At 41.7% G+C, this 144,179-nt stretch overlaps 2 protein-coding genes across 3 annotated transcripts in view; one reads left to right on the top strand and one right to left on the bottom strand.

Moving 5' to 3' along the window:
- Positions 1 to 380, bottom strand: part of PCF11 (PCF11 cleavage and polyadenylation factor subunit) — a 23,605-nt gene extending 23,225 nt beyond the window's left edge. The window contains exon 1 of the mRNA XM_063431294.1: positions 1 to 380. This exon is cut by the window's left edge and continues 19 nt beyond it. Coding sequence (XP_063287364.1) covers positions 1 to 149 — 149 coding nt within the window. The 5' untranslated portion in view covers positions 150 to 380.
- Positions 381 to 45,608: 45,228 nt separating this feature from the next.
- RAB30 (RAB30, member RAS oncogene family) lies at positions 45,609 to 131,090 on the top strand. 2 transcript variants are annotated; one of them, XM_063431263.1, is made up of 5 exons: positions 45,609 to 45,788; positions 113,846 to 113,946; positions 124,542 to 124,625; positions 128,083 to 128,266; positions 130,208 to 131,090. In XM_063431263.1, exons 2-5 carry the CDS (start codon positions 113,860 to 113,862, stop codon positions 130,456 to 130,458), a joined length of 606 nt encoding a protein of 201 aa, XP_063287333.1. In that variant the 5' UTR covers positions 45,609 to 45,788; positions 113,846 to 113,859; the 3' UTR covers positions 130,459 to 131,090. The 2 variants fall into 2 exon arrangements, with proteins under 2 accessions (XP_063287333.1, XP_063287342.1); XM_063431272.1 differs by lacking the exon at positions 45,609 to 45,788 and having other exon boundaries at positions 113,730 to 113,946.
- Positions 131,091 to 144,179: the final 13,089 nt, after the last annotated feature.

Raw genomic sequence — 144,179 nt, 5'->3', positions numbered from 1 at the left:
ATAACAGTGACGATGTCCTTGGCGAACTGCACGTTCTCCTCGGCCAGGATGGTCAGCATGTTAATGTGGGGTTTGCTGTTGAAGGTCAGGTCTTCCAGCGACGACTGGTAATCCCGACACGCGTCTTCTCTGGCCTCCGCCTCCGACATCTTGGAGCTGGCCGGGCGGGGGGACACCGAGAGAGCTCTACCCGGCTCGGTCACACTCTCTGAGAGGGGGAGCTCGGGGTCTACACGGGCATGGCGGGAGGGCGAGCGAGTGAGTGGATACACGGGCCTGGACGGGCAGAGCGCGGGCCCAGCTCACTCCGCTCACTTCGCTGCTCTCGGACAAAATGGCGGCGGCTGGCCTGGCTCTCCGAACCCCGTACAACGGTGAGGGAACGTCTCGCGACGGCTCCTCGCGATCCGATTGGCTGGCGGAGTGGGGGGGTGGTAAAGAGGGCGGGAAAAAGTGGGAGTTGAGCAATCCTTTAGGCAGGTACGTGTGCACGCAGGCCACGCCCGCCGATGGCGTACGTTGAAGCGCGCGCCGATTGGTTGCCATGCCTGTGTGCTGGAGACGGGCTGTGTGTGTGTGTGTGAGCAGCCAATCAGATGTGGAGATTTACACTTAAAGGGCCAGGCCGCCTGCTATTGGCTGTGCTTAGATTATGATGACCTCATGTATTGTTATTAAAGGAGACACATTGGGACATAGTCACTAAACAGAGAGATTTACACTAATTCATCAAAGCCAACTATTTATTACATATTATAGGTTTACACTGGGTATAAAAATAACAGGGGTTTACTTATGTATATATATCTATCATATCTATTATATATCTCTATTTATAAATATTATTATATAGCCTTTTATATATTATATATCGCTACATTATATACAGTATATACAGTATATATACATTATATATCTATATTTATAAATATTATATATCTCTACTTATATATTTTATATATCTCTCTTATATACACTGCTCAAAAAATAAAGGGAACACAAAAATAGCACATCCTAGATCTGAATGAATTAAATATTAAATTAAATATTCTTCTGAAATACTTTGTTCTTTACATAGTTGAATGTGCTGACAACAAAATCACACAAAAATTAAAAAATGGAAATCAAATTTTTCAACCCATGGAGGTCTGGATTTGGAGTCACACTCAAAATTAAAGTGGAAAAACACACTACAGGCTGATCCAACTTTGATGTAATGTCCTTAAAAAAAGTCAAAATGAGGCTCAGTAGTGTGTGTGGCCTCCACGTGCCTGTATGACCTCCCTACAATGCCTGTGCATGCTCCTGATGAGGTGGTGGATGGTCTCCTGAGGGATCTCTTCCCAGACCTGGACTAAAGCATCTGCCAACTCTTGGACAGTCTGTGGTGCAACGTGACGTTGGTGGATGGAGCAAGACATGATGTCCCAGATGTGCTCAATTGAATTCAGGACTGGGGAACGGGCGGGCCAGTCCATAGCAGCAATGCCTTCGTCTTGCAGGAACTGGTGAGACACTCCAGCCACATGAGGTCTAGCATTGTCTTGCATTAGGAGGAACCCAGGGCCAACTGCACCAGCATATGGTCTCACAAGGGGTCTGAGGATCTCATCTCGGTACCAAATGGCAGTCAGACTACCTCTGGCGAGCACATGGAGGGCTGTGCGGACCCCCAAAGAAATGCCACCCCACACCATTACTGACCCACTGCCAAACCGGTCATGCTGGAGGATGTTGCAGGCAGCAGAACGTTCTCCACGGCGTCTCCAGACTCTGTCACGTCTGTCACATGTGCTCAGTGTGAACCTGCTTTCATCTGTGAAGAGCACAGGGCGCCAGTGGTGAGTTTGCCAATCTTGGTGTTCTCTGGCAAATGCCAAGCTTCCTGCACGGTGTTGGGCTGTAAGCACAACCCCCACCTGTGGACGTCGGGCCCTCATACCACCCTCATGGAGTCTGTTTCTGACCGTTTGAGCAGACACATGCACATTTGTGGCCTGCTTCAGGTCATTTTGCAGGGCTCTGGCAGTGCTCCTCCTGTTCCTCCTTGCACAAAGGCGGAGGTAGCGGTCCTGCTGCTGGGTTGTTGCCCTCCTACGGCCTCCTCCACGTCTCCAGATATACTATACTGGCCTGTCTCCTGGTAGCGCCTCCATGCTCTGGACACTACGCTGACAGACATAGCAAACCTTCTTGCCACAGCTCGCATTGATGTGCCATCCTGGATGAGCTGCACTACCTGAGCCACTTGTGTGGGTTGTAGACTCTGTCTCATGCTACCACTAGAGTGAAAGCACCGCCAGCATTCAAAAGTGACCAAAACATCAGCCAGGAAGCATAGGAACTGAGAAGTGGTCTGTGGTCACCACCTGCAGAAACACTCCTGTATTGGGGGTGTCTTGCTAATTGCCTATAATTTCCACCTTTTGTCTATCCCATTTGCAGCATATGGAATTGATTGTCATTCAGTGTTGCTTCCTAAGTGGACAGTTTGATTTCACAGAAGTATGATTGACTTGGAGTTACATTGTGTTGTTTAAGTGTTCCCTTTATTTTTTTGAGCAGTGTATATATATATATATATTATATATCTCTCTTATAAATATTATATATCTCTATTTATAAATATTATATATCTCTACTTATATATATATATATATTATATTTCTGAATGGGGAGCTACTGATTAGCTTGGAGCGTCAGCCAATCAGCTGCATCCCTGCGAGGCTTCCATTTTGACAATTTTCAGAAAGTGGATGTTTGTAGGGATTGAGCGCAACGGCACTGGCCATAAGTGAGCACAAACGACCTCTGCACCATGACAATTTCATTTTATAAAGTTGCTATGGTGCCTGGATGGTCCTTTTAATGTTTGTGTTAATTATTATAACCCATCCTATTTTTATAGCTGTGGGTAATTGCTCATATATAATACAAAATGAATTACAGAAACCAACAAAAATAAATACACAATCCTGTGCATTGTCGAATAGTGTCTTTTTATATCTTCCATAAAAAAACATTCCAGTGCACCTTCCGAGAATGAGCCCTGGTTGTGTTCCTGCACGTTATTTCAGATTTATTTCAATTCAGAAACTAAAATCATTTAATAAAGCAGGAGGCCTTAATCATCATATTTCCTTCCACATAAATTTCCATCAGAAATGATCAGCTACCTGTGATATGCTCATAGGTTTGTGCAGGGTGTGTGCCAAGTGTGCTGAAGGTTTCCTTGTTTTTAGGGCCTTATCTGTTCCTTGGAACAATTTCAAAGAGTTTATTGTATGTTATAAAAATTGTATACACCTGTTTTTTTCCACGTAAAAAACAATTAGCATATACGGTAATATGTCTCATTTAATTAATTTAGCAAAGTTTACATAGTTTTAGAATGTAAGTTTAATAGATATGTATGTAGAGTTGCATTTTAGATACATTGTATTTTAAATGTTCTTCATGATTTTGTATTCAACCCTGATGATTCCTGCTGTGTACTCCAATTCATATGATTATCTGTTAATTTGCATGATTTTATGGTCTTAACTTTACAAAGACACAGGTAAGTGTATCTGTAATGGAATATTCGATGACACTCCCTGAGTTTTACCTAAAATTATAATATGGACATTCCCTACTATTTCAAGACTCTAGGGTGTCTTTTTAAAAATCAAAGAAAAACAAGTTACCTGAGCTCTCTCCTTAATCCCTATGTATATTTAGACAAATGGAGTTCATTTAGTTACTCCAATGGCCATTGGAGGGAATGCCCGCCTGCCAACGTCAAGGCAGACCCCCCCCTCCCCTCCAAGCGGGTCCTAACACTGACCCTTCAGCTTGCTTCCTTGAGCTTCTGGCAAAGATATCTCAAATGAGACTGAGAGGGGTATTTTTTTTATATATATACACCCCTATTTATTTTGGAATAGGCCCACTTAAAAAATATATATATTTGTAACTTTTTTTTTTACACACTAATCTTAGGTTTGCCACCTGACTGGTATTTTAAGGAACAGCCAGTATTTGAGGCTGCCTGGCCGTGACGGTATTACAGCAATAGCGGCAATACAAATAGTTTTCTCAGTATAAACGGAGATTACTCTGCAATACCAGCACCGGCCAGTGGGGGTCACTGTGTATGGAGAGAGGCAGGAATAGGAAGGTACAGCATCTCCCTGCCTCTCTCTACTCACTGATCCGCTGGGGTAGCAGCTACACAGCACAGATAGTCCAGATAGCAACTCCCATCCAGCAGAGAGAGACTACAGGTCCAGTATGTGAAGGATGGGGGGGAAAGGCAGCCGGGAGACATGGGGACACTGAGACACTAGGGGACACATGGGGACACTGAGACACTAGGGGACACTGGGAGACTTGGGGACAGTGGGAAACATGGGGACACTGAGATACTAGGGGACACTGTGAGACATGGGGACGCTGAGACACATGGGGATGCTGTGAGACATAGGGAGACACTTTGGGACATGGAGACACTAGGGACACAGTGTCTCGATGTCTCCCAGTGTCCCCATGTCTCCCAGCCAGTGTCCCTAGTGTCTCAGTGTCCCCATGTCTCCCAGTGTCTGTGTCCTCATGTCTATGTGTCCCTACTGTTCCCATGTCTCCCAGTGTCCCCAAATGTCTCAGTGTCCTCATGTCTCCCAGTGTTCCCATGTCTTTGTCCATAAGTGGCCCCATGTCTCCCAGTGTCCCCAAGTGTCTGTGTCCCCATGCCTCCCAGCCAGTGTCCATAGTGTCTGTGTCCCCATGTCTCCCAGTGTTCCCCAGTCTCCCAGTGTCTGTGTTCCATTGTCTCTCAGTGTCCCTAGTGTCTTAGTTTCCCCAAATGTCTGTGTCCCCATGCCTCCCAGTGTCTGTGTCCCCATGACTCTGTGTCCCTAGTGTCTGTGACACCATTTCTCCCAGTGTCCCCAAATGTCTCAGTTTCCCCATGTCTCCCAGTGTCTCCATGTCTCCCAGTGTCCCCATGTCTGTATTCACAAGTGCCCCCATGTCTCCCAGTGTCTCAGGGCCCCCATGTCTCCCAGTGTCCCCAAGTGTCTCAGTGTCCCCATGTCTCACTGTGTCCCCATGTCTCTGAGTGTCCCCTAGTATCCTAGTGACACTGGACACACTGAGAAATGGGGACACAGACACTGGTAGACTAGGAGACTGGGCGACATGGGGACACTGACACTGATACATAGAGACACTGATGCCAGGCTGGCCTTCCAATTCTTTGGGCAGACATGCCCCCTTATGGGCATGTTCGCCCCTTTTGGCAGTTCTGGTCACGTGATTCGCATCAGTGGCCCACCCTTTTACCCCGCCCATTGACTTTCTGCTTCACTGGATACTGCTGTTAGGGGGTATAGATTTACTTAAAAGATGAAAGCATACATTAAATAAAGAGATTAGCATAGCGTATGTGTTTTCTTATAGCTGCATCCTTTGAGTTTCCCTCCAACACCAACTCCATCAGATACATGACGCTTGAGAGGTATGACTCTTTTAGTGTTTCTGGTCGGTAAGATTCTGTAAATAGGCTCCATCATAATTGTCAGCACCAGGCCCACTGGGCTCTTAATCTGGCCCTGGCTGTAATTGCAGTTTGGACATCTCCCACTTTGTTAGGATACGTGGACTTGTTTTTTAAATGTTCTAATTCTTCTAATTCTTTGAAATTGTAAAATTGGACATTTATCAATGAGCAAGTTGCCCCAAAATTTGGCCATCCTGAAGTATATTTTGAGGTTTCAATTCACATGCATTTTCACAACACTTTGCGTAAATTCTCTAGGGCTGCGCCGTTCCTATGGAACTCCCTTCCCTGTTCCGTTAGACTCTTACCCAGTCTCTGTTCTTTCAAAAGATTATTAAAACTCACTTCTTTAGGAAAGCATATCAATTAAATTATTAATATTGTTCCCTCCCCGCACTTTGGTTACCCACCCTGCTTTCTTTCCTTCAACTGTGTCATCCAAAACGACCAGCCCATTACTGTAAACTATTCTAGTAACCTACTTTTCCGTACATGAAATTCACCCTTCCCTTACGTCTTGTGCCACTTTAACCCACCCTCTGTTACTGTGCGTCCAACTTGTCTTGTTGCAAATACTTGTCTATTAGTCATGCGCAGCAACAGTTACATGCACATCCAAGCTTCCCCATAGGAAAACATGCTATTCAATGCTTTCCTATGATTCAATGCTGCCCTTTACTCGCTTAGTGCCATGGAAGTTCCTTTTGTGGCTGTCATGAAGATTGCCACGGGAGGTGTATTTAACCCTGCAATATAAACATTGCCGTTTGTAAAAACCTCCAATGTTCTACATTGCATCGTTGAAAGGACAGGACAGGACTACTGCACCCAGTCCAAGTCATTAAGATGATATGACCTGGGTGACTTTAGTGTCCCTTTAATGTGATCAGGGATCTGTCCAGCCATGCTGTAGTGATGCAGGATAGTAATAATGTTTTCAGGAATCCTTAGAACTCCCAATCAAACAAAGAGTACTCTCACACAATGTGCAGCTTTATAAAAAATAAACAATGGAGGTACCTCTCACCATGTGTGCAATATGGGCAATGTAATGGACTTGTCTAGATATCATTTATCTATAGGAAAAACATTACCATAGAGATTTCTCTCATGTCCTTGGAAGCACATACAGTTCATTGGTACACATATTTATTTATAAAATATTTTACCAGGATGGATACGTTGAGATTTCTCTCGTTTTCAAGTATGTCCTGGGTCCTCAAAACATTGCATTGTTAAAATAGGATACAATATTACAAAAAAATACAATATACATAAAAAAAATACACATATATATATATATATACACACATACACACATATACAAATTTAACACATAACAGGTAATTAATATATTCAACCATGGCAGGTATACAAAACAATTATAAATACATTGTTACACACATAATAGACTATATTTGCAATACAATTATCATTACATCTTTGCACATACAATAAACATATACAATTATAAATACATTATTAGATATACAATACACAAATACTATGACAAATGCTCCTTACCGAGCATTGGAACCGAATACTAGCTCCCTGGCGGCCATTCGCATGAAGAAACCCACAAATTGTCCTCAGCGGTACTTAGCCACAATTGTTATGGAACTAAATTCAGCATGAGGACTTTGTGGGTTTCCAGTCACCTCAGCGGGACTTAACCGCTAATGTTATGGAACCGTTTTCTGCATGAAGTGACCGTGCGGCTTCCTGACAACTTGGTCCGGAATTTTGAACCACTTTGAAAACCACCAGGAGAGCGCTTTTTGGAGGGAAGGTGCCTGAGACTAAGGGTAACAAATGCTACAAAAGAGCAAGGTGTAGCACCCCGTATTGCAGCCACAGGAGCTCCTGAAAGTTGACCTGCAAAAGCACCAAACGCCCTGGAACTGTTTTCGGCAGAGGACCATGCGTGTGGCCGGTCAGAACTTTAACACAGTGGCATTTCCCCTACACTACATGGATCTGAGCGCTATTTGGAGAACGTGGGTGCTCAGATCAGGGCTATCTAACAATATAATATTTGTGGGGTTTTCTCTATGTCTTATATGCGTTTTTATGTATTTTTAATATGTTATGTTTTTATAACCTTTAATAGTGAACTTAAAATTAATGGGGTTGGAATAAAAAATGACACTGATATAAATTTGTTGCCCTGGCTATCTTTACATCCATTTACTTATTTTCAGTTTTGAGAGCATTCTTGATTTCAATTTATACCTCTTGGTGATAATTATACCTACAAGGGGTTAATCTGTTTGATGTCAAATCCTACCTAGTTACATCACTCGTTAGCCTTACTATGATAGGTTGATGACTTCTGACGTTTTTCAATTTCCACCAATGAATACTCATCACCTACCTTTAAATATCGGTTCAGTTCCCGCACATCAGCTCCCCTCTGATGAGCTGCGGGCGAAAAGCGCGCGTCAGGGACTTCCCGGCGATCCTCAGTCACAGAAATTTGTTGGTGTTCAGATCAATTTTCACTATATCTTATGCTATACTGTGTATCTCGAGCTGACTTTCAGCTTCCACCTGGGAGGGCGATGACCAACGGCTCAGTCCCTATTGCTGTGAACTAGCCGTATCACTTTACCACTATTTAGCTACCCTGCCGGTTTTCTGTATACCGACCCTCCGTGTGTAGCAGTCAGTCTTTTATTTATTTATTTTTTGGGGCTCATTATTGACCGTGATTGAACCCATGTACCCACATATAAGGCTTTATTGGTACTGTATAAGGCTTTTTATTGTGTATTGTGTACTATGTTAGCCTGTAAGTAACATTGTTAATTGGATGTATCGCTGCCTCTATCCAGGAGGTCTCAGCCGACACCATTACCCATGTATCTATATTTAAGGCTTTACTGTGTACTATACTAGCCTGTATGTTAAATTGACAATTGCGTGTATTGCTGCCTCTATCCAGGAGGCTCCCGCATACACCAACACATATGTTCTTTCTCGCTTGAATAGCGTAATGTGCAAAATTATTATTTTTTGCACAGAATTTCTGTATTGAGGACACTGAAAACTTTTGAACAGGTCCTCTCTATTCATCCTATCAGGGAAGCTTTCTATTCTTTGACGTTTAAGTGTTCCACAGTTACTGGCTTTACCTTTAAACGTCGGAATACTTTATAGACACTAGATGGGAGGCTCATTAACCTGTACATACCAATGACTTTCTACCTTCCACAGATACATGCTTCCTACAAAATTTATATCAGTGTCATTTTTTATACCAACTTTTTGTGGCTTTCTCCACATTAATTTTAAGTTCACTATTAAAGGTTATGTATTAACTATTTAGGGCACTCACTTCTTCTTTCCAATTTTCACTACCTTGGTAGTTCCCCTAGGGTTAACCCCTTTGTTTTGAGTGCTTTCTCCAGGCTTCCAGCTTTCTATTTTTTTGTTCGCTGTTATGTTTTTATGCACAGTTATGTTGACTAAGAAATCCATGGGCGTGTTGTGGGAGTGTTATGGGCATGTTTGACTATATCTCTGATGTACATTAAAGCAGGCCATCTGGCCAGAATAAATTATTCCTGTTCTACCCTTCATCAAGTCTAGGCTGATGTTTGGGTAGCTCAGAGCTTTGGGTTTGGGAGAACTACAGCGGATATACTCAGTCGGAGTATAGGGGATCCGTTACATATACAATAGAATTCTATGTTCACAATAAGCACAGTTAGTTGTTGTTTAACAGAAATTCGCAAAGATGCCCAAAGGGCTTTTTTGGAATTGACTGTTTTGTATATTTTTGCCTGTTGTCTTCCAGAAAAGCGACATAATATTTTTTTAAAGGAGCACTCCGAATTCTTTTAACCTTACAGTATTTATTTTCTTTTTGTCTTTTTAAATTTCTCATCTGGATGCTCCTGACATTACTACATGTTAAGTGATCTCTACAGGACAGCAGTGGTTAATGTGGCTGAAGATGCTGGACCAGGAGGAGGATGGCAGCTTTGAGTTTGTGTGCTGCTTGTACTCATGTGTTGATCCCATAGGCGTTTGTGATGTGAGATCATGTGCCTTCGCAAAGCAGTTGTACCTAGGTGGGTGTTGGACTTCCCACGACTCAGTTTCTTTTGGCACAGGTTGCAAATGGCATCTCTGTTGTGAGAGGCAGACACACAAAAAAAATGCCACACTGCTGAGCTCTGCAATGACGGCATTCTGGTGGTGGCAACAGCATGCGTTAATTGTTGTGCTGTCTGGCTGACCCCGGGTGCCGATGCATGCTGTCTGACTGTGCCACTAGCTCCTTGCGATGACCTCCCCCTGCTTCCAACTCGTCTCCTCCTCCTCCTCTCTGTCTCCCCATCTGAACTTTCCCCCTTGTAGCGGAGGGGCAGGGGTTACTCCAATGGCTCTCCGCTGGGAACAAAGATTCAGCTAACAAAATCACAGGAACACAGCATAATCCACCTCCCCAAGGACTAGACGACACATAGTCTGGGAGTCAACTGTCAGCTTTATTCACACATTTGCTTTTATGCATTTCTCCCATGCAAGGGAGGTAACTTACAGTATCCAATCATATCGTGTTCACCTCCTCTCCCTCTCCTCCCCTTAGATTAACAGTTAAACCTATTAGTGGGGACAAAGTTTTCCCCACTTTCTGGATGTCCCCCAAATACAGGGGGTACGGGGACAAATAAGGGGTCCCCTGGTAGGTCTGATCTGGGTGAGCAGCATACTCAAAATTCACCCAGATCGGACCAGGGGTTCGGGAGTTACAGCCAGTTAAAGTTTTGACCGACCGCAAGGATTTGGTAGCCGAAAACAGCTCCATGAATTCTGGCCCTGCGGTCAGTCTATTTCAATGAATCAAAAGTACCGAACAGCTTAGCCATCCGGCTCTAATTCTGCGTTCGGATGAATCCCCTAGTCTGGGGGATTCATCCTACCAATCTGCGGGCCGGTCGGCAGTTTGAATCGAACATTTCCGCTGTTCTGGAGGTCTGAGCGGTGTCTGGGTAGTCGAGCGTCCGATTTTGGTTCCAGATGCTCGACGACCAAACACCGCTGTTCGTGAGTTAAGATGGCCGCCGCCACGTGTTTGTTATACGAACGGCGGCCACACACGAACCCAATTACCAGGGTTTGCAACATTGTTGCCTTCCACTAATGGGAGGCACACGACCATAGCAGGGTGGTCTCTCATTCGGTACTTCAATCGGTTCCCGAACCGGCTAAGAGTTCTGGTTCGGGAACCAATTACATTATTACATACAATTCAAATACAGGCAATAATCAAGGTAAAAGTCTCTTGTGGCTGCTTCTGCCACACCCCTGTTCTTGTTCTCTTCTAGCGGGCACCCACATGACATCCACAGACGCATCGTCATCATCAACCGCTTCACTTATATCTGACAACTCAGCAAAGGAAGCAGCAGTGGGTACAACATCATCATCATCACACCGTATGTGTGTAATGCTGCCTGACTGAGACATATCCCTGTTATCTACATCCTCTGGCAATAATGGTTGCGCATCACTCATTTCTTCCAACTGATGTGTAAATAACTCCTCTGACATACCAAGTGAAGTGGCTGTGGTGTTAGTGTTGGTGGTGGCGGCAGGCGGGCGAGTGGTAACTTGAGAGGTGCCCGAAGCTAAGCTGGAGGAGGATGGTGCGTCGAGGTTCCGAGCGGAAGCTGTAGAAGATTGGGTGTCCTGTGTTAGCCAGTTAACTATGTCCTCAGAACTTTTCAAGTTCAGGGTACGTGGCCTCTGAACACTGGGCATTATTCTAGGGCCAAAGGGAATCACAGCACCACGACCACGACGGTCCCTGCGGGGTGGCCTGCCTCTGCCTGTCATTTTTTTTTCGATTAGTGGTACTATGCGTGCAAGCTACTGTGATAACAGATATGAGTGGCACTGGTGTGACACTGTGCCCTGGCAGGCCCTGAAACGCACACTCGTGAAGGAAACTGACTGCTATTATATTACAGTCCAAAAAGTTTAGTTTTTTTTAAATGCAAGCTATTGGGACACCAGATATGAGTGAGTGGTGGCACTGGGCAGGCCCTGAAACGCACACTAGTGAAGGAAACTGACTGCTATTATATTACAGTCAAAAAAGTTTAGTTTTTTTTAAATGCAAGCTATTGGGACACCAGATATGAGTGGTGGCACTGGGCAAGTGGGCACAGTATACGCTGTGAGCCTGACACACACGCTGGCAGACAACTAACTGCTATTCAATCTATTACAGTCCAAATTTTTTTTTTTTTTTAAATGTTCACTACTGTTACACCAGATATGAGTTGCACTGGTGTGACACTGTGCCCTGGCAGGCCCTGAAACGCACACTCGTGAAGGAAACTGACTGCTATTATATTACAGTCCAAAAAGTTTTTTTTTGTTAAATGCAAGCTATTGTGACACCAGTGAGTGAGTGGTGGCACTGGGCAAGTGGGCACAGTATACGCTGTGAGCCTGACACACACGCTGGCAGACAACTAGTTGCTATTCAATCTATTACAGTCAAAATTGTATTTTTTTAAAAAAAATGTACACTACTATTACACCAGATATGAGTTGCACTGGTGTGACACTGTGCCCTGGCAGGCCCTGAAACGCACACTCGTGAAGGAAACTGACTGCTATTATATTACAGTCCAAAAAGTTTTGTTGTTTTTAAATGCAAGCTATTGTGACACCAGATATGAGTGAGTGGTAGCACTGGGCAGGCCCTGAAATGCACACTAGTGAAGGAAACTGACTGCTATTATATTACAGTCAAAAGAGTTTAGTTTTTTTAAATGCAAGCTATTGGGACACCAGATATGAGTGGTGGCACTGGGCAAGTGGGCACAGTATATGCTGTGAGCCTGACACACACGCTGGCAGACAACTAACTGCTATTCAATCTATTACAGTCAAAATTGTATTTTTTTTTTTTAAATGTACGCTACTGTTACACCAGATATGAGTTGCACTGGTGTGACACTGTGCCCTGGCAGGCCCTGAAACGCACACTCGTGAAGGAAACTGACTGCTATTATATTACAGTCCAAAAAGTTTTGTTGTTTTTAAATGCAAGCTATTGTGACACCAGATATGAGTGAGTGGTAGCACTGGGCAGGCCCTGAAATGCACACTAGTGAAGGAAACTGACTGCTATTATATTACAGTCAAAAGAGTTTAGTTTTTTTAAATGCAAGCTATTGGGACACCAGATATGAGTGGTGGCACTGGGAAAGTGGGCACAGTATATGCTGTGAGCCTGACACACACGCTGGCAGACAACTAACTGCTATTCAATCTATTACAGTCAAAATTGTATTTTTTTTTTTTAAATGTACGCTACTGTTACACCAGATATGAGTTGCACTGGTGTGACACTGTGCCCTGGCAGGCCCTGAAACGCACACTCGTGAAGGAAACTGACTGCTATTATATTACAGTCCAAAAAGTTTTGTTGTTTTTAAATGCAAGCTATTGTGACACCAGATATGAGTGAGTGGTAGCACTGGGCAGGCCCTGAAATGCACACTAGTGAAGGAAACTGACTGCTATTATATTACAGTCAAAAGAGTTTAGTTTTTTTAAATGCAAGCTATTGGGACACCAGATATGAGTGGTGGCACTGGGCAAGTGGGCACAGTATATGCTGTGAGCCTGACACACACGCTGGCAGACAACTAACTGCTATTCAATCTATTACAGTCAAAATTGTATTTTTTTTTTTAAATGTACGCTACTGTTACACCAGATATGAGTTGCACTGGTGTGACACTGTGCCCTGGCAGGCCCTGAAATGCACACTCATGAAGGAAACTGACTGCTATTATATTACAGTCCAAAAAGTTGTTTTTTTTAAATGCAAGCTATTGGGACACCAGTGAGTGAGTGGTGGCACTGGGCAAGTGGGCACAGTATACGCTGTGAGCCTGACACACACGCTGGCAGACAACTAACTGCTATTCAATATATTACAGTCAAAATTGTATTTTTTTTTAAAAAAAATTTACACTACTGTTACACCAGATATGAGTTGCACTGGTGTGACACTGTGCCCTGGCAGGCCCTGAAACGCACACTCGTGAAGGAAACTGACTGCTATTATATTACAGTCCAAAAAGTATTTTTTTTGTTAAATGCAAGATATTGTGACACCAGATATGAGTGGTGGCACTGGGCGAGTGGGCACAGTATATGCTGTGAGCTTGACACACACGCTGGCAGACAACTAACTGCTATTCAATCTATTACAGTCCAAATTGTATTTTTTTTAAAAAAATGTACACTACTGTTACACCAGATATGAGTTGCACTGGTGTGACACTGTGCCCTGGCAGGCCCTGAAACGCACACTCGTGAAGGAAACTGACTGCTATTATATTACAGTCCAAAAGGTTTTTTTTTTTTTTAAATGCAAGCTATTGTGACACCAGATATGAGTGGTGGCACTGGGCGAGTGGGCAAAGTATACGCTGTGAGCTTGACACACACGTTGGCAGACAACTAACTACTATTCAATCTATTACAGTCAAATTTTTTTTTTAAATGTACACTACTGTTACACCAGATATGAGTTGCACTGGTGTGACACTGTGCCCTGGCAGGCCCTGAAACGCACACTCGTGAAGGAAACTGACTGCTATTATATTACAGTCCAAAAAGTTTTTTTATGTTAAATGCAAGCTATTGTGACACCAGTGAGTGAGTGGTGGCACTGGGCAGGCCCTGAAACGCACACTAGTGAAGGAAACTGACTGCTATTATATTACAGTCATGACAGCCATCATGGCAGGACGTGCTCTATGAGAGATCCAGCAAAAAAGGGCAGAATCTTGGCAATCCCGGCTACAATAACGATGCCAGCACCACAAGGGATCCAAAAACGGGTCCAGAACCTTACCGGGAACAGAATGACACCCGACTTGCACCGCTTCACACTGCAAGCACAAGCCCCGACCATGCGGCCTAAACTGGAGCGGAGCCCGAGGACTGGGGGAGGCGGCCGATCCCCTGGCTTAGGACCTGCTCCCAAACGCAGCCAGACGACTGCCCTGCTGCCCCCCCTCTGGACCGGCGGGGGTTATCCCGGTCCTCGCAGGGGACGATTACCCCCCCCTCACAGCACCAAAAAGCGACGACACATGAGGCTACCCAGGAATACAAAGGTCCAGTCAAGATGGCGGCCAAAGCACGAGCGGCGCCACAGCGCTCCCTCACTAAGCCACCGGAAAGCATCTGGATATTCCTTGAACGGATCAGCAACCACCTCTGGAGCGAACTCCATATCAGAGGCCGGCACCTCCACGCAGCTATAGGTGCATTGGCGGTATGGATACGACCAGCAACCCGACGCCAACTAGGCAGTTACTTAAACCCAGCCATTGGAGCGGTCTCAGATCAGCAAAAGAATCGGGGACCGAAGCGGCGAGTGCGGACGACATCCCACCCCGAAACCAGCAGACGGTCCTACGACCACCAGACCGGCACAAGCGAACCCGCCCGACACACTCCCCACTCAGAGGTAACTGACCCTTCCGACCACCACAGCGCAACCTGGCATATGCAGACCCGCATGGCAGATCGGGGATCGGCACAGCCTCACACCACCAAATCTGTTCGGCTCCAATGCCCCCCGCGACACCCCATCGAGACCGTTTGGCCACAGCATAATGCCGAGCGGTTTCTTACTGCCGGGCGACGGGCCTCAAGGACTGGCGTAGGCTGAGGGCCTAAGGCGGACTAGCTACATGTGTCCCATACCTACCTGTCATTTCGCAGGGATAGTTGTTGCTCCTACCTACAAGGTGGCCAGGTGCACCACTGGACTGCCGAGGACTCAGTTTCCTTTTCTTTTTGTTTTTGTTTTGCAACCTGCATCACTCATTGAGGTGCTCCCCACCCGACGACTTAAACACCAACTTTACTTACCTCAGCGAAGAGAAGCAGGTACCAGCGGACTGTAAACTTCCTCATGTAGTATTTTCCCCTAGATAGCTTAAACAACCTGCATCTTGAGTTATTAAGGCCAAACTTGGCAATGTAGTCAATAAGCCTAGCATATCTTTTTTCTTTTTTTTTTTTTATGATAATGCACAGTCGAATACTAATCCTGTAATAGACTGTTTAACATTTCAGTAGGCTTGCATACAGTCTCCTCACTCTTTTCTGAATCTCTACCCAGAAAGAAGTATCATCTTATATAAGCAAGTCTAGAGTAGACTGTTTCACCTGTCCAATATTGTGTAAAAGCCTGTAATTTTATAACCTTACGATTAACCATTCAGACTGTTTAACCCTTAATGAGCACCCGTCTGGTCTTAGCCTGTTAGAATGAAACCTAATGGACAAAGCAGATTATCAATTATCAAGTTTTTTGTTTTTTTTTAAATGCAAGCTATTGTGACACCAGTGAGTGAGTGGTGGCACTGGGCAAGTGGGCACAGTATATGCTGTGAGCCTGACACACAGGCTGGCAGGCAGGCAACTGCAATTACATTACACAGAAAAAAAAAGCAGACTGATGTTCTAGCCCTAAAAAGGTCTTTTTGGGGTGCTGTCCTTACAGCAGAGATCAGATGAGTCCTTCAGGACTGTAATGGACACTGAATACACTAGCCTAGCTATCAATTTCCCTATCAAATCAGCAGCAGCTACACTGTAAAATGGATGCTGTCCAGAAGGTGGGAGGGTCTGGGAGGGAGGGTCTGCTGCTGATTGGCTGGAATGTGTCTGCTGACTGTGAGGTACAGGCAGGGTCAAAGTTTACTCAATGATGACGAATAGGGGGCGGACCGAACAGCGCATGTGTTCGCCATCCATGGCGAAAGCGAACAAGCGATGTTTGCCAGGAACTATTCGCCAGCGAACAGTTCGGGACATCACTATTGGGCAATCCCACCATATATGGAGCACATCTCTTATGGCATGGTGGCATCTCCACCAGATGTCTGGAAGGCTTGGAGGTGGGCATTCAAAGCATGCATTGTATAGTAACATCTTTGGGAGTCTCATGGGAATTTAGGGACAAGAATCAGGGCCGGATTAACATAGGGGCCATTGGAGCTGAAGCTCCAAGCCCATGCCCATGGAATAGACGCATTGAGTTAAAAAACATATATATATTAGAAAGGTACATTTCTCAGTATGTACCACTGGGTAATAAATATAAAAGAAACAAATTGAAAACAATGTGGCTTAGCGGGAAAGGGAATCTAGAAATTACAAATAAGAAAAGGGCATTGAAAGCCTTTAAATCTGACAAATCAGAGACATTGTGTAAAAGTTATAAGGAAGCCAATAATGCAAAAGTGATTAGATTAGCTAAACATCAAAATGAAAAAACGATAGCCAAAGAGAGCTAAACCAATCCCAAAATAATGAAATGAGTTTACCATTGCTGATCGTTATGGTACATTCCATAAACAAACACAGAGATTATCCCATAAAGCATGCAAGCTGTGTATTACACCTACATATACATTTACACAACTTGCACGCCTTATTGGATAACGTAATGGGCTTTTATGTATAAAACTGCTTACATCATCACTTCTGCTTATATCATCACTTCTGCCCCCACTTGGGAATTGTTATAGACAACAAACTATGCAACAATGTGCAATGTCAATCAGAAGTGGCTAAGGCCAGTAAGGATTTGTCATGCATGAAAAAGGGCATTCATTCTTGGGATGAGAATATAATTTTGCCTCTTTATAAATCACTGGTAAGACCACATATTGAATATGCTGTACACATTTGGGCACCTGTTCTAAAGAAGGATATTATGGCATTAGAAAAAGTGCAGAGGCGGGCTACAAAATTAATAAAAGGAATGGAACATATCAGCTATGAAGAAAGGTTAACAAATGTAAACCTCTTTAGTTTACAAAAACGTCGCCTGAGAGGGGATATGGTAACATTATACAAATATATCCAGGGCCAATACAAACCATTGTGTGGAAATCTATTCACAAATCGGACTTTACATAGGACACAAGGTCATGCGTTTAGACTTCAAGAAAGAAGATTTTGTCTAAGGCAAAGAAAAGTTTTTTACCGTAAGAACAATTTTTTGCTAGTTTTTTTGCTAGTTTGTTGCAAAATTGGAAGTGCTTCAAACTGGTTTTTTTTTTGCCTTCTTTTGGATCAACAGCAAAAAATAAATATGAGGAAGGCTAAACTTAATGGACACGTGGCTCATTTCAGCCTATGTAACTATATATATTACTCTTTACATGCTCTTGCTTTCTGTAGAGGGAATTAAGTGTTGGAATGCAGGAGGGATGTAGGGTAATAAAACACTTACTTTCTCTACTTTTGCTACATCACTCCTTCCCTCTCTTCGGCCAGTGCAGCCGAAGTCAAAGCTTAGCTGATTTATAGAATTTTCCCAGCTCAGCTATTTTGACTTTACATTTGAAATTCACATAGAATTCTCAGTTTAGAAAACAAATCTGACAGCGTTTCTCATATGGTATCTGCTAGCCTAGCTGCAAACGATGACTTTTTCTGAGTGCTTTGGATAAAGGCTGGAACTGGTCTGTAGGCTTTGTGTAAATAATGAAATGAGTTTACCATTGCTGATCGTTATGGTACATTCCATAAACAAACAGAGATTATCCCATAAAGCATGCAAGCTGTGTATTACACCTACATATACATTTACACAACTTGCACGCCTTATTGGATAACGTAATGGGCTTTTATGTATAAAACTGCTTAAATCATCACTTCTGCCCCATATTTTGTTAATTCAAGTGGAAGCAAGCTGCGATGCATTGTGTTATGCAGCTGGCAGGCTTTTTTTCAATTTTATATTGAGTTCATTGAGTAGACCGTCAATATACTAAATGTCCACTAGGAGGCACACTAAGTTCATGGCACTCATAGTGGCTTGTTAGTTAGTCTCAACAACAAAAAAAAAAACAAAAAAATTGAAAAACCTACACTTTTTCCTTGCTACAATATTGGAGTCCCTCAGCTGTCTTGATATATTTGTATATTTAATCAGCATTTGTTAATAGTATTTTCAGAGGCTTTGCATTGCGACAGCATGCCGAATGATCAGTAAAACAGAATGCATTCGCTGTTTAATATTCGTCTGTGAAAAGCTGCCACCCCAGGCTTATAAAACCTTCAATGAGAAGAATTCCCCATTTGCTTATCTTGGCATTTCTCGCAGAGCATTAATAAATGATTATGCTGCTTTAATAACAAGTATATATCCCTCCAGAAAAACAGCAATTCAGAATGAAAGATGCGTTTAGATTAGTATTAAGAGAAATTACAGCTTTTAAATGTTAACATTACAAATGATATTGCTCAAGAAGATAAATTAGTCTACATCCTTTGATATTATATGTTATAGAATTGCTTTATCAGGTCACATTTTTTTCACAGCTCACATGTGCAACTAGTTGGTTTAAACAAGTTTGTGTGTGAGGGGTACAGTGTGTGTGTGTGAAGGGTACTGTGTGTGTGTGTGTGTGTGTGAAGGGTACAGTGTGTGTGTGTGTGTGAGGGGTACAGTGTGTGTGTGAGGGGTACAGTCTGTGAAGGGTGCAGTGTGTGTGTAAGGGGTACAGTGTGTGTGTGGTTGGCAGTGTTTGGATGTGGAAGTTATTGTGTGTGTGGGTGGGGGGGGGGAAGAATACAAAAAATTATATATGTGTTTGTTTTTTTAATTAAAATAAATAATCTTTAGATCCCCTCCCTTCTTACCATTGCCTGGGAGGGCGGATCTTTCTCAAGCCCCGGTGGTCCGGTGGAGAATCCCTGGTGGTCCTAGTGGTGAGAGTGAACTCTAGCCTGCAGCTTCTGGGCTAGAGTACACTCCCGCGAGTCTGGAGTGTTGCCTGGAGGAGCTGCAGGCTGAGCTCCCGGGTCCTCTCACCCTCCCCTGCCGGCTCCAGCAATGTGCCTGCGAACCGGTGAGGGAGATCTCTAACCTCCCCTCCGGTCCGTGAAGGCACATAGCAGGGCCGGCGCTTGGATAGCAGGGGAGAACATCGGCACTCGGGTAGCAATTGCCCCGTTGGTCCAGCGCTGCCATGGTTAAAAAAGGTAATTTACTTACTTTCCATGCCAGTCTCCTCCTTGAAGCTCCGCCTCTTTGGCTGAACTCAAAGTTAATGATCTCAGCCAATCTAATGCTTTCCCAAAAGAAAGCATTGGGATGCTTGTGTGTGGCGGAACCAACCTCGCCACTGGCCACTGGAAGAGCCTGGTCGCCTGCCTCCTGCCACTGGACTATGGCCCCATGTTTAACACTGTTCTTTTTCCCTGCAGAAAGGCTGGTTCGTGCCATCTCGGGGACACACTGAGCTGCGTAGCACTGTATCGCCTGGTATGCGTCGTCGAGCGCCAGTTCTGCATATACTAGAATCTTGAGTCTAGTCACCCACGCTTCTTCGGTCTGTTTTCTCAGGAGGGGCATCCACTCTGCCATTCAAGCCAGGATTCGCTGCCTTCTGCTGCGGCGCCGATCCCCTCGCCAATACTGTACTATCTCTAGGGCTTCATCCCACAGCCCGGCTCTAGCAATATCTCTGTACCTCAACATGTCCTCCTCTGATACTGCTCCCGACCCCAGGTATACGTAACAGTACAGTCTATCTTGAAACTTCTCCTCCATTTTCCGAGTTCCTTCGTAGATAGGGGTGCTGTACGGATACTAGCGTTACACTCAATTTGTAAATCCAGGGACTGGTGTTACCTTGTATCTGTCCTTCTGGGCCGTGGCAATGATCCCACTGCTTGCCACCAATTGTAACGGACCGTTTTGCACACAAGAGGTTAAAAACCATTTGGGCGATATTCCCCTTTTCAGATGCACAGACAGCTACTGCAATCACCAATCTCCCAAACTGCAAACACATGAATTCACCAATCTCCCGAACTGCAAACACGTGATTTCACCAATCTCCCGAACTGGAACCAGGGGAATGCTCCAAACTCCCAAACAGGAGACACACGAATGCTGTAAACAGTCGAACAGGAAAAAACATACAACAGTTTACACTCCTGGCAGTCACTGTAACAGCATACAATCCAATTCCTCCCAAGAACGAGACAACACTTCGTTTGAGGGTCAAGCAGAACTGATTTACTGGGGCTACCTGCCCGGCTTTTATGCAGGTCTCCCACCTGGTGGACACTCCCCTAGGGGACCAGATGGAAGACTGGGAAACATATTGGGCATTGACCAATCACAAGCTTACAAACCCACAATGCATCACAATCCCTCCTCTCTGTCCTGGAGATAATCGTGAAGTAATCCAATTATCTCCAAGGACAGAGGCAAAACTCCATTAGCCACATGGCAGACAAAGGACAATAAAAGACATAAAAATACATACTGTTACATTTATCACATAGAACATACACATTCTACCTATCCCCAGATAGCTTGGATCTGAGCGCCCATTACTACCGGATGGCGCTCAGATCCCATACATACAGTTCATCGCCATGGAGCCAAAGTCTTTCATACAGTCTTTCAGTATACGGCTAGGCTCCATGGCATAGCTATCTGGTGTAGCATGGTTTAAACAGTAAAGTACCGAATGGACCATTGTTCGGATAATTGACTGCAGGTAGGAGAAGGGAGGTCAGCGGCTCAGTGGTTTAACAGTCCGCAGAAAGGCACGAACCAGCCTTTCTGCAGGAAAAAAAAACCAGACCGAAGAAGCGTGGGTGACTAGACTCAAGATTCTAGTATATGCAGAACTGGCGCTCGACGACGCATACCAGGCGATACAGTGCTACGCAGCTCAGTGTGTCCCCGAGATGGCACGAACCAGCCTTTCTGCAGGGAAAAAGAACAGTGTTAAACATGGGACCATAGTCCAGTGGCAGGAGGCGGGCGAGAAGGCTCCTCCAGTGGCCAGTGTCGAGGTTGGTTCCGCCACAATTACCTCTTTTCGCTTGCTACTGTATTTCTCTAGTATGTTTGTTTTTATCTCAGATCATCAATTGCCAACTAAACAGAGAATGAATTTGCAACCAATCTGCCTTTAGTAAGATTTTTTTTTAACCCAAATTAGCAATTTAACCTGTCACTGTGCAAACTGCTGCACGCCCACTGCAGTTGGAACGTTAGTGAACACACATTTTTGTCTTCAAAACTGGTCGGGGTGATTTTAGCAACTACCAATTGAGAACACACAAGAACAAGTTGCTCAAAATTAATAATTGTTAATAATATTATATTCCAAACTTTTCATGTTGGTGACACACTTGTGGTGACATGGTGGTGGTCGAGTCCATCTTCTGTTTCTTGAACCTGTCACTTCAGTTGCACACGCAAATCATCAGTTTCATCCCGATTCCGCATGCGCTGATCCCTCGATCATCTCTCTAACACTCTGGACCCTATTCACAATACAGTAATATAACATACCCAGGCCACGTTGGCTCTTCTCAACTTATTTACTGTTGCTGGCTGCCTGCTGGAGCTTGTTGGCAGGCAGACTGGCTACTGCTGGCAGCTGTGGCTGGCAGACTGGTGTGGCTTGCTGGCTTGCAGGTCTCTTTCTTCCCCCAGCCCCTTTGTGCTTCTGTTTCTCCCCCAAACCCTTTGTTTCTCTTTTTTCCCTTCTCATCTGCATGCAACCCCAGTGTGTCTCTTTGTACCCCCTCAGCCCCTCTGTGTGTCTTTGTGCCCCCTCAGCCCGTCTGTGTGTCTCTTTGTGCCCCTCAGCCCCTCTGTGTGTCTCTTTGTGTCCCCTCAGCACCTGTTACGTCTGTCACGTATTTGACAGGAGGAGTCCAGGAGGCAGGAATCAGCCAAGGCGAAGTACCAAAGGGAAAATGAAATTCGTAGTCGAGGGAAACCAGGGTTTAGTTCAGGCGGCACTGGTTTAGAAGCGATAAAACAGGTAGAGGGTCAGGGTCCTAGTATTGCTAGTATATACAGTTGAAAATTAATGCATTTTTAAAGGTGTGCTGAGTCTAATTTTTGTTATCACTCTATTTAGGAAAAAGCCAGCCCCTCTGCTGCTGCTCGGATAATGCAGAAGTCCTTGTTTGGCAATGATAGGCTGTGAGCAGCAGTGCTGCCCTGGGCTGAAGTCCCTTCTGGGGTGCAGAAATTCCTTGGGTCTGGTTTTGGCACCAAAACTTACAATCACATTGATTTTGACAGTGACACTTTAATAGAGTTTTAATGCACTAGGTGCGGGTTTAATACTGTAAATCTGAGGTTAATGCAGCATTTACAGCATTAACACAGCATTTAAGATTTAACATTGTACTCAGGGTATGGCACAGGATAGTGTTTTGAGGGGGTGTATGTAAGGCTGAAGCCCTGGTCTCTTTTACAACCCAACAATGACCTAGAATAAGAGCAGTGGAAATGGCATTAAAAATCCCAAGGTGGCACATCCATGGAATTCAATGTTAATTTCTCAAATTTATATTTCTAGGAACACTGACTCCCTGGCTCTTGTGACTGTAAAAGCCCAAAAGGACTCGTCCGTGTTTTATTCCATTTATCAAATATAACTCTCTGCATCTCCAGTAATTCTGCAAACTCCTGTACCATTCATAAAGTTCTACCACATAAATTATTAAACTAATAATTACAAATGTCTTATACATCTTCCTGTTACCGGGTCACTGCTCTTCTATCCTATGACCACCTACTGTCTCTCACCCAATTACCCTCTCTGGAGACTCTGCAGAGTCTCTCACCTGTATTCCTTTCACTTGTCCAATATAGTGCTTCACAGAAAGCTTTAGAAATTCAAAATAATAGTGAAAGAGGGCATCAAAATAAGCTATTTGAGTGGTAAATCCTGTCCCATTCTAATACAGTTCCCATACTGGCTGGATGTAAATGAAATAACTGTATCTGCAGTAGAACCTTGGACAGATCTCTTGCCACTTGTATGTCCCCTGAAACTATACTTCCCTCTCCTACTGACTCACAAGCGTTAAAGGGTCACCCTAAACACCATGAACTTTGTAGAATTGTAAAGAGCCTGCTCTCAGCACTAACCAAGGTTTAGAACTTCTTATAAATCACTGCAGCTCTAATCCTGTCCCTCAAAACTGTCTGTAAGTTGCAGGTATACTAGTCAAGAGGTATACTATGAACCTGGCACGTCTAGACACTGGGGAAGCTACAGCCGTCTATAAGTGTCAATCCCTCGAGCCATCACCAATGACGGCTGCAGGAAATTGGCTTTATCTTGCAGGATCCTTCATAGATCTCTATGCTGTGCTCTCACGCATGCACAAGAGTTCAGCAGTGACATTGACTCCTGGCACTGAGAAGACGGCGGCATCCACGATGGACAGGTTCAGGTAAGTAGATCTCACCTTTGCCTGCCTCCCCGACCACCGGACACCCAGAGTCGATGTCACCATCTGAGGTCTTTGCAAAGTCCCAAGATGGTGACAGTGTTGCTTTAAGTCCTAAAAATTACACTAAAGATTAACTCCCTACACTAACTTTATGCTGAACCATTAACTCATATACTACCTCAAAACACATATGCAAACCCAAACCTAAAAATATAATGCAATATAAACATACATTTTTGCAATACACGTATTAGAGGAAAGTAATGCAATTTCAAGGTTACATAATTGTCCAGGTTGAAAAAAGACTGAGGTCCATCAAGTTTATGTCTGAAGCCCATTCTTTTATGCTGTTAATTCAAAGCCGATCCCCTTCCCCCCCTTTCCCAATTGATACCATTTTCAATTAAGCCACAAACAGGGGAAACAGATTCTTCTTGACTCCATACTGGCAATCCGAGTTCTCCTTGGATCAACATTCCGTTTACATACATATTCATTATATCCTTTAATATTCTGTTTATGCAAAAAACGCATTCAAGACTTTTTTAAAATGTATCTATAGAATCTAATAACGCAAACGTTTTGGGTAGAGAATTCCACATCTTTGGTGTCCTTACTGTAAAGAACCCTTTCCTCTGCCTTTCTTCCAGTCTCAATAGGAAGGTGACCTCTTGTCTGTTGTATATTCCTGCTAATGAACAGGTTAGCACATAAAAGTTTGTACTGACCCTTTATATATTTCTATAGCTTTATCATATCCCCTCTGAGGTCCCTTGTTTCTAAAGAAAACAAATCTAGTTTTTCTAATCTATAACTAATGTTTTTAATCACCCTTAACTAGTTTTGTAGCTTGTCTCTTTCTTTAAAACTGGTGCCCACAATTGCACCTTATATTGAAGGTGGGGGTCTTACCATTGATTTGTAAAGAGGCAAAATTATATTTGAATCACGTGAATCAAAACCCCTTTTTATACTCAAATGCACCCAACTAGCTTTTGCAACAGCAGACTGACATTGCATATTATTGCCTAGCTTGTGATCTACTGTATAATTGCTCCAAATTCTTCCTAATGGAAGTATTATCATGTTCAGACTGTATTTTCTAACCTAGTTTTGTAGAAAATGACTTTCTACACCCACTTAAGATCACTTTAGTTTACCTATCATACATACCCTTATATGCATACCCTTTCCCCTCCCTAGACGACACATAGTTCTGGGAGTACAACTGATTTTAATGAGCCAAACTTGGCCTTTCATGCACAGACCCCAGCAGGAGGTCTACATTGTAACACAAGCCCATCCCAGGAATCTCTGGGCCTGGGAGATAATTGCGTTTAAGACCGGTAAGTTAATTATCTCCCAGGAACAGAGAGGCAAACACAAAAACATAAAAATACCCCAAACATCATAAAAATATACAATAACCCCACAAATAATACATATCCAAAAAGCCCTGATCTGAGCGCCCAAGTTCTCCAAATAGCTCTCAGATCCATGCAGTACAGGGGAAACGCCACCATGTTCAAGTTCTGACCGGCCGCACATGTGGTCCTATTCTGAAAATAGTTCCAGGGCGTTTGGTGCTTTTGCAGATTAACTTTCAGGAGCACCTGCGGCCGCAATACAGGGTGCTCCATCTGGATCTTAGGTAGCATTTGTTCCCTTTAGTCTCAAGCACCTTCCCTCTAAAAAGTGCTCTCCTGGTGGATTTCAAAGTGGTTCAAAACTGCGAACCAAGTTTTCCGTGAACCGCACGGTTACCTTATGCTGAAAACAGTTCTATAACATTTGCTGCTAAGTCCCGCTGACGTGACCGTGAGTCCACAAAATCCTCAAGCTAAAATTAGTTCCATATCGGTCGCGGCTAGGTACCGCTGAGCCCTATACGTGTTCATGCGAACAGCTGCCAGAGAGCTAGCATTCGGTTCCATTCACATGAAGGGAAGGTGCTGAACCAGGGGCATTCATGGAAAGCTACTAATGGTGGCTGGGCGGGGTTATTCCCAAACGGTGTCCCAGATCTGGATCAAATGTGGTTGGTTTCCACACTCCTCCAGGTGTTAAACGTACGTGGGATCGAGCGTTTGTCACAATCTTCATGTTCCCATAATACACAAAGTTCATTGTTAAGGATCCTCTATATATGTCCACTTTGGCATGGATGCCTGATAAAATGTTTAAAAGAAAAAAGCTAAAAATCTTGAAATACTTGGTTATTCCAATTTTACAAAAAGTATACACAAGATAATTTGATTTTGTGAGCAACTAAAATGTGTAATAGAACAGTTAATAAAAACTGTCTAATGCACTGTCTTATTTCCAAAAATAATTTTGGATCTGATGGCCCTTTTGCACTTAGAAACACAATATACATTTTTGAAGTTTTTGATGTTGAAATAGAGATGCATGCATTCTTTGTAAAACATAACCTGTAACTGCAAAAAGAAAGGACGATCATAGGCATTTAAAGATATTCCCAAAGCATAAATTAATATATATTGAGATATTTTTCTATAACTGCCCTAGGTGTTTAAAAATATATTATAGACAAAACGATATATATTTAAAATGTTTACTCTTTTTTTCTATATGCTCTTTAAAGTAAATGCTAAATTATGTATACATATGTGATACCAAATAACCCTATCTGTTACACAGTAACATATGCAGAAGATTCTAGCTGAACACACACACATAGCAAAACTGTCAGAATGACCTTGATGCTTTGATACTCTACAAAAAAAAATGTCTTTAGGGAGCTAAAATATATTCCTCAATAATCCCATAGGAAAGTATTTATTTATTCTAAGACAAGGATTATTTACATAATTATGTAAACTGTCCAGGAGGAAATTAATTTAATTCCCAGTGTACGTGGATGTTAATAAAAATATTTCAAACATTGACGTAAAAAGGAATGTTATTTCGGTAAATGGCGGGTTTCTTCAAAGCTGTAAAGAAGAGGGCATTGTTTGCGAGGTAAAAACGCGGCATAGCATGTAATTAGAAAATTCACAGTGGCGTTTGGCTCAAGGACAGGATTACATTTATATAGTATATGAACAGGGAAGGCTTCATACTGTATCATGTGAAACAGAAAAGCATACATTCATTATAAGTATACAAAGTCATCTGTTTAAAAAAGTAGATGGAATGGAGCAGAGAGATCATATGGCTTAGAGTTAAATGGACTTTGTATAGTGTAGTTATATGCGTCACATAATGTAGGAACTTTAGCTTAGAATAAAAAAAGGTTTTTAATACACATATCCATCTCTCTGAGTTACTTATATATATTATAAGATTGGCACAATTATTTAGAAACCTTCCTGTAGCGGAGAGGTAGTATAGTCCACAGTATCTCCGCTATGTAACAGGAACAGCATAAAATAATCCAGGCAAATAAATACAGCATACAATAATCCCAGTAGCGTTGTAAGAATCCTTCCTTCCCAAGAACTAGAAAACACATAGGCTGGGAGTCAACTGAGCTTTTAATCACAGGTCACAGTATTTATGGGATTCCCCATGCAAGGGGTTTCCCTACTGACATTACAGGGGTTGTACAGTAGGGGACTACATGGGGAACTTAACAACCTGGACATTTCTCCCATCATGCACTGCTGTACGAGAGGGATACTCCCACTAGAATATACAGTTAAGTGGATTATCCCTCCGTGCAGCAGAACCAATATTTTACATGAAAATGCATAACTTTAACATTATTCCCTTTATTTAAACAAGTGGACGTTCGGTAGATAGCTGGGGTCTGAGCGCACATTTCGTGAAAGTACCGCTCAGATCCCAGTACAACTAACCAAACGCCGCACAAAATACATATTATTTCCAAGTTATATTCAAAGTACAGATTGACCGTATGGGAACAAACTACCGAAGGACCGGGGCTCCCGAATGGCTTGGAAGTCCAGCGGTATTCGTGCCGTCGAGTAGCCGATTTTAGTTCCAGGCGCTTGACGACCAAATATCGCTGGGCTAACAAAGGATCCAAGATGGCCGACCGCCGCGTGGTCGGTAGCAGAACGGCGGCCACCCTGAATCTCTCTAATTACCGATGGCAACAATGTTTCAATATTTAATGGGAGCCACACGACCTCCTGTGTGTGGTCTCCCATTCGGTAGTTTGTTTGTTTCACGAACAGTGATGAAATTCACTGTTCGTGAAACTACTGTATGAATGCTGGTGGCTTTCATGCCGCCAGCATACAAATGCTTTTGTTCGCATGAAATACATATACAGGAATACACTTGGTTCTAACAACCTTAAAGCTACAGAAACACATTTAAGCAAATGCAGTCTTAAGTGGCTAGTTTTGCCACACTTCCACACAACAATTAAATGGAAATATGAAAGTGTGTATATTCAGGGACTCTGTATTTACACAGTTATTAATTAAACGTTTTTGAAACTTTGCAAATTAAAGGGAAAATTAAGCCAGTGGCGGAGCCAAAAAAGAGGGCCCTGGTGCAAGATTTTTTTTTTACTCTTCCTATAGAACACTGGTGAGGTGACGAAAACGTAAATCCTCGCCAGCTGTGCCAGCTGCAAATCTACCATTTCTTCGTCATGCATGGTTGTGTTTGTGATGAATGTCTGTGTATTTGCATGTTGGTGTGTTTTTGTAGGGGTATGTGTGTGTTAATGGCCATTTCTGAGAAGTGTTGGCTTTTTAATGCAAGGGTGTTTTTGGTGTACTGTTGGTTTTTGAATGCAAAGGTGTATTTGTGTACACAGATGTGTTGGAATGCAGGGGTGTATATGTGTCCAGTGTTCATTTTTGAATATTGGCAGGTATTCACGTATACACGTACACTTACACAGGCATGACATTTCACAGATACATGTCACACAGATTTAACTACACATATATACAAATACACTGACACACACAGATATACACAGAAAAACATGCGTATACATCAGAGGTGTGGCTAGAAACGACGGGGCCTCGGTGCAAACAATGCCGTTGTACCCCCCCATACGTCTCACTTCCTCCCTCACCCACCAGCCCCTCCATATGTCACACTTAAGCCCCTCAATGTGTCTCGTTCATTCAAACACAAACTGACATACATGCAGATACACACCATTTAACACATACAGATACATACACCAACACACATACACACACGCAAATGCAGACACACAAACTAACACACAGATACACAGACACATATATACACACAGAGATGCATGCAGATACACAGACACACATAATTACACACTTTGAGATACACAGAATAACACTCCTATAAATACAAACACTGAATACAGATACACAGACACTCACTGACACACATGCGGATACACAGACACACACATACAGATACACAAACACTTAAGGACAAACATTCAAATACACAGAATGACATTCATACAGATACAAACAGTGACACACATACAGATACACATGGCACACACTGACATACATATACACATGCAGACAACAGATACACATACATACATACAGACACACATACATACAGAGACACAAACACATACAGAGACACACACACACACACAGAGACACACACACACACACATACATAGAGAGACACACACATATACACACATACAGAGACACACACACACATACATACAGAGACACACACATACATTAAGACACACACAAAATGGTTTAGTCACCCTCCTGTTTCCTACCTTTTAGGTGCAGGAGGGTGACTTGACCTGGGGTCCAGTGGCTCAGGCTGATGGGAGTCCTCCTCTTCCTCCTGCGCGGCGTTCTGTGTAAGCTGGGTGCGACGTCCCAGATGTGACGGGCCCAGTCGCAGCTGCGACCCCTGCGACTGCAGTAGTTCCGCCACTGATACACATACAGATGCATACATATACACATAGATACCAACACACACACTTACGTACATACACAAATAAGACACAACAGACATATTTTAACTACTCTCCTTCTTCCTTAATATAGATTTCCCTGGGGGATAATTGGTGCTGCAAAGAGATTGCTGTAGCACTTGGAGCTAGCTGGGGTTGATGGGAGTTGGCTAGAGCTGGCTCGTCTCTCTTCCTCCTCTCTCCTACAATGAACAAGGTGCCATGGTCTGTACTTCAATCTGTTTCTAGCCTCAAAGAACTGGTTTGTTGCAGTAAACAACATATAGGAGCCTGTGCGACTCTCTGTGTTCGGGGAGAAAGTAGAGTGTGATCACTTCTTCAACCCAGCACAGCATGGCCATGCAGGGGAAAAGCCTGTTGCACTGATACAATGCCATGGCATCTGACCAAATATTATCCGCCCACAGACATCAGTAACAATTACACGCAGAACACTCACACTGACATTTAATATTTGGGGAGGAGTCTTGCAATTGTTCTCCTATAATCCCAATCCAATTTAACTGCACCAAATGTATCAGTTTTACAGAGCTTTAAATTTTTTTATATCATACTTACCATTCTCTTGGTCAAAAAAAATTGCATTTGGTCAGTAAACAAAACCCCTTCTGATAGCATTGTGAAAGCATGTTTATTATATTGTATATGTTCGGGAAGGGAAAAAGGATAAATATAAATATACATCTATAGATTCGTCATTCTCGGGTCTTCTTACCCCAGTTCTGGGATCTTTTTTATTTTTTTTATTTTTTTTAAATGCATTTTTTTTTTTTACATTTTTGAAATTTCATCTACAACTTCTAGTAATGTAATATCCCATTTTTTCCCCCATGAAATTGGCGCACAATCTAGTTCATCTGTAAGAAATTAAGTCAATGTAAAACAAAACCAATGCGGCTTTAACGTTAAAAGAATGCTTTGGTGCAGTTAAAACACTTTGCTGTGAGTTTCATTGCTAACCTTTAAAGGGACACTTCAATTGACTACTCCCTTTCTTAATGGATCTACAGAGGTTATATGTAAACATCGCATAAAGATTTTCTAAATTTATTGTTTTTTAATTGCCATTTTCCACCCCAAACTACACTTCTGCTGCTAGTCCAGAAAATGTGCAGGACAAAAGCAGTAATGCTAGAATTCTCTGATCTTTTCTGCTTACATGTAATAAAAATAAAGCTGCTTGATTCAAAATAGAGAATCCAATTACCTCCCAGGACAGAGGCAAGACTCCATTAACCATACGGTTACAAAAAGACATAAAATTACACAATGTTACAATTACTACATAAAACATATACATGCAACATATCCCCAGATAGCTTAGATCTGAGTGCACATTATTACCGAATGGCGCTCAGATCACATACATACAGTTCAATCGCCATGGAGCCAAAGTCTTTTCCATAGTCTTTCGTTACACGGATAGGCTCCATGGCATAGCTATCTGTGGTAGCAATACTCACATACTGAAAGTCCTGAACGCCCCGGCAGAAATACACAAATAAACCTTTCTGCAGGAGAAAATACAGCTATCATCACAGGGGCCATAGTCGGAAGGCAGGAGGCTTTGCAGTAGTTGCAGTGAGAATATCCAGGCTGTGTTCTCTATGATACAGTATTGCAGTCAGTATATCCAGGCTGTGTTCTCTATGATACAGTATTGCAGTCAGTATATCCAGGCTGTGTTCTCTATGATACAGTATTGCAGTCAGTATATTCAGGCTATGTTCTATATAATACAGTCCTGGTATTGCAGTCAGTATATCCAAGCTATGTTCTCTATGATACCGTCCTGGTATTGCAGTCAGTATATTCAGGCTATGTTCTATATAATACAGTCCTGGTATTGCAGTCAGTATATCCAAGCTATGTTCTCTATGATACCGTCCTGGTATTGCAGTCAGTATATTCAGGCTGTGTTCTCTATGATACAGTATTGCAGTCAGTATATCCAGGCTGTGTTCTCTACAGGGCCGGCGCGTCCATAAGGCGGCACAGGCGGCCGCCTTAGGGCGCACCGGCTCTGGGGGCGCAAAATTCCAGTGACCGGCAGGAGGGAAGTGCTCCCTCCTGCCTGGTCACCTCCTGGATCCCCGGAGCTGCTGGGAGGCGTGCGGCTGAAGATGATTAGGAGGCAGCGAGGGAGCTCTCTGATCTCTCTGACCGGCTCCCTCGCGTGCCTTTTGCTGATGCCGCGGGAGCCGGAATATGACGTCATATTCCGGCTCCCGCGGCATCAGAAAACAGCCTGCGAGGGAGCCGGTCAGAGAGATCAGAGAGCTCCCTCGCCGCCTCCTAATCAACTTCAGCCGCCTCCCAGCAGCCTCACTGGACCACCAGGTAGGTAGGGTGGGTGGGAAATGTAAATGTAATTTATTTAATTACTTTATTAATTACTGTGTGTGTGCATGTGAGTGTGAGTGTCTGTCAGTGTGTGTGTAAGTGTGTCTATGAGTTTGTGTGTGAGTGTGTATGTCAGTGTGTGTGTGTGTGTCTGTCAGTATGTGTGTCTGTCAGTGTGTGTGTAAGTGTGTCTATGAGTTTGTGTGTGAGTGAGTGTGTCTGTCGGTGTGTGTGAGTATGTCAGTGTGTGTGCGCACATGTGAGCATGTGTGTCTGTCAGTGTGTGTGTGTTCGAGTATGTGTCTGTGAGTTTGTGTGTGTGTGTGAGTATGTATTTTTCTGTATGCCTGTCTGTATGTATGTATGTATCTGTATGACGGTATGCCTCTGTATGTATGTATGTGTCCGTATGCCTGTATGTCTTGTACGTATGTTTCTGTATGTCTCTGTATGCATGTATGTAACTGGATGTATGTTTGTCTCTGAATGTCTGTATATATGTCTCTGTATGCATGTATGTAACTGTATGCCTTTATGTCTCTGTATGTACGTATGTGTGTGTCTGTGTGTCTCTGTATGCCTGTATGTCTTTGTATGCATGTTTCTGTATGTATGTATGTGTCTGTATGATGGTATGCCTCTGTATGTATGTATGTATGTGTCTGTATGACGGTATGCCTCTGTATGTATGTATGTGTCTGTATGCCTGTCTATATGAATGTGTCTGTATGACGTTATGTCTGTATGCATGCATGTATCTGTATGTGTATATGTCTTTGTATGCCTGTATGTATGTATGTATGTGTCTGCATGCCTGTATGTCTCTGTATGTATGTTTCTTTATGTCTGTATGTATGTGCCTGAATGTCTTTGTATGTATGTTTCTGTATGCCTGTCTGTATGTATGTGTCTGTATGACGGTATGCCTCTGTATGCATGTATGTCTTTATATGCCTGCATGTCTCTGTATGTCTCTGACTGTATGAGCCTGTATGTCTCTGTATGATTATTGCTGTCTTTGTATGACAGTGTACCTGTATGACTATGACTTTGTGTGACTGAAAAATGATGCCTGTGTGCCTGTGGCTTGGGAGGAAAGACACACAGGTGAAGATGCATTTTTTTTTTTAAATGAGGGTTGGGGGCGCCAAAATGCATCTTCGCCTGTGTAACTAAAAATCCTAGCACCGGCCCTGGTTCTCTATGATACAGTCCTGGTATTACAGTCAGTATATTCAGGCTATGTTCTATATAATACAGTCCTGGTATTGCAGTCATTATATCCAGGCTATGTTCTCTATGATACAGTCCTGGTATTGCAGTCAGTATATCCAGGCTATGTTCTCTATGATACAGTCCTGGTATTGCAGTCAGTATATTCAGGCTGTGTTCTCTATGATACAGTATTGCAGTCAGGGCCAGATTAAGAGCCCAGTGGGCCTGGTGCTGACAATTATGATGGGGCCTTATTATAGAATCTTATTGACCAAAAACACTAAAACAGTCCAACCTCTCAAGCGTCATGAATCCGATGGAGTTGGTGTTGGAGGGAAACTCAAAGGATGCAGCTATAAGAAAACACATACTCTATGCTAATCACTCTCTAATGTATGCTTTCATCTTTCAAGTAAATCCATACTCCCTTACAGCAGTGTCCAGTGAAGCAGGAAGTCAATGGGCAGGGTTAAAGGGTGGGCCACTGACGCAAATCACGTGATCAGATCTGCCAAAAAGGGCGAACATGCCCAAAAAGGGTGCATGTCTGTCTCAAGAATTGGAAGGCCAGTCTGGCATCAGTGTCCCTATATATCACAGTGCCAGTGTCCCCATGTCGCCCAGTCCCATAGTCTCCCAGTGTCTGTGTCCCCATTTCTCCCAGTGTCCCTATGTCTTAGTGTGTCCCGTGTCACTAGGATACTAGGGGACACTGAGAGACATGGGGACACAGTGAGACATGGCGACACTGAGAGACCCGGGGACACTGAGATACATAGGGGCACTGAGACACATGGGGGCACTTGTGGATAAAGACATGGAGACACTGGAAGACATGGGGACACTGAGACATTGGGGGACACTGGGAGACATGTGGACACAGATATTTGGTGAAACTAAGACACTAGGGACACTGAGAGACATGGAAACACAGACACTGGGAGACTAGGGGACACTGGGAGACATGTGGACACAGACACTAGGGACACTGGCTGGGAGGCATGGGGACACAGACACTTGGGGACACTGGGAGACATGGGAGCACTTGTGGACATAGACATGGGGATCCTGAGACATTTGGGGACACTGGGAGACATGGGGACACAGACACTGGGAGACATGGGGACACAGACACTGGGAGACATGGGGACACTGAGACACTAGTGACACTGTCTGAGAGACATAGGGACACTAGGAGACATTGGGACACTAAGACACTGGCTGGGAGACATGTGGACACTGTGAGACATGGGGATACAGACATTTGGGGACACTCTGAGACATGGGTACATCGGGACACAGACACTGGGAGCCATGGGGACACTGAGACACTAGGGACACTGGCTGGGAGACATCGGGACACTGTGTCCCTAGTGTCTCCATGTCCCAATGTGTCTCCCTATGTCTTACAGCATCCCCATGTGTCTCAGCGTCCCCATGTCTCACAGTGTCCCCTAGTGTCTCATTGTTCCCATGTTTCCCAGTGTCCCCAAGTCTCCCAGTGTCTCCTAGTGTTTCAGTGTCCCCTAGTGTCTCAGTGTCCCCATATCTCCCTGCTGCCTTTCCCCTCATCATTCACATACCTGAGCTGTAGTCTGTCTCTGCAGGCTGGGATCTGCTGTCTGGACTCTCTGTGCTGTGTAGCTGCTCCCAAGCGGATCAGTGAGTAGAGAGAGGCAGGTAGATGCAGTGACTTCCTATCCCTGCCTCTCTCCATACACAGTGACCCCTACTGGCTGGTGCTGGAAGTGCAGAGTATTCTCCGTTTATACTGAGAAAAATATTTGCATTTGTATTGCTGGTATTACTGCAATACCGTCACGGGCAGGAAGCCTCAAATACTGATTGTGCCTTAACCCCTTAAGGACACATGACATGTGTGACATGTCATGATTCCATTTTATTCCAGAAGTTTGGTCCTTAAGGGGTTAAAATACCAGTCAGGTGGCAGACCTAAGAGTAGTGTGTAAAAAAAAATAAAAAATTATAAACAAATTAAAAAGAAAATAATAAATGTTCTATATGATACCGTCCTGGTATTGCAGTAAGTATATCCAGGCTATGTTCTTTATGATACAGTCCTGGTATTGCAGTCAGTATATTCAGGCTATGTTCTATATGATACAGTCCTGGTATTGCAGTCAGTATATCCGGGGTATGTCCTATATGATACAGTCCTGGTATTGCAGTCAGTATATTCAGGCTATGTTCTATATGATACAGCCCTGGTATTGCAGTCAGTATATCCAGGTGGACACTCCCCTAGGAGACCTGATGGAACAATGGGACACATATTGGATATTAGCCAATCACAGACAATACAAACAAAACACTCCCACAGCGACATCACAATCCCTCCTCTCTATCTTGGAGATAATTGGGAAGTAATCAAATTATCTCCCAGGACAGAGGCAAGACTCCATTAACCACATGGTTACAAAAAGACATAAAATTACACAATGTTACAATTACTACATAAAACATATACATGCAACATATCCCCAGATAGCTTAGATCTAAGCGCACATTATTATCGAATGGCACTCAGATCACATACATACAGTTCAATCGCCATGTAGCCAAAGTCTTTCACATAGTCTTTTGTTACACGGATAGGCTCCATGGCATAGCTATCTGGGGTAGCAATACTCACGTACTCAAAGTCCTGAACTGTCATGGAGTAACACTTCCAGGTTTGGCACTCAGCTGTGAGGAGCTGGACCCCGCCCCCCTCTGACACAGCTCTGACAGTATTTAGGGAGACTGGGCCAGAGGGAGGGTGCTTGGTGATTGATTGTTTGAGCTAACGTGTGAGCTGCCTCTGTGGGCTCCACAGGCTCAGCTACTGGGAACTACTTCCACCAGACTTACCTCTCCACAAGCTCAGACAAGCCCTTCCAGCCTTTGAGCAAATGCAAGGATTGCTGCATGCCATAAAGGATTACTGGAGAACGGATACTTTGCTACTTTACAAGTGGACCATATGTCTGGACTATTGGAGGACTATCCATATTAACCTTAAGTATATCTTTCAGCTATTTGTCTGCAATATCATTTATTAATGAACTAATGCTTGCTTACTCAAATCTACATTGCTACAAGTTACTAATCTCATGAAGGACAACTCCCATCATGCTTATTCGTTATGAACAGTTTCTTGCTTTGCAATTACATTCAGTGCTTCAAGTTACTAATCTCATGAAGGACAACTCCCATCATGCTTATTCACTATGAACTGTTCTTGCTTTGCAAATATCCTTAGCTACATGATTATTGTTCCTATTGAAGATTATTCTCATGAACTAATGTTACTTAATGCATCTCTGAAGAAATACTAAATACTGAACTTTGTGTTGTTGAATACTTGCACTTCTTCTTATTGGATTATTGCCTAAATGCAATTCATTTAAGTTTAACACTTATTAAAACTTCGGTTGAATCAAGTTACCAGTGATTCTCTCTTTTCTTAAAGCTACAGTATTGATACTTAAGGATTCTCCATTTTTTCACTATTGTAATTAGGGAGTTTAGAAGCTGCAGTTGAGTTCCAACCCAAATCACCCCTGTGGCAAACCTAGCCACTTCTGGACTATACTATAGAAAGGTTGTCCGTAGGCTGTATGGGTTACTGTGTATATTGTGCTGTGTGTATATTGTATTATGGTAGTTCGCATGCTGGCAGCCGTAAGCTACCAGCATGCAAACACTTCGTTTGACGAACCACGGCTATCCGGGCTGTTCGTCAAATGAATACGGGCTCCCCAGGTAGACCACACACTTAGAGTTGTGTGGCGCTCGTTAGCCGATTGCAACAATGTTGCAATCGGTAATTAAAGGCTCTCCTAGGTAGCCGTCGTTCGACTTCCGACCATGCGGCGGTCGGCCATCTTGGATCCTTTGTCTCGGCAGCGGTGTTCGGGCGTCGATTCCCTGGAACTAAAAACGGCTACTCGATGATATGAACACCGCTGGACTTCCAGAGCGTTCGGGAGTTCCGCTCTTCGCACATTATGTTCCCCATCGGTGTTCGGTAGTTTCAAACCGAACTCGATGGTTAAAGGTATTTTGTGCGGCGTTCGGTTAGTTTAGCTGGGATCTGAGCGGTATGGCTCAAATGGTTAGCGCCTTGAGATCCTGAGGCGCTAACCATTTGAGCCAAGTGTATTATTGGCTCTATGTTTGTGAGTTACCCATTTATTATTCATTTCAATTTATTTCTGTAATAATCATCTGCACTTAGATTTGCTTGTTTGTTATTTACAGATCATTGTAATTTTACCTTGTCCACCCATATCATATCACTGTTTATTAAGGTAAACCTTAAGCTCCACTTATTTCTGTTTTACTTGCAGGATTGGGATATTGCCTTACTTTTCAGCGCTGACTGTGGATTTACCTGTTATACCAGCGGAGATCGTGGATTTCAATATTGCACGCCCCTACAATTGGTGGCAAGCGACGGGATCCAACCTTACAGCCGAAAAGCGCAATTCGTGCAATTAAAACTGCCGAATAAGAAGAGGAAATGGCAAGCAGAATACAGCGAAAGAACTGACTACCGAAGTGAATGGAGACAGATTATTCTAAGCTGAAGAGGCAAACGTGAAAAGAACTGCTGGAAGCCAGGGGTAAGATAGCCAGCAGCAAACCCAAGGCTACACTAATTGCCGAGCTGATGGAGGGAGACCGAGCACGCAGCGCTACACCCCCAGCAGTTATGGAAGAAACGCTTTACCAAAGGGAAATGAGGACCAGGCTAGAATTCTTGTCTCAGCCTGTATCAGAGGCCATGATGAACCTGGTGATGGCGAATGTGCAGGAATACGTAATGGCACACAGCCCACAGCACACATTGTCTCGAGCAGAGTCCGCAACCGGGTCCCTCTACAACCAGGTAAAACCCAAAATTCCTTATCAGGCCTTCAAAGCATTTTGCAAGTAAAAGGATTAGATTGATGGGTACTTGCAGGACTTTGAGAGACTGTGATTTGCATGAGTTAGAGCGGGCAGTATGGGTGCCACTGCTGGCAGGCGAGCTAGCAGGTCGGGCAGCCGAAGCATACCGCGACTATGAGAAGGTGAAGGACTATGAGAAGGTGAAGCGAGCAATATTAGAGAGGTATGCCATTACTCCAGAGGCATACCGGCGCAAGTTCAGAAACCTGCGCAAACCAGAAAGGGATTCGCACGCTGAATGGGCTCACAAGCTAGACCAGGCCTCCCAAGGGTGGATACAGGCCAGCCAAGCCACCACCATGGAAGAGTTGCGTCAGCTGATGTTGTTGGAGCAATTTTTTAATGGATTATCCCCAGAGACATAAGAATGGGTGCGGGACAGGAAACCCCTCACCCTAACTGAAGCAGCTAGATTGGCCGACCAACACTTTGATGCACGGAGACACCATGGACCTATAGCCAAAAGTTACCCCCGACCCAAAGGACTACCTAGCGCTATACCGCCTCCCCGTTTCGTCCTTCCCAAGGGAATTTGCCTCCACCTTCCAGGTATAACAGGCGGGCCAACATCCAATGCCACTCCTACAAACAATGGGGGCATATGGCCCGGGAATGTACCCAAAACCGTGGCAAGCCCACCTGGAATCAAGGGCGCCCAAACCCAGTACCCAGGGCTGCTGCCAATCATTATCAACGGGAACCGACCACGCAGGAGTTGTGGAGTGTTCATGCAGAGGAACCCCTGGGCATATTACATGAAGTAATGTCAGTCCGAGCCACAGATAACCGGCAGCATCACCGACAGCTGGTAACCCTAGAGGGGAAAGAGGTCCAGGGACTGCGGGATTCGAGAGCTACCTTAACCCTGATAGCACCCCATTTGGTCTCCGAGGTGGCACACACTGGCGGATCTGTGGCAGTCCGAGTCGCAGGGAGGGCAGTATACCGACTACCCACTGCTAAAGTACATTTGAACCGGGAGAGGGGACAGTCGAAGTGGGACTGATGCAAAATTTACCGGCAGATGTTGTGCTGGGGAATGATTTGGGCCAGATGACCTCTGCTTTTGTCCCACAGGCTCCCTACCAAGAAGCCCACCCAGTAACCACACGGCAACGGGCTCACACCACGGCTCCACTAACACACTCTGAGGCTCAGGTAAGAGACCAAGACCCCCACCCGACACGTATGTCCTGGGATACCCCGACTAAGTTTGAGGCCGAGGTAAAATCAGATCCCACACTACAGGTATACAGGGACCAGGTACACACTGACCAGGCAGGGTTAGAGGGGGAGCGATACACGTGGGAGAAAGGGCTACTATACCGCATTGCTGAACGGGAAGTAGGAGGGTCGGTCACAGTAACGACCAAACGGTTAGTGGTACCCCAGAAGTACAGGCAGGAATTACTTTGGATTGCACATGACATTCCCCTGTCTGGACATCTAGGGATGACCCGTACTCGATATAGGTTTACCCATGCTTTCTTCTGGCCAGGGATCTCTAAGGACGTGAGACAGTACTGCACTTCCTGTGACATCTGCCAGGGGGTAGGCAAACGGGGTGACCGCCATAAAGCCAAACTATGCCCCCTTCCCATCATCGAAGAACCCTTTAGTCGGGTGGCCGTAGATATAGTGGGACCCTTACCAAAACCCAGTCCCTCTGGGGAAAAAGTACATTATAACTGTAGTAGACTATGCCACCCGGTACCCCGAGGCTATAGCCCTCACCAATATTCATGCTGAAACAGTGGCAGAGGCCCTAATGAAAGTATTCTCCAGGGTAGGGTTTCCCCAAGAGATCATATCGGACAGGGGCACCCAGTTTACCGCTGAGGTCACCCAACAATTATGGAAGATATGTGGCATTAAGCCGATAGTAAATTCAGCGTACCACCCCCAGTCCAATGGCCTATGCGAAAGATTTAATGGTACGCTGAAACAGATGCTCCGCACATTTGGAGAGGCTCATAGAGACTGGGAAAGGTTTTTACCCCATCTACTGTTTGCTTACCGAGAAGTACCCCAAGAGTCCACCGGGTTTTCCCCATTTGAATTGCTGTTTGGAAGGAGGGTACGGGGCCCACTAGACTTAATCCGGGAGCACTGGGAGGGAGAGAGTAGTCCAGATGGGACCCCTATTGTATCCTACGTACTGGAGTTTAGGGACCGACTGGAGGCACTAACCCAGGCCGTACGCACCAATCTCCAGGCGGCCCAACAACGCCAGCGCCGTTGGTACAACAGGGGGGCCAGAGACCGCAGCTTTCAAGTAGGGCAAAAGGTTTTGATTTTGAAACCAGTTCGCACAGACAAGCTGCAGGCCATCTGGCAGGGCCCATACCAGGTGGTGGAACAGAGGTGTGACACCACCTATGTGATTGGCCCCTGCTCAGGGGTAGGGAAAAGACGCATGCTCCACGTGAACATGCTCAAGCCCTACCATGAGAGGATAGAGGACGTGGCGGCGATATGCGCCTCTGAGGATCAGGAGAATCTGCCCCTACCTGACCTCCTAGAACCGGAGGAACAGACAGAGCCCTCCAAGGGGGTTCAACTGGGGGAGCGGCTAAGCCCTCAAGAGCGTGCCCAGGTACAAGCGCTGATTGTAGCTAAAGGGGCTACCTTCTCCAATTTACCTGGGTACACTCCGCTGGCCACCCACCGAGTTGAAACCCAGGGACAGCTACCTATGCGGCAGGCTCCATATCGTGTCCCCGAATCAGTCAGGGCACATATGAAGACTGAGCTAGACGAAATGTTGCAGCTAGGGGTTATCGAGCCTTCCGATAGCCCCTGGGCATCGCCGGTAGTGCTGGTACCTAAGAAGGACGGCACGACGCGTTTCTGCGTCGACTACCGGAGGCTAAATGACAAAACAGTGTCTGATGCCTACCCGATGCCCCAGATAGACGAGCTGCTAGATAAGATGGCCCGGGGCCAGTATCTCATAGATGCCATACCATAGATTTGTGTAAGGGATACTGGCAAATCCCACTAGCTGATGATGACATCCCCAAGTCGGCCTTTGTCACCCCGTTTGGCCTGTACCAATTTCGGGTCATGCCATTCGGGATGAAAAACGCTCCGGCAACCTTTCAGCGGATGGTGGATCGGCTACTGGACGGTTTCCAAGGTTATGCATGTGCGTACTTAGACAACATTGCCATATTTAGCCAGACCTGGGAGGAACACCTACAACATATAGGGGCCATCCTAGATCATATTGGAGAGGCAAGGCTAACCCTGAAACCCAGCAAGTGTCATATCGGGATGGCAGAGGTGCAGTACCTGGGCCACCGGGTGGGGTGTGGGCAGCAGAAACCTGAGCCAGCTAAAATTGAAGCCGTAGCCAAGTGGCCCACCCCCAGGACCAAAACCCAAGTGTTGGCATTCCTAGGTACCGCAGGGTACTATAGAAAATTCGTGCCCAATTACAGTGCCCTGGCCAAACCCCTGACTGACTTGACCTGCAAGAACCTTCCTCGACCGGTTGTCTGTGTTTCGTCCGGTTATTGGGAGGATTGGGATATTGCCTTACTTTTCAGCGCTGACTGTGGATTTACCTGTTATACCAGCGGAGATCGTGGATTTCAATATTGCACTCCGCTACAACCCCTAGTAGCGTAACACGAACGCCCCGGCAGAAATACACAAACCTTTCTGCAGGGTAAAATACAGCTATCAGCACAGGGGCCATAGTCGGAAGGCAGGAGGCTAGCCAGTAGTTGCAGTGAGTATATCCAGGCTGTGTTCTCTATGATACAGTATTGCAGTCAGTATATCCAGGCTATGTTCTCTATGATACAGTATTGCAGTCAGTATATCCAGGCTATGTTCTCTATGATACAGTATTGCAGTCAGAATACCCAGGCTGTGTTCTATATGATACAGTATTGCAGTCAGAATACCCAGGCTGTGTTCTATATGATTGTCATGGAGTAACACTTCAGGGTTCGGCACTCAGCGGTGAGGAGTCGGACCCCGCCTCCCTCTGACACAGCTCTGACGGTATTTAGGGAGACTGGGCCAGAGAGAGGGTGCTTGGTGATTGATTGTGTGAGCTGCCTCCGCGAGACCGCGGGCTCCACAGGCTCAGTTACTGGGAGCTACTTCCACCAGACTTACCTCTCCACAAGCTCAGACAAGCCCTTCCAGCCTTTGAGCAAATGCAAGGATTGCTGCATGCCATAAAGGATTACTGGAGAATGGATACTTTGCTACTTTACAAGTGGACCATATCTCTGAACTATTGGAGGACTATCCATATTAACCTTAAGTATATCTTTCAGCTATTTGTCTTCAATATCATTTATTAATGAACTAATGCTTGCTTACTCAAATCTACATTGCTTCAAGTTACTAATCTCATGAAGGACAACTCCCATCATGCTTCTTCACTATGGACTGTTTCTTGCTTTGCAATTACATTCAGTGCTTCAAGTTACTAATCTCATGAAGGACAACTCACATCATGCTGATTCACTATGAACTGTTCTTGCTTTGCAAATATCCTTAGCTACATGATTATTGTTCCTATTGAAGATTATTCTCATGAACTAATGTTACTTAATGCATCTCTGAAGAAATACTAAATACTGAACTTTGTGTTGTTGAATACTTGCACTTCTTCTTATTGGATTATTGCCTAAATGCAATTCATTTAAGTTTAACACTTATTAAAACTTCGGTTGAATCAAGTTACCAGTGATTCTCTCTTTTCTTAAAGCTACAGTATTGATACTTAAGGATTCTCCATTTCTTCACTATTGTAATTAGGGAGTTTACAAGCTGCAGTTGAGTTCCAACCCAAATCACCCCTAGTAGCGTAACAATGATACAGTGTTGCAGTCAGTATATTCAGGTTGTGCTCTATATGATACAGTATTGCAGTCAGTATATTCAGGCTGTGCTCTATATGATACAGTATTGCAGTCAGTATATTCAGGCTGTGCTCTATATGATACAATATTATATTCAGGCTGTGCTCTATATGATACAGTATTGCAGTCAGTATATTCAGGCTGTGCTCTATATGATACAGTATTGCAGTCAGTATATTCAGGCTGTGCTCTATATGATACAGTATTGCAGTCAGTATATTCAGGCTGTGCTCTATATGATACAGTGTTGCAGTCAGTATATCCAGGCTGTGTTCTCTATGATACAGTCTTGGTATTGCAGTCAGTATATCCAGGCTATGTTCTCTATAATACAGTCCTGATATTGCAGTCAGTATATCCAGCCTGTGTTCTATATGATACAGTATTGCAGTCAGTATATCCAGGCTGTGCTCTATATGATACAGTATTGCAGTCAGTATATCCAGGCTGTGCTCTATATGATACAATATTGCAGTCAGTATATTCAGGCTGTGCTCTATATGATACAATATTGCAGTCAGTATATTCAGGCTGTGCTCTATATGATACAGTATTGCAGTCAGTATATTCAGGCTGTGCTCTATATGATACAATATTATATTCAGGCTGTGCTCTATATGATACAGTATTGCAGTCAGTATATTCAGGCTGTGCTCTATATGATACAGTATTGCAGTCAGTATATTCAGGCTGTGCTCTATATGATACAGTATTGCAGTCAGTATATTCAGGCTGTGCTCTATATGATACAGTATTGCAGTCAGTATATTCAGGCTGTGCTCTATATGATACAGTATTGCAGTCAGTATATTCAGGCTGTGCTCTATATGATACAGTATTGCAGTCAGTATATTCAGGCTGTGCTCTATATGATACAGTATTGCAGTCAGTATATTCAGGCTGTGCTCTATATGATACAGTATTGCAGTCAGTATATTCAGGCTGTGCTCTATATGATACAGTGTTGCAGTCAGTATATCCAGGCTGTGCTCTATATGATACAGTATTGCAGTCAGTATATTCAGGCTGTGCTCTATATGATACAGTATTGCAGTCAGTATATTCAGGCTGTGGTCTATATGATACAGTATTGCAGTCAGTATATTCAGGCTGTGCTCTATATGATATAATATTGCAGTCAGTATATCCAGGCTGTGCTCTATATGATACAATATTGCAGTCAGTATATTCAGGCTGTGCTCTATATGATACAATATTGCAGTCAGTATATTCAGGCTGTGCTCTATATGATACAGTATTGCAGTCAGTATATTCAGGCTGTGCTCTATATGATACAATATTATATTCAGGCTGTGCTCTATATGATACAGTATTGCAGTCAGTATATTCAGGCTGTGCTCTATATGATACAGTATTGCAGTCAGTATATTCAGGCTGTGCTCTATATGATACAGTATTGCAGTCAGTATATTCAGGCTGTGCTCTATATGATACAATATTATATTCAGGCTGTGCTCTATATGATACAGTATTGCAGTCAGTATATTCAGGCTGTGCTCTATATGATACAGTATTGCAGTCAGTATATTCAGGTTGTGCTCTATATGATACAGTATTGCAGTCAGTATATTCAGGCTGTGCTCTATATGATACAGTATTGCAGTCAGTATATTCAGGCTGTGCTCTATATGATACAGTATTGCAGTCAGTATATTCAGGCTGTGCTCTATATGATACAGTATTGCAGTCAGTATATCCAGGTTGTGCTCTATATGATACAGTATTGCAATCAGTATATTCAGGCTGTGCTCTACATGATACAGTATTGCAGTCAGTATATTCAGGCTGTGCTCTATATGATACAGTATTGCAGTCAGTATATTCAGGCTGTGCTCTATATGATACAGTATTGCAATCAGTATATTCAGGCTGTGCTCTATATGATACAGTATTGCAGTCAGTATATTCAGGCTGTGCTCTATATGATACAATATTATATTCAGGCTGTGCTCTATATGATACAGTATTGCAGTCAGTATATTCAGGCTGTGCTCTATATGATACAGTGTTGCAGTCAGTATATTCAGGCTGTGCTCTATATGATACAGTATTGCAGTCAGTATATTCAGGCTGTGCTCTATATGATACAGTATTGCAGTCAGTATATTCAGGCTGTGTTCTATATGATACAGTGTTGCAGTCAGTATATCCAGGCTGTGTTCTATGTGATATAATCCTGGTATATTTAGGATAATGCTTCCCCTGGATTTTTCCTATGTGCTCTGTTCCCTCCCAGTATAAACACTATTCCTCCTCCTGTCAGCATGCCTAATGCAGCCTCCGCTATTTAGCTATTTGGCTGTTCCCCGCTCCCCTCTGGGAGTTGTAGTTAAGCCTTGCCTGCCAGCACTCAGGAGAGGAGGAGATTTCCATGGCTTGGGACTACCTCTCCCAGAATGCCTTGCGCCAGGCTTCTCCCCCTCTATAGCACGTCTATTGGCCTGTTATCCTGAGGAATGATGTCATTGTAAGAAAGCAGGGAACTCTCATTGCATGCATTGTGCTATGTGCAGGGACCACTGCTGGGGGGCTGCCTTCCAACCCACACCAAGGACCCCCTGCCCCCCTCCAATGCCCTGCTGGCATCCCTGAACAACACCCATTCCTTTGTATGTTGGGATACATCCCACCCAAGGTGAGTGACAGATTGTCTGCATGCATGATGCCAACTCCAATGGCAAATCTGGGCTTTTCTTCTCTGTTCTGAAATGATCTAAATGTCACAGCAGGGGCAAGCCAAGCTTTAAACCCCCAGCAGCTGGAAGACTACAACTCCCATCATGTGCTGCCAACCTCAAGGCTTGCAAAGCTTCTTGGGAGTTGCAGTCCTGCAAAAAGCTGGAGTCCTACCCTATGTGTTGTGTGTTGCATTGAGATACCTGGCTGTCGTTATACAAATACTGACACAATGTATCTTTATGTCTTTATTCTGCATTTTTAGGGTGTGTAGTGTTTTTTTTTTTTCTTTCTTTTATTATTTCGTTTTTGCTTCTTCATCTCTCCCTCTCTGTCTGCCTTTGGCTGAAGAATGCATTTTGTGAGCAGAATGAAACTGGAGTTGACTGCAGAATTCACTCCAGGCATCTGGAATAGTGGAGAAACCCAACATCTGGATGTCTTTAGGCTCCAGCTATAGAGCCAGACAAACTCTAGGATAGAGCCCACACCCCCAGCTCATAGGGAGCAATCACCTTGCTCAGCATAATGGGAGTGCACAGCAGTTTAATTTTCAACCCCTTTGATTTTTTTTATTTTTTTTTTTAGAATATTGACCCCAGATGAAATCCACTGAAAGGATTTACTGTGTGCCAAAACAATATTGTTTTTCAAAAAATAAATTTTTCCAGATCAGATCAGTTATATTTATGATCACGCCTTGGATCCAAATATGGATTTAACTCCTTTGTAATTGATTTTTAATAACAGTGAAATGTATATTCCCTAGTGTACCTTACCCTGCCTTTAACCCCTTAAGGACCAAACTTCTGGAATTAAAGGGAATCATGACATGTCACACATGTCATGTGTCCTTAAGGGGTTAAAGCAATATGATGTTGGGTTTGAAAGAAATCTCATCAGGATCAGCAGGGAATTTGACCCTGATAACTGATGTTTTTGTACAAATACAAATTGCCTTGTTATCATGTTGTATACCATTGGAGATGTTGTAAAATATGTATTTGCTAATATATCTATATGTTAATGTGTTGTTGTTTTTTTAAAAGGGCCTGCGTGGCTGGATGCCACTGAGTTTCCAGCGTATTTAATGTAAAGTTGGGTCTTAGATTGTTTTGTTTTGATGCTGATGTGTGGGCTGTGCGTACCACAATGGGAGTGAGTCATGAAGCACTTGGCATATTCACGCATAATATGTGTATACTTGTGTATAATATATACAATGTTCTCAGTCTGAATGTTCTATGATATGAGATGCTGGGGTGTATTCAAATGCTGGCCCCCCGACTACTAGCAAATTTAATCTCTCAGAATCGGTACCTGGTTTTCGGATATTAGATCTAAGCTTTAAACGTTGGGTTAGATCCCTAAAACACACGGGTTATTTACTAAATTGAGAATTCAAAGTTCATTTCAAATTCAAGGCCAGAGTAGCCAAACTGAAAGCATAGCTGAGTGAATTCTTCCAGATCGTCTAGTTACACGTTAAGTTTGAATTTTACTTTGAACTCACTTTGATTTGTCACTGTAGTGAATAAGCCGGGTAGGTAGAGAAAGTATCTGCATTTCAAATGGGCACAAAATAGAGTCATGTGTCTTTAGGGCATATACCCCTTCACCTCATTGTGGTAAGAACTCTGCAACGGAATTCCAGGAATCTTGATAAATCAAAAATCTGGTGACAAAATAACACCGATAGGAGTTATTCACTAAAATGGAAAATGGAGTGAATAGTCACTTTTTGCCCCAATTTTTTCGACTAGAAGCATTCTTCAATTTAGCTTTTTTCCAGCTTGTCTGTTTTGACTTTAAAGGGAAACTATAGTGCCAGGAAAACTCCTCTTTCAAGTCCACCTTAATAACCCCCATCTGTCACCTGGGTACCTGGCTCTGCTCCCCCCCATGCTGCTCCCCCGCCGATGTCAGCCAGCAGGGGAGACGTAATGTGCACGCACAGCAATGGCCGCGCTCGCATTAGTATTTTCCCCATAGGAAAGCATTATTCAGAGCTTTCATATGGGGATTCCAGTGGCGCTGGAAGTCAAGCGTCGTTTAGACGACCAGAAGTCGCATATCCACCCAGAAGTCCCACTAGTGGCTGTCTGTAAGGCAGCCACTAGAGGAGGAGTTAACCCTAGGAGGCAATTACATGCTCAGGGTTAAGGTTGATGGGAGTCCAATGAGCTGAAGTGGTCTGGGTGCCTACTGTGTCCCTTTAAATATTGCAATTCCCAGGCCAGTCTGCCTTATAAATAGCCTAAAGAGTTTAGGCAGTCAGACACTTGTCAGTTTGCCATTTTGGATACATTGCGATGGGTATATTTGAATAAGTCCCCAAAGTGATAATCTCACTGATATCACCTACCAGGTCGACTTGTTTAGGAAATAAAACCCCTATTCAGAGCTGTCTGATGTTTGTTGAGTTGATGGACCAAACATTGTCATTTGGGAGCCAAGCCTTTTTTTCTGTGGAAGAAGAGAGGTGAATACATTTCAATATAAAATATAAAAAAAACTGCTAGATTCCATCGTTAATGTTTTTAAGAGTCACATCCCTGTGTTTCCAGGTATTTGCAAGGCCCTGCAACCTGGGTGAGTATGAAGCTGTGATTGGGAAGAAATGATGATTTGTACATTTTAGTCTGTAATTAGAGATCTCATGTGATGCTAAAAATTGTTGTGTTCTTCGAGTCAGTATTTGTTTTAATCGATATGTATCAGCATACGCTTTGCAGGTCCCTTATTGTGTGGTCATAGCTCACTGTTTAGTGAATATATCCTCTAATATATCCTAGAATTTCACACCTGCCAAAAGAAATTGAACTAATATTATTATTTTATTATTTATATAGCGCCATCAAATTCCGTAGCGCTGCACAATGGGGTAAACCATAAATTATGGTAAATTGACAAGCAAATGGCAGATTTAGGCAATAAAATTGACAAGCTGGAAAAGTTGCCGATTTGGAGAATTGTTCCATTTTGGCTATTATATCCTAAAATGAGCAATTCTCAACTATTTCTGGTTAAATGACCAAAACCCCCGCACAACATGTTGAATACAATGGACGCACATACCGTTCATTTACATTGATACTTTCTACAGGCTTTTATGACACATATGTTTGTTTCCATAGTAGACTGTTAATCGCTGACATGTTAATAGCACGCTTTTCTATTTTTTATTAAAAAAATATTTTTTATTTGCACAGTTTTTTTATAGAGACTCTTATTTGCACAGTTTTTATAGAGACTCTCTACATGTTGCTTTGGATTTAGATTGAATCCTAATATATTAGGTTTTCGTTATAAATAGTATTTTAACGGGTCATTTATTAAAAATATTGACTGCAATTTTACTGGTGCGGTGGGATAGTCTGGGATAAACTTGCCTATTCATTTACATGGCTTTAGTGCAATTTCTCAAACGGCTCACATAATCTGCAACCAATTAACCCCCGTGTGGGTAGAAGTCTTTTGTAGGATAATCTTAGAATGTTTGGACATATGGCAGTGGCTGGGGGATGGATTTAAAACTGCTCATGGCCCCTCTGTTATGGTGTAAAATTTCATTTCACCTAGAAAGCAACCTTGCTATATCTAAATACACTGCCTGGGTGGCTACAGTGTGAATTATCAGGACTCTAACATAAATTATAGGTTTTAGGCTCCAATAGCCAAACTTGAAAAATTCTCCACGCTACCAATGTTCTCGGTTCAACTAGTTTGGTCTAATATTCTAAATTCATGTTGAATTAACTTAGAATTATTGACAATAGAGATTAATAGATTTGTTCAGAAAAAAACATTCAGCTGCGTTGAGCGAATCAAATGCCTTGTAATCATTGGATGAACGAATCAACTCATTCAGCAAATCCAGAATGAATCGCTTTGTTCATCCAATAAGAGGCATTTTGATTTGCTGAAAGGGATTTGCGCAATAGTCCAGCGAATAACCCCCTTGTCATTTAGTAAAACATTTTTTTACTAGTTTTTTTTAGCAGCGGTTTACTTTTTTGTGAATAGTTTACCTAATTAATTTATATAGCCAAAACAAGTGATTTATATTTAAATCTCTTTCTTTTTTAAAAAAAAAAATCTACTCAGAAGTCTTATATAGTTTTTCTGAAAATAACAGAAAGGCGGCACGCTAAAAGACCTTGCTCATAAATGACATTGTTAAATTGATTATAGCAATTCATCAGAGCGACTAAATAGCCTATTGATCAGGGAAGAGTCACATCATATGCAGTGCTGTTTAAACTTGCTTTTTGCATTGAAAACACAGTGTCATTTTTCTTTGCTCCTTGCGTGTGTGGAGAGTATATATTTCTTGCTAAGACATGTACAGTGTAGGTTTTGCTTTAGGGCCGCATTCTAATGTCCAGTAGCAATATATACAAAAACTATACATTCTATGCATGGAATGTAGCTATTATAAATACATGCGAGAACCTCCCAATCTTTCATAGTTGCTATCCACTTATTCTAGTTATCTCATTTTCATTGAACAAGCTAAAATGGTGTGTAGCTTCCCTAAAGGGACACTATAGTTAACATAACCACTGCAGCTTAATGTAGTGGTTCAGGTGTCTATAGCATGTCCCTGCAGTCTTAGCACTGTAGCACTCGCTTTTCATTGCTGCTTAGTAACACCTCTAGTGACAGTCACTAGAGGTGCTTCCTAGTCCAGTGCTGCACAGTGTGCAGCACTTATATTAAGCCTCTTCTCGCTCTGCATGGAGGCACTGAACGTTCCCCATAGAGATGTATTGATTCAGTGCTTTCTATGAGTTGATGCCGATTGGCACAATAGACTGTAAGCTTGTTTGAGCAGGGTCCTCAGGACCTCAGCTACCTATTGTTCCTGTGTCACTGTGTAATTGTCTCATTTATTGTAAATTCCTTCCCCCCCTTTTCATAATATTGTAAAGCGCTGCGGAATTAGTTGGTGCTATATAAATACCAATAATAATAATAATGCTTTCCTATGGGAAAAAATTGAATTGAGATCATCAAGATCACATGTCCATGGCATATTGAAGGCAGATTCCAACTAATTCTAATTTCTCTTTAAACCTCAGAACCCTAATCATGTTCCCCACGTGTTCTAGTTAGAGTAATCAAGTCTATTCTGGTCCCCCCACCCCAACATATAAATAAAACAAAAATGTATCTACGCACATGCGCCAAGCCAAATTCTGCTCTCAGCCCAATCCTCCTCTGCTGACATCAACTCCTCCACACTGGAGGGGGGTATGTAGGGGGCGGACAGGCTGAGGAGAGGACATGGTCAGAATGGATTGGTGGTCCGTATTGCCATTGAACACCTGTATCCAGCAACATGAGTAGTGTGCAGCGCAAATACGTGATACCACAAATGAAATGTAATACATGCACTGTGGAGGTGTATATACACAATAGAAAAAACACACAAATATACCCCAAATATATAAACAGGATCAGATGGTAACCAGGAATCAAATGCTGGAAGGTTCAATAAAGTAACCAATTTCTGAAAGTCTGTTTTCAGGTAATGGTGTTTATGGAAGATAATCCAAAGGGTATTCCTCTGTACGAAGCTTGTTCCTCGGAGTAAATGATGCAGAACAGGCACACCAATTAAAAAGCAAGTATTCACATTTATTTATAAAAAAATATTAAAATCTTACATAAAGGTTGTAGTGATGCCGTTCATAGGTAGATACCATAAGCACAACGCGTTTCGACGAACACACTCGTCTTCCTCAGGTGCATATTGGACCTGTATCCAGCGTCCAATATGCACCGAACTAACTTTAGCCAGCCTGAAACTTTTGTACCCAGCTGGCTAATGAGGCTGCCAGAGGCGTAGTTACACATCTAGCAGCAAAGGGGTTAAACTCTGTAGTTGCAGCTGGAATGGTCATGGTGCTTAGAGTAATCCTTAAAACACCCTTTAAGCTATTCTAACCCTTATTACCCCTAATGCTAAAATACCCCCAAGCCTAACCAAAACTCAATAATGATAGATCATTTTTTTTGAGTAGCAATATTAGGCATTAGTCTGGTGAATCTTGTCATTCACTTTTTTAAAGTACTTGTGTCTTGTTACCGGTACGGCTGTTTAATAAGGTGGTGTATTTTGGTTTTTTAACATGTAATGCGAAACGAGATCCAGCAAACATAGAGAGTAGGTGTATAAAAGATAATTGTGAAGAAAAATTAAATCAATCACTTTACAGAGCACTTTCTAAGACCGAATAATTGACAATGTAATTAGACATGATTAAACTCGTTTTCTCTTTTTTCTTGTGTGTGAGAAATTTTCAACTGTGTCCAATATTTTTTTATAGTAATAGAGATTTTCGGGCCTGGTGTGGGAATGAGCATATACAGGCATTACCCGTTTAACACTGTGTTATTGCTGGCAATGCTAAAACCTGTCTTTTATCTGCTAAATTGCATTGAGACAGAGGAGGAGGTCACCTTGTTGTTTGCTATTGTTAAATGACCTTAGCCTGCTGACTAATCTCGGAAAATATAGGATAATTGCGAGGTTTTCTTTAGGTTGTTATGGTATGAGAGATACAACAATATTTTGTGTATATATCCATCATGGCATTGTATCTCGAGAATGGTTTTAATACACTCCTTCTCTTCAAAAAGAGAGTCTTCATTAACCACATTTACAGACATTTGGGCTATTAATCCTACCAGTTTTTTTAAATATTATATTTACTTATCCCCTATATTTAACAAATATGTTTTTCTGAGGTCTGAAAAATACAATTAACTATAGAAATCCACACTGGTGTACTTCCAGCTAAGCTGTAACTGGGAGCCGCCATTTTGGCTCCCTGTGAATCGTGGGTTATAAATGTTGCTCTTTTCTGGAATTGAACATTATCAGTGGAAGAGTTTAAACAGAAACAATGTTTCCGTTTTCCTCTTCTTGTGACTTACCTGCCCTGGCTGTGCCAGGACTGAACTGGATTGTCTTTTGCTAAATCTTTTAACCTGCATTTTATTTAAAAAACAGAGCAATACGGAAATAGAGGTTAACAAAAGTCACGGGTTATTTTCAGTACTTTGTTCAATAGTTTAATTTTCATGGAAGTGACCATTTTCCTTTAATATGTCGTTGTACAGGAGGCTTCCATTCAGCTTTGTAAGTTGTTTATTTCTTTAATAGGTTCGCCTTTTTGCATATTAGCACGCAGGGAACTTCCTTTCCTTTGCGCAAATAGTTTTTACTCTTGACACATTTGGTCTCCAGTTGTGTATTAAATAACCCCTCACACATGATTTTTTGGCAAGTCGGGACAGACATTTGCTCTGCAGGTATCAAAATATCAGCCAGTGTTTGGCAGTTATGTTCATGTGGGTTTGGTGCCAGAATGATCTTTTTAGGAGCCGAACTGTATTTTGAGAGACATACAAGAGGCAGGTCAATCGAATTCCAAGTAAAACATTCTCAAAGGAATAAATGTCCACTCTTCTGGCTTGGCTCAGATACTGCAAGTCTGAAAGCTCATTGCATAAACTTCAAGTCATATATCTCTTCTATGGGTGGGGGAGCACATCATTCTGTTCATTACCCGTCTATCTTCTGTTCAACTTGACCACTTGAAATTATTACTAAGTTATTTCCACTTTTGGCAAAGGAAAAAGGTAGGTAGGCGTATGTCCTAACCTAATCTACTACACTGCTTTTAAGTATAGAGTTACTCCAATTCCCGAAGTACTCTGACCCCATTGTCCGATAATGAAGTAAACTTTTTTACAATGGTTTTCCCTCCTACTTGGCTCTCACTGTCATTTTGGTCTCCTCTCCTATTGACGGAATCTGGCTTCTGCAGTAGTCGAAGGTCGATCCCGCAGGCCCTTCATAGGCTGAGAGTATCAGCTGACCGCCCTCAGCCAGTGAATGCAATTCTGTGCATAGTAGGAATATGCAAAGAATTGACCTTCGCCAGCCCAGAACTCTGATTCCAGACTGGCCAATGGTGTCCAATGATGCTCTCTGAGTTGGACTGACATATCTGGCTGCAGACAGGTTAAACTCTGTATATACACAGTTTCATTGCAAAAATCTGCACATATAGACTCCAGGCACCATAACCACTTCAAATCTCTAAAGTGGTCATTTGTTTGGAGTAACCCTTTAACCCCTTAAGGACACATGACATGTGTGACATGTCATGATTCCCTTTTATTCCAGAAGCTTGGTCCTTAAGGGGTTAAAGGTTTATTAAACGTTCGTAAGATCTTCTAGAAAAATGGTGAACAATTTTAATGTTTTAAAAATGCGGGATATATTACATCTACACAGTTTGGTTCAATCAAATATACATATTAAATACTTAATATATATAGTTCTAATTCAGTACATATTTCTAGGATCGGTTAGGGCTTTTTGTATAATGGTGCGTGTAAATGATTCAGTGATTGGTTTGTTAATTCAGGCTTTTTTTTTTTAAATTAATGCTCATGATCAAATTGGTCATTGGTTGGTATCAATTCCAGATTTTTTGTCCTGTAACACTGCGATCTGAAAAAGTGTTTCCTAGAACCATTTATGGTTATAGTTAAAAATTCCTATTAATTATAAGACCAGACAATTCTTCATTATTTTTCAAAATTACTGATTCTATTTCCACTTTTTTCAATTTAAACATATAGGTGCACATGGGTGTTCTGGTGTGCGCATGAGTCAAGTACAGGCATTGGAACACAAGAGCACTGGGTCTAATGTAGGTGAGGTATTGACAGGCTTAAAGGACCACTATAGGCACCCCGACCACTTCAGCTCAATGAAGTGGTCTGGGTGCCAGGTCCCTCTAGTTTTAACCCTGCAGCTGAAAACATAGCAGTTTCAGAGAAACTGCTATGTTTCACTGAGGGTTAATCCAGCCTCTAGTGGTTGTCTCACTGACCGCCACTAGAGGCCGCTTCCACGATTCTCACTGTGAAAATGACAGTGAGAAGACACTGACATCTATAGGAAAGCATTGAGTAATGCTTTCCTATGGGTGGTTTGAAATGTGTGCGCGGCATTCGGCGCTGATGTCGGCAGGAGGAGGGGCCCAGCAGGAGGGGGCCATGAGGGTGCGGGGGACCTAAGAACTACATAAGTGCCAGGAAAATGAGTTTGCTTTCCTGGCACTATAGTGGTCCTTTAACTGTGGGTTGAGATGGAGTCTTAGCAGCCTAAAATTTAATATGCACCTATTGCTGGCATCAAAGCAAGTGCTAAGATGGCTTTTTTAGGATTCATCTCAACAGCTGAAGTAACTGGAATTTCTCCAGAACTACTTTCAAAACTATAGATAAAAATAAATTATACGTAGTGTTCCTACTGATACATCTGCTGTTCTAATGTAACAAAACAAAGCAGAAACAAAGTTTCACCTATATTTAGTTTTAATGAGAAATATGACTCTATCTAAATATGAATATATCTACATAAGAATCTACACCTACTTTCATATTATAGATACAGAATAACTGAGCTCTCTTTTAGCATGTTTCTATGCGCTCTCTTTTCCTCATTGGCATCTATAAGCAGTCTCGTATAGATTTATACTACTAGAGGAAGGGATCTCATGGGCACCTGCATTTTATTAAAGCAATTAATTTGGGCACCAGGATATGGATACACTTTGTGTGGTATGGTAACACTGCACATATCTCTCCACCAGCGACTCGAAGTAACGTATCAATAATTCTAAACAGGGATTCTTTGTTTCTTTTTTGTTTTATTTTGTTCTGTTAGTTTGACGGTTAAGCCCCGAACAGTACTAGTGCTGTCCTTCTGGCAATAGGCCTTTTCTTCGTTTCTTTAGATTGCCATTTTAATGTGCCTAGCTTCTCGGCACAGGAAAAACAAATACAATCACCAAGTAATTATACATATTTTAATCCATGTAGCTGCTCTTGAAGGTACGTGTTATGTTTATACCTCCCTGAAGCAGACTTGTCACCTTATGGGTTTTTTTTTTGGGGGGGGGTCCCTTTAAGAGGATATCGGTACAATATATTTTCCCTTTATGTAGAATATAATGACTGGTTTATGAGTAATTTTCATATTACCTGTGAGTGACGTGAGAATAGACATGAAACAGAAGTACATGTTCTGACAAGAAATGCGGATTTCGTTAGGAGATCCGCATCTCACTTTCCAAATATCAGTTTACACATATATCAAGACATTTCACAGTTCTTTTTTTAATAAGTAATGGCTTCTTAATATATCCCTTGCAGCATTGTTGGTATTGCAATACATTATAAGTCATTCAGAATTCCTATGCAGTATTGTGCTAAACATGGCAAATTATCTCTTTGTTGGCAAAACAAATTTAAAGAAACTTACTGCTGCCCCACCTCTTTACTTTTGAGCTCACCCCAGCAGATAACTTAAAGGGTCACACTAAACACCAGCACCACATCAGCTTGCAGGTTAAAATGCGAGGAAAATTACCTTGTAGCTCCACCCCAATCCCCTGTCGATCATCCAGTTGGGACCAGTGTTTGACCAGCGTGCTAATGCAGTTTGCATAGCACATTCTACTTGTAGGCGCTATTATGCTAGAAGCGGGCATGCAAGTAATGGCTACTTGGACTTCATTGTGTGTGTGTGCGCAACTGTCCATACACATCTCATCAACTCTGCATCCCAGTCGTTGCTTCTCTATGAAATATATAGAATAAGGAACAGTGCACACACAAAACAAAAATTTTACATTTTGCAAGGCTTCTTAAAGTCACCTATCTCAGAAAACAAATATGGCACGCCATATTGTGCTAAGCCCACCACTACATCAGAGTACCCCAATATTGGCGGATCCTACACTAATTTTAACATAGGAGACAAAAAACTACATAAATGGTGACATAAAAGTACATTAAATTCGTCCATTTTCCATGCATTGTTAGTGTATATCACTAAAAATGTGAGCAAAACTATTTAAGATATAAAGTGCCATAAATAATTAAAGTGACAGTGCTTTGAATAATATATTAACAATGCATTGTGATAAATCTTCTCTTTTTTAAAAATAAAATATTGTTAGTGTTATTGCTATCCAAAACCTTCTCAAATTTATATTTTCCTGGGATCAACTCCAACAGTGGGCTTAACACCCTGAGCGGGTTGGGGCCCTAAATACCAATAGGGGGGGGGACCTATTGTCCTCCCCCGGCCCCCACCCCTGAGCGGTGGGTGGTGGCCCTAAAATGAACAATAAGGGGGGGACCTACTGTCCCCCCTCGGCCCCCACCCCTGAGCGGTGGATGGGGGCCCTAAAATGAACAATAAGGGGGGGACCTACTGTCCCCCCCCCGGCCACCACCCCTGAGCGGTGGGTGAGGGCCCTAAAATGAACAATAATGGGGGGACCTACAGCTGAGATTAGGAGCACTCCCTTTAAGAAAGTGCTTCTTATCTCAGCTCGTTACCTATATAAAAAACACCTGGGAGACAGAAATCTTGCTGATTGATAGGGGATCAAATACTTATTTTACTCATTAACATGCAAATCAAGTTTTAACTTTTTTGACATGTGTTTTTCTGGATTATTTTTTTGTTTTTATGTCTCTCACTGTTAAAATACACCTACCATTAAAATTATAGACTGATCATTTCTTTGTCAGTGGGCAAACGTTCAAAATAAGCAGAGGATTAAATACTTTTTCCCCTCACTGTAGCTAAATAAATGTCAAACCATTCCTGAAAGATTCAACATTAAACCAGAAAATGGTCCTACAACAGCTAGTGGATCTGTCTTTGCCCTCTCCTGTCCTATACCGTGGATCTGTATTATAATGTGGCCTGCGCACCACAATCTCTGTCTGTAGGTTTTCATATTCTTCTTGCTAGTGTACTCTGCAGCAGGGTGAGAGGATCAAGTACAAAGTTTAGACAGCCGTAACGCTCTGAAAGACAAACACAGAACACAGGAATAACATTGTGCATTGCACTCCTCGGGGTAATACTTGTAACAAAGCTTTGACACTTTTTTGTTCTCTGCTGAGATGCAATTTGGTGTATGCCCTTCAGGCAGCGGGTTCAGAATGGCATATAAATACAAGCATTGTGTATGAGATGCCTTTTCCTGTCTCTGCTGATAAACAGAGCGCTGTGTTAGGTTTCCTGCATTGTTTAATTCCTGCTTGTGATTTTTTGTTGGTTTCCTTCCTATTTGTGCAAGGTGGAAGTCAGAGACCTCGTCTACCATATTCCTGTCCCATCCAACATCCTCTAGATTCTCTCTAACTTAGTGGTAATATTTACTAAGACACCTTCCAGGTGCAAGGATTTCACCAAAAAGGATTGGAATGTTGTCACTAAATTAGAAATCGTGAGAATTAAAGCGGAACATCTATGGAACTGAAAGTTACTTGTTCTCTCATTCCAGAAAATGTATTTGAAGCATTAACTGGGGTAAGTAGTATAGTGAAGGTAAGAAAAGAATGCACTTACCTCCACACCACTTTAATGTTCAGAGCGATATCACCTCCTAATGATGCCTCGGGTTCACCAGTGCATGCTCTATATTAAATAAAATAGAATGAGATTTTGTGGAATGCATTAACATAGCAACACTATAAGGTTAAATGAAGCAGGAAATTTAATATTGGTTATATCATTTATGGTTCGATTGTAGATCCAGAGCTTTAATAAAGGCTATTTCAATCTTTATCACTCTGTGGAATATTAATGCAGTGTTAACCGTGAAAAGGTATGACCCATTGAAACTTCCTTTGCTGTTTGAAAGGGGAAATAGAGTTGATATTTTCAGCACATTTGCAGACATTAAATAATTGGGATAGGTTCCTTCTGCAAAGTAAATGAATATAAAACATGTATACATGATTTAGAAAGTGAAGGGGTTATTGTATTCCAAATGTAACTGGAAAACCAGTTACCCAGTAAATCTGTTTTGGTCTGTGAACTCACATCAGTTGCTTTATAAATAAATGGTATACATTTTTTATCAGAACGCAGTGTAAAACAAAATATATTTTTGTCACATACAAAAGCTGAGTTCTTTCAGGTGCACCCATGTGATTTTTGACAGTAGCTTTTATAAATACATTGAGGGGATGAAAGGAAGTTCTACATTAAGTGCTTTATTTTGAAGTGTTGATCAATACGGTTCTCGTGTACTGTAAGAAAAAATGTAGAATTATAGTTTTGACACGTTGACAAGTTAAAGCATGACATTGTAAGTGCAGGCATACTTTCAAACATTCAGTAGCAAATCTTCAGTAATGTCTACTACAGTCGAACGGTTTGTACTCGTTTTTTAAAAAGGAATACCAAAGATCTATCCTAATTTTGCAAAAGCAAAACAAAACATATACTTATAATATTGATATTTTTTTAAAAGCTGCACAAAAAGACTTCAAATGACAAATAAAAATGGTGAAAAAGAGATTCAGTCACATAAAAATAAATGCATAATGCTTAATACACTGCGTGCAGAATTATTAGGCAAATTAGTATTTTGACCACATCATCCTCTTTATGCATGTTGTCTTACTCCAAGCTGTATAGGCTCCAAAGCCTACTACCAATTAAGCATATTAGGTGATGTGCATCTCTGTAATGAGAATGGGGTGTGGTCTAATGACATCAACACCCTATATCAGGTGTGCATAATTATTAGGCAACCTCCTTTCCTTTGGCAAAATGGGTCAAAAGAAGGACTTGACAGGCTCAGAAAAGTTAAAAATAGTGAGATATCTTGCAGAGGGATGCAGCACTCTTAAAATTGCAAAGCTTCTGAAGCGTGATCATCGAACAATCAAGCGTTTCATTCAAAATAGTCAACAGGGTCGCAAGAAGCGTGTGGAGAAACCAAGGCGCAAAATAACTGCCCATGAACTGAGAAAAGTCAAGCGTGCAGCTGCCAAGATGCCACTTGCCACCAGTTTGGCCATATTTCAGAGCTGCAACATCACTGGAGTGCCCGAAAGCACAAGGTGTGCAATACTCAGAGACATGGCCAAGGTAAGAAAGGCTGAAAGACGACCACCACTGAACAAGACACACAAGCTGAAACGTCAAGACTGGGCCAAGAAATATCTCAAGACTGATTTTTCTAAGGTTTTATGGACTGATGAAATGAGAGTGAGTCTTGATGGGCCAGATGGATGGATTGGTAAAGGGCAGAGAGCTCAAGTCCGACTCAGGCGCCAGCAAGGTGGAGGTGGAGTACTGGTTTGGGCTGGTATCATCAAAGATGAGCTTGTGGGGCCTTTTCGGGTTGAGGATGGAGTCAAGCTCAACTCCCAGTTTCTGGAAGACACCTTCTTCAAGCAGTGGTACAGGAAGAAGTCTGCATCCTTCAAGAAAAACATGATTTTCATGCAGGACAATGCTCCATCACACGCGTCCAAGTACTCCACAGCGTGGCTGGCAAGAAAGGGTATAAAAGAAGAAAATCTAATGACATGGCCTCCTTGTTCACCTGATCTGAACCCCATTGAGAACCTGTGGTCCATCATCAAATGTGAGATTTACAAGGAGGGAAAACAGTACACCTCTCTGAACAGTGTCTGGGAGGCTGTGGTTGCTGCTGCACGCAATGTTGATGGTGAACAGATCAAAACACTGACAGAATCCATGGATGGCAGGCTTTTGAGTGTCCTTGCAAAGAAAGGTGGCTATATTGGTCACTGATTTGTTTTTGTTATGTTTTTGAATGTCAGAAATGTATATTTGTGAATGTTGAGATGTTATATTGGTTTCACTGGTAAAAATAAATAATTGAAATGGGTATATATTTGTTTTTTGTTAAGTTGCCTAATAATTATGCACAGTAATAGTCACCTGCACACACAGATATCCCCCTAAAATAGCTAAAACTAAAAACAAACTGAAAACTACTTCCAAAAATATTCAGCTTTGATATTAATGAGTTTTTTGGGTTCATTGAGAACATGGTTGTTGTTCAATAATAAAATTAATCCTCAAAAATACAACTTGCCTAATAATTCTGCACTCCCTGTATACTTCGATCAACATGTGCTGATATACTAGATTTTAACCTTAATTTATACAAGCATGAAGTAAAAACGTATATTTGCGTCTTGCATTGTGCAAGAATTTGTAATGCGAATTAGCACAACATGATACATGTAACATGGCCTGTTTGTGAGTAATGGAGTGGGCTGTCTCGGTGTAACAGAAGTAGACTATCTCCAAGTGATAAGAATTCATTGCTTATGATACATGTGTATCTTCATTCGCCATTGTAGTGAAGGAACATAGATTTTTATTCCATATTAAGATGTCATTATGTGTACATTGTCTGAACTTTACACTGCCTTGTGTGTGTGTGTGTCTATATCTATCTTTGGTATATGAATATATCATTTATCATTTGTGTCAGTTGTTAACTCATTTTTGAACAACTTTGTTCTTGGGAAATTCTGTTTTCAGAAGTTACATTATTCATCTTGCCAACAAATTCATGAATTTAAACACTGTAGCCTACCAGGAGTCTGCTTGCAGCATCCCACTTTAAAGGATTACTCCAAGTACCATGACCACTTCAGTGATTTGGAGTTTGTATGTGTTTCACTTTATTTCTCATATTAAATTTGTATATTGTGGTGATACATATCCTGTTAAATAAATGTGCTTCTTTCTGTATTGTCTAGTTCAGTGTTGCTGTTTTTGGCAGTACAGACTCAACCAGTACTGATATGCCTAAATTAATTTGTATGTCCGTGCTGTGCCCTAATGATTTTCAAAATGCTTGTCCTGACCGTGAGATCATAGCCAGAGAGGCAGTTTTTAAATCCTGCTTAATATCTGAAAACAGGTCAAGACAACAACTTGAGAAACTGTACTGAACTTCTATCGTTTTTTGGGGGGAATTTCTGATCACATAACCAGATAACCTGAGACCGCAGTATGTATAGCTATTTGCTATTTTATCGTTATTGCTCACAAGAAAAATGAGCAGTTCTTGCTGGTGAGAATAAACCCATAATTCTGCAGCAGATATGTATTTTAAAGATGTAAACTTACCTTAAGACTGCTTGGATGATGATTCTTCCAGGTGTAGATTGTATGGAGTGCCAAACATTGCAGTTATGTTGCCCTCGAATGATCATCAGCTGCAGACTTAAAGTCAAGTAAGATTTTACTATATTTAGGGAGGTAAGAGGGTGCCGAGGGGGCTAGATGGTGGTTTTAACACAATAGGGTCAGGAATACATGTATGTGTTCATGACCCTATAGTGTTCCTTTATGGCAAAGTGGTCTAGGTGCCTATAGTGTTCCTTTAACAACTAGATCGGTTTGAGAAGAGAGTTTCTGATCAATATTGCAAAATTAAATAATAAGCTCAGAAGGCTCATGCTCCCATTCCGATCTTCTCATGATGCTACCACATACCTTGAACCGTGCAGGAACCTGTAAGGCTTAATATACAATTCCTTGTTTGCTAAAACACCAGTAATCCCCCCCCTTAAAATAGCCATTTAAAGACCTTTTATAATAATATTTCAATACTGTATATTACAAAGTTGCCATTTGACCTTCTACACAGATTTTATATTTTTTTCCTGTATTTTTTATAACCCTCGCTAATATTTGTGCAACAGTTGCATAAGTAAGAGAAATAAAATCTGTAATTTTATTACACTGAAATAAAGCATACAACGAAATTGTTGCTTTGTGATCATTTTATTTCATGTTTCGAAAAAAGCTTCATGCATTCTTTTTTAAAGAACTCTGTAGTTAAGGAGTTACATTTATTTTTCTCCTTTTTTGATACTGAAGAGAGTCGTATGAGGACAAGCTGAATAGAAAAGGGAGTCTAGTACATGAAATAAAATGATTTAACATAAAATCCACTGACTCAGTACAAATAGCTCATTTGTAAAAAAAAAAATTTTAATTACGTAAATTGCTGAAGTTGCATCCGATAATTTGTTTTCTTTATCATTTCATCTCTATCATAAATTATCTAGCTGTTACATTTGTAGTTTTGCATGTACTGTATAACTAGATTCAGAGGGTTATTCTCTAAGCCAGCTACACTTTCAGTATGACTACTCTTTCCTTAAAATATATAACTTTAGTCACTTACTTTATTCCAGCGCTGATATCCCTCGGCGCTGGGTCGACGATCCACCTCCTTCAACGTCATCGCACTGCGAGTGAATTAGGCATTCCCCATAGAAAAGCTTTGCTTTAATGCCTTCCTATGGAGATTTTACTGACGCCGGATGTCCTCATGCAGAGCGTGAGGACGTCTAGCGGTCATTTAGGTTACCAAAAGTCGGTTAGCCAATAGGAAGTGATCATTCCTGGGGCAGTGCTGCACAATATGCACGCTCTGCATGGAGACACTGAACTTTCCTCACAGAGATGCATTGATTATCAGAAGTGATGATCTCAGCCAATCCAATGCTTTCCCATAGGAAAGCATTGGATTGGCTGAGATTGTCAATTCTGATGATCTGAGCCAAGGAGGTGGGGTGGGAGTCGGAACCAAACGCTGTCCTGGCCAATCAGCCTCTCCTCATAGAGATGCATTGAATCACAGCATTTTTATGAGGAAAGTTTAATGTGGCTTGCTAGTTTCTTTCAGCAATGCAGATGAAGTGTTAAAAAATAAAGCCTTCAGTTACACAAATGACCAAATGGGAAAAATTAAAATTAATAAGGGAAAGCTGTGTTCTTGCAACAAAAAAAAGGTTGTGTTTTTTTTATAATTATTCTAATGAATAGAAACTAATGCAGTATTTTAGCTATTTATTTTTTTATTTTTTATAAATACTGTGTTTCACCTTGTTTAAAGGGCATGCAGTGAAATTATCCCTGGCCGTACACTAGTAAGTGCAATTATGTCCTTGAAATTAAAGATATTTACCTCTAAATTGATATTTCTACGGCATCTCTGACCTTATTTAAGTTTGTTTGTCATGGTGCTGTACTAGCACTGTGATATTACAAGGCAGGTACATTCAGTTTATTTTAGTAATATGGGGAGAGGGGGGGGATTTTAAATTAGAAAATAACATTGAAAAAAGATCTGTGTTGGATGATTTAGTGAATCAATCGCCTTCTGTTAGCGTCGGAGAGGGATTTGTTTCCTAGCTATACCAAGGAAATTTTAAGAGCGCATAAACCATTCTACAAAGGGCAGTTTTAGAAATACTGCTATCGGGAGTTGGAGGGCACAGGTGCGGCTGACGATGCGCAGTGCCTGTGACGCAGTTAATGTCACTGGAGTAATGTCTGACACAAAGGAGGCGTGTTTTCCCAGAGCAGATAATCTCCAAGATGACAGGTCGACAGGCATGTTAGCCAATAGGGTTTGCCTATATTCGGATCCGTGCTAAAGGGCTTGTGGATAGGTTTAAATGCCCCATATTGTACTTGCGTTGCTGTTTGCCCAAATCTTGTAAGGTTTGTATGCAATGTGACACTTTAGAAAATAATATAAATTGACACAAATGACAACAGGCCAAATTAACTCCAGTTAATTAAAAATTAATTAAAAACTAAAGAAAACTTTTGGAATTCATCATTTCCAGCAGACATAGCGAGTGTGGGTATAGGAGAAATAGCGAGTGTGGGTATAGAGGATGTAGCGAGGGTGGGTATAAAGGATATAGTGAGGGTGTTTATAGGAGACATAGTGAGTGTGGGTATAGAGTATATAGCGAGGGTGGGTATAGGAGACATAGGGAGTGTGGGTATAGAGGATGTAGCGAGGGTTGGTATAGGAGACATAGCGAGTGTGGGTATAGAGGATGTAGCGAAGGTGGGTATAGGAGACATAGTGAGTGTGGGTATAGAGGATGTAGCGAAGGTGGGTATAGGAGACATAGGGAGTGTGGGTATAGAGGATGTAGCGAGGGTGGGTATAGGAGACATAGGGAGTGTGGGTATAGAGGATGTAGCGAGGGTGGGTATAGGAGACATAGGGAGTGTGGGTATAGAGGATGTAGCGAGGGTGGGTATAGGAGACATAGCGAGGGTGGGTATAGGAGACATAGCGAGTGTGGGTATAGAGGATGTAGCGAAGGTGGGTATAGGAGACATAGTGAGTGTGGGTATAGAGGATGTAGCGAAGGTGGGTATAGGAGACATAGCGACTGTGGGTATAGAGGATGTAGTGAGGGTGGGTATAGGAGACATAGGGAGTGTGGATATTGAGGATGTAGTGAGGGTGGTTATAGAGGATGTAGCGAGGGTGGGTATAGAGGATGTAGCGAGGGTGGGTATAGAGGATGTAGCGAGGGTGGGTATAGGAGACATAGCGAGTGTGGATATAGAGGATGTAGCGAGGGTGGTTATAGAGGATGTAGCGAAGGTGGGTATAGGAGACATAGCGAGTGTGGGTATAGAGGATGTAGCGAAGGTGGGTATAGAGGATGTAGCGAAGGTGGGTATAGGAGACATAGCGAGTGTGGGTATAGAGGATGTAGCGAGTGTGGGTATAGAGGATGTAGCGAAGGTGGGTATAGAGGATGTAGTGAGGGTGGGTATAGGAGACATAGGGAGTGTGGATATTGAGGATGTAGTGAGGGTGGGTATAGAGGATGTAGCGAGGGTGGGTATAGGAGACATAGCGAGTGTGGGTATAGGAGAAATAGCGAGGGTGGGTATAGAGGATGTAGCGAGGGTGGGTATAGGAGACATAGCGAGTGTGGGTATAGGAGAAATAGCGAGGGTGGGTATAGAGGATGTAGCGAGGGTGGGTATAGGAGACATAGTGAGTGTGGGTATAGAGGATGCACCGAGGGTGGGTATAGGAGACATAGTGAGTGTGGGTATAGAGGATGCACCGAGGGTGGGTATAGGAGACATAGTGAGTGTGGGTAAAGAGCAGGCTTTCCCAAACTCCGGCCCTCCAGATGTTGCTGAACTACAACTCCCATGATTTTATAAATGAAATAGATAGACTGAGAATCATGGGAGATGTAGTTCAGCAATATCTGAGGGAAGCCTGGTATAGAGGATGTAGCGAGGGTGGTTATAGGAGACATAGCGAGTGTGGGTATAGAGGATGTAGCGAGGGTGGTTATAGGAGACATAGCGAGTGTGGGTATAGAGGATGTAGCGAGGGTGGGTATAGGAGACATAGCGAGTGTGGGTATAGAGGATGTAGCGAGGGTGGTTATAGGAGACATAGCGAGTGTGGGTATTGGATATTTTTCGAGTGTAGGTACAGGAGGTGTCGCATGTGTTTAGGAAATGTAGTGTGTGTGTGCATTTAGTGAATCCAATATATGTAGGGGATGTAGTGTGTGTGGTTACAGTCTCTGTAGTGTGTGTGTGTGTGTGTGGAGATAATTGTGGTTGGATAGGGGCTGTTTTGTATGGAAGCAATTCCATATGGTTTTAATTATTTCCAGGCTTTTTGCTTTTTTTTAGTTTATATCCCCCTCTCTGCTCCTCACCTTCCGCCAGGGAGGGACGCATGTTAAACATTGGTAGTCTGGTAGTGATGGACTCAGGCTTGTTCCTTCACCAAGTACAGACTAAGTATACTATTCTCACAAGTCCCAGCATTGTGTAGCATTGGGGCATTGCCATGGTAACCTGCGGCAGCACTGCGATTGGCAGGGGTGCTCAAGAGCAATATTCTAAGTCTACCCCTGACAGAGGTACAGACTAGAGTTTCCCGATGTTCGTCCCACGTTAGAAGCCTATTCTGCCCGGCGAGGGAGATCTTTGATTTCCCCATTAGATCGCGAGTTTATATAAATATATATAAATAGCAATATTTGCTAAATATAAACATTCAGAATATAAGACACAGGAAGTTTATTTACCCCACATGTTGAGGTAAGAAATCGCGTCTTGCATTTTGAAAAAAACAGTTATTAATATAAATATTGCGTTACAAGAACTGGTTATTGTAGTCTCAAAGAAATATATTATTAGAAATATCTTCAAAGACGTCCTGAGATATTTGATATAAAGTTTTTTACATTCTCCTAGCAGCTGGTACAATACAGGAAAGGGCACAGTCAATGCCATTGACCCTTGGATTTTAAATAAAGAATTCAAGGTTTAACGTTGAGATTCTCACGGTTTTGGTACGATTCTGCTAACATAAATTCCAGAGTCTGTGTGTTTTGGAGCCCTTTGGAAGATTGATAGCGTAGTGGATATTGTAGTAGTAACTCAGCTACAAGGAAATTATATTTCTGTCCTCTGTACAAACAGTTTGGAATTTTATATTTCTGATTCCGTCAGTAACAAGCTGAGATTTAGAACTGTCACATTTTAAAAAAACGTGTTAGCAAGATAGAAGGCGGCAGGCCGTTTCCATGCAGACAGTAATGAAACAATTGCTGTTTTCTTACAAGCATTCTGCTGCAGAGGCATATCTAGGTAGCTATTATAGTCCTTAGGACGTGCGACAAAACACTACTTGATGCTCCAGGTGGGATTTTGATCTTGCCACCAATTTTTAAAGAGGAACCGACTCTTATCTGGAAATTATACCTTTCAATAAAACATTGAAAATCACCTATATCTTGTGTTAACATTTTTTTCATGTGATGCCCTGTTTTCTTGAAAAGAAATATTAACCCCTTAAGGACCAAACCTCTGGAATAAAAGGGAATCATGACATGTCACACATGTCATGTGTCCTTAAGGGGTTAAGGAAACATGACATGTGTGACATGTTATGATTCCCTTTTATTCCAGAAGCTTGGTCCTTAAGGGGTTAAAGGAGCACTATAGCCAAACCACTTCATCTCAATGTCTTTAATGAGGACATAAAAAAAAATCTGGCTTTAAATGGCCATTTTGCAACAAAGTCTTGAGATTTGCGTGTTCTGCAGGGAGATTTCTCAAATGCCGTCTTGCAGTTTAGGTGCATGGAATGGTCTTTCGCAATCGCAGTAAATCTGTTGTTTGGGCAATGGTTCAATGAAGAACATGTGTTTTATATCACTCTCTGAGGTTTTCTAAGTTCTGCTTACGACTTCTCATAAACCAATTCCCTACAGGCCCACTACGATACGGCTTGTTGAATGAACCGGTGAAGTCTATTCTCATTTCTTTTATCACTTTAGGTTAGGGTATGCAAGTGGACCCTTTGTCTTGAATTGATGTCTTGGATGATTTGGGTTATACAGATTTTGTTTTGTGTTGCTTTATTTTAAATGTATTTGCCACTGTTCGCACACACCAACACACCATATTTTATGAAGACTAGTCTTAAACAAAAATATGTCAAGTTTAAAGGACCACTCTAGGCACCCAGACCACTTCAGCTTAATGAAGTGGTCTGGGTGCCAGGTCCAGCTAGCTTTTACCCTTTTTTTTATAAACATAGCAGTTTCAGAGAAACTGCTATGTTTATTCTGAGGGTTAAGCCAGCCTCCAGAGCCTCTAGTGGCTGTCTCACTGACAGCCGCTAGAGGCGCTTGCGTGCTTCTCACTGTGAAAATCACAGTGAGAGCACGCAAGCGTCCATAGGAAAGCATTATGAATGCTTTCCTATGCGACCGGCTGAATGCGAGCGCGGCTCCTGCCGCGCATGCGCATTCAGCCGATGACGTCGCGAGGAAGAAGAGGAGGAGTAGAGCTCCCCGCCCGGCGCTGGAGAAAGAGGTAAGTTTAACCCCTTCCTCCCCCCAGAGCCCGGCGGGAGTGGGTCCCTGAGGGTGGGGGCACCCTCAGGGCACTCTAGTGCCAGGAAAACGAGTATGTTTTCCTGGCACTAGAGTGATCCTTTAATTTTTCTCTTTGTTACACTTACCTATAAAAAGCAGGAGCAAGTTCTTTCAGGTCTTTTTTTAAGCAAGTTGAAAGTTACCGGGCATTCCTGCATAGCTAGTCCCCATAGTCCTTTAGGCTGCTAAGGATCATGGGAAATATAGTTGAAAAGCATTTGGGTTACAAGGTTTAGCCATTGCTGCCAAAAATAATTCATCATGTAGCAGTCTCTAATGCAAGTGTACACTGTAGTAGTTATGGTGCAAGGAAAGCCTTGGCACCATCACAGAGTAATTTGCAAATCATTGTAGAACAGCCTGACAAATTAATCTGTGTTTCACTGGACACATGTGGTCACACAGCACGTTTATTGACGTAGAGCGTCAGCTGTGTGATGGCCAATGAGCATGGGCCTTTATTGGACTTGCTCATCTTAATGAAGATATCTGTCTTCTGCTAATGGAGGGACATAGGTAAGTTGTTCTAAAATGGTTTAACTAATTACTTTTGGAGCCTGCCAGAGCCCTCCTGGCACCATAGCCACTGCAGCCAGCTGCTGGGAGTGTTCCTTTAAAGGGACAGTCTAAGTATCCAATTAATTTAATCTTCATGAAAACATTTTGGGGCATAAATACTGTCCCTGTAGCTTCCTATTGTAAACAGTGCAGTTTCTTAGAAAACGTGTTGTTTCCACTCCAACAAGTGGCTGTTAGTCAGGACTCCAACAGGTGCTTCAGACTGGAAAAGATTAAATTATTAGATATATTTTATGTTCGTCGTCAGCATGCATGCTGATAAAGACTGTTATTAAATACTTTTCTATGAGAAGAATCAAATGTTGTGCTTCTCATAAAAATGCAATGTATTGGTGGATCCCAGAGATTGCAGGGCATGGTCCTTGTGTCCTCAAGGCGTCTATGTGAGAAGCATCTAATTAGACAAAAGTCATCATGATTGTTAAAGTGACACTATAGTCACCAGAACAACTGCAGCTATTGTATTCGTTCTGAGTAGTATAATCAGTTCCTTCAGGCTTGTTGCAGTAAACACTGTGCTTTCAGGGAAAAGGCAGTGTTTACATTACAGCCTAGTGATAACTTCACTGGCCACTCCTCAGATGGCTGCTAGAGGTGCTTCCTGGAGCAGTGCTGCACACTATGTAGCACTGACATTCAGTGTCTCCACCCTCTGCATTGAGAAACTGAACTTTCCTCATAGAGATGCATTTATTCAATACAACTCTATTATGAGATGCTGATTGCAATGGGCTGTGTTTGGCTTTTGCTGGCTCTGCCCCTGATCTGCCTCCTTGACAAGCTCAACTAATCCAATGCTTTCCAATGAGAAAGCAATGTGATTGGCTCCGATGATATCAGTCTAGAAGGCAGATCAGGGGCAGAGCTAGAGTAGCAGACTCTCTAGAATAAAGGTAGGATTGTATTATATTTCGGGGGGGGGGGGGGGGGGGGCTGGGGGGCAAGAGGGAATCAGGGGGGCAAGATAGTGATTTTAACACTATAGGGGCAGGAATACATGTTCATGTTCCTGACCCAATAGTGTTCCTTTAACTTCACTGGAGGCTGCAGTAAGGAAACTGTGTCCTGGGGCTCTAATAACGAATAAAAAAAAACAAATTGTAAAAATAAGAAACACATCTCAATAAAAATTTTTTTATAAATATATATATTAAATCTGAATGATTCTTAAAGTTCTTCAACAGTCCTTTTTCAAACCTAATTCCAATTGTCCAAATTATTGGTGGCCTATTTTTTTTTAAACCTAGGTTACATGTAATCCGGTTTTGTCCGTAATAATTACTGATATTCCTTGTTCTTCACATGTGGTTGCCAGATGAGGTGGGGTTAATATATGCTGTCGCTCTGTGTTATCTTGGAGAGCTTGTGATGGCAGGAAGCTCTCAGTGTAACATAGTAATTGTCAGTAAGAGGAGGCTATCCAGTTCAGTCCTTTCCCCCAGGCTAATGTCCTGTCATTGTTTTCGACTCTCTCGTAAGGTCAAAAAAGAAACATTGCATAGTTTTGTATCAAGCTGTTACCTCTCAGCACTGGGCGCATCATTTATATGTTTTATGAGATCGGCAGTGGTGGTGGCACATGTGTATATATATATATCTTCTGTAATAATAGGTGTTTATTCATACTTTTTGCATACTTTGCCATACAATGTACAATTCCTTTGCCATTTATCCATACTTGTCCCCAATCAGCATCAAGCTGAATAAACAGGTTAGCTAAATCCAAGTAAACTCATAACATAAAGCCCAAAACACAACTATTCAGGAACATTTCAGTCTGACACACCACCATGCCACCCAAGTGTCCATATTTAGGAGGGACAGTCCATATTTCAGACCCAAATCCCTCTGTCCCTCTTTTCTCTCCCTGCTGTGTCCCGCTCTCCTATCCATCACGGATCCATACCTTCCAATATTCACGGGCAATTTTAATAATACTGGTGCTCAAAGCATTTTGTTTTGGACTGGACCCTCTATTCTGATGCCATTGGATACAATATGGTAAAGAATAGCTCCAAAGTACGTTAGTATAGTTATTTAAAGATGACAACACTCAGCAAACAAACAGTATATCCCTAAACCCCACAAATACAACAAAAAATCAATTAAACGATTATGAGCGGTATGATCTTAGAACATATTAATATAAATGTGATGGACAAAACAATGCGAGCAGCAAATGTTTAGCTGGAAAAACACTTTTAACCCCTTAAGGACCAAACTTCTGGAATAAAATGGAATCATGACATGTCACACATGTCATGTGTCCTTAAGGGGTTAATATATACTGCTGTAATAAAAAATTTAAATAATAGTTAAGGAAATCAAAATGGTGGGAGACTTTAACCGGAGACAAATGCAAACTCACGCTTCTTAGAGGGAACATCTGCTCTCGTTTCCTGTGTTCTGTGCATGTATAAATCCTACACGTAGAATTGGTGGGACTCTGGGAAATGTGCGGCTTATTAAACCAGCATTTCTACACATTTTCTATCAATTAATGGAAGTAACAAATCCTTCCGTTTCCTTCCTTTTCGGCAAGTATCGCAAACTCAGCAATTGTATTTTTGATTGAAACTTTTTTCTTTAAAAAGTTGCCTGCAAAATTTTAACTAATAAAATAAAAATAAATAATAATTAAAAAAAAATCGAAAGATAACAACCTTTGTTCTAGTGCTAAATTAAATGTATTTTTTAAAACTTTTTTTTTGTTTGAAAACAGGAAGAGGATCTAAAACCAAAATTAGTATGGGACACAGTTAACGTAAATATTAACACATTTAGTTTTAAAATTAGTGTTCCCTTATCATGTCCCCTACCTAATGACGTGCAGTAGTCCATTTATCCTACGTTACTAGAAGTGGAATGTTTATCATAAGTGACACAATGTATACCAAGAACACAGATGAGTTAGACTATAGGTTGAGTCATGAAAACATTGTCTACTTCTGGGACAGAGCTCATTAAAGTCCTTAATGTTTTTTTCCACCAGAGTGAAAATAGTTCAGTATCAGAGCTTTAAAGCAGACCTGTCACCTGAACAGAATTAAATGTAAAAATGAAGCATGGTAAGAGTATATAACACCTTGTAGGTGTGCTACAGATAATTCATTTTAACAAAACTACGCACAAAAGGATGATACATCTCCTGTTTTGTTATTTTTAATATTTTGTATTTTAATTTACACATATAATGCAAATAAATTACATAGAACTAGACACTTTGGAGTTTATTCACTTCTCCTTGCTAGATGATAGAAACTCTAGGTTTGATTTGATTTAAGGGAATTTTCTTTAGTGTGTATCATGAAGCTTTTACAGAGAGTTTTAAAATTAGAGTAGTCCCTTTAAAGACTTAGTATGTCCCCTACTTACTCACGTGCAGCAGTCCATCTATCCTACTTTTGAAATGAGAGGGAATCTGTGGTCAGTGTGGTAGGGTATGAGGTAGCTTGGGACCATGTCTGCAAGCAAGAGAGGAAGGATGTGATCGAAGAGGTGGTTATACATTATGAGAAGAGCAGACGGACTGAACTGGGAAGTATTTTAGTGAGGCCAGAGATGTAAAGGTTAGCAGGTTTGTGGTGGGCATCATTGACTTTTCATCTTCTTTTTGTTGGGGTGGGGGGAGGATATGGATTTGGAGTTCAGTACATTGCTTGTTAGGAAGGACTTGTAAGTGAAAGGTTATAATTGTAAAGACAGGACATCATGAGAGAGTAAATAAGGATTGGTGTAACTTGAGCCAGGCAAGAAATGCAGCAGGAATACATTAGGGGAAAATGGAAGAATACAAGTGGGATGAAAAGCGGACAGAATAGAAGACTCTGGGATTTGTTTTTGTAATAGGTAAGACTTGTGCTTGTGTATAATTCATATATTTAATGATGCATTTTTCACAGGGTATGTCTAAAAACAGCTTGCAAAAGCTGCAGATATCTTGCCTACAGCCATTGCAAGCCCTCCCCATCTAACCCCGCCCAGACGTTCTATGATTGTCCATTCACAGACTTCTCAATGCAGCTCAATGAGAAGTCTTTGCAAGGCAGGTGCTCCAGGCCATTGCTGCCTCTTGAGTCTGGCTCCACTGGGCTTACCAAGCCAGTAATTAACATGACCAGTTGTCTAATTGACAGCATGGGGGATTGAACCAGGTTAGTTTATAAAAGTGCCAATTTCTATAAAATCTGCACTTTTTGTTAAAAAAGAAAAATACACGCTCTTCACACATAAAGCACTTAAAGGACCACTCTAGGCACCCAGACCACTTCAGCTTAATGAAGTGGTCTGGGTGCCAGGTCCAGCTAGGGTTAACTAATTTTTTTATAAACATAGCAGTTTCAGAGAAACTGCTATGTTTATCAATTAGTTAAGCCTTCCCCTATTTCCTCTAGTGGCTGTCTCACTGACAGCCGCTAGAGGCGCTTGCGTGATTCTCACTGTGAAAATCATAGTGAGAGCACGCAAGCGTCCATAGGAAAGCATTATGAATGCTTTCCTATGTGACCGGCTGAATGCGCGCGCAGCTCTTGCCGCGCGTGCGCATTCAGCCGACGGGGAGGAACGGAGGCGGAGAGGAGGAGGAGAGCTCCCCGCCCAGCGCTGGAAAAAGGTAAGTTTTAACCCTTTTCCCCTTTCCAGAGCCGGGCGGGAGGGGGTCCCTGAGGGTGGGGGCACCCTCAGGGCACTCTAGTGCCAGGAAAACGAGTATGCTTTCCTGGCACTAGAGTGGTCCTTTAAGGAAGCTGAAATGCTTTAAGGGTCTGGAGTTTCCCTTAAAGCAGTGCTCCTCAACCCTAAGAATTTGAAAAATGGTTACATATTCATAGATGCAATTATTATTTCTGTGGCAAGTACATAAGAGGAGATAGAACCAAATGTTTCCATTTTTATTTATGTTGGTCTGGAACACAAGTTACTATCGGTATGCCTTATCTTCACCTCTGGGTGAGGCTTGGTAATCCACAGGGTATATATCTATTGATACTAAAGTGTGGATTGGGGGCCAGAATCTAATTCTGAGTGAGTCACCATCTTTCTTACCAGAGACACCCTGGGCAGAATTTTTACTTTGAAAACCCAAGTAAGTGATTAGGACCTCTGTTATTTTATCCCTTTTGTTTTTATTAGTTGTTGGTGTAACTCATTTGATTGGCATCTATTTTATATATGCACTGTGACTAATTTTTGCTCATAATACATATTCCTTTTGCAATTGCTTAGATATTGTGCTAAGTTGTATTTGGTGGGTTTTTATCACCTGGGTAATCACTAAATCCTGGACTGGCAGGTGTCTTTAGGAGAGGGATGAGGAGCACTGCCTTAAAGGATCAGGGGCTCCCGATCTAAAACAGGTATAGGCTTCTATTTCAATGTATTACCTGCAAGTTGAATACCAAAATAGCAATCTTACACAATATGTATTCCAGAGACCCCCTTCCTGCCCCCTTTGTCATCTTCATGTTGCGACACTCCATACTTGTAAATCTTGTCAATCATGGTCAAGAAATGGTTTCTTTGTAAGGAGAAAAGTCAGGTACCCAGGGGGATTTGTTTGGGTTTAAACTGTTTAATACAGTTTTTAAACACTATTTAATACCACTTTAAAACGCAGACGCCATGTACATCAGTGCTTACACAGGCAGGGCCAATCTTACTGACGCCTGGGTGCAATAGCTATATCGCTTACTCCTCCCCTTCACAAACATAACACTTCTAACCACACCCATTTTCTATGGAATCCACTCCACCTCTTTGAACCCCGCAACCTCATCAGGTACATGTCACCCACTTTCTACAATGCCATCCTTGCCCTCAAAAAGCTTATCAGTGTCATCTTTGTCCCCATGCAGCTTCCCAGTGTCATCTTCGTCCCAAAATAGCTTATCAGTGCCTGGGGCGGATCCAGAACCTAATCTCGGGAGGGGCACTGGTTGTGGGATATAGTGGGGTGAAATGGGCTGTAATTGAGTAATTAGGGGTTGTAGTAAATGCCTAGGCACTGTAGTGGAGAGGTAGGGACTGTAGTAGCAGGGTTAGGACCTGTCATTGGGAGGTTAGGGAATTACTGGACTGTAGTAGATGGTTCTGGGTTAAAATGGGGGGGTTGCTGCAGTTGGGGAAAGGGCTGCAATTGGGGGAGAGGGGCTGTAGAGGGGAGTATATGGACTTTCATGGGGGATAAGGACTGTAATAAGGGGAGAGGGGCTATAGTAGGGATAGGGGGTGTAAAGAGGGGTTAGGGGCTCTAGTAGGGGATAAGGGCTGCAAGTGGGGAGATGAGGGCTGTTCGTAAGGGAAAGTGACTATAGTAGTAGGCGCTGTAGTAGGAAGGTTGTGACTGCATTTGGGGGTTAGTGACTGTACTGGGGGGTAGGAGCTGCTGTTTGATTATAAGGGCTGCAGTTGAAGGGGCTGTAGTAGGGAGCTAGGTGCTATAGTTCGGGATAGAGGCTGAATTCCCCCCTCCCTGAGGTTTACCTTGGGCCAGTGAAAGTGGAATCTGGATCCCTGGTGGTCCCAGGCACTGAGTGCGATAGGTGGAGCCTTTTTCAGGGGACAGAGTCTAACGCAGGGGCGGAGCCTTGTACTCTCCTCCCCGCTGATGCATCTCTATCTACAGAGCGCCTGGGCGCAATGCACCCCTACACCGGCGCATGGGTCTACTATGCTTACAGGCGGGGTGGCAGCATAACCAGATATGAGCATTTTGAGAAATGTAGTCAGTGAAATGTAGTCTGCACTTTGTGTGCTAAGGTTAGCCATAACTGATATATGTCATGGTATCATCTGCCTCAGCAACATCCTTTTGCAGTAAGATTGCTGGCGATGTCAGAGACATTACCACGCATGGCTCTCATTTTGAAGTCTATTAAGTGCTGTTCGAACAGACAGTACATTATGCCTTGTTTGTCTCCATAAATCAAAAGTCCCATGATGATGATCTCGAGGTACATGCAGAATGCAAACAAAAGATTGCTTCATATCCAACTTTGCATCTTAATTTGTAAAGAGCAGGTGATGGCTTATTTAAGGAGAATAGTGGTAAGAATTTAAAGGTGCGTAAAATGAACATCTAGCAGTAAATGTCTGGCGGTTGCAGTACTTTATAAGATATATGATGATCTTTCTTCTCACAGTTAACTCACTGGTCTAATCCATAGCACCTTTGGGATCAAACAGTAGCTATTAAGCAAGTTATATTATTAGTAGTATTTCTTCATTTATAGAATAGTATAAATTTTTATTTTTTTTATCGGGCAGTTACAGAAAAATAATTATGGAGTAGTAAATAGGCATAACAATATCTCAAACTCAGCGGTGGCACGACAGTGGAGCATGATAAAAAACAAACGAAACAACAAATAATATAGAAAAAATTGCATTTCACTGCAATTATAGATCAGTTGGTGCCAGATGAGGACAGGCAAGGTATTGTTGTGGGAGCATTCTCCTAGATAGCTGTGCAGCGTGCTGGAGGGGTATTCCTTTTCCCCCCCACCAGAGGTATATAACTATTCCATACTGCAGAATCAGACCTGGGTTCTCCAACCCAAAACATGGCAAGCTTTCTGACCGCGTTCCAACCTCCATCCTCGATTGCATAGAACTGTCTGCAGAAGCCCTGCCTGAGTTTTTATGCAACAGGAGTCACGCGGAGTAGATAGCAGCCTCCTTGCCTTTTGGGCTAGACAAGCTGGAACATTTACTTTGGGATGATGCGGAGCAAACAGCGGCCTCCTTGGTTTCCTGGACAGCCAGGTCTGAGTTATTACTCCAACTTGACCGAGACGCCTTTGGATTACTGCTGGCCCCTTCTGTCGAACAGAACCCTCCACCAGACAAGAAACAGGATGTGTAAGTTAGCAGTTGGTAATCAGAGTATGGTGGGCCACATTTGCCTGCCATTCAAGCTAGCCATCTTTGCCCAGAAGTTTACAATTAGTTTGTCAAGCTCCTCCATATTGTAGGGCTGTTGGCCTTGGGAGCTTGGTAGACGCATGGTATCTGCTATCGTGACAAGGGATATTGTTTCCCACTGAACCCAAGAATAGGTGCCGGGGAAACCCTCACTAGCAAGGGGAGGAGGAGCAGAGCTCAACCACAGAGAAACTGCTATGTTTACATTGCAGGGCTAATCTAGCCTCTAGTGGCTGTCTTCCTGACAGCCGCAAGAGGCACTTCCCCGCCGCTCAATGCAAAAATCGCATTGAGCACGCAGAACATCCATAGGAAAGCATTAAGAAATGCTTTCTCTGGACGTTTTTAATGTGCGCGTAGCTCCTGCTGCGGATGCGCATTCGGCTCCACTCGGGAGCTGACGTCGGAGGGGGAGGAGAAGTCACCAGTGCCCGGCGCTGTATAAAGATAAGTGGCTGAAGGGTTTTTAACCCCTTCAGCCCAGTGGGAGGGGGTCCTGAGGGTGGGGGAACCTAAGGAGCATATAGTGTCAGGAAAATCAGTTTGTTTTCCTGACACTATAGTGGCCCTTTAATTTATCTTCCTCGCTTTCTCTATGCTGACTGCCAGGTGCAAAGGACAGCGTTTATAACAGTGGTGCCAAGAGTAGTTATGGTGTCAAAAGGCGTCTGCCTCCCTTTGTAAATCGTTAAATCATCCAAGAATGGTTTAACTTTTTACCTAGGATCCATGTCATGCTACTTGGAGTGTTGCTTTAAATTGAACTATTTATGTTGAGTACATAAAGTATATAATTATATAGTATATAGGCAAGCAGCCTCATCTAATTCCCTACACTTGATTTAATAAGATCCTACTACGGTGAATCAACAGTTACTGATGGATTGGTCCGTGTTATTCATTTATTTTGTGAAATTTGATACATTTGATTGTTTGCCCACTCTACTCTTTATATGATCATTTATTTATCAAATGACCCTACTGATACCGGAGAAACTGACGGAAGCCAAGCACAGAGAGATGGACACAGGTTTCTTCAGGAAGGAAGAGATTCTTTATTGGATCACCGATCGGGACTCAGAGGGACTAGCGTCACCAAAATACAGCAAATTCTGAGTACTGAATACATAGAGTACATTCCTTATATAGCACTGTAGCTCCTCCCACAATTAACTACACCCACACATACCCTTAACCTATTTAATGAATAGAGTCTAAACTCATCCATCCGGTCTAACCACGTGGCTCATCTGATACAAAGGAGAGGGACGCGTAATTCCAGTTCTTACATTCCTGCACCTGGTCAGTACAGTGATGACAGTATCTTAGCTACGTGTAATTAACTTAACTGATACTACAAACACATATACATACATATGCCTTGTGGCAATCTTAGCCTGCTAAACTTGTATTTTACTGGAATTACATCACATTCCCCCCTTTGATGCCTCTGATATTTCACAATTACTTGAGGCATCACTTAACCTTGGTTTGCATATACCTCAGGTTACCATGAACCAGACCAGACTTATCTTATGATGTGAATCTTTTCAACACTCATCTTCCTGCATAGTTTCTCCCTGATCCAAAGCCTTATACTTATATATGGCCATTATCTGTGCAGCAGCCTTCCTCTCTGCTATAGTTCCTATCAGGCTTTGCACAGACCTAACTACTAAGGGTATAAGACACGGTAGGAGTAGACACAACAGTAAAATCAGTAGGACTCCACCTACCACTGCCTTAAGCCCTCCAAACCACTCATACCAGCTACCAAACCAACTACTTGGATTGTACCCTTTCCATACCTGAGTAGGCACATGCGCTAGTTTAACCATATGGCTAGTAAGCTCAGCTATTGCTTGCCCTTCGTCATCTATTTGAAGACAGCAATTGCTTAGGTTAAACTTCCCACATACACCTCCCTCTACTGCCAAAAGGTAATCCAAGGCTAATCTATTTTGGTAGACTGCTGTCCTCATCCTGGTGTTATGCTTCGCTAGAAGATTGAGCGCCTGTGATGTCTCATTTGTGATAATCTCAACCACCGCCTGTAATCTTATAATACGGTTGAGCATATAAATAGGGGTTCTATAACCAAAGGTACCATCCTCAGCCCACGTGGCTGGCCCATAGTAATCTATAATACGCTGGGGAGGCCATTCATCATCTTCCCAGGCGCCTATCTCTACGGGTCCCCTTTTCTTCCTATGATTCACATCATACACTTTAACACCTAAAGTCTCACCTGTTTCAATCGGTAACAAGAAGAAGGATGGTTTGAGCATACCCAACACACATGCCCCTTCCCAGTCCTGTGGCAGCTCCGAATAGGCTTTCTTACCACAGATCCAGTACAAATTTGCTGGGGCTCTCCAGGTAGATGTGATGGATAGATCAAACCACACGTCCTTTAAATTGGCGTATCTAGCAAACGGGTTTGATGGTTCTGAGACATTTGAAGCCGACCACCAAGTTGTATTCTTTGTATCATCATCATAAGCTTTTTGCCCTAGACAAGTTAATTCTCCTACAGAAGTATTATACATTATTCCTTTCCTTGCTATGCAAACATAACCTATGATGGAGGTCTTTAATCTCCACTCAGATTTACCTCTAACACTCATATGATAATCGGCTTGTGTAGATATTAATTGGTCAACTGCCTCAGAACCGGACATTACCTCCTTTGCTTCCCAAGGCCATTGGTCTCCCATGTTAGTACCTCCACACACATAGCAGTTGGTAACATTAAGACTACCGGCAATACTTTCAGCTAGATCAATGAACAGGTTTTTAGCATTATGGGGGATCTTATTATCTATACTCATCTCTTCGTAAAAGGAATGGTATACTTGATGAGTCTGGGAGGATACCGTATCAGTCTCTATTCCTATAAACAATAATGTCCCAGGATCTAAACCCGTCCCGTATATTTGAAACCCAAATAAATTTCCATACTTATCTAAGAACTTGTCGGGGTTATTAATAAGTATATGGACTGGGTTACATTCCATAGACTTACAATAAGGGCTAGTCGGCAACTTAGTCACTATCATGTCTTTATCTACTGTCTGTCCCCAAGTCGCCCACCCCACACAAGACCAATATGGGCAAAAGTTATAGTCTTTATTTGGGCATCTAGGACTCACATATTTATTTTTGCTACTGGGACAAATATATTTATCGTTAGACCCATACGTCCTCTCCCATCTAAGATCCCCACATACATTCCACGGCTTTCTACCACTCGATATCGCTTTACACGCATCAAATAGCAGAACACCCGAAGAATGTACGGATTCTAACACCGTCTTATTAATTAGGGTCCCCTGAGGATCTCCATTCCTGAGAGTCAACCAAATTGTACGAGGTTGATACTCCGGACTGAAGCACTTAGGTTCTCCTACTCCTAAATGGCACACACTATAATCTATATTTAAGTATCTACATCTCGATACATCTCCTTTACATTCGTATTGTGAATGCCAAATTAGGGTTTGGGAAATATGGTTACCTGTTCTCGTAGTCTTAATGCATACCTCACAGCTAGGAGTGTCGGTACCTCTACCTTCCTGAATATAAAAACACATATAAATAAACACAATCAAAAGCACATCTTTCGCCGTCATCCTCAGTCTTCGTCCGTGCGATGGAACCTCAGCTTCCAGGATGTGAGGGCTGCAGGGAATGGAGTTCTGCTCGTCTTCACAGGTGTCCCTTCGAGACTTTCCTGGCTTATACACTATGTGATGGTAAGCGGACAGGCTTTATTATGGCCTTCTCACTCACACCTGTAACAATAAAATTTGTAATCCACAATAATTCCTCGTTACTCCGACTGAGTAGTACGTTTTAACCGGATCTTGCAGGGATTCTCTGGATCTGCTGTAACTTGCCAAGAATCGACTGCTGCTGGTTTAACCCTGGAGTGATGTATCCACGGAGTCACTTCTGCTACTTTTATTGCTGTAGGGGTAGACAAAAGAACAACATAAGGACCTCTCCACTTGGGCCCTAACGGTACAGTATTCCACTCTTTAATCCACACTTGGTCTCCTGGATGGTAACTATGAACAGGGGGATAAATATTCACAGGTAATCTATCTTGTACCCATTTCTGTACCTCCTCCATAGTTTTACCCAACTCTACAACCTGCTGCCGAGTAATTCCTTCTCCCAACTGACTCAAGTCCCCCCTTAAGTTACCAAGTACGGGAGGTGGTCGCCCATACATGATTTCAAAAGGAGAGAGGCCCATCCTTCTGGTAGGGGTACTGCGGATTCGCAATAGAGCTATAGGTAAGAGAACGTTCCACTTAAGTTGGGTTTCCTGACACATTTTAGCCAACTGGTTCTTTATAGTTCTATTCATTCTCTCTACCTTACCAGAACTCTGGGGTCTATATGCAGTATGAAGCCTCCACTTTATACCAAGCATATGAGTCAGTTGTTGTAGGCACTGGTGAACAAAAGCTGGACCATTGTCCGATCCTATAGAACAGGGTAGTCCATATCGGGGTATTATTTCTCGTAGCAGGAATCTCACAACTTCTCCTGCTTTCTCTGTACGAGTAGGACATGCTTCTACCCAGCCAGAATAGGTGCACACAATTACCAGCAGGTAACGATGTCCACCCGATTTAGGCATCACTGTAAAGTCTATTTGTAGATCGGACATGGGGAGTCCCCCCATAAACTGAACTCCTGGTGGCTTTACTGGTCCTTGTCTTGCATTATTCTTAGCACACGTTACACATCTACGTACAATGGCCTGAGTCAAGTTGGACAATCTTGGTATGTAGAAATGTTTTCTAAGAGATTCTTCAGTACTGTCTCTCCCAGAATGTGTCCCGTTATGATAATTTTGGACAATTTCTACCGCTAGCGATGCTGGTATAACTATTCTTCCATCTTCTAGCTGATACCACTTGTTCTCCAGATACTTTCCCGGTTCAGTCTTTAACCACTCCTCTTCTTGAGCTGTATAAACTGGAGTCCATTGGGACAGTGGAGTTGGTATTAGAGCAGCTATATGCCCCACATACTCCTGTCTTCCTGATTCAGCGGCACGCTTGGCTGCACTATCTGCCATCCGATTTCCCTTGGTTACATCACCATCTCCTCTCAGATGCGCTCGACAATGTATGATACCGACTTCTTTCGGCTCCCACACTGCTTCCAATAGTTGTAGGATTTCAGCTGCGTACTTGATTTCTTTGCCCTCTGAATTCAGTAGTCCTCTTTCTTTATACAAAGCTCCGTGGGCATGAGTGGTTAAAAACGCATACTTAGAGTCCGTATAGATATTCACTCTTAAACCTTCAGCCAATTGTAACGCTCGTGTCAGTGCTATCAATTCTGCCTTTTGTGCTGATGTTCCTTTCGCCAGTGGCCGAGCTTCTATCACCTTGTCTATTGTTGTTACTGCATATCCTGCATAGCGGATCCCTTCTTTCACATAACTACTGCCGTCTGTATAATATTGAACATCGGGGTTCTGGATGGAAAAATCACGAAGATCTGGTCTACTTGAGAATACTTCATCCATTACTTCCAGACAATCATGTTGACTTTCAGTAGGTTGTGGCAAAAGGGTAGCTGGATTTAAGGTGTTTACAGTCTCTAAATGCACTCTTGGGTTTTCACACAACATTGCTTGATACTTGGTCATACGGCTGTTACTAAACCAATGATTTCCTTTGTAATCCAACAACGTCTGTACTGCATGTGGGACTCGTACATAAAGTTCTTGACCCAGAGTGAGTTTATCGGCTTCAGCTACTAGCAGGGCGGCTGCAGCTACGGCTCTTAGACAAGGTGGAAGTCCGCTGGCCACTGCATCCAATTGTTTAGACATGTAGGCAACAGGTCTTTGCCATGATCCCAAGTACTGTGTCAATACTCCCACAGCCATTCTTCTTTGCTCGTGTACATATAAGTAGAATGGTCGTGTGTGATCAGGTAGACCTAATGCTGGGGCACTCATCAAAGCCTTCTTCACATCTTCAAATGCCGTTTGCTGTTCTTGGGTCCATAAGAAGGGGTCGTGCTCTGTACCTTTGATAGCTGCGTACAGAGGTTTTGCTAGTATCGCATAACTGGGAATCCATATCCTACAGAAGCCTGCTGCCCCCAAGAATTCTCGCACTTGTCTTCTATTCTTGGGTATTGGTATTTGGCAGACAGCTTCTTTTCTCTCTGGCCCCATAATTCTTTGACCTTCAGAGATATGGAATCCTAGATACTTGACAGTTGGCAAACACAACTGAGCCTTCTTTCTAGACACCTTGTATCCTGCCTTCCAGAGAATGTGTAGTAGATCGTGCGTTGCTTGCTGACAGATTTCTTTTGTAACTGCTGCTATCAACAAGTCATCTACATATTGTAACAATACACACTCTCCTGGGATGGACTCGAAATCCAATAGATCTTGACTTAGGGCTGAACCAAATAGGGTAGGTGAATTTTTAAACCCTTGGGGCAGTCTTGTCCAAGTCATTTGGCGTTTTGAGCCTGTTACAGCGTTCTCCCATTGGAAAGCGAAAATACATTGACTTTCTGCGGCAATTCGGAGGCAAAAGAAGGCATCTTTGAGATCTAAGACTGTGAAGTAAGTAGCCCCGCCCGGAATTAAAGCAAGCAGGTTATATGGATTGGGTACAACTGGATGTATGCTAACAACCGCATCATTGACTGCTCTTAAGTCCTGCACAGGTCGATACTCATCTGTGCCGGGCTTTTGAACAGGCAGCAATGGGGTGTTCCAGGGGGAAGTACAGAATTTTAGGATACCATACCGTATGAACTTATCCAGATAGGATTGGATGTTCTTCTTAGCCTTCTGTGGGATATGGTATTGTCTTAGGCTTACTGGATAAACCCCAAGTTTCAGTTCAATTTTTATAGGTGGAATATTGCGGGCCAGTCCTGGTGGGTTGTTCTCTGCCCAAACTCCTGGTATGTTAAACAATGTCTCATCACTCCTAGGGTTTTGGCTAGTCAACACTGTATAAAGTCGCCACTCTTCTTCCTTTGGTACGGATAAAGTCATAATACCTGAAGGTCCATTAAACTTTAAAGATGTTGTTCCATTTGGTAGGAACGTAATCTGCGCTTGTAATTTTGATAGCATATCACGTCCCAGCAATTGGACTGGACATTCAGGCATATAAAGGAATTGGTGTTTTACTACGTGGCCTCCCAATGTACAGAGTCGACTTTTAAGAACCGGTCTTTCAGCACTTCTTCCAGTTGCTCCTATCACAGTAATAGTCCTTCCAGATGGAGGAGCAACTAGATTAGTCACCACTGAATGTTCAGCACCAGTGTCGATCATGAACGCACTCCTTTTCCCCCCTATTGATACATCGACCATAGGCTCCGCTCGACCAAGGGGGATGGAGCCCGGTCGGTATCAATAGTCCTCCATGACCGTGTCAGCCAATCCTACGAAGTCCCTACCTTCTCTATCGCGGGACCTTTGCGCTGCTGGAATATACCTGTCTTCCCTAACACTTCCTCTGTTCCCATTACTCCCTCTATAACCATTACTCCCTCCGGGACCTCCTCTACCTCTCGCTCTGCCTCTAAAGTTTCCGTAGCCTGCCCTGGGTTGGTCTCTCTCGTACTGCTCTCTTTGCGGACATTCGTTCCTCCAATGCCCTTCTTCCTTGCAATACGCACACTGATCCCTACTCAAAGGCTCCCTACTCCATCTATTATTGCCTCTATCTGGGCCCCGTTTATCTACGCCTGCGATCGCTACCGCTAGCATATCAGCCTTTTTACGCATCTTGCGCTCCTCCTCTTTCTTGCTTTCTGTTTCCCTATTCATATACACCTTATTAGCTACCTCCATTAGTTGGGTGATTGACATACCTGCAAACCCTTCTAGCTTTTGTAGCTTGCGCTTAATATCTCCGTAAGCTTGGCTGACAAAGGCGGAGTTCACCATTCGGGAATTGTCTGCGTCTTCCGGATTAAAGGGGGTGTACAAGCGGTACGCCTCCAATAATCGGTCATAAAAGACACTGGGCGCTTCATCGCTTTTCTGAATCACCTCAACTGTCTTCGACATGTTAATGGCTTTCTTTCCTCCGGCTTTCATGCCAGCAATTATAGCGTCTCTATAGGCTCTGAGTTGAACCATATCAGCACCATTTACGTTCCAATCGGGATCAGTGTTGGGATAGTGTGTTGCGGCCCATGCTGCTGGATTAGCTTGGTTCAAAGCACGGGCTCTATCTTCTAATGCTTTAATGGCTGCTTGATTTATTCTTGTCCTTTCCTCATTGTTAAATAAAGTCATTAGTAACTGCTGGCAATCAGCCCATGTCGGATTATGCGTCTGTACTATTGAGGTGAACAGATCAGTCATGGCTTGTGGTTTCTCAGTATACGAGGAATTATGGGTCTTCCAGTTTAAAAGGTCGGTAGTGGTGAAAGGGACATATACGAAGACTGGGTCAGCGTGTGCCATTTGACCTGCGGCATCGATATAAGCTGACCCGGGATTTAAGCGAAGAGGCATCTGATAGTGCTTTAATTGTTGGGCACCAGTCAACTGTCGGGTTTGGATGGGGCTACGTAGGGAAGCGTCAGTCATGGGTTCCGGTCGGGGAGAGATAGGGTATGGGGATGTGGGAGGTTGGTTTTGGGAAAAGGTAGTGAATAGAACACTTCGGGCCGAGCTAGATGAAGCTTGACCGGAAGTCTGAAGTGGCGCCAAATCAGGATATTCGTTTCTAATGGGGGTGGGTTCTGGTTCCGGAAGGGGAGATTTAGTACGAGGGGGGGTGGATCCTGTACTGGAGGAGGAAGCGGAAGTGGATGAGGGTAATGAGGGGAGGGGTGCAGGACTTCCTGCGTTTGCGTCACTTCTTCTTAACGGAAAGTAAGGGGGCGGCAAAGGGATCTCGGACTCAGGGGGCGTGTCCAAAATGGGCCTAACACCAGTCCTAGTGGACGAACAAGTCCTAGCTACCATGAGGCGACACTGCTCCTCGTGGCATGTCTGGAGCCATTTTGGCGAGTCATTTACGGCCTGTCTCCAACAATCAATATAAGGAAACTGGCCGTAAAGTTCAGGCCTACCTGATACAGCCACGTGTAAGCGCTGTACCAGAGTTGGATCCAAACTGCCACGTGGCGGCCATGCCGCAACCAAAGTAGGCCACTCCCTAGTACACAAAGTGACCAAACGTACAGGAGACATCTTTACCCCAAAATCACAAACTTTGAATCCCTTTTTAAAATTCTTAACCATACATCCTAAGGGATCCGGAATCGTTGACTGCGACGCACCCATACTTAACAATGGAACGTCGTTGACAACGAATACTATACACGCGTACTTATTCAACAGTCACACCCGTTTCCTCTGGCAACAGCACCACGTGGTACGGTTACCAAGTGAAACGTACACAATAACAATAAACACTCAGGGAATTCCCGTACACACACAGCTGCTACACCAGTCACTATATAATCAATATTATGCCCTTTGGCGTAACTATACAGTCACCCACGCTATAATTCTCTATATACGAATTACCCGTCTATAACACACCCCAGTAACATCGTCTTTTACAAATAGCGGTTACAGTACGGTTAGCATAGGTCAAAGCACAAGTTAAGGTCACAATACAATTATTAGTGGTTATGGTGTTAAACATGCAATGGACGACAATGATTAGTACTTATTACACAATGTCAGTAAATATACAGGGTTATGGTACCGTGCACTATAATACAGCAACACACTATTAACACTCTCGCTAGACGGCTGAGCTCGCGCTATCTAACAAGATATACACTTTACTAAAACAATCGTTAACACATTTACAATTCCCAACTAAACTATTGGCCAGTACCTTGAATGGACTACCTAAAACTATATACACCCGTTTTGGTTAGCCACACTGCCCAATCACCACATATATAGCGAGCTAGAGAACCGAATTTACACAGACGCCTCTTAGTCGCACTATACAACGAGCTAGAGAACCGAATTTACACAGGCGCCTCTTAGTCGTACTATCAAAAGTCTAGTGGGTTCCAAATTTACACGCCTTCCCACTTAGCCCAGATAGGATGAGAACTAGCGAACCGAATTTACACAGGCGCCGCTTAGTCTCCCGGTCCCTCCGACCTAGCGAACGTAATATACACCCTAGAACGCTAGTCTAGACAAGACACCGGTGTCCGGCTAGGGCTATTTACACCAGGACCCCGCCTGACTAACCAAATCAAACGGTCTGACTAAAGAGCGTTCGATCGAGCGGTGCGCCTTCGCTCCTTCCCTCCGACAGAGGGGGCAGATACAGATTCAAAAACCCCTTTGGGCCTACCGCACAATCGGTATACCCCTAGCGGGTCCTGCCGTCTAAAACAGCAGTTATCTTACCTCCTCGTTCCTGAACCTGAGTTCACACTCATCGACGGGGACACCCCAGCACTTCTCACGTAGAGGCCGATGATCTCCTGGACAACAGACCAGTGGCGCCGAGACGAAGGGAGGTCCACGCAGAAGTTCAGGGGTGCAGCCGTAGAGAACGTGGGCAAAGATAGACCGTCTCACGCCTCTGCCTCTCAGCTACCGTTGAACGATGAGCTTCCCGGCCAATGCACCAAATGATACCGGAGAAACTGACGGAAGCCAAGCACAGAGAGATGGACACAGGTTTCTTCAGGAAGGAAGAGATTCTTTATTGGATCACCGATCGGGACTCAGAGGGACTAGCGTCACCAAAATACAGCAAATTCTGAGTACTGAATACATAGAGTACATTCCTTATATAGCACTGTAGCTCCTCCCACAATTAACTACACCCACACATACCCTTAACCTATTTAATGAATAGAGTCTAAACTCATCCATCCGGTCTAACCACGTGGCTCATCTGATACAAAGGAGAGGGACGCGTAATTCCAGTTCTTACATTCCTGCACCTGGTCAGTACAGTGATGACAGTATCTTAGCTACGTGTAATTAACTTAACTGATACTACAAACACATATACATACATATGCCTTGTGGCAATCTTAGCCTGCTAAACTTGTATTTTACTGGAATTACATCACACTACCAGCATTCCAAGTCCTGGCCATGCTGTCGCTTCCCGTCACAAAGATCATACCGAAGCATCTCCCTAATGTATCATTGCCGCGAGGAGAACCATCATTTATGATTTTCTGAATTTGACCCGGCTATTTTCCAATTCTTCATGCCTGTGTTAGCACATAGCTGTCATAGCAAGGCCAGTTAGAACAATCAGGGCTAGACATAGAATATTTTTGGCTCCTGATTATCAACCGTCTAGCACTGAATTTTATCAGCAAAAGATACAACAAATATTTCATGTTGCATCATCTGTCCTGAGTCCATTTTCTCTCCAGAGTGATTTTGAGGGCCAGAAGATGCTATCTATAGCTTCACATTCCACCGGGAGCTAATCTGCCAATTATCTGCAACTGGATGAGAGTGAATCTCATTTGATGAATCAAGTACTTTTTTCGAAAGTTTCAAATTCCAAAAATGGTTGTGCAATCTGTCATTTTCATATGTCAGTTTTGTGTACATTTGTCTCCTCTGACTGGTTTATGGTGACACAGGTTTCAGGAACAAGCATACGTTATTCTAAACCTTTTTTGCTACACCTTTTTCTTGATTGAAAATCAAGAGATATTCAAATTCAACATTAACAAATTAGCCTGTGGTTTATTCACTAAATAACAAATTGCGGAAAATAACATATTTTATAGTCCCATTCTGAAATTCTACAGAGACAGGGTCCTTACACAATAACACAAAGTGGTTATGGTGCCTAGAGTACCTTTATAATTATATAATCACTAATCTATGTGAAGCAACCTGGTATATATAGGTTTATTTATGTGTTTATTATTTTATGTGAGATATCAGCTATATTCCCAATGTGAGCCATAAAATATTTACGCAGTATTACTAGTAGTTGGAGAAATACTAAACAATTTCACTCTAATAGGTGTGGTTCATGGTTCCAAAATCTGGCAATTTTTTTTGTTAGCAAACAGATTGTGTAGGCAACAATAGTTACACTTTCAAGTGATTTGAAGTGGTCGTGGTGCCTGAAATCAGTATGTGCAGCACACCCGTAGTGTAATCCCTCTGCTGACAAAGGTTTAACTTCACCTCGGGCAGTGTCATTGGGGTGTCATCAACGTTCGGTGCTTATGTCATTGCATGGAGTGGCAGTAAGTAGCTGAGAGGGACAGCCACGGCTTTGGCGGCTCTACAGAAGCTAGAAGAGTGTCAATGGACAATCAGAGAGCAGCAGAGCCTGGTGGGGACCCAGCTAAGGGGAAAATTGCTGCTACATGTTTTGCCTCTTTACCAGGAAACAGGGCTAGCGTACTACTGGCAGCATAACCACGACAGTGGGCTGTATTAGTTATGATGAGTAGATTAACCCTTTAAAGGAACACGCATCACTTTAACCCCTTAAGGACACATGACATGTGTGACATGTAATGATTCCCTTTTATTCCAGAAGTTTGGTCCTTAAGGGGTTAAGACAACTCTCACATTCAAAAGCTTTTTTTTTTCATATTTTCTTGCTTCTACATTCTTATGCTTTTCACGCCCACTGTAGAGATCTCCGATCTAACCAATCACTGTCCTATCCCTAGGAACACAGGAAAAGTGCATTGGGCATGCCTGACAGTCACACATGTGCAGCTGCAGATCTCTTTACTTTGCAACATCCTAAAAGGGGGAGAAAAGAGAGAGTTTGATCAGTATGATCATACAGAGCAGGCTCCAGTGTCAGGTTTGTCTCTCCTGCTGCTACACAATCATGCCCTGTTTCAGTTATTAGTGGACTGATCTGAAACGGAGTTGAATGTGCAGAAGGGAGACTGAAGAAACACCTCTAGTTGAGAGGCGTGCCCAACAATGCAATCTGGCCAAGTTTATAAATGTTTACTATATACTCAACATTTTTCTTGCTTTATTTTGGTTTATATATTTATTTCAACATTTTTGCTTGCTGGCCTAAAAAAGTAATTGTCAAGTGATGCATGTACCTTTTAAATATACATAGCACAGTCAGAATGTTTTTGTCCTTCTGATTTCTGATGTCAAAATATTACTAGTGTGCTTGAATATATATCCTGAGATTATATGTGATTATGATAAACTCTGTGGAAACATTATTCAGATCAAAATGCTATTTCCTAGCCATTAGCTCATTAGCACGTTGGAGTTTCAATTTGATTAATTGTCACTGGTATTTTTTTTATCTAGAGGCAGATTAGATATGCACGAATGATACGTCCATGTGAAACTGCACATTGTAGAAAATGAATGAGATACTTTTTTAAAATACAATTTAATGTTATTAATGAAATTGGTAAATGACCAGATTATGGGAATAACGGTAACAGGTTTGGCAAGATTATGCAATGTCAGTCAGTTGCTGCAATGACCGATTTGTTACCATCACCTATATAAAAAAAAAAGCATTGATTCACATAATGGAATAATAAATAATATAATAAAGTTTTTTGTTTTTTTCCTAAAAATGCATTTGATGCACTGACATTGAGTGCACCAATTTTAAAGAAGGATTTAATAAAATTAGAAAAACTGCATAAGGAGGATACAACATTTTATAAAGGCATGTACGTGTGCAATCATAAGGAATTTGATCAATACTGATGATCTCAGCCAATAAAATGCTTATCCACTTGGAAACATTGGGAAGTTAGAACAAGTGTGGTACATCACTGTGCTGCACCAATCAGTTAACTCAATGTAAAGGGTGGAGACTCTGTAAGTCAGTCCTGCAATTTTTGCAGGACTGAACCCAGGAAGCTCCCCTAGTGACAGTTAGTATAGATGTTGTTAGGCAGCAATGTAAACACTGCACATGCTACACTATCGTCTGTTTCTATATTTGTGTATTTTAGGCTATATCTAAATCCTAATTGTTGGTAATATTGGTAATATTTTATTTATTATTGCGTGCTGTCACCTATCATTTTATTTTAAGTTTAACACCGTGATTGCGTTGCGTGGAGGGATGTTACACAGGGTGGTAGCAACAACACTTTTTTTATCCAGTCAGCATTAGTTCTTGCACTGTGTAATATTTAATAAGCAATGTAAACATTGCCTTTTTCCAGAAAAGGCAGTGTTTACACTGCTCAGCCTGAAGGGACAGACTCTATGGCCCAGAAATATAAAAGGATCACTATAGTGTCAGGAAAACAAACCAGTTTTCCTGACACTATGTCATCCTTGGGGGACCCTCACCCTCAGGGTCCCTCTCCCGTGGCACTGAAGGGGTTAAAACCCCTTCAGCAGCTTACCTTAATCCAGCGCCGGGCTCGCAGAAGCACCTCTAGCGGCTGTCAGGAAGAGAGCCATTAGAGGTTGGATTAACCCTGCTATGTAAAATCCATTGTAAAGCCCTGCAGAGTTTGATGGCGCTATATAAATAACATAATAATAATAAACATAGCAGTTTCTCTGAAACTGCTATGTTTACATGTGAAGGGTTAAAACCTGAGGGACCTGGCACCCAGACCACTTCATTGAGCTGAAGTGGTAATGAAGTGGTCTGCGTGACTATAGTGTCCCCTTAAGCTGTAGTGATTCTGATGCCTATGGTGTCCCTTTAAATGTCCACTTAAGAAGCCAATGTCTACTGCTGCATGCATTGAAATATAGCTCAAAACGCACACACTAATGTACTGTATATTAGCAAGAGACTCTTATGACACATATAGCTGCAGTGCCTTGTTGCATAGATAATGAATGACTCGTACCATTGGAAATTGCAGTGTGCTGCAGAACCTAGCATGGACACATTGTGTTTGTACTACTGCTCTACTGTGCTGAAATCCAAACACAAGGTACGGAAATAAACAATTGTGTATTAATCCCTCCTTTTTGACGCATTTTCTCTCCTCTAATCAAATTACGATGTTTCCACTTCAGGCAGCAAGCTCTCAGTATCTCTTCATCGATTGTTCTGTAACATTAAAAATATTCTAGATTTACAGTCTCCAGGAATAGTCTCTAAGTGACTAAAACAACTGGCTGATAACAGTAAGTTCACGTTAACCCATTGTCTGCCTGACAAGTGGACTTGTTTTGTGCTATAACTTATTATTTTGTTTTTTCTCAGATTGTGGGTTTTACTAATTTGTGAATCGTGGATAATTAACAAGGAATTAGCAAGTTTTAGCAAAGCTGTAGAAATCACTTGAGAATTTATTCAGATTTTTCTTTTTAGTTTAAGATTTCCAGATCCCTTCTGTACGATTCCCCATTTAGTGTATAAAGTCCACAGATACCCACATGGAACCTGCTGTCATTCCATTTAGGAACATTTCGACATAAAGTAAGACACTTGTCCAAGACCTCCACCAAGCTACAATGATAATAATGTGGAATTTCCACGTCTGTATTAAGAAGGACAATTTTGCCCAATCTAGAGGGCATATGTTGATTCAGAGTAATGGGGCAAATTAGTTTGGGAAGACAGTACTCACCCTAGCTCTGCAGCACGTCTGAGTGCTGGCACCACCATCTTTGTAAGCATCATGCATAGTGCCTTCTATTCTGCTCACAGCATCATGGGATTTGCAGTAATTTACATAGAATGCCAAGCAGTGTCTAAAAAGCTTTGCATATGGTATAAATAAATGAATAATAAAATAAAAATCAAGCAAGATAATGTAAGATATTGAAGGAGGTAGCAGTTTCTCTTTAATAATCTTTGGAATAGAGTTTGATTTTTTTTTACTTTTTTTATGTTCTTCAGCAATAAACTACTGGCAAAATAGTGCTTGGCATGAACAATATTAATACCTCTACATGGCTATTTTTTACTGGATAGAAGTGTTTAGCAAATTAGGTGCATAGTGTTACTTAATAATAGAGTAATATTACTTTTGGTTTGCGCCCACCGTAGTGCGGTTCAGCTTTCCCCATAGTATGTCTAATTTTCCGTAGCTCAGCTTATCCAAAAAAGATTTATTTTTAAAAGAGAGCAATGTGACTTTCTCGCTTTGCCTTCCGTACAGCTGTGTTTGCAATACCCTAGTTGAATTGGATGTCTTACAGCCAAGCGTCTAAAATGAATTTTTCTGTTTTATTGATTTGCTTTTTCCTTTTCTTTTCACAATAATTTGGTATCATAGTTTTCTCTACCAAAGAGTCCTTAAACTCATTTAATTTTGCAGTAATTGTCCCACAGATTTAGTCCAAAAATGTGCTAATGGCTTTTTATTCACTGTCGAGAAATAGACAGAAATATTTTCAAATTGGCGACTTTCCCAGCTCAGCTATCTTGGCCTGAGTTTGGCAGTTCCCAAGTCATTTCTTCACAATTCCCAGCTTAGAGAAAAACTCCATAGTATATTCATATTTGAAAAATGCTGCAACTTGGACCAGTCAATATATTAACTGTGCTTTCTATAAAACTAATATTCCATTAGTTCCAATGCTCTGTATTCTATTTGTTTATTTAAATCATCGTGTTTTGTAACTACTTTAGCTTTTGCAAGGTTATTCAATAAAGAGTCACTTGTCGGAAATGCAAGTGAATTTAAAATTTGAAGTCATAATCCATAGGTATTTGAAGTCATAATCACACTGCTTGCACTTACAGAGACCTGGCTGTCCCCCTCTGATAGCGCTACTCCTGCCTCTTTATGTTTTGGTGGGCTACAATTCTCTCACACTCCCAGAATCAACTGTAAAGGAGGCGGCGTAGGCATCCTTCTCTCCCCTCAATGTACCTTTCAACCAATCATAACTCCCCCTGCCCTATCCTTTTCTTCTTTTGAAGTTCACACTGTCCGCCTATTTAAACCCACTCCTTTAAGAATTGCTATCATCTACCGCCCCCCCGTATATCCTAGACTATTCATTGAGCACTTTTCTTCCTGGCTTTCCCACTTCCTCTCATCTAGCACTCCTTCCCTTATACTTGGGGATTTCAATATCCCAATCAATAACCCCAATTGCACTGATGCCTCTCGTCTGCTCTCTGTAACCTCCTCCTTTGGCCTTACGCAATGGTCAAATTTAGCAACCCATACAGCAGGAAACACTCTTGATCTTGCCTTCACCAACTTCTGTACTGCCTCTAATCTCTCCAATATTCCTTTTCCTCTATCTGACCACCATCTGCTGACTTTTGACATTGGCATACCTAAGACCCAATTGACACCACCATCTGAACATCACTCTCACAGAAACCTCCAATGTCTTGACCTAGAGCATTTCTCCACTAATCTCCAAACTCTCCTTTTACCTATCTCAAACCTCACCTGTCCTAGTTCTGCAACCTCCTTCTACAATTCCACCCTCTCCTCTCAACTAGACATCATGGCACCTTGTACATTTAAATGCCACAGGCCCCCCCAACAACAACCCTGGCACACCAAGCTCACTCGATACCTCCAAAAATGCTCCAGAACTGCTGAACGCTGTTGGAGAAAGTCTCACTGTGCATCTGACTTTCTCCATTATAAATTTATGCTGAGCTCATACAGCTTGGCTCTTTCCTCTGCAAAAGTTAATTACTTCAATACCCTCATAACCACACTCTCCCGCGAACCCAAACGACTATTTCACACATTAAACTCTCTTCTTCGCCCTGCTGTACCTCCTCCACAGTGGCGTACATACCAGGGTCGCAGGGGTCGCGGCTGCGACAGGGCCCGGCCCACCAGGGGGCCCGGCCGCCCCTGTGACCCAGTATGTACGCTCTGGGCCAGCCTCTTCTCCTGGGGGGCCCAGGAGCCGGCCACCTCCAGGCCCCCCGAGGCTGGCCCTGCTTACACCCGGCGGCCGGTCAGGCTGGCTGGTGCGCGAGGGAGCACTCTCCCCTGAGTGCTTTCTCTTCAGCTCCCTCGCGCACCGCACTGATACCGGAGCCGGAAGATGATGTCATCTTCCGGCGCCGGTATCAGTACGCGGCGCGCGAGGGAGCTGAAGAGAAAGCACTCGGGGGAGTGCTCCCTCGCGCACCAGCCAGCCTGACCGGCCGCCGGGTGACCGGCCCCCCAGGAGCCCAGCAGCACCACTGGACCCCAGGGATTCCCCTCAGCACTCCAAAAGGTAGGGAGGCTGGGGGGATTAAATAAAAAAAAACATGTGTAAGTGTGTGTGAGTGTAAGTGAGTGTAAGTGTGTGTGAGTGTAAGTGTGTGTGAGTGTAAGTGTGTGTGAGTGTAAGTGTGTGTGAGTGTTAGTGTGTGTGAGTGTTAGTGTGTGTGAGTGTTAGTGTGTGTGAGTGTTAGTGTGTGTGAGTGTTAGTGTGTGTGAGTGTAAGTGTGTGGGTGTGAGTGTAAGTGTGTGGGTGTGAGTGTAAGTGTGTGGGTGTGAGTGTAAGTGTGTGGGTGTGAGTGTAAGTGTGTGGGTGTGAGTGTAAGTGTGTGGGTGTGTGTGTTAGTGAGTGGGTGTGTGTGTTAGTGAGTGTGTGTTAGTGTTAGTGTGTGAGTGAGTGTGTGTTAGTGTGTGTGTGTGTGTGTGTGTTAGTGTGTGTGTGTTAGTGTGAGTGTGTGTTAGTGTGTGTGTGTGTGTGTGTGTGTTAGTGTGTGTGTGTCTGCTAGTGAGTGTCAGTGAGTGTGTTACTGTGTGTGTCTGTTACTGAGTGTGTTTGTGTGTGTGTGTTAGTGAGTCTGTTTGATGTCTGTTAGTGAGTGTGTGTTTGTCAGTGAGAGTGTATGTTTTGTAAGTGAGTGTGTATGTATGTCTGCCGCTGAGTGTGTCTTTGTCAGTAAATGTGTGTGTCTGTTAGCTAGTGTGTATGCATTTGTTCGCGAGAGTGTGTGTGTGTGTGTCTTCAGCACTTACCTTTCTCCAGCGCCGGACTCCCATGGCGCTGGGGATCCCTCCGCCTCTCAGCTCCGAATGCGCATGCACGGCAAGAGCCGCGCACGCATTCAAACCGCCCATAGGAAAGCATTACTCAATGCTTTCCTATGGACGTTCAGTGTCTTAAAATGGCGGAAGCGCCTCTAGCGGCTGTCAGTGAGACAGCCACTATAGGCTGGATTAACCCTCAGTGAAACATAACAGTTTCTCTGAAACTGCTATGCTTTCAGCTGCAGGGTTAAAACTAGAGGGACCTGACACCCAGACCACTTCATTGAGCTGATGTGATCTGGGTGTCTGTAGTGGTCCTTTAAGTGTGTGTGCATCTGCATGCAGTGGCGTACATACCGCGGTCGCAGCCCTGCAACCCCTGCGACCAGGTGCCCGCCGCCATGTGTTGCTGCCCCGGCCCGCGCAGAGTAAGCGCGAGGGGGGGGGCCCACGGATCAATTTTTGCACCGGGGCCCCATGGGTCATGTGTACGCCACTGCTCCTCCACCTACTAACTTGACTGCCTCAGACTTTGCAACTCACTTCACTGACAAGATCTCTACAATCAGAGAAGAGATCTCTCATCTTTCTCCTCCCCCTTGCAATACTTCCCCTAACTTCACTCCCTCTGCTGTTCTATGTTCATTCGCACCCGCTACATTGGAAGAGGTTTCTGCTCTGCTCCAGTCCTCCCGTCCCACCACCTGCTCCCTAGATCCAATTCCCTCGCATCTCATCCGTACTCTGTCTTCTTCTCTTTCTCCACCTCTCACTAAAATTCTCAATCTCTCTCTCTCCTCTCGTATATTTCCATCGCCCTTCAAACATGCAACTGTAACCCCAATTCTAAAGAAGCCCAATCTTGACCCTAACTCCCCATCCAACTATCGTCCTATCTCGCTATTGCCTTTTGCATCCAAGATCCTTGAAAAAATTGTGTATGCGAGATTGACAGACTTCCTCGAATCAAACTCTCTGCTAGACCCGCTTCAGTCTGGTTTCCGCGCTAAGCACTCTGTGGAAACGGCACTGACCAAAGTATCCAATGATCTACTCGCTGCAAAATCTCGTGGTCACTACTCTATCCTAATTCTCCTTGACCTGTCTGCGGCTTTTGACACTGTTGATCATCAACAGCTTCATCTCATCCTTAGCAATATCGGTCTACAAGATATTGCTCTCTCCTGGTGCTCCTCCTACCTCTCCCAGCGCTCTTTCAGTGTTTCTTTCTCTGGCTCTGCTTCTTCTCCCCAACTCATCTCTGTTGGTGTCCCTAAAGGTTCAGTCCTTGGTCCCCTACTGTTCTCCATCTATACTGCCTCCCTTGGTAAACTCATTAGCTCCTTTGGCTTCCAATATCATTTCTATGCAGATGACACGCAAATCTACCTGTCCTCTCCTGATCTCTCCCCGTCCCACTTGACTAGTGTCTCTGACTGCCTCTCTGCTGTTTCTAACTGGATGGCTGCCCACTTCCTTAAACTAAACTTGACCAAAACTGAAATTCTGGTCTTTCCTCCCTCAAGTGTTGTTACTCCTGTGTCTGTCTCCCTCCAAGTCAATGGTGCTACCATCAGCTCCACCACGCAGGCTCGCTGCCTAGGTGTTCTCTTTGACTCCGACCTCTCCTTCAAGGCTCATGTTCACTCTATCGCCAAATCCTGTCATTTCCATCTCAAAAACATTGCGCGCATCCGCCCCTACTTAACGCCAGATGCGACTAAGGTGTTGGTCCATTCCACTGTACTTTCTCGCCTTGACTACTGTAATCTGCTTCTCAGTGGTCTTACGTGCTCCCAACTTGCGCCGTTACAGTCCATAATGAATGCGGCGGCGAGGCTCATCTTCCTGTCCGCCCGCACCTCCCATGCCTGACCCTTCTGTCAGTCCCTACATTGGCTTCTTATAAAATATAGAGCTCAATTTAAAATTCTGGTTCTTGTTTTCAAATGTCTACATAATGCTGCTCCCACCTATCTATCCTCCCTTATACACAAGTATGTCCCGTCTAGGCCCTTACGATCTGCTGAAGACTTACGTCTATCTTCTGTCCGTACTCCCACCTCCGATGCTCGCCTTCAAGACTTCTTGAGGGCTGCACCTTTCCTGTGGAACTCACTTCCCTCCTCCGTTAGATGCTCACCCAGTCTCCACTCCTTCAAAAAATCACTAAAAACCCACTTCTTCATAAAAACGTATCAATTAAACTCTTAATAGCTCCCAACTGATTCCTCTTCTGCAACTGTCACTAGTCTAATACTATCCTTACCTTTTGTGTCATTTTACCCCACTCCCTCTAGCATGTAAGCTCATTGAGCAGGGCCCTCAACCCCTCTGTTCCTGTGTGTCCAACTTGTCTGGTTACAACTACATGTCTGTTCGTCCACCCATTGTAAAGCGCTGCAGAATTTGACGACGCTCTATAAATAATATAATAATAATAATAGGTACTGAATTTGGTAGGAGAGTCCTGGATTTTGGGTAACTATCCCAGCAAAAAGAGATACCAGGGATCTTTCAAAATGAAGGAGAGGAATGCGTCTGCCTGAGGTGGCAGGCCATGAGTTTGCTTGACCACAATCTTTAGGGATGGGACTGCTCCTTTGATGATCCCTTAGACTGGCAGCCTGCCCCTTGATGACCAGACACACCCCCAGGACAGAAGAAAAATGAAACGTTATTTAGACCTTAGCATAAAAACCAACCTACTTTATCAATATCAACCATAGAAAAAACAATGAAATTAATTTTAAAATAATAAAGTACATAATGCTGTATTCATTTATTTTTTATTTGCAAACTTTTACAATGGTATAAAACATGGGGTTGGATGCATGCTATTGGGAGTAAAGGGGTTAAACAGTTAATCACTATTGAGTTGGCCAGGATATTAACCAGTGATATTCCACATCTCACACGCTCTACTTTTTGTAAAGTGAGAAATCAAAAGTGAATTTCAAATTCAAGATAAAAATAGCCAGCTACACTTCTTGACCCAATAGTGTTAAAAACCCTGTTGAGCTTCCTGTTCCCCCAATACCTCCTTAAAAAGTATAAACTTTCCTTTATTCCAGCGCAGCGCGGGTCCCCATAGAGATGCATTGAGTCAAGGAGATGCTGCTTGGCCAGCGGGGCATTTGGTTCCACCACTGCCCCATCTCCTTGACTGACATCATCAAAACTGATGATCTCAGCCAATCCAATCCAATGCTATCCCATAGGAAAGCATTGGATTGGCTGAGATCGGCCATTCTGATGATCTCAGCCAGGGGGGTGGAGCCAAATGCCCCGCTGGCCAATCAGCATCTCTTTGACTCAAAGCATCTCTATGGGGAAAGTTTAGCGTCTCAACGCAGAGTGAGCCAGAAAGCAACTCTAGTGACTGCCACTGGAGGTGTCCCTAGGAGGCAATGTATAAGATGCCTTTTCTCTGAAGTTTATTGGAGTGATGTTAAGATTTTAGCATTGATAATTATTGGAGAAGGACTTGGATCTTAGCATGGGTAACTACTGGATAGACACTTGGATCTTAGCATGGGTAACTTCTGGAGGGACACTTGGATCTTAGCATGAGTAATTACTGGAGGAACACTTGTATGTTAGCATGGGTAACTACTGGAGCAACGCTTGTATCTTAGCATGGGTAACTAATGGAGCATGATGTGGATCCTAGCATGGGTAACTATTGGAGCAGGACGTGGATCTAAGTAAAGGTGAAGGGTATTCGACACTGGAGCAGAACATGACAGTGCAGCACGAATAAGTGCTGTAATCAGGGCCGGATTAACATAGGGGCTGATGGAGCTGCAGCTCCAGGCCCAGGCCCATGGAATAGGCGCATTGATTTTAAAAAGAAAGGAGCTTCTGCTTGCTAGTAAGAAGGTAAGGAGACAAGTGGACCAGCGAGTGCTAGGGGACAGTCCTTAGAAAGCGTTGAGCGAGCGCATCATTAGATGCATTTATGCCAAGCTCAGGGTGCTGTCTGCATATTATGCCCTTAGTTGGCCAGCTGCATGATTGGCAGTCAGCCTGACATGCATTCATGCCAGGCTGGCCTTCTAATTCTTTGGGCAGACATGTCCTCTTTTTGGGCATGTTCGCCCCTTTTGGCAGGTTACATGATTTGTGTCAGTGGTACACCCTTTTACCGTGCCCATTGACTTCCTGCTTGACTGGACATTGCTGTTAGGGGTTATGGATTTACTTAAAAGATGAAAACATAAATTAGAGAGAGATTAGCCTAGGGTATGTGTTTTCTTATAGCTGCTGTTTTCTTTCTCTCCAGCACCATCTCCATCAGATACATGACGCTTGGGAGTGTTTTACTGTTTTTGGTCGATATGATTCTGCAATTAGGCCCGTCATAATTGTCAGCACCAGGCCCACTGGGCTCTTAATCTGGCCCTGGCTGTAATGTAAGTTAAGGAGCACGGTGTACCAGCTTGAACTCTATCTTCAACAGTCATGTCACGTACTCTGCAGGTTTAACCCTTGTTTTAAAAACTAGACTAAGCGAACACTGTAGGAATATTAAAAATGTAGTAATTGGTGCAACAGATTTTGGCACCATATTTAACCAATGTGTACTCTTATAAATACTGTTTTATGCCAGGTATATTGTTCTATTCACATTTTTGAAAAAGCCTTATAGGTGAAACGTGTTAATGGTTTTAAATTGTGTATTTTATAACAATAAAAGTTATTTTTGGTTACCTTTTTTAAAGGACCAATCTTTTACTTATTTTATTGTAGTTCACATACACTTTTACTATTATTATTCCTGGCATTTTTTATTATCTTATTCTTATTGTATCCCGTCTCAAGAAATCCATAGGTGGGGATAATTCCACCAACGCTGTAGCAATAGAGCAGTATTTTCTGCTCTACTCTTGTGAGTATATTTTATTTTATTTTATTTATTTTATTGTTCTTACTGAGAGCACTATTTGCTGTTTCTTATACCTTGTGGAATACGATAGAACCCAAGCCGGACGGACGGACCTACCCTTCCAGTACATCCTTTAATGGGGATTATACCACTAAGTGCCCTTCACCCCAGAGCTGGCCCTAGCTCCATCAAATGTGAGTGTACAATCCTCCTTTTTACTTATTTTTACCCTTGGAGCTACAATATTTCACTATTGGCAGTTTTCTGTGTTTTCTTTTATCTTCACATATACGGATTATCTACAACCCGGACGGATCAACTCCTGAGGATTGTACACATACCCTATCCATATATCAGTGAGACTGTTTTTATTGATTTTATTCAACATTTTTTTTATCATTTGATCTTTACTGAACATCTGGATGGACTCTGTTTTATTCATTATTTTTATATAATTGCAAAAGAGACTATGATACCTAGGTTTTAACACTCCAACCAATTGGTTTCTATTTTATGGTACTATTCTCTGTACAATAGCGCAGCCCTTAACTCCTCTTTTTTCCTCCTATTTTACCAAGGGTTTTGAGGGATTCCCTTTTTAGGGTTGCTGCTTTCTTCTCTGTTATTAAGCGCAGACTCTTCCCCTCTGTTTTAACCCTTGTTTTGCATGGTCAGTGCCAGACAATTCATTTACAGGTTACAGTTAACTCTGATAAATGACGATTACCGGTAGTTAAATAAGCCCAAGAATCAGTAGTAATCATGAAGTCAGATCTAATGAATAGATTTCAGGCTCTGACTTATATAAATAGTCCTGTCCTAGGACACAGTCTCAGAAGCCTTAAGAACTAACGAATATTAGAAACACCTCGAACAACCAACAAAGATCAAATGAGGTCCATCCTCCGAACATTTACCACAATACCTGGTAATGACAATTAGAAATGGAGAGAGATGGAAGAGATGAGAAGATAATCAGAATTTATCTGACATGCCACATTTCTTTGTCTCCTTTCACTCATCCCTCGTCCCTCATGGTGAAAGGACATATGTATCCCTGGGAAGCACAGAAAGTGTCTTCTCAGGCTCATGCTAGTGCCTAACGATGCAGAGTTCTACAGCTGCTCTCCAGAAATACACAGAACACTCCAACAGAAGACCTTATTGACTTTCAACATTTCAAAACAACGAAAAGATTTATTGGAGAGCAAGAACAGTTTGTTTGCAAAGCCTATGTGATCCATTTTTTTATTGTGTTTGAGCATTTTGATTTTTTTTTTTTTACGTTTTAAAAAATTCTTGTATGACATTTACACTGCAGCCATTCTGATTTAAGTACTATATGCAAAAAGTGATATACTAATATTCTAATAATATCGCAGAATTTTAATGCAGATTTATTTGCAAGTTCCAACTGTATGTGTATTTTTATGGTACATCATTATATGTTGCGGAGGTCCTCAAGCAATTCCAATACTAGAGATGACTGTACCAGTCGAAGGTAGACCATTTGAAGAGCAATTACCCTGTCCTCTGATATTGCAGTTCACATGGGAATAAACCTTGATGCCCACCCCAGCATTGATGGCAATACTTTTTCCATCCAAGATGTTGATATTGACTGCCTTGAGGAGAGGGTTGAGGAGCACTGCTTTCCTGAATCAGTTTTTCGTCACTGAAAGTCTAGTCTATAGTGCTAAACATAGGGCAATCACCATTGAAACTATTGGAACCTGACTCCTCTTCTTTTATACTTTTGCACAATATTATAAAGCAGAACACTTTGATAAATCTCTCTCATTAAAGGGAATCTCCAGTGCCAGGAAAACATATTTGTTTTCCTGGCACTGGAGGACCCTCTAGTGCCCCTCTCCTTCCCACCCCCCATCGCATTAGACTTCCCCCTAGGATAGCTTTATACAATGCTTTCCTATGGGGATTTCGTCGACGCTGGAGGTACTCACATAGCGTGAGGACGTCCAGCGTAGTTTTAAACCACTTTTCGTGTTCTATGAACATGGAAGTCTCCTCTAGTGGCTGTCTAGGAGACAGCCACTAGAGGAGGACTTAGCCCTGCAAGGTAAATATTGCAGTTTATGAAAACTGCAATAATTACACTTGCAGGGTTAGGGGTGATGGGAGTTTGCACCCAGACCACTCCAATGGGCAGAAGTGGTCTGGGTGCCTGGAGTGTCCCTTTAATTACTTTTGATGTCCATTTACCAGCTGCTAATACAGTTACCTTTTGATATTATGCTTAAGGCTTTGAGTCCCCGTAAGAAAAAACTAAATCTATAATTTTTTTCCAAGTGACATTATCCCATTATCCTGTATAAATTGAAGCCCATTCACAAGTGATGAACCTACCTCTTCCATGTTGGATGTCCCTTGAAAATCTGTAGTTGGTGCTTTTTATATCAGTGTAAATAGGAACTTGTAGTGAACTGCTGACCACATTTCAAAACTTAGGCAAAAATAGACAATTTGGAAAGAATTGTCCATTTAACTAGTCACACCTCAGCTATTTTAGCCTGGTGATTCTTTTTGGTACTTTTTTAATCGACTACATTTCACTGTTTAGTGAATAAAACCTCCAGTAATTTAGAAATAATGAGAAACAGGAATCTATCGGAGCGACAAGTGATCGGATTCTGGTGGATCGATATGCGTAACATGCCTTTTCATTAAATGCCTGAAGATTTATTGCCCCTCCTTGGCTGTCCAACAAGATAAATTGGCATGTAGGACAAACCATGAACAGTTATTTAATTACTGCTAGTATTCTGCCAGCATTGTCCACAAAATCAACCTTCATCTACCTTCCCTAAAAGAGAAGTGTCTACTCCGATGTTTTTAAAATATGATGATAATTGTATTTCATTAGTACTGATTCTTGTTACATTCTCACTGGCTCAGTGTTCTTTAGTGTTGAACAGAAGGCATTTTTTCTTATTCTTAAAGGGACAGTCAACCTTTTCTTTCTATAAGAGGTCTATTGAGTTTTTTCAAAGGCAATGTAAAAAACAAAATATATAATTTCAGGTATGAGCATATAATCACCGAAGATAAAATTGGAGATTAAAGAATTAAATAACACATTTTTAAAGGATCTTGCCAATCACGTTGACTGCTACAGCTTATTATAATTGTTGCAAAGAATCTGTACATTTTAATTCCCACGCATGTTCTTGTTAATTGTCTTAAAATCTGGCTTCCCTGTTAAGCGGTTTGAGTATTTCAATGGTGTGAGCACTTACAGCCAACTCATGCCACTCAAGTCAATACACATTACTTGCAGGAGCTCACTCAGCACTTTGCCGGGCATGTATATATTACATATACAGGTATACTTAGAACTTTACAGGTTATTTTACAGGTAGGTCCAGTAAGTCCAGTAGGTATAAGGTCTGCTGTAAACAGACACTGAGCGAGAAGGTTTGACTCTAAATTCTGCAGTTTGGTTGTCCTTTATCTGCAGTGCTCAGTGTAGTAAACAAATCAAGTTGTGATTTAATTTTAAAAACAGTTTAAACTTATAATCATAATAGGTACGAGCAAGACATTTATATTCCAGTCATTTATATGTTATGATGTGCCCTGGAAGCACTAATAGAAATGGCAGTAAAGAAACAGATGAGGAGACAAATTGCAACATTCTACATGATGTCACTAGACAAAAATGACTTTGCATTCTCCTGCGGTCCACGAGTCTCAATAGTTTTGAATTCTCTGGAGAAACAAAAGACAAACAGAGGAAAAGTCCTTAGCAGTTTAGTATTGTTTATTGATATTTAGCTTAAAAATAATTAAGACTAACTCACCAACATATCAGACAGTAACACTTGGTTCTGATGGTTAATACAGTATATATATTAATTGATGGAGACGTCAGGTACCTGTCTTTTTCAGTTGTATACACATTGTTTGGCCAGTTCAAATGATGGGGAAATATAATATTGTAGCCTAAATTTTGTCGTTTGTATGTTTATTCTCTACAGCAGGGGTAGGTAGCCTTTTAGTAGTACTGTGCCAAATCAAGATCTTGGTTTTGTGGGGTCTGTGTTTGTGTGTGGGCTGTTCGTATTATTTGTATGAGGGGGAGGCTTACTCTGCAGCTGTGTATATCTAGCAGTGTGGGTGGCTTCCTTGGGGTCCACTGGGAGCTGGACTGGCCAGGTACCGGTCAAGGGCAGGAACTGCGATAGCTGCTGTAGGCTGTTCTACTCCAGTGTGAATTCACTTTTACAAGTACTAGGTATCCAAGTGCTGCAATGCATAATTTGAGGATTGTCCCTCACCATCTTTTTTGCACTAGCAGATATCTGAAGTCCCACTGGGGCTCCTGATAGGCCAGAGCTCCCACTGGGGCTCCTGATAGGCCAGAGCCTGTTTGGCTCTAGCAGCCTTGAGTGCCGTGCGAAGGCACCTGGAGTGCCATGCTTGGCACATGTGCCGTAGGTTGCTGACCCCTGCTCTACAGTTTGAATTTTAGTGACTATCCCCAAATGATATCCATTAGATCACTGAAATGTTATCCTTTTAGGATGTTTTGCGAAAAATATTGAGGATAATAAATACATAAATGGATTTCTATGGAAAGCTTCTGGTTTCCTGACATTTACTCTTGTAATGTATACCCCATGTGGCAATAAGAAACATGATATTTAAGAAATACTTTAAGTCCAATTTGAACTATTACATTTAGTTTAATAGGTGTTATATATTAAGGTGTCATACATAGGATCATGACAGTGTTTCTCATTATTCTGAATGACTTGCAGATCATTATGGTAAACATCGCCACAGGCGGATTACCTGCTGTCAGCCATCTTGGAACTAACACCTGAGTTAAACTTAGTTGAACTGGGCCATAAGTTAACTTTTGTTGGACTCTCCTTTGTAGATGTACCAGGTAACTGAGGTAGTAATTTGTAAAATCACACCTCAATTTTTTAAGGAGGTCTTCGGGTCACTTGAATAAAACAGGAACTGGATAGAATTCTGTCCAATTTATTTTGTATTCATGTTCTACAGCCAAAGTCCCCGGGGTCCCAGAGAGCCGAGAAGTCTATGCTGCTGTGAACTGTAATTGGTCACTTTAAGGGCTAACGGACAGAGCTAATAAGGACTTATATGGGCTAAACATATAACACTGCGACTGTTTCCAAGCAACACATTAATACTGATATAATTCTCTGCGAAATGACTAATTATCCAGTACGGTTATGACGGCAAGGTGATAAATGCTTTATTGAAAAGACAATTTCCGTCATAGATCTTGTTTTTACGCTTATGGTGCCTTATAGTGCGTACAAAACATTTCTCTCCAAAATAATGGTTGGAAGGCCGTATTTATAAGAAATAAGAAATGAACAATAAACAGCAGCAGTGAAACGATTTTATTAGAAACCTTTTGTTTGGTTTGGTCATTCCGTGGTTCTTGGCCAATCTGTTGTCGAGGTCAGCTAACCCAATTAGCCAATGAATGGCTTTAAAATATGCATGACATTGCGGCAGTAAATGAACAAAAACAGAACAGGGGGCTAGGGGATCCCCGTTTTCTGCCAAACTTCTTGAAATGTAAGAATGACGGATATTATACCAAGTGATAGGAAGCTGTAAAAAAGATGGTAATGTTGCTCAGAGGGTCAATACTGGATAGATTTAGGAATAACCTTAACATATCAATTCAATGTCTCTTCTTTCATCCTTCCATTGTTGGTAAAATGGTAACCACTGCACCAATGTTAGATAATGCGTCCATGATGGTACTCTTTATGTATTCACCAATGCGATAGACTACTTATAGATTAGTTAAAATGGCTGTGTTGTTTCCAGTTAACTACTTACAGGGAAACTATAGTCACCAAAACAACTTTAGCTAAATTAAGCAGTTTTGGTGTACAGATCATACCCCTGCAGTCGCATTGCTCAATTATCTGCCATTTAATAGTGAATTTTTGTTTCTGTTTATGCAGCCCAGGCCACACCTCACCTATTTAACCAAATACAATGGTTTAATATTCAGTCGGATGGTACATACATTTTTAATTTTTTTTTTCATCTCCTGCTCTGTAAATTGAACTTTAATCACACACTGGAGGCGCATGCCGGGTCAAGAAGGCTATTAAGAGAGTAGAAGATAAATAAATTCTAAATGAAACAGACTGTGCAATTAAGGAAGGTTAAACATTAGATGTCTCTTTACAGGAAGTGTTTAGGTAGGCTGTGTAAGTCACACGCAGGGAGGTGTGACTAGGGTTGCATAAACAGAGTGATTTAACTCCTAAATGGCAGAGAATTGAGCAGTGAGGCTGCAGGGGCATGTTCTATACACCAAAACTGCTTCATTAAGCTAAAAATGTTTTGGTGCCTATAGTGTCCTTTTAATTGTGAGTTACAAATCCCAGCGTGTGTTAGTGAGACATTACTTATACACCTCCTGTATTGCAGCTTGCCTTACTGCATGCCTCCAGTCTTTCCTAATGCCCTTCCATCCATAATTGTTGGGAGGGGTTACTGTCATACCAAGGCATTTATTTGGCACCAGACAATAAAAGGTATTACAGACCGTGCTATGGATCTATAATGTCAATAAGTACATTTCTGTGATTATATGAATTGCAGTACCACCCATGTTGCAAACTAGTACGACCAGAGTGTGCGGGGCAGGAGGTGCTTGTGACATAATATGCATCCCTGGTGATTCTCTGCAAAGGACCAATGGTAGCCTGGCAGGTTTTAGACTTTTTAAGAGCTTGTTTAAGTAGAAATGTGGACCTTGGAAATTAAAGAAATGTAGGCCTTAAATTTAATATGTTTGGCTAAACTTTTTAAATTAATTTCAAAGTATTTGTATATAAAAAAAATATATCATATCTAACAATATATTAAAGGACCACTATAGGCGCCCAGACTATTTCAGCTGCAGCTGAAAACATAGCAGTTTCAAAGAAACTGAGGGTTAATCCAGCCTCTAGTGGCTGTTTCACTGACAGCCACTAGAGGCGCTTCTTCATCCCACCCTGTTGGCCTCCACAACCCATGGACATAACAAACGGTAGCTGGATCAATATGTTTAAATGCAATGTAATAGTTCTCACCTTAATGGTTTTTCTTTGTTTATACTCGGTTTACATTATGATTTAGCGACTGAATGTGTATGACATACCCGATGACAACCCGACGGGCCACTTACACCTGACTACATGTCAATCTAACAAACCCGGTTTAACTGACGACAAGTTCATATAATATGTCTGTTGTGTGATGTCTCCAATGTATATGACCTAGTCTAGTACAACAAAAATACAGGTGACCATAAAGTGTCTACAATGTTATGTGAATGTAACCACTGCAACCCAAGCGTGTATACATGTTTTAACTGAATGTGTCATTAGGCTTCACCCGCAAAAATAATGAATATAAAAAAAATTACAAAAATAACAGCGAAGAGGTAGCAGATTGTGTAGAACTTAGCTAAACATTCTAGAATTCATTAGGTTAGTTGTTAAGAGAAACAGATCAGAATTCAGATCATTATCCTTACTGTGATATTCAGTACGACTTATAACATTGTTTGTGAATTACTGATGAGCTCTGTTAAAATGATGTATGTGCAGTATGATTTCTGTAAAGGATCGACGGGCACCCCTACTGGGCACCTCCGTTGAAAGATGCTCCTAGCGCTTCCTGAGGACTCCAAGCACTGCAGCAGACACCACAACCACCGCACCGGAGAAGCATACGAAAGCTCTCAAGCATATGAATGCTGTAAACAGCTGAACAGGAAAAGCATACAATCAGTTTACACTCCTGGCAATCAGCATACAATCAAATTCCCCCAATAACGAGACGACACTTCGTTTTGAGGTCAAGCAGAACTGACTGAACTGGCACATACAGCCTCTTTTGTTCCCAATCCACAAACTTAGTACTGCCCACAGGGCTTTACAGAACAACCAATCAATCCGTACAATACACACAGCCACTCCCACACAAAATCCTCCCCTCTGTCTGTGATATGATTACTGAACACAATGGTTAATATAATTATCACAGGCAGAGAAATACAGTTTTTACCAAATATTAATAACTTCCAAAATATACATGCCACAAACATAAAAATCACATTCAAACTCAGCACACTTTAATTATAAACATACTCAAAATTCAGCCAATTCCATGCAGGGGTTAAAAAGTTAAGGGAAAGTCATATTTGACCAAATGAAGCATGGCTTTTCTGCCCAAAACCAGTTCCACAGAGTCTTCTATGCTGGAGATAATTGGGAAGTAATCCAATTATCTCCAAGGACAGAGGCAAAACTCCATTAGCCACATGGTAGCAAAATACAATAAAATACATAAAAATATATAACTGTGCAGCTATTGCATAAAACATACACATTCAACATATCCCCAGATAGCTTAGATCTGAGTGCACATTATGACCGAATGGCGCTCAGATCACATACATACAGTTCAATTGCCATGGAGCAATTCTTTCGTTATACAAATGGGCTCCATGGCATAGCTATCTGGGGTAACACTGCTCACATAGGGAAAGTACAGAATGACCCGGCTTTTGGGTCTTTGCAGGGGGAAATCAAGCATTTTAACATGGGGCCATAGTCACAGGGCAGGAGGCTGGCAATCAGTCTTCTCCAATGCCCAGTGGCGAGGCTGGTTTCGCCACAATTTCTTGATTCAAGCAGCAATATAATAAAAATATTTAGAACTAAATATATCAGTTTCAACTTTTATACATTATTAAAGGGACACTATATTCACCAAAATAACTTTAGTTTAATGAAGCAGTTTTAATGTATAGATCATGATCCTGCAGTCTCACTGCTCTATTCTCTGCAATTTAGGAGTAAAATCCCTTTTGTTTGTCCATGCAGCCCTAGCCACACCTCCCCTGGCTGTGACACACACAATGCATGAAAAAAATGGTTTCACTTTCAATTAGATGTAAATTACTTTAAAATGTCTTATTGCCTGCTCTCTAAAGTGAACTTTAATCATATACAGAATGCTTCTGTTGGGCCTGGCAAGCTAACAACAGTGCAGGGTAAAATAGATTTTAAATTAAATATAATTTGCAAAGAAAGAAGTATAAACATTAGCTGACTCTTTACAGCTGCATGTATGGGTTAAAATAAAAATAAAAAAATACACTACCCATTCTCCCCAAAAATAAATATACAGGAGGTTCCATTCACAAAAAGCAGCCTACCCACTGATATTTGATTGCAAGTTTATTGATAAAAGTAAAGGTCAAGGCATTCATTTTAATCTATTCAAGTAGCTGTGTCAACGCACCCTCCCCCTCCCAAAAAGAGCTTTCCCATAAAGAAAACACCTTGTGAAATGCTCATAAAGATTTGTTGGTAATTTCCTTAAAATTCCAAAACAGTCAAAAGATATCATAAGACAAAAGACTATTTTATCCTATGTATTTTTCTACATTTGACCAAACTTGGCAAATAGGTGAAACTACTTCCATTAAAGAGACATTCCACTGCCAAATGCTAAATAAATAAAATCACTGTGTAGTAGATATACCCCCAAATAAATGTGTTTGTATGCATTTCATTATGCATTTCTTCATTGGAATTATAACTAAGAACAATTTGCAAAACTTGCAGTTCTCTTGTCTGCAGCCTTTACAAACCCTCCTCTTGTAACCCCGCCCAAACACTCTGTGGTTTGCCAATCACAAACTTCCCAGTGCAGCTCAATGAGAAGTCTTTGCAAGTCAGGTGCTCTGGGAAATTGCTGAATCTTGAGTTCAGTGTAAATAAGCTAACCAAACCAGGAAGTAATATTGTCTGATGTCTGCTTGAAATGCCAAGGGGGTGTAACTAGTATAATTTATAAAAGTATACATTTCTATTTAAATCTGCACTTTTTGCCAAAGTTTTTCAGCAAGCTAAAGTGCTTTAGGGATCTGGAGTGTTCCTGTGAGGTTTGTCAAGCCCTCAGCCATCGCTAGTAATGGTAGAAGGGAAAAAAGTTCTGTCTATTGAGGCTCCCGTGGTCTCTGACATTCTTTCAGATGAAGCGGAACCAGTAGTATTATTTTTCGACTATAGCTTCCCTTTAGTATTATGTTTACTTATCCTCTATAATTAACAAATATATGTGTGTGTGAGATGTAAAAATTTAAATAAATGTAGAAATTCACACATCTTTCTCTTACAACTGGGTGCCTCCATCTTTGTGTCCTGTCTATCATTCGTATAAGCTACAGGGGTGTGGATCCTAAGGGGGGAAAAAAAACTTTAACTCTGCTGCTGACCCACTCTGCCGGGAATTTGCGAATGCCTGAGCTATGTAGTTTGCACCTGGCAGTCAGCACAGAGAAAGCACATAGGGGAGAGGAGAAATGAAACAATGTTTCTATGTCTCCTCATTTGCATTGTTTGACCTGGTTGTGCCTAGCAGGAACTGGAATGTTATATCACTTGCTAAATCTACCTGGCCAGGTAACTATAAAACAGATGAGGCCTGTGCTCATCACTCATGGGATTCTTTATAGACTCCGGTATTTAACCCTAATGCTTAATCAAAACAAAATAAAGGAGGCATCGTGTCCACACATTTTTTTAACATCCTGATAAGCAATCTTTATAATTAATTGATGGGGTGGAGATGGGGGGGGGGGGTGCAGTTTCTATAGTTACTCGCACACCAATACCATGTTTCTAATTAAATAATATGGACAAGTGCCACCGTAAATCAAAGTGACATAATAAAACTAATTATTTACTACACCCCTGATTGAAATCAGATATTTAGCAGCTTTGTAAGGATCGTTATTGATAAGATCTGCGTGCCGGTTTAATTAAAGAGATGCCGTACAATTATTGAGGCAGAAACATCTACAAGATCAGCTATTCTAAAATATATTGAGGTGCATATCTTAAAAGAGCCCTATTTAAGAGAGGTCCACTGGGAACTAGTAAGATGGGCAGATTGGAATGTATTAAAAGGGCACTGTAGGCACTATAACAATTTAATCTATTTTTAATTGGTTATATTGCCTGGCGTCCCCTGGCGCTGTCCCTCCATTCCATTTTAAACCATTTTCAGGCAGTTTAAAACTAAATAAGGGTCATATATATATATTTTTTTTAACTTATGTTTATTTTTTAAGTTATACATTATGAAAAATGGTTACTACTCAAAACACATTTTATTACCTGTTAAAGGACGACTATAGTGTCAGGAAAACAAACCTGTTTTCCTGACACTATATAATCCTTAGGGTCCCCCCACCCTCAGGGCCCCCCTCCCGCTGGGCTGAAGGGGTTAAATCCCCTTCAGCCACTTACCTTTTTCCAGCGCTAAACTCCCTCGGCACTAGTGATCCCCCCCTCCGTTGTCAGCGCCCGAGTGGAGCCAAATGCGCATGTGTGGCCAGAGACGCACGCACATTAAAAACGCCCATTGGAATGCATTTCTCAATGCTTTCTTATGGACGTTCTACGTGCTCAATTTGATTTTCAGGAAGACAGCCACTAGAGGCTGGATTAACCCTGCAATGTAAACATAGCAATTTCTCTGTAACTGCTATGTTTACATCTGAAGGGTTAAAACCCTGGGGGACCTCGCACCCAGACCACTTCATTAAGCTATAGTGGTCTCGGTGACTATAGTGGTCCTTTAATTTTAACAATGGGGGTCTAAATCTAAAGTAAAATAATTACTATTTTAATGTTAAAACAAAATTTAATTTTAATGATAATGTTCCTTTAAGAGAGAGAGATTTAGTGCGTATGTGATATGACTTGTTGGCATCCTCAAAGCACGTCCGCTCACTGGTATCATCCGAAATCACGTTAATTTTAAAAAAATGGTTTGAGGATATGAAACGAAAAACGTGCACGTCTTGAATATATGCTGAATTAACCAAACACACTAGGGTGTATTTGTTAAAGTCTGTATTGTATTAAAAGCAAAGAGGGAAAATTGAGGCTAAAATAAAATAATCTGACTGTGACTATAACTGACTTGGAAGATTCTTTCTGATTAAGTATAACAATTTTGACTCATGGCAAAAAGGACTACCAGAAGAGACACTTAGAAAGTTAAAATATTTGTCATCTATATTCTTCAAACTGTCTGAGTCGTATTGCTGTAAGAGGGTAAAATGTAAATCGGCTATAAAAATTGTTTCATGATCTAAAAAAGTTACAAAATGTTAAAGTTACATGAAAAAACGGGTTGCCTCAGAGTTCACATAGTCTCTGTTTTTGTTACCTTATAAAGTGAGTAGCCAGAAAACTTGCAAATCAATATAAAAGTTACAAAAAAATGGATTGCATAGCTTGAAAAGTTACAAAGCGATATAAAACGGCTACTTAAAAGAAAAACAGACACTATAGCTAGAAAAATGATAAAATAACAATATAAAACAGCCCCATAAAAACCGACTGCATAGCCCGAAAGATTGCAGAATAAAATATAACTGTTACAATAAAAAAAGCAGGCTGCATAGCTTAAACATTCAGTAGAAAAGAGGGACACCATTTAACCCCTTAAAGACAAAACTTCTGGAATACAAGGGAATCATGACATGTCACACATGTCATGTGTCATTAAGGGGTTAAAATTGTACAGGGCAGACTTGGGGCTAATGTGAGAAAAGTGTACTTTACAAAATGGGTAGTGCATACATGGAATAGCCTTCCAGCAGCAGTGGTAGACCAGAAATTGGATAATGCTCAAAGTGGGCATAATGAGCTATTGTGATGAATTAATACGGCATATCTGGCTGATATTTTACAATGAGCAGACTGGATTGGTTAATTGGGTCTTATCTAGTGTCACATTGAATGGTATTACGCCACGCAATTTATGTTGATCGTTAAAGCAGTGATCCAACATCAGCCACATAATCAGCTCCCTGTTGGATGAGTCTAAGCATTTGTTCAGAGGGACCTTTGTCCTGTTTACTTGGAGGTATAAAGTTCCCTGCCATGACTGACGCGTCTTGTTTATGGGCGAGAAGCTGAGTGATTTCCAGTTGCCAGACGCTGAATCCAGCTGTTGTGAGTTGCAGCTCTGACTGTCTTTCTTTCTGTGCTTGTGTCTTTGTACAGCTGTGTCAACGAGCATGGAAGATTATGATTTTCTTTTCAAGATCGTCCTGATCGGAAATGCCGGCGTAGGAAAGACCTGCCTCGTCCGACGCTTTACTCAGGTAAGACACACTCAGATAGGATGTTCTTTTATTATTTTATTATTATTTTATTATTTGTATATCTTTAACCCTTTAGTACACGGGAAATAAAAATTACTAAACCGCAAAACGCGCAGGATCAACAAGGGGATTGAAAATATTGCACCATTGTACAGTATACATTTTTTTTTTCCAGTTTTTGTATTTTGGCTAAGAATTTGCAATTCGCTCTTCAATTATACACAATATTAAGTTTAGTGACTAAATCCCAGAGGTTCAGCAAAAAAAAAAAGTGTGCTTTCAGTACTAGATGTATCAGTCTACCCTGTGTTACAGCAAATATTATTTTTATTCTCTCTATACTTTGCTTCCATAACTAAAATTCTCCATATTTGTGCATTAAAACCTGCACTGATAGGTTGTATCTGATATTTATACCTGGCCCCTGGAAGATACGGCTCAATATAGGACACAGGGATAGATAGGAAAAGATTTGGTCAGTATTTGTTTAACCCCTTAAGGACCAAACTTCTGGAATAAAAGGGAATCATGACATGTCACACATGTCATGTGTCCTTAAGGGGTTAAAGGCAAACCAAATATGGACCAAATTTATAGATGTCCCATACATATCTCTTTTGTCTTCCTACCCAGTCACCATTGTTGCCTCCCGCTGGTGTACTGAGGAAGCAGTCCATCTTCACTGAAGCAGTGATCAAATACTACAACTCTCTCCTACCTGGTCCCCCACATGGTAATACGATGTTATATTAAAAGGCCAATATTGCTCACATTCCATTTAGAGAGACATTCCATATGGTGTAAAAAGCTCCTTATCACATTTCTTTCCTTGCCTTTAACCCCTTAAGGACCAAACTTCTGGAATAAAATGGAATCATGACATGTCACACATGTCATGTGTCCTTAAGGGGTTAAAACCGGTCCCTTACACCACTTTTCCAACATTTGGGAGATTCCTCACAACTTAACCTCCACGATATCTTGTATTTTTATGGCCCTGTTACGGATTTAGCAGTGACTTTCAATGTCTCCTAATATTTGTTACACAGTAAAATGAGTCTGAAATCCGAGGTTTTATGATGAACCGGTGTGATAAGAACAGCAAACACTAACTCTTAAAGAGCTCAGTTACTTCATTGCAAAGTAAGAAATATGACATTTTGTAAAAGGGATCTTTAAATATAACAAAAAATTAGATTAAAGTAGAAAATATGTACAGGCACTCTTCCAAAAGATATTTAGAATAAGATTGTGAAAAAGATTATCTTTCTTTTGTCTCAAATCCAAACACGCAGTACAGAAAATAAGCCAAATGCCTAGCAAAATAGGTAGATAATAAAAAGAAGATGTGTAGAAAATAGAAAAAAAAATGAATAAATACCAATGCAAAAATATTAGAATATAATTAAATGAAGTGCATCTGCAACCCAAATCTAATTGCACTCACGTGTTTTAGAGCACATAGCCTGGCCATAAGACTGTTACTTGCAGTCACAGAGGTGTGAATTATCGGAAACTGAAAGTGAATTTCAGATTTTAGGCCATTGGAAAAATACTTCAAGTCAGTTGTATTTTCAGTTCAGTGTGATCTAAAATTTGAAATTTACTTTGACTTCCAAACAATACAACACAAAAAGATTTCCAGCAACCAAGTTAAAATGTCTCAATCTCGGGGGCGGGGCCTGACCGGGGTGCTGAGCAGACACGCTTTCTGTGAGCTCTTGAGCCTGGGCCCGATTTTCGGCGGAAAACGGAGGAAAACTCACCCAAATTGGTCCTTCAACCCACCGCAACTGGCACTGTGAAAGCAGGGGTACAGAAGGACACCTCACAGGTCTACAAACCCGCTGGGAATCCGGGCCGGGAACTTGGGGCCTATACCGTATGGTGGTGGGGAGAGACCGGCCGCTCTCCCGACTCGCTAAACCAAGCGGCACCTGAAGCATCGGGCCTCCCTACCCTCCCCCCAGGACCAGTGAGGGTTATCCTGGTCCATACAAGCATGTACCTTAAACTTAAATCGACTGCAATTGTTGAAGACAGCCAAGAGCACGAAACACAAAGACAAGCAGACGCTCATAAAATGGCAACCTCAGACCAAGCTACAGAGCATGCTCCCACCCAGCCTCTACACGAGCATCTAGATACACTGCTCAGCCGGTTCTGGGAGAAGCTGGAAAGACGGATGGCACATCAAACCTTCAAACACCGAGAAAAGGTGAGGCAGATCCAGGCTGCAAGGCAGAGCGGGCAGACCCCGGGAAAAGCCGCCACGCACCGACGGGCGGAACACCCATCCAGGCAGGGGAACATTAGGAGACTCCCTCCTATCCACCGACCACACCGCAGGAGAGCCGCCCACCGCTGGCGGCGGACAACCACCAGGGCCTTCCACAGCGCCCATCATGGGAAAGACCCGCCCCCGAGAGGCAACCGAGTCTGTGGCCACAAGGTACCAACCCCACATGATGCTGGGAATAAGGGAGAAGACCCCTGCTGCAACCTCATCCACTCCTCGCTGACCCACCTGAAAACGATGCCGGAAATCCTTTCCAAAGGGAGCCAAAGCGGCCTACACTTACCCAGTCGCACAAGCAGAGCCACCAGAACGGGCATAGGGTGAGGCAACCCGGATTCATACAGGCCGCGGCCCGCGACCAATAACACAACGCAGAGACTAAACTATTAATCAACCGAACTATAGACTCTAATGCAAGGTAATCAGACCCAGCCATAAGCAACACATTCTTCATCCCTACCAAGGGAGTACACTCACCCGGCACAGCTGGCTGTAAGCAGGCACCACACATAAGACCAACACTACCATCGCCACCTGTATAGCGGTCACAACAGCTTACCACCGCACACATATATCGACACACCAGCCTGACCCCGAGAATGTCCATCTTAACAGACTCGGATAGTACAGCTCCATCCTCACAAATCACTATAGTGCCGCAGCATGCTTCCACACTATACCACACACCTGTGTTACTTTCATGTCATGCAATGTCCCAACCCACTCTTGCTTGAGACTGTGATTTTAATCAATATGCAGCAGTTAAATAATCATAATGCAATAGCTTGTTTTAACTATCTTAATGACTGGCAAAGGCACACCAGCTGACTCACGGTTTACCCTACTTGGTATTGTACATTTGGAATATTAAGATTAGTTCATGCACTGTTACTTTAGCATGCTACATACTGGATTTTATAACCTAAAACCTGAATTACCATGCTACAGTTTAAACTTAAAATAAGGCATCGTTACCCTGGAAATAATGCGTAATGGGACTTCATAAGCCGCAGATAGGTCTATTCTGTACAGTTACGTTTATGTATATTTTGGTTAGTTACCTTGCAATCACATGTTTACTACCTACATAGGGTATCGGCAGGTTAATTCACACTGAATAGCTATCTCATAAGGTTCTAGACACGCTGCACTCAGACGATCCCAACGTCTTAACTATTGTCTAGGTGAATAGCATGACAGTTTCTGCACTGTATCTACATTGACAGCTGGGCTCCAAGCATGGCTCTAGTATTGTGGTAGTAACTTAACATAACCGTTGTTCGCTTACCTTTAAAATGCTTTATATATGTTTTCGTTAATCTACTTAACAAACCAACAAAAAACATGGCATTACTAAACAAGGTGTATGTACCTAACGCTAACGATGTATTGAACCCATGCTGTGAACAAACAGTACATTTCCCTTTTCTTTTTTCTGTATCCCATCTCATATGTCGCAATAAAACAAAGATTGCAAAAAATAAAATAAAAAATAAATGTCTCAATCTCTGAAATCTCCAGCAATGTTTAGGAAGGAGGAGGGACAAAATAAATAAAACTTAAATGACAAAATCATATTTGTACATGAACAATGATTTATTGGAAGTTGACAAACCACCAGTAGTCCTTTTCCAGATCTCTATATTCAGGAAGCATAATGTGTATACAGGGCTGGCGCATCCATTATGCGGCACAAGCCTGGGGTGCCCTAGATTAGAGTGACTATCAGCAGGGAAGCGCACAGCGCTCTTTCCTATCAACCACTCAATGTAGCGTAGCCAAGCAAAGTGGACCACGGTACAGGAGCTTCCGTTTCCGGTACCCGGCTGGTCTGACAGGAAGTTCTCACTGAGCTCTGCTCGGCCATGCTAAGAGAGATATTGAGGCATACCAGGAAAGGAGGGGAGTGGATCACTTAGGAGGGAGAAGGGGGGGAGAGATGAACACTAAGAGACGTGGAGGGAAGGGGAGAAGAGCACTAAGGGGGGGCACTAAGGGACAGGGAAGGGAAAAGGAACACTTGGGGGCAGGGGGGGCACTAAAAGAGAGGGAAGGGAGGGGAGAGGAACACTATGGGCAGAGGGGAACCATTAAGAGACAAGGGAGGGGAGAGGACCACTAAGGGAGTGGGGGAAGGAACGCTAAGGGACATGGGTGGGAGGGGAGAGGAACACTAAAGGACATAGGAGGGAGGGGAGAGGAAAACTAAGTGAGAGGGGAGGGAGGGGGAGGTTTACTAAGGGACAGGGAAGGGAGGGGAGAGGACTACTAATGGTCAGGAAGGGGAGGGGGTGAGTACCACTAAGGGAAAGGGAGGGGAGAGACTACTAAGGGACATGAAGGGATCCACTAAGGGACAGGAAAGGGAGAGGACCACTAAGGGACATGGAGGGAAGGGGAAAAGAACACCAAGGGACATGGAGGAGAGAGTGGCACACATGGGGGCCTGAGTTGGGAGAAAGACACACAGAGGGACATGAGGGGGAAGAAAGACACACAGATGGGCCTGGGGGTGAGAAAGCCGCACAGAGGAGCTAGGGATGAAAGAGACACACAGAAGGGCCTCGGGGTAGAAAAACAAAGGGGCTGGGGGTGAAAGAGACACACAGGGGCTGGAAAAGAGGAAAAAGAGACACAGAGGGGCTGGGGGGAGACATATAGGCTGGGGTAAAAGAGAACACAAAGGAGCTGGGAAGAGTAAAAGACACAAAGGGTCTGAGAGAGAAAGAGACATACAAAGGCGCTGGGGTGAGTAAGACACAAAAAGGGGGGTTGTAAGAGATAACAAGGGAGGTGTAAGACACAAAATTGGGAAAAAATAGGGCACAAGACATTTAAAAGGGGTAAAAGAGGGGATAAGACACAAAAGGGGGTTAAGAGGCACACAGGTAAAGATGTTTTTTTGGGGGGAGGGGGCTAAAAACTCTTGCACCGGCCCTGTGTATATATACATCCTATAATGTATATATTATATGTAAATAATAACACCAATAATAAACCAAATTGCTTATCTCACATTTGCGTGGTGTTAGCTTTACTACCAGTCTGTATAGCAATTATAGAAGCATTATCCGAACTATTTTTCATTATGTCTTAGAGTTTGCTCCAATAGATCTGGCCATAACTGAAGATGATATCATTGTGCTGGAGTGTTTGTGTGCAGATATACCTGGCCCTTACAGATGGTGAATCCCATGCTTCTGGCATAGTAATTCATCGATTTAATAGTTTAATAAAAAACAAGTCAGGATTAAATAGTGCATTTTCTTTATTGAATTCTGAAATGAGCAATTAAGTTGATTCTGGTCATTAGTGATGTCATTGATGACGTAATCGGTCTGCAAGACAAAAAGAAAGCGTCCTGTTAACCTACTTTTCTTGCCCCTAATAATGAATTATTACATTCACAAGGTCACATTAATCTTGGCGTCATTTTCCTTGATATTGTTACATTTCTGAATTGAATAGGGTATTTAAGGTAGCTGTGCCATTAATGCACTTCCATTAATTAGTAACGAATGTGTTGAATGCAGTACTCTAATTACCAGCGATATTTTTCTAACTACTGTTAAATGTAAATTTGTGTTTGCAATATGAAAACTGCAAAAATATATTCTTCCGCTTTGATGTGTTTATAGTTCACACAACACAGAATTCACATTTTATAACATTTAGGTCTTGTTTTATATGTATGTATCAAGAATACTAGCATTAAGTAACTCTTTGCATTTAACTCTCCAAATAGCCAACTATTGTATAATTTGCAAGATGATTTTAATGAATAAAAAAATAATTTATTAAAAGGACAACAGGGTAAAATCAATAAATAAAAGAGATTTGATTAAAATAGATTTTCAGTAGCCTGTAGGTAACAAAGTTCATTTCCAGGCTTATCTAATTCAGGCCTAGATATAATATTTTTGGAAAAATTTTTCAAATTATTTAATTTATAATTTTTTATTTAATATTTTCTTTACAAACTTTTAATTATATTTTTTTCAAATTACTAAAAAAAATTATTACTAATATAATTTCAAAATATATTAAAATATTTTTAAAGGTATTATGTAAATTGAAAGTTGATCCAAAAATATCAAATAATTTGAAAAGTTTATCCAAAAAATATTACATTTAGGCTCAAATGTCAAGATGTTGATGACACTTTTTTCTAATAGTTGGTGTAAATACTTACACCAAATAATACTTACCCAAATAAAAGATTCAATGACATTACTCAGGGTTTTATACACTGACATTTAGGACTTATCACTTAGCCCTAATCACACTTCACTGCATGTGACCTACATAATCTCCCTACACATGTAAAGAGAGATTTGATGTTCCTTCAGAAAGTGTGGGAACCCTGTGAAACCTATTCCATGACCGGCTGAGTTGGAGGGGGAGACCGGAGTGGTGTGGTTTGGTTTGGGTGCCGCTGCCTCCCCCACTCCCCCTGTTGCCATCCGGCTCCTTTCCTTCCTCCTGAGATGGTGAGATCTATGGTTCAACCCCGCCGCTCTTCCACTCTTCCACTCTTCCTCCAAGTGTCGACCCGACTCTTTCCTTATCTTGCTTCTTTTTCTATTCTACTCTTTGCTTTACTTTACTATTCTGTTTCCTCCTCATCTCTCTTCTTTGTTCTCCTGATTGTATATATATATATATATATATATATATATATATATGTTCTCAGGCGCCCCTGCTGGCTGCCACACGTTTCTCAGGCTCCTGACCTCTCCAGGAATTATCTTCATTTTAACCTCCTTACACTCATAATTCATCATAAATATTTCATGGACCAATATTTACTCCACATATCACTCAACTGGACTCACCAAAATTGAGCGGATGGCATTACTAAACTGAGATACACAACGGATTGAAACATACTTCCACTGGACCATCTTGCTACCAGGAAGAGATACCTTCAGCAGAACACCACATACAAGGTATCCCTTCAAAAATCAAAAGCTTTTTTTAACTACTTCACTGCTGGGGGAATGATCACCGTCCCTCATATCTGTATTCCCTAAAACCCCAAAAAGCGGTCGCTGCACTCAGTCCCTCGCTAGGGGTTACCCTAAAATCACTTGGCATCTTCAAAGGGACTGATAGGGGCTGTCGTGGAGGAAAATCAAAACTTAAAGTTCAATCTCCTGACACTATCACAGCTGCTCCACCACGGTGTCTATCTGCAAGCCCAATTAAAGTGATTCAGAAGCCACAAAAACCACACTATCAAATCAAGGAAACCTCTTTGTGTGATTCCCATTAGAAGACACACTGTTTCCAAAGAACAGAGCAAAAAACTCAGAATCCCAAGACTGTCCTATCATATCAATCCTGTGCAATGCCAGATCAATTAGGAACAAAGCAGCTATTTTTGCTGACCTTATTAAAACATGCAAATTAGCGTGCATTACAGAATCATGGCTAGATGAAAATGCGGGGCCTATTGTAGAGGCAGCTTTTGCAGGCAATTACAGAGTGTTCTACCGCCCGAGACAAGATTGCAAGGGAGGTGGAGTTATGTGGCGCAGGACACATGATCCAGATGATAAAGCTGCTTTTAACAAACATCTAAATGAATATCAATTCAAGATAACTCAAAAGAAATCTTCATTTTTATCACACAAAATTGCTCTTTCCCACAATAGACCCAGGCAACTGTTTCGCACAGTAGAAAGGGTCTGCAAGCCAGCATGTATGCATATCCCCACCAACGTTTCTCAGGATAAGTGTGAAGCATTTGCGATCTTCCTCAGAGAAAAGATTTCCTCAAATCGAGTCTCTATCACAGCAGGCCAAACAGTTACATACCAGAACCACTACAATGGAATGCCAGATTGCCCCAGTTTATGGTCCACTTTTACAAATGTGTATATAAAGGAAGTTAAAAGAACCATGCAAAAGTTACTCGCTACTACGTGTGACTTAGTACCTGCTCCAACTCAGCTTTTATCTGCATGCATTGAAACAAGTGCAGTGTCCACTGAAAACTGGAGACTTCCCAGATCCTCTAAAATAAGCTGTGGTAAAGCCACTCCTAAAGAAACCTTTTAGACCCAGACTGCATGGCTAATTACAAACCAGTACCCAACCTTCCATTTCTGGGGAAAATAATTGAAAAAGTAGTGGCAACTAAACTGGAGGCCTATTTATCAAGCTTGAACATCGTTGATCTTTTCCATTCAGGTTTCAGATGCCGCCACAACACTGAAACAGCGCTAGTCCGAGTGCTAAATGATCTCCTTATGCCGAGAGACAAAGGTGATTACTCCATCCTAATCCTGTTGGATCTCTCAGCTACATTTGACACTACTGACCATAGGATTTTAATAGAGCGCTTGCAGCACATCTGTGATCTAGGAGGCACAGTCCTTAACTGGTTTAAATTTTTCCTCACTGGTAGATCACAGAGAGTAACATCAGGATCAAGCTCATCGGCACCAACAGAACTGGCCTGCGGAGTTCCACAAGGATCCATCCTGTCTCCCATGCTATTCGCAATTTACTTGCTACCACTGGGGGACATCATTAGGCGACATGGCCTAAGGTATCATTGTTAAGCTGATGACACACAGCTCTACTTCTCCTTTGCTCCAGATACCACAGACCCAACATGCCGCATCAACAGTTGCTTAGCAGACCTCACAGAATGGATGAATGCTAGTTTGCTTAAAGTGAACTCGGACAAAACAGAGTTACTCTTGGTGAGGGGACCCCGGGCAAAAAAATATCCCATGATCACCCAACTGGCCTGGAGCTTGGAGGCTCTGAAATCATTAGTTCATCAAAGGTACGAAACCTCGGAGTGCTGACTGACTCTGGACTATCATTTAAACAGCAGACTATCATTTAAATAGCAGATTTCCTACTTTCATCTGAAAAACAAAGCCAGGATACAACACCTAATTCCACCGGATGATATGCCAACATTAATCCATGCATTTGTATCATCTTCGCTGCAATGTACTTTACTTGGGCCTCCTAGAAAAGGAACTCCATCGCCTTCAGACTGTACAAAATGCAGCAGCCAGACTACTAACCAATGAAACTTGCTCCTGCCACATAACACCCGTTCTCCACTTGCTGCATTGGCTTCCAAAAAAATGGCAAACATATTTTAAAATTGGCCTGCTAACCTTCAAAGCCTTAAACAGTCAAGGCCCACAGTACCTGAAAGAGCACCCGACACCCTACATTCCATCCCATTCACTTCGGTCAGCCAGCAAATCCCTCCTGTCAGTGCCAACAATAAAGACAGACTCAGGTTCCAGGGCATTCAGCCATGCTGGCCCTACCTTCTGGAACTCTTCATCGTGTGCAATCAGAGAGGAACCATCCTTACAGACTTTTAAAAAAAAAAGCTAAAGACCCACCTCTTCCATCAGGCATTCAGTCCGCTCAGCTGACCTTCAGAAACCCCTAACTTTTATGTCTTTATGTTTGTATATTTGTAAAGTGCTTTGAGTCTCACAGGGAGAAAAGCACTATAAAATTTGCTTAGAATTTTATATATATATATATATATATATATATATATACACACACCCTTGGATGGTGGGTCAAAGTACAGTTTACTCTCATTACCCGACAGTTGATATTGAGCTTTCACTTGTATGTCTCTATGCTTTTCTTTACTCACCAACGGATTAAGATTTAGCCTAAAATTTACTATGTTGACCTACAGCAGGCAGACCTTCATGCTCCTCTGTTTAACATTGTTACTTTTCAAAGACCACCGTAGGCTTTGTTTTTTTACAGTAAACGAATATTGTTTTATTTCGTGATCTGATACCTTATAACGTGTATGTATTTTGTGCTTCTGTCATCTGTCTATCTGGGTGTTTTTGAAGTTTTTTTTGGTGCTACCCACCACCTTAGAGTAAATAAAGAATGATATAAAATAGAGATCTAATGTTTAGACTTCCTTTAATGCATAGTCTGTTTAATCTAGAATGTCTTTTATACCCCGGAGGAGTGCCCTGTGTGTGATCTAGGTTTAATTACCAAAACAGGAGTTGAGAACTTTTAAAGTAAACAAACTGTGCTGTAAAATCTGACTAAAAATGAAACCATTTTTTTTTTAATGCGGGCTGTGTGAGTCACAGACAGGAAGGGTGTGGCTAGGGCTGTGTAAACAGAAACAAAAGTGACTTAACTCCTAAATGGCAGAAAATTGAGCAGTGAGACTGCAGGGGCATGATCTATATACTAAAACTGCTTAATTAAGCTAATGTTGTTATGGTGCTTAGAATATCCTTTAATTAATTATCCACTTTCTCTCTTTCAGGGCCTCTTTCCTCCAGGGCAAGGAGCAACTATAGGGGTAGATTTTATGATAAAAACTGTGGAAATAAAAGGAGAAAAAATAAAGGTCAGTAAAGGTTTTAATTATATATTTCAACTTGTTAACACATCCTTACGTGTTTTTTTACATAGGCATGATTAAGTGTGGTCATACACACAAACGTTTTAGGTATTTGTTTGTATTTTCCAGCTCCCCCTCTCCCTATGATCGTATGTTTGTGATTTTAAATATGTTTTAATTAATGTGATATTTTAAGTGAAGCCAGGTCACTGGATGAATTTCGAATTCAATTTTGGACCTAAGTAACTCCTGTCTGTCATTTTCCAACCCTCCTAATCTTATTTATTTCTTTAATATTGTAGTGCTGCCCAATGCCAGGGATGAATGAGCGCCCCTGGCATTAATTAGAGATCACATTTGCCATCATTATTATGCCAGGCAGCTGGGCGCTCATTCAGTTATGTTTAAGGACGTGGGGACCTTTGTTATTGTGGTGACATCAACCAACCGGCAGTGTATAAAAAATAAAAGTGGGACTGTGCAAAAAACTGCATATTTTTGAGATCATGGGTGCAGTGTGAAAGATGCCAACTCAGCTTGTGTTGGCACTTTGTGTTTAAATCTACCAACTACAAATATATAGCTGTTGCGAATCAGCTGCGCATGACATAGCTCCAGTACAACAGTATCTTTTACAAGTCTGCAAACACTATACATGCAGTGTTCCCTCTAAGTTACGAACGATGAATGCTACCTCTCCCAACCTTGCTTGTGACTGTGGGCATGCTGGGGTTATGCTTTCAACATGCACACATCCCAATCACACATATATTTTACATTTTACATTTTAGCACTTGCTTCCTTCAAATAGAAGTGTAGTGTTACTTTAAGGTGGCTTGTGATGTGATTGTGCTTTGAAGATACCTTGATTCATAGCCACGCTTTGAAGATATGGTCTACATGCTGTTAGTGTAACTCACTTTATATGTCAGCACCCCAGAAAGGATCGTTGTCTGACTCATTACTTATGAATCATGCTTTGTAAACCATTTTTTGTCAAGGTTTCACATCATCTGGTGTTTTTGTCTGTACTGTTTAATCCTCTAACAATGATGCTGTGCTTTTGATAACAAAATGTACGTACAATATAGTCCTGAAAGAATTCAGTTGTTTTGCTCCTTGAGTTTGAATCTACAAATCACTCGAGATCCCGAAACTTTGAAGGGATGCCAGCTGGGTTGTGTTATTACAGCTACCCTTTGGTTAGAAGTCTTTATTTGTGTTGAAAGACCAGATTTTAAGAAAACCTCAGAACACAATGTAACTGAAAGGATTTTTTTTTTTATTAAGCATTAATTGTGAAACGTGTTTTTAAAATTCTTAACCCAAGTTATTTCTTAAAGTCTTTGTGTAGACAGAATTAGCAAATTAAATTTGGTGAAAAAAAAAACAGATTTCTTGAATGAAAGGGTTACTTCAATTATCATGACCACTTCAGTGATTTGACGTGGTCATAGTGGTAGGAGACTGTATTTGCATTTTTGCTTGAAATGCTGAACATAAAGAGATATTTGCAATTACATCCCTGGCAAATGTGAATTATCAAATTCTGATTATTATTCTGTGCAAAATTATCAATTCTGTGCAAAATTTCTGTCCGTCAGATGTAACCAGCTTCTGTAACTAGCCTGCAAGGGGAAGCACTGTTCTCTCCTTCCTCTCTTTGTGTTCTCCTTCTGCCTCCCTCCCACCTCCTTTCATTGCTGCTTAGTTGTTATATTTTTAGGAAAAATGCCCATCCTTTTCCCTCCCTCGCGTATGTGCTCTCAGCCAGCAAAACGGTCCAATCAAAAGTGTCTTTTTTAAAAGGATTTAATTGGCCCACGTGAGGGCTGGGATAACATCTGACGTAGGAGTGGAGGTCAGCACCGGGAACTTTTTACGGTTCTGGATTTCAAGATTTGCAAGTTTTACATTGTTATTTGCAGGTTATAAGAGGTGCCGGGGCTTATTAGTAATGTACAATAGGACACTCTAGTTTTAATAAAGGGATTTGTTAAAAAGGGTTTGAGTAACCCTTTTAGTGTTCTGTTTAGTGTACCTCATTAACTATCTATCGGAAGTGTGTATCAATTTTTTTGTTCAACATTTTGGACTGGCCATCGGGCAAAAATCCGCTGTGCCACGATGGCCATGGACGGAAGCCATCAGAGGAGCTCAGAGAATCTCCCCTATCTGCCCATAAAGGGCTGGTCTTATCCAAGCACAGGCCTTGCTGTGTGTCATGATGGGACTATGATTCTTCCATAGAGATTGTATTCAATGTTTCTCTATGGCCAACCGTTACGGCACTGCGAATGCCCACACAACTTCACAATATGTTATAGTATGAGAATTGGGAAGTAAGACTTCTTTCATATCCAGAGGGCCTGGAGGCATCGCTTGAAGCCGTTCTTCAAAGCCTTCAAAATAGTTTAATATTGTTTTTTGGGATGGGGGAAGGGGCATGACAGCAAGCACTAACAACTTCATCGTATTAAGGTTGTTATAAAGTGCCCACAGTATCCCTTTAAGCTTAGAGTCCCTACTTTTCTTATGTATTTTATGAAAACTACAGCACAGAAGAAAAAAATAAAAAACGATTCTGACAATGGGGAGCTATAGCTTAAATAAAGTTTATTTTTGGTGATCCACTTTAAATATCTATGACCGCACTACCTCAAGCTTCAAGATGTGTAGATCCCACTGGTAGGAGCCATGTTGTCCAGTTGCCATAAATAATTATTTTTTAGTTAATTCATCAGCACAAAGTTGGTTTGAATTAGGTTGTAGGGCCTAACTAAAACCAGCTTACAATAGAATTGTTGTAAATGTGTCCTTAAATGAACACTATAGAGTCAAAAACACAAACATGTACCCCTGACCCTATAGTGTTAATACCACCATCTAGCCCCCCCCCCCCCCCCAACAGCCTCCCTCTCGTCTCCTTAAATCTAGTAAAATCTGCTGCCTCTGCCCCTGATCTGCCTGCTTGGCAGACATCACCAGAAGTGATTCTGTGAGCCAATCACAATGCTTTCCCATAGGATTGGCTGAGACTGTCAAGGAGGCAGATCAGGGGCAGAGCCAGCACAAACCAAACACAGTCCTGGCCAATCAGCATCTCCTCAGAGAGATGCATTGAATCAATGCACCTCTATGAGGAAAGTTTAGTGTCTGCATGCAGAGGGAGGAGATACTGAATGGCAGTGCTGCAAGCACCTCTAGCAGCCATCTGAGGAGTGGCCAGTGCAGTTATCACTAGGCTGTAATGTAAACACTGCATTTAAACACTGTGTAAACACTGTGTTTACTGCAAAAAGCCTGAAGGGACTGATTCTACTTACCAGAACAAATATAATAAGCTGTAGTTATTCTGGTAATTAAGTGTCCCTTTAAGTAAAACCCCTTGTGTGGGTCTGAGGCAAATATAATATGTTACAATATTAATAACAAACCTCTTTCGCCTTGTTGTGTGAAACAGCTCCAGATCTGGGATACGGCAGGTCAGGAGAGATTTCGTTCAATTACCCAGAGCTACTACCGAAGTGCCAACGCATTAATCCTGACCTATGACATTACCTGCGAGGAATCATTTCGGTGCCTTCCAGAGTGGCTTCGAGAGATAGAACAATATGCTAACAATGAGGTTATCACTGTGCTTGTGGGTGAGTACTACAGAGATTTACATTGATAAAATATTTTACATCCAATTTTTGTTGCATTTTATTTTTAAAACAATGTGCTACAATGAATCTCTTTTTCAGGTCTTCACCAGGCGCCGATCCGCCACTAGTAAGAAAGTGCCACAATTAGAGAGTGGCTGGGACATCCCAGCCAATCCTTGATCTCTCATATTTTTCAGTGGGAGAAGCATGGCGAGAGAGCAGTCATACGCGTAGGGATTCCCCTGTACAGATACTTGGCTGATGCTTGTGCCGTATAGCAATTTCAATAATATATTTAATAAAATGTTAAAATGTCTCCTATTAATCTCCATAGGGAAACGCTGGGCATGTATCAAAAAAGAATTAACAAAAGCACATTTTACGCTAAAGTAACAAAGAAATAGAAGGCCAGCTGTTTTGATCTGAATTGTATTTATTACTTGTCACTTTTCTATAATTCAGTGAACAATTTGTCAGGATGCTTCCATTGACTGAAAGAGGTTAAAGTTCTACATTATGTTTTTTTTTTTCTATATGAAAATAAATAAATAAATAAAAAAAGCTAACGGACGTTTTAAAGAGAGCACCAGGTTTTCTATTTGAAAAATAGTACTATCTATTTTTATTATTATTACTATTTATTGTATACTTTAAAAAAATGTTTGCCATACAATAATATTGTAAAGCACTGCAAAATAAATTGGCGTAATATAAATGCCAATAATAATTGGAATCTAACAAATAATATATTAATAATAATAATAATAATAATTCAATTAAATAATAAACTTAAAAATAATGGGAGAGATGGCTAAGGGCAGGGATGGGACAGTCAGAGGAGACATTTAATATTTAGTAATAAACAGAACAAGTGGCATTATCAGGAGTTCAGTAAGAGCATTTGGCTTGAAAAATGTAGAATGAAGTAGACGGTTGGTACTAGCCTCATTGTAGGGGGCAGATGTATGCATTTGTTACCTGCACCTCCATGCTTGAAAGACTGTTCTGGCACCTAAATGGATCAAATTAATTGCTGCATGGAGACACTGAACCAGGGCCGGTGCAAGGATTTTTGCCGCCTTAGGCAACAAAATTAGTTGCTGCCCCCCCCCATGTAGTGACATCACAATGTCCTACCCACATGATTCGCCCATGTTATGACATCACATATGCCCCATCCCTGAGGGACTGCTCCTACAGCTGTCTGGGCGACTGGCCAGTATTAATGCTCTTTGTTGTGTCTGCCTGGGCAGCTCATTTGCCCAGACTCCAGTTAAGCCACCATATGCTGGACCTGTGGGAAATGCAGCCCTTTCCGTCGCCAGGCAGTTCAATCACTCATTTTAGAGCAGGTGCGCCTCTGTCCTCAATTGATGCTGCTGCGGCACATGTAGAAGCGCCGCATAAAGTGGCGCCCCTACCAAATATGCGCCCTAGGCCGGCGCCTAATTCGCCTTTAGGTGACGCCAGCCTTGCACTGAACTTTCCCCATTAAGATGCATTGAGGAGATGCTGATTGTCAAATCCAATTCTGATGATCTCAGCCAAGGAGGTAGATTGGGGGAGCAGACAGCGTCCGGCAGACCTGTGCAACACTAGAATATAGTTTATTACCTTTTTAAGTGGACAAAAAGGGTCCAAGAAGCTAAACTATGTTTTTAACACTACAGGGTCAGGAATACACATTTGTGTTCCTGAACCTATAGTGTTATTTTAAGTTTATGCCCAGATAATGAACGGATTAGTTTGTATAAAAGTTGTACACCAATATTAGTGAAGAAATGGAGAGCAATTTTGATCATTTTTTGTGCAGATATTGTGATGGAAGATCCTATAAGACAGAGCTTTCTGGACATCACTGCAGGATTTTTCAATAATTAATATCTCCGACAAGACCGTTTTTTTCCAAACAATCTAATCTTGAAACTTTATTTCCCACAGGTAATAAAATTGACCTAGCGGAAAGAAGAGAAGTCTCACAGCAAAGGGCAGAAGAATTTGCAGAGACCCAAAATATGTATTATCTGGAAACATCTGCCAAAGAGTCCGATAATGTCGAAAAGCTCTTCTTGGACTTGGCATGCCGTCTGATCAGCGAAGCGCGGCAAAACGCGCTTGTGAACAATGTAGACTCTTCGTTGCCCGGAGAAGGGAGAAACATCAGTTATTTGAACTGCTGTAATTTCAATTAGTATCTGGCACAGCTGAAAAAAAACAAAGAAAAGAATATGAAACACTCAGAATGGGCTGAGATCTCTTGTCTCCTGCAGGATGTCCCTGTCATTTTAACCTCCTGATCCCAGCTCCGGATCAGATTAAGCATGGAGGACCGCATGCTTTTTATTCTGCAGGTCACCATAGCAAGACGGCGTACAGTTGATGGAGAATAATATTTTAATTTGCTTCTTGGCGGACAAGGGTGCGTCCACTGTGTGTGGGACAACAAAAAAAGTTACTTAGAGCTAAGCTCTGTATGGATATTATTAGATGGTGAACACCTGTTTAGGGTGATTTTTTTTAAAATAAATAGAAACACATTTTCAAGGACAAAGAAATAAAAAAAAAAAAAGGCTGTATGTTTACCGAATGTGAGATACAAACATATAATCTACATCTCTTTCTTTCCGTTTGTTTTGAGGGTGGGGGAGGGGTTATGTTAGATCTTGGGAATGTTAGTATTTAGATTTTTTTTCCCCCCATTGATTCCAACTGCACATAACGCTTTGGCTCAGTGTAGCATTAATCCCTAGCATGCCAGAAGGGTGACACGTATCGCACATGTGGGCATTGCTTGCTGTTCTGGCACCTAAATGGATACAATGGATTGCTGCTTATTGGTATGTCTTTGTGCTCTCCAATGAGACCAGTAGAATAGCAGTTCATAAATGGCTCTGATACCCTGGATATATTCTGCACTGCATCCTAAAAAAAATATCTAATCTAACTAAATAAAATAGTTTTAGTGCATCCATTTCACAAATCAAGAGTCACACATCATTCTGCATACTGGTATTACTTCCCCATTCCACATACTAAGTGTCATCCGCTAATCATTTTACATATTAAGGTCATCCCTCAGCTACATACTGTGGCAATTCCAGCATAAATTTTTTTTAATTAACCATCTCACATACTAAGAGTTAGCAGTCATAACCTTCTTACATGCCCAACGTTTTCATCCGTCCTAAATACATTCCCAGAGTCATCATTCTTCCTACAAAACCAGAGCTATCCCCATTGTTCATACTAAGAGACATAGTTACATAGCTGAAAAGAGACTTGCGTCCATCAAGTTCAGCCTTCCTCACATATGTTTTTGCTGTTGATCCAAAAGAAGGCAAAAAACCCAGTCTGAAGCGCTTCCAATTTTGCAACAAACTAGGAATCCCACATCCTACATACCTAAAGTCACATGTAATCACTTATTTTGCGTAGAGTGAACACTCACTGTGAATACAAGGGGGATCACCCATCTCACATACCCAGAGTCCTCTCTCATCCAGCATGCACAAAGATATCCCCATCAACATATAAAAACACACATTGTATCATTGATACCCATTATCACCACTCATCCTACATAGCAAGAGTCATATCTCCTACTACATGCAGAGTCTTCGCTCATTCTATATCTGCATGGTAACTCTCTAATTTTATTTCTTATTTACCACTTGCCTGCTTGCTCAGCCAATGCCTTTCCTTCATATTCAGTTGCTGGCACTTCCTATGTTCCAGATTAAAATCCCCCTCCTGCATACCTAGACCCCATACCTAGACCCTACCAATGGTCAATGTCAACTCACTTCCCGTGTACCTACACCCTACTTCCTATGTTCCAAGTAATTTCACTGCCATGTACCTAGACTTTACTTCCTATGTTCCAAGTAATTTCACTGCCATTGTACTTATACCCTACTTCCTTTAATCCTTATTGTTTCCTGTTTACCTAGACCACACTTTCTATGTCTCGGGTAATTTTGCTTCCTATGTACCTAGACCTTTCTTCCTATGTTCCAGGTAATTTTATTTCCTGTGTATATAAACCTCCCTTCCTATGTTCCAGGTCAATTCTCTTCCTGTCTACCTAGTCTTCACTTTCTTTGTTCAAAGTTGATCCTACGTGTGTTGGATAATCTCCTTACTTAACTATTAGCCAGTTCCTTTGTCACATTGCACAGCTGTTAGTGCACTGGCCAACTCACCACTGGGATCTCTCCCACCCAAAACTTTCCTCTCAGAAAGCTTTCTTTGTATCTTAAAAAGTCAATTGATAGTGAGATCCCAGTAGAGCTGCCGAATTCAAACATAAACCCACATGCACACTCAATAAATGCCCAGTAATTAAGCATAGTACATCGAGCCATTAGTAACAGTAACCTAATAGCATGCTTGTTAAGGCTGACACAAGGGAAGTGGAATTAAAGTGCTGTTTTTTTTGCTTTGTCAGGACTATAACATGTCTGAGAGAGAACTTAAAATGTATAGTTTTTCAAGTGTGAATATGTAATGTCAAGCCATCATGTCTATTTATATACAGAATTGTTCTTACTACGTCCAGCAATGAAGCAGATCTCTATTAGAAGGGCACTATAATTTAGAAGGTTACATAATCATTCAGTTCATCATTAATGATAATATAGATTTTCCTTGGTCACACTGATATTTAGACTAATGTAATGTATTTAATAAATATATTAATAACAGAACAAGTGAAAATGCGAGAAAACCACAGCCCAATAGTTATATATACAGTATGTGTTGATAAATATTGACAACGTGGAGTGCAGGTCAGGAGGACAGTAACTTAGTTGCACCACATGTATCCCTTTTGCAGTCTTTTCAGACATTCATACAGATTTAACCAGTAGCTATGGGCCTGGCTCTGCAGAGGCGGGACCCAAAAATGCAGCCTGGGACATCCTCCCCCTAGGATGTGAAACGGAGGAAAAAGTTATTTTTGTTGAAAATCACATCTTCCCCACATGCTCTGACCTCAGGATGCAGTCTCACTGAGGTGTTGTAAAGAAGCTAAAACCCCCGTGAATATTCAACAGACTTGTGTGTTGACGCAGTTGTAGTCAAGCATTGCAGAGAGTCTGTCTGCTATTGGCTACACACAGTTCTACCAGTATTCTTATATGCTTATGACTCATATTGTTTTGTTGCACTCACAGCGCCATTCTAGAACTTACTTTGACATGCAAATAATACCAGAATGCTTTGCATTGATGTACTAGCACAGTTCATTTAAGCGTGACATCCCTTTACGTTACCATTTTCTAACTGAATTTAACCTCTGTGATTATATTCCGTGATATTTTTGGTTTCTAGCAGACCCCAGACCCTAAAACAGCCATCAGACCCCTTAATGGACCAAGATGCCAACGGACTTCAGTGTAATTATTGAAACCATTCCATTGAATGTATACAACACGTTATACCTGCTCTACTTGTAAATCCATTCCGATATATAGTTATATATTATTTTTTCTCAGTTTATTCCTGAAGTTGCCAAATAGGTAACCGTCATCTTTGTAAAGTTATAGTTCTGAGGGGCATTTTTTTGTTACCTCCGAATCCAGACAATTATTATTATTATTATTATTGTCATTTATATAGCGTTACATTTTTCCCAATTAGGATTTAGGAACTGCCATTATTATTTTCAGTTATTGATAGAAAATTGACTATTTGGGGTGAATAACGTGAACCAAGGATTAAGTGAAATTGCATCCTTTTGGGTTTTTAATATTTGCTTTTCTTTATGCCAACATTTTTTGTCATTGCCACATCTTTCAGCCTCGTACATTGCTGCTGCCTTGAAAGGTTTATTCTGCCCCTGAGAATTTTTTTTTTTTTTTTTCTCAACAAGTGCAATGCAGATGGTTGCATGAGGTGTCCGTTTATAAAACTGGAAATTCAGCTTCTAGGCCATTTGTAAATGGAAATTCACTGTGAAAGTATATATTTGTGCAGCCCATCCCTGTGATCAGGACTATGCTACAAGACAGGCTTCCCCAAACTCCGGCCCTCCAGATATTCCTGAACTACAACTCCCATGATCCTATGAATGAAATAGATAGGCTGAGACTCATGGGAGTTGTAGTTCAGCAACATCTGGAGGGCCGGAGTTTGGGGAAGTCTGCTATAAGACCTCTGATGCTTAACCTTCATCCCATGGCTGGAATTGTATTTAAATTTCACGATTATTGGTAATATAGACAGATAGTAAGTAGAAATACATATTGGGCTTCAATGATATATAAAAAAAAAAAAAAAAAGCATACCTGTATATTCAAATATTTTAAAGGGACAGTATCTTTTTTTCTCACTTTTTTTAAGTTTAAAGATAAAATATAATTCAGGTCAGGTCAAATTACTGAAGATTTCAGTTTGTATAAAATTTGTAAATTTCTGTGTCGTTTTCTTTACACGTTTTGTTTACAATTCTTTTTTTTGTGCTAAATGAAAACCTATTCGAATTGTACCTTACTTCTTTCCTGTTAAAAATAAAATGTCTGGACCTATTCAGATTTCTCCCTAAAAAAAAACATGACTGGGTGCGTCTAGAATGGAACCAAACTAAGTTACTTGTTTGCAGGAAGCAGTTATGCACGAGCGGTATAATGATGCAAATAGGAGTTGTGATGTCATAGCGAGCCATTCTGCTTCACTACAGGGAGGAGCACCCTCTAGTGGTCTATGCAAGTTAAAGCATGCACCCCTGATATTGTCGAAAGTTCAAACATTTATATTGGAAAACTCCCTATAAATTAAGCAAGTATGCAAGGAGGAACTAGTTTGCAAAGTAGCTGTTGCCTGGAAAAGACTTTGGTGACCCACACCTATAATGTGAACATTTTTAATAAACATATATTATAATTAACTAGTGAGCCAGCAGAAAGACAAAGAAATATAAATATAAGGAATCAGAGTACCAGCGACCCCCACTTAATAATAAAAAAATTAAAAAAATTACACTTCACAATGCTATGCAACATTAAAAATAAAATTCTAATGTGTGATAATGTCCCTTTAATTTCACTAAAGCCATAGGAATGTGTATAAGTTTCTGGAGCCGTGAAAATTATCTCCCCATTAAGTTTTGAGTAAAACGTGTAATGTTTTCATTGAAGAATAAGGGCGATATGTTATATTTTGCACCTTCAGCTAAATGTGATCAGTCTTTTTTTTCTACCATATAACCATATTTGTGACAAATTACACTGAGATTTTAGAAACCTCATTTTTCAGGATACCTTTGAGCACAGAAAAGTCCATTGTTCACATGCTTGAGACTTTGGGATTTATTTACTAAACCCAGGATCTGCACAAAATTGATCAAGGAATTGAAAATAACCAATGCCTGAGTCGCTAAATAGGGAAAGTCACACGTTCAGCTGTTTTTAGAGCTTGGCAAATTTAGCCTATATCTCTAATCTGTCGATTTTCCTCATTTTCCTGGTTAGTGAATGAAGCCTATTAGATAAATTCTACTTAAAGACTGACATGTGAAGAATAACACGTTAGAATTGAAAAGCAAGTCTGGAATCACCTGTTACAATATATAGCGCATGCAAAAGATCTATTTACTAAGCTACAAAGTTGTGGTGAGTTGAAGACTGACATGCAGAATTTTACCCAAAACATAATAAATAAATAAAATGAACTCTCAGAAGGCGAATTACCAATGTGCTATTTGACCATAACGTTTGTGAGTTAGTTATGAACCCACCAAAATTCATTGTCTGCAGAATAGACCTCAACATTTTCTGTTTTGTTTGTCAATTAATTTGTATATCTATATTTTTTTTTTTTATCTACCTTTGGCCATTTCACATGCATTTCTGGGCTATTATACAATCTTCACTTTCCATAAATTTTAACGCTATATTTTTTAATTTTGTTTGATAGCAGGAGGCATTAAAAAAAATATATAAAAAGTATCCTTTAAAATGTAAGAATTCAGTTTATCACGAAAATGTAAAAGTCTGTATAATCCAGGGTCTTATTTGCCGTTTTATTTAAATAGTTTACGTGTGTAAAGGTAACATACAAAATGCAACGGATTCTGAACATAGGAACATGTTATAAACTATTCTATATAATTTCACATTAAGAATGTATCTGGTATGTGTTAGTTTATTCTTTTTTTTGCTGTAATACTTAGATGCTTTGAAACACAGTTGTCCTTTTTTTTATATAAATATTAAAAAAACAAAATCACAATGAAATTTGTGACTACTAACTAATTTTGTGGATGTTTTTTTGTGTCCTAATATTATAGCAGGAAGCAGGGCCGGACTGGGAAAAAAATTCGGCCCGGGCATTTTTCAATCAGAGCGGCCCCATAAGAAGGGGGTGGGGCCAGAGAGGGTGTGTTTTGTCATCACTAATGACAAGCACGCCCCCTCTCAAAGTGAGCATGTTGGTTCAATGGGCAGAGCCCCGCTGAAGAGCTCTGGCATTAGAAAAAGGCCCTGAATTTGTTCTGCGCAGCGCAAGCAAATTTAATAACATGCTTGCGCTGTGTTTGCTTTTAAATTGTCTCTGGTGTCTCCAAAAGTGGGATACCTTAGGACAAAAGGGCCAGGAAAGTGTATGGTGCATGTGTTTGGAGCCTGCTTGAGGGATTGCGAGTGTGTAGAGTGAGCCGATTGTGGTGTGGTATTATGTATATAGGTCAATTTCATTTGGGTTTGTGGTGTAATATGTGTGGCTAGGGGCTGTAGAGAGTGTGTGTAAAGGGGGCATAGTGTTATAGGGGATGTAGCGAGTGTGTGTATACGGGCTGTAGTGTGTGTGTGTGTGTATAGGTGACGTAGTGTGTGTAGGGGTTGTAGAGAGGGTGTGTTTAGAGAATGCTGTGTGTGTTTGCTGACAAGGAATGCAGTGTGTGTGTGTGTAGGAGATCTAGTGTGTAAAGGACCCAGAGTGTGTATAGGAGATTGTGTGTTTGTGTGTATAGAAGATTAAGAGTGTATATAGGGTAAGGGATCTAGCGTGTATCTGGAGCGTAATGTGTGTAGTGGTGCAGTGTGAGGGGTGCTGTAGTATGTGTGTATATGTATATATATATATATATAGATATATATATTTGTGCGTATTGTATGTGTGAGGGGCGCAGTGTGTGTGTGTGTATGTAAGAGGGGTGCTGTGTGTGAGGGTGTTTTTATCTGCCGTCACATTCTAGGTTTCTAATTTTCTTTGTTAACTCACTGAGGGTTACTTAATATATTTTATATATATATATATTTATATATATGTGTGTGTAAGCGAGGGTGCTGTGTGTCTGGGTGCGCTGTGTGTGTCTGGGGGCACGCTATGTGTGTCTGGGGGTGCTGTGTGTGTCTGGGGGTTGTGTGTGTGTGTGTGTGTGTGAGAATGTATTTTTTATTTAAACTAAAATATATATTTTTTTATTAATAATAAAAAAAAAAGTTATATCCCCCCCTCCCTTCTTACCTTTAGCCTGGGAGGGGGAGCCGTTCTGCCTGGGAGGGCGACCATGCTGCCTTCCCTGGTGGTCCAGTGGTGAGAGTGAACTCTAACCTGCAGGCTAGAGTTCACTCTCACGAGATCTGAGCGTTGCCGTGGTAACCGCGGCAACGCTCAGACCTCGCGAGAGGACCTGGCGGAGCTGCTGGATAGAGCTCCGCCGGTCCCCTCTCCCACCCTCCCTCCCTCCCCAGCCGGCTGCCGCATCTCAGTGTCTCTGGGCCGGTGAGGGAGATCTTTGTGATCTCCCCTGCCAGCCTCGGCCCCACGGCCATCGCGGCCCACCGGGCATTTGCCCGGTGTGCCCGATGGCCAGTCCAGGCCTGGCAGGAAGGCAAAGTGCTCCATGGCACGACGTGTGAAACTTTCGTTTGACCATAAGCAAATCGATTCGATCATATTAAAATAATTTGAATCCACATTCGAACGAAATCAAATCGATTCATTTACGGATGAACCGGATTTAGGCACAAGTCTAGTAAATTTATTTTCCGCAACTTGCAGTACTACATAAGGTTCGACATTCAGTTAGTTAAATGCGTCCCTTTACCTTCTGATATCCATTTAAATTAGTACAAGTCTACGTATATTTGATTATTCAGATGTGCTGGTGTACTAAAGTATTCTGAAACTAAAGTATTTAAAGTGACCCTGACATGCAAAACATGTATTTGAAGTGTCCCCATGCTTTCAATCTGATATCGCTTTAAATTTGTGCTAGAACTATGTCTATTCAGATGGTGAGACGTTGATGGGATTATCTGTGTATAAAAAGTATTTAATCCCTTAAGGACAAAACTTCTGGAATAAAAGGGAATCATGACATGTCACACAGGTCATGTGTCCTTAAGGGGTTAAAGGGACATTTACATGCAACATTTTACGTCTATACACAGCGCTAGTCTAACGATTTGCAATGAGTAAAAGTGGAGTTATTTAGATTATAAATTACTAATTTGGGGGTTAGTTATGGGTAGAAGACATGACTCTCTAGTGTACCTCGAAAACGACTTAGGTCAAAACTTTGCCTTTCAGTTTTTATAGTTAATAAAAAAAAACCTCAGTCTAATATAGCTTTTATGGAGTTTTGATAATTTAATTGAAATGGAAGTAAGTTGCTCTGTCTGCTAACCATATTTTTTCTCTCTGTCTAATTGAGAGTAGACTGCTTTGCATATGTCTGGTGTGGGAGGCCATCTTGAAATAAGAATATGTTGGCTTTAGAATAGTATATAATTCAATAAATGCATGTGATGTCTAACCAGCACGATGTATAGATATCGCGCATTCCAAAATTAAATTGACTCTCTGGCGTCCACATGTTAAGATAATCACAGAGACACTTTCATCTCCTGACCGTTCTCAATGCAGTTACTTCGTTTTTGTCAAGAAAAACAGCTGTCTCTTATTATTTAATTAAAGAAAATCATCCACAAAAACACAAAACCTCCAATCAAACCCTTATTTTGTGTATACTTAGTGGTACTGGCCAGGGCCCCCTGAGGACCTTCTGGTATAAGGGCAAGTACATAAAATTCCAGTTTAATTTGTGAAGATATTTGATGGAAACATGTTTGTCAGTAAGGATGTATATTGGATAAAAGATAGAAGTCATGCATGTGCTGGTGTTTAAGGGGCTTATTTTGTTTTACATGTAATCTGTTTTACAGATAATAGATGGATCTCACTGGGCAATACTAAGATATGCTGGATATATCCACAGCAAAAGATTTACTGTTTTACTAATCAATCTACCACGATTTGCTTGTTCCTGATCAATATCCTCTGTAGAATCTAATTTGAAATGTTATTGAACCTGTGCGCTCTCTCTCACACACACACACAAAGGACTCATAAATACAAAATAGATTTAATTACAAATATATCTGTGCCCATGAATAATCGAACAAATTAATGAAAGATATATAAATTGAATGATCCACTGATACAAGGTAGCTTGACATAATATTGGTGGATTCATTTACAAATTGCACAGAAATTGCCCAGAAATAAGATGTGTTAGATGGATTAGGATATATATAGGATCAATTAATGTCTGTTGATTAAAATGTAATGTTGTTAGAATATTAAAATCTGCTTCCATAAGCCACACCCCCTTAATGAGTGACATCACAGGAGGAAGTTAAAGCTTTCTCTCTGCCAATCCAAATATTTGCCCTCTATGCAAACTATCAAATACCCTGAACAAAGGACAATAAAGAACTCTTTATTGTCTGTACCTATTTTAGATGTTTGAAATATCATTCAAGGGTATTATTAGCTAGTTCTGTATTGTAGAGACAGTATAAAAAGCAAGGTAACAGGCAAATCATCCATTTTACCAATATGGCAGTGTGTCTAATACTATTTGGAGGAAATAAAAACAGGTTTTCTACAATCTAATAAGTCATATCTGATGGTAAATGTTGGTAACTTCATCATCGAGTTCTTTATTATTTTAGCCAGATGATGGTATTATAGGAGAGCGATTTTTGTGTTTCCAACGGCTCATATTTAATTATTCCACTCATCCTGATACCAGTCACCTGAGAAGTGACACAGATCTCTCTGTCCCTTCAACTAGTCTATACAGAATGTGGGAAACATTATGTTAAGTAATTTGTTGCATTGGGCAATTTATAGATACAAAAAAAAAAAAGCTAAATAAAATTTCGGTTTTGTTGGCTGCATCATATAATGTTTACTTTATATCGTGGGCAAATTTAGCACTTTGAGGTTTCTACACTAAAACATATATTCCCAAAATGTCATGATTCGTTTGTAGCGCAAATCAAATGACAATAGATTAAATGATAACACAGCCACCGTCTATACTCTTACGTCAGTCTGACTCACACTGTCTGAAGGTCAGCTGGGAAATAACGCACATGATCATCTAGTCAAATGATCTACCTCACTCACAGACGCACATTGGGAGACAACGCTGTAATACTAACTTCACTCTGTTTGGCGTCAGCAGCATTAAAATGACTATTGATGCAGGGCTCAGGTGGACTGTATGCACAGTGAAAACTGAAACTATGCACAACTGGCATCAAATTGTCCTTCGACGGCAAGATGCAACAAGATACTTCCCTGCCCATATTGGTTATTAAAAATAAATGAATCAGTGATGACCAATCCATTAGTTATTTATTTTAGTACAGTGAAGAAATAAACTGAATGAGACTCGGTTGCTGGGATGCACTGCAGGTGGGAGTTATGGATGCATAATGGGGACCGCCTTTTTTCCTGATCAAACGAGAGCCAGAAAAAAATAATTTAAAAAAGTCTTGCATATATTGCTGACAAGTCGGGAAAGGCTAGTTATTATTAAATATGATTTATTTATCCTTTATCCCATTTAAGATAACATGTCAAACTTTTATTACTGCTTGCTTTCATATACCATATCTATATATATATATATATATATATATACTCGAGTATAAGTCGAGTTTTTCAGCACATTTTTGTGCTGAAAAACCCCAACTCGACTTATACGCGAGTCAATGTCTGTATTATGGCAGGAAGCTGTTACTTACCTCTCCTGCAGCTCCTGTCAGCTCCCTTCTCCTCCGCGCCGGTCCGGTCAGCTCCCTCTGCAAGTCCCAGTGTAAGTCTCGCGAGAGCCACGTCAGAGCGCGGCCGCGAGACTTACACTGTGAGCTGACAGGGGAGCTGACCGGTCCGGCGCGGAGGAGGAGGGAGCTGCAGGAGAGGTAAGAAAATGCTTCCTGCCAGCCCCTCTCCACTGAACTGCCAATGCCACTGGACCTCCAGGGAGTGAGAGCCCCCCTCCCTGCCATGTATCAAGCAGGGAGGGGGGACAAAGAAAAAAAAATATAAATAATAAAATATTAATAATAATAAAAATAATAATAATAAAATAAAAAAAATATATTAATATAACAAAAATAATAATATTAAAATTATAATTAATAAAAAATAATAATAAAAATGCCCACCCCCCACCAAGGCTCTGCATCACACACACACACACACACACTGTAAATAAATATTCAATTAATATAATTTTTTTAGGATCTAATTTTATTTAGAAACTTACCAGTAGCTGCTGCATTTCCCACCCTAGTCTTATACTTGAGTCAATAAGTTTTCCCAGTTTTTCGGGTAAAATTAGGGGCCTCGGCCTATATTCGGGTGGCTTATACTCGAGTATATACGGTACTACCAACATTGTCCACACAGCGAATATATATATACACACACCCAATGTCAAGCAACTGCAAGACAAAACTACAGTGACAGAAAAGGTTTCTCGTATTGTCCCACTACGTCAGGACGCATCAAGTACGAGTCCAAAAAGGACTCATTCATTTAAAGGGACACTAGCAGAGTTATTCACGAACGTGAGAATTCAAAGTGAATTTTAAATTTAAGGTCAGAGTAGCCGAATTGAAAGCGTAGCTGACTTAGAGAAGTTTTCCAGTTCGGCTATTTGATCTTAAATTTGAAATTCATCTTTAATAGTCACTTTGGTGAATAACTCTGTTAGTATCTAAATTACTTCATTATAGTTAAGTAATTTGGGGACATAGAGAATGCCCCTCCAGCCTTGCAGATGAGAACAGAGATAAATAGCACGATTTACATGCTGCAATATCCACACATCCAGGTTCTAGACTCGCAGGCATGGCAACCTTTAGCACTCCAGATGTTTTGGAGTACACCTCCCATGATGCTTTGCCAGCATTCTGGGTGTAAGAGCATTATGGGGGATGTAGTCCACAACATCTCGAGTGCCAAAGGTAATCTATTGGAGTTCAGCATCAGCATACAAAGTATACTGTCACCAGGCACTGTGTGATTCCAATGCTTCTATATGAGAGAAGCACTGGATTGGTGCATTGCAGCATGTCCTGTGTGTCGTCAATGCTTCTGTGTGAGAAACCTGTGATAGAAGACAGATCATCGAGCCTGATCACCTGACTAGAGGAGGATCAAGCAGCAGTGAGAAGGCTGTCCATGTGCTGGAATAAAAGTTAGTCTTTACATTTTAAAATTTAATTTTCATGAAAAAAAAAAAAAAAACAGGACCCGATAATCTAAAGCATTACACAAACACATTTTGTGAAAATAAATAAATATATATATATAGATAGATAATTCAATATATTTCACTACAATGTAACTATAAGGAGTGCAGGACTGTGTAGAGCTGATGGTGATAAACATTCCATGCCGGAATAATGTCTGAAGACCAGATTATGATGACAGCAAGGAATGAATTGAGCACATAAAGGGATTAATGCCACGTGAGCTCTGTCATCGTAAATCTTTGCATTGTGTAAACCGCATACGTGATATGATGGAATTTTAAAGGCTGTCCTGCAGTTGTTTGAATATATTTAAAAAAAAACAAAAAACTGCTTTAATATATTCATACTTACTGTAGATCTCATTGTTCTTGTACCATTTATATTTTCTCTCAATCAAAAATTCTGAACCAGCTATACCAATAGATAAATTCACAAAATGAGCATACCCTAGGACAGGCAACCTTCGGCATTCTAAATGTTGTGTACAATAATAATGCTGGCAAAGTATTGGGGGAGATGTAGTCCACAACCCCTGTAGTGCTGAAAGTTGCCTATAGCTGCCCTGGGGTTACCAAATTCACCATGATTTTCTGGGCACATATAACTCTATCCTGCAGTAATTACGACTAATATGCTCGAAGAGTGGAAATCCAATTTTCATAGAAACATAGAATGTGACGGCAGATAAGAACCATTCGGCCCATCTAGTCTTCCTAATTTTCTAAATACGTTCATTAGTCCCTGGCCTTATCTTATATCTAGGTTAGCCTTATGCCTATCCCACGCATGCTTAAGCTCTTTTACTGTGTTAACCTCTACCACTTCAACTGGAAGGCTATTCCATGCATCCACTACCCTTTCAGTAAAGTAATACTTCCTGATATTATGTTTAAACCTTTGTCCCTCTAATTTAAAACTATGTCCTCATTATTTTTAAACCTTTGCCCCATCCAATTTAAGACTATGTCCTCTTGTTGTGGTAGTTTTTCTTCTTTTAAATATAGTCTCCCCCTTTACTGTGTTGATTCCCTTTATGTATTTAAATGTTTCTATCATATCCCCCCTGCCTTGTCTTTCCTCCAAGCTATACATGTTAAGATCCTTTAACCTTTCCTGGTAAGTTTTATCCTGCAATCCATGAACCAGTTTAGTAGCCCTTCTCTGAACTCTCTCTAAGGTATCAATATCCTTCTGGAGATACGGTCTCCAGTACTGCGTACAATACTCCAAGTCAGGTCTCGCCAGTGTTCTGTACAATGGCATTAGCACTTCCCTCTTTCTACTGCTAATACCTCTCCCTATACAACCAAGCATTCTGCTAGCATTTCCTGCTGCTCTATTACATTGTCTGC

This window comes from Pelobates fuscus, chromosome 1 (assembly GCF_036172605.1).
Source record: "Pelobates fuscus isolate aPelFus1 chromosome 1, aPelFus1.pri, whole genome shotgun sequence".
In the NCBI taxonomy this organism is placed as follows: Eukaryota; Metazoa; Chordata; class Amphibia; order Anura; family Pelobatidae; genus Pelobates; species Pelobates fuscus.
The sequence above is the reverse complement of the archived record's forward strand: the minus strand, read 5'-3'. Positions and strand labels throughout refer to the sequence as shown.

Excerpts from the sequence above, each read along its gene's own strand:
- RAB30 (XM_063431263.1), top strand. The coding sequence starts at position 113,860 with ATGGAAGATTATGATTTTCTTTTCAAGATCGTCCTGATCGGAAATGCC. Across the intron at positions 113,947-124,541 it reads TCGTCCGACGCTTTACTCAG|GGCCTCTTTCCTCCAGGGCA; the intron begins GTAAGACACACT and ends TCTCTCTTTCAG. Across the intron at positions 124,626-128,082 it reads TAAAAGGAGAAAAAATAAAG|CTCCAGATCTGGGATACGGC; the intron begins GTCAGTAAAGGT and ends TGTGTGAAACAG.